The sequence below is a fragment of the Dreissena polymorpha genome, chromosome 1 (assembly GCF_020536995.1).
Source record: "Dreissena polymorpha isolate Duluth1 chromosome 1, UMN_Dpol_1.0, whole genome shotgun sequence".
Taxonomy (NCBI): Eukaryota; Metazoa; Mollusca; class Bivalvia; order Myida; family Dreissenidae; genus Dreissena; species Dreissena polymorpha.
Window position 1 is genome coordinate 167,183,814 of NC_068355.1, and position 144,179 is coordinate 167,327,992.

The 144,179-nt window shown below is 35.4% G+C and overlaps 9 protein-coding genes across 17 annotated transcripts; 7 read left to right on the top strand and 2 right to left on the bottom strand.

Moving 5' to 3' along the window:
- The first annotated feature begins 2,662 nt into the window (after nucleotides 1-2,662).
- LOC127859963 (kelch-like protein 10) lies at nucleotides 2,663-10,968 on the top strand. The gene is made up of 5 exons (XM_052397624.1): nucleotides 2,663-3,829; nucleotides 5,165-5,334; nucleotides 7,815-8,006; nucleotides 8,726-8,845; nucleotides 9,744-10,968. The coding sequence occupies exons 1-5, from the start codon at nucleotides 2,691-2,693 to the stop codon at nucleotides 10,028-10,030; spliced, it is 1,908 nt and encodes a 635-aa protein (XP_052253584.1). The 5' UTR covers nucleotides 2,663-2,690; the 3' UTR covers nucleotides 10,031-10,968.
- A 276-nt stretch (nucleotides 10,969-11,244) lies between these two features.
- LOC127860008 (uncharacterized) lies at nucleotides 11,245-19,526 on the bottom strand. The gene is made up of 4 exons (XM_052397699.1): nucleotides 19,504-19,526; nucleotides 17,567-17,690; nucleotides 15,826-16,011; nucleotides 11,245-15,442 (listed from the first exon to the last, which is right to left on the bottom strand). The coding sequence occupies exons 2-4, from the start codon at nucleotides 17,685-17,687 to the stop codon at nucleotides 15,060-15,062; spliced, it is 690 nt and encodes a 229-aa protein (XP_052253659.1). The 5' UTR covers nucleotides 17,688-17,690; nucleotides 19,504-19,526; the 3' UTR covers nucleotides 11,245-15,059.
- A 1,157-nt stretch (nucleotides 19,527-20,683) lies between these two features.
- On the top strand, nucleotides 20,684-39,368 carry LOC127859979 (protein SET-like). 4 transcript variants are annotated; one of them, XM_052397651.1, is made up of 9 exons: nucleotides 20,684-20,814; nucleotides 22,650-22,792; nucleotides 23,596-23,733; nucleotides 24,229-24,300; nucleotides 25,913-26,030; nucleotides 29,370-29,536; nucleotides 30,578-30,743; nucleotides 33,883-34,029; nucleotides 35,269-39,368. In XM_052397651.1, the coding sequence occupies exons 2-9, from the start codon at nucleotides 22,688-22,690 to the stop codon at nucleotides 35,745-35,747; spliced, it is 1,392 nt and encodes a 463-aa protein (XP_052253611.1). In that variant the 5' UTR covers nucleotides 20,684-20,814; nucleotides 22,650-22,687; the 3' UTR covers nucleotides 35,748-39,368. The 4 variants fall into 4 exon arrangements, with proteins under 4 accessions (XP_052253611.1, XP_052253620.1, XP_052253629.1 ...); XM_052397660.1 differs by having other exon boundaries at nucleotides 35,272-39,368; XM_052397669.1 differs by having other exon boundaries at nucleotides 35,314-39,368.
- Nucleotides 39,369-43,598: 4,230 nt separating this feature from the next.
- On the top strand, nucleotides 43,599-62,349 carry LOC127859949 (uncharacterized). 3 transcript variants are annotated; one of them, XM_052397601.1, is made up of 7 exons: nucleotides 43,599-43,730; nucleotides 52,315-53,728; nucleotides 55,396-55,640; nucleotides 57,954-58,205; nucleotides 58,799-58,885; nucleotides 59,344-59,448; nucleotides 60,081-62,349. In XM_052397601.1, exons 2-7 carry the CDS (start codon nucleotides 53,149-53,151, stop codon nucleotides 61,179-61,181), a joined length of 2,370 nt encoding a protein of 789 aa, XP_052253561.1. In that variant the 5' UTR covers nucleotides 43,599-43,730; nucleotides 52,315-53,148; the 3' UTR covers nucleotides 61,182-62,349. The 3 variants fall into 3 exon arrangements, with proteins under 3 accessions (XP_052253561.1, XP_052253565.1, XP_052253574.1); XM_052397605.1 differs by lacking the exon at nucleotides 43,599-43,730 and adding an exon at nucleotides 51,555-51,686; XM_052397614.1 differs by lacking the exon at nucleotides 43,599-43,730 and having other exon boundaries at nucleotides 52,210-53,728.
- Nucleotides 62,350-70,083: 7,734 nt separating this feature from the next.
- LOC127859997 (uncharacterized) lies at nucleotides 70,084-79,244 on the top strand. 2 transcript variants are annotated; one of them, XM_052397679.1, is made up of 5 exons: nucleotides 70,084-71,103; nucleotides 72,031-72,184; nucleotides 74,968-75,187; nucleotides 75,802-75,912; nucleotides 78,012-79,244. In XM_052397679.1, the coding sequence occupies exons 2-5, from the start codon at nucleotides 72,098-72,100 to the stop codon at nucleotides 78,830-78,832; spliced, it is 1,239 nt and encodes a 412-aa protein (XP_052253639.1). In that variant the 5' UTR covers nucleotides 70,084-71,103; nucleotides 72,031-72,097; the 3' UTR covers nucleotides 78,833-79,244. The 2 variants fall into 2 exon arrangements, with proteins under 2 accessions (XP_052253639.1, XP_052253648.1); XM_052397688.1 differs by having other exon boundaries at nucleotides 70,084-70,994.
- Nucleotides 79,245-94,132: 14,888 nt separating this feature from the next.
- Nucleotides 94,133-108,646, bottom strand: LOC127860018 (MTRF1L release factor glutamine methyltransferase-like). Of its 3 annotated transcripts, none has more exons than XM_052397722.1 (12): nucleotides 108,615-108,646; nucleotides 107,287-107,403; nucleotides 105,717-105,847; nucleotides 105,278-105,360; nucleotides 104,522-104,615; nucleotides 103,640-103,750; nucleotides 102,967-103,081; nucleotides 100,625-100,733; nucleotides 96,510-96,608; nucleotides 95,701-95,814; nucleotides 95,321-95,372; nucleotides 94,133-94,942 (listed from the first exon to the last, which is right to left on the bottom strand). In XM_052397722.1, the coding sequence occupies exons 2-11, from the start codon at nucleotides 107,396-107,398 to the stop codon at nucleotides 95,324-95,326; spliced, it is 1,017 nt and encodes a 338-aa protein (XP_052253682.1). In that variant the 5' UTR covers nucleotides 107,399-107,403; nucleotides 108,615-108,646; the 3' UTR covers nucleotides 94,133-94,942; nucleotides 95,321-95,323. The 3 variants fall into 3 exon arrangements, with proteins under 3 accessions (XP_052253682.1, XP_052253689.1, XP_052253699.1); XM_052397729.1 differs by having other exon boundaries at nucleotides 108,487-108,619; XM_052397739.1 differs by lacking the exon at nucleotides 108,615-108,646 and adding an exon at nucleotides 108,514-108,589.
- LOC127860030 (uncharacterized) lies at nucleotides 108,618-114,883 on the top strand. Its single transcript, XM_052397753.1, has 6 exons — nucleotides 108,618-108,714; nucleotides 110,137-110,316; nucleotides 112,087-112,168; nucleotides 112,537-112,603; nucleotides 113,752-113,852; nucleotides 114,343-114,883. Exons 1-6 carry the CDS (start codon nucleotides 108,653-108,655, stop codon nucleotides 114,841-114,843), a joined length of 993 nt encoding a protein of 330 aa, XP_052253713.1. The 5' UTR covers nucleotides 108,618-108,652; the 3' UTR covers nucleotides 114,844-114,883.
- A 13,689-nt stretch (nucleotides 114,884-128,572) lies between these two features.
- LOC127867636 (uncharacterized) lies at nucleotides 128,573-132,042 on the top strand. The gene is made up of 4 exons (XM_052408945.1): nucleotides 128,573-129,131; nucleotides 130,457-130,648; nucleotides 130,839-130,991; nucleotides 131,465-132,042. The coding sequence occupies exons 1-4, from the start codon at nucleotides 128,855-128,857 to the stop codon at nucleotides 131,545-131,547; spliced, it is 705 nt and encodes a 234-aa protein (XP_052264905.1). The 5' UTR covers nucleotides 128,573-128,854; the 3' UTR covers nucleotides 131,548-132,042.
- Nucleotides 132,043-141,267: 9,225 nt separating this feature from the next.
- Nucleotides 141,268-143,549, top strand: LOC127867642 (uncharacterized). Its single transcript, XM_052408956.1, has 4 exons — nucleotides 141,268-141,708; nucleotides 142,127-142,300; nucleotides 142,932-143,024; nucleotides 143,252-143,549. The coding sequence occupies exons 1-4, from the start codon at nucleotides 141,429-141,431 to the stop codon at nucleotides 143,350-143,352; spliced, it is 648 nt and encodes a 215-aa protein (XP_052264916.1). The 5' UTR covers nucleotides 141,268-141,428; the 3' UTR covers nucleotides 143,353-143,549.
- Nucleotides 143,550-144,179: the final 630 nt, after the last annotated feature.

The window sequence follows — 144,179 nt, forward strand, 5'->3', positions numbered from 1 at the left end:
TCGATTCATCACATTTGTGGTGGCAGCGTATTGGCAAACAGCCCCTTAATTGCGACTTCATGCGGTTTACTTATATCGGACCGTTTAGATTTTCGTTGCCGCTCTCCGCGCTTCGATGTTGAATCAAATGCATGATTTTTGTAAACAAAGAAATATACACCCAAACAAATTACATTAATGCAGCCATCTCATAAGAATCAAAGTAAATTGTAAATAAATCTAGTGTTTAATTGGAATTTAAATATACGACAGGTGGTACTAGTGAAATGACATTTCATGGGTGCTTTAATGCCTATTGCGCAATACCTGGAAGTTAAGATCATAAGCTTTTCTTACAAGAAATAATACGCGTGACAAAAATCTGCGTTTAATGATTACGGTACGTATTTTGTCTCCCACAATGCCAAAACCTATATACGCATCTCCTAATGAATATATTTCAGTCACAAGCACATGACTGAAAATTGCAGCCATACCGGTAGTTCGAAATTCGTCACCAACTTCAAGTACATGTACTATATTAAACGTCTAACATACAAGGTGAACATGTTGTTTATAAAACATGATGAAAAGCACGTAATAATCTGTATATTTATCAAACGATTTCGTGTATTATCAAGTGTGGTGTTTCGGGAATGTATCCGGTGGCAGTATTTTGTGGTTTCCTGTGTTATCCGGTGACCGTGAAATCAATATGCGACCCTTTTAAAACGCAAATACTCACGTTTTTGAAGTTGCTAGTAAGTTCATACAATTTCATTATAATTCTGAATGATTATAACAATACTGTATAGTAGTAGAATTATATGGGTTTTTTTCTCCAGTTACAAAAAAGCAAGTATTTTAAACTATTTCATGACTATGAGGTAAGTATGATTCATTTTTTTTCGTTCGTTTTGATAAAATGTTTTATTTTCATAACAAATTTTGAAGTGAACCATAAGCTGAAACACCATAATGTTCCGTGAGCAATAGTATTTGGCATTTTAACGCGGCTTTGTAGCCAATTTCACTTCCAATACTAGGCGCATCCTGCATTTTACCTTGTTATGCCCCGCCAGAGGCAGAGGGATATTGTTTTGGCGTTGTCCGTCCCTCCGGCACTTTTGTGTCCGGAGCCATATCTTGGAAGTGCTTTGGCGGATTTCATTAAACTTGGTATTATTATATATATGGATAAGAGGATGATGCTCGCCAAATGGTACTATACACCATCGGATAATAACGGAGTTATGGCCCTTTGTATCTTGAAAAAATGCTTGTGTGTGTGTCCGGAGCCATATCTTGGAAGTGCTTTGACGGATTTCATTGAAAGTTGGTATTAGTATATATATGGATAAGAGGATGAGCACGTTGGCGTTGTCCATCCGTCCACAAAACTTTTGTGTCCAGAAGTATAATGGCGGGGGATATCAATTTAACGAATTTGCTTGTTTATTTTCCGATATGATCCGTTGCCGTATTGCGTATTACTAGTATCCGGAAAAGTACAAATGTTTCCAGTATTCTCCGTATTGGTTAGGCACCGTGCCGCTGTGACAAAATTGTTACGGCAGTGACAAAAAAGATACCACCGCGGTAACAATTTTGTTACCGATGATATATAGTTTTAGCTGTTGGCGTATGCGTACTTTTGACCCAAATTGAACAGCGAATGCAATCTTCAATTATTCCACGAAATGAACAGTTAACAGGGTCAATGACGATTTATGGAAGAGATCAGATAAGCAGCGGGAGCACTACATTTGTGTGCATACGTGTGTATACAAATTTTGTATACGAGTTCCACAATGGAAGTGTAGTGGGAAATAATACGTATGAGCGTTCAACGCGTTTTAAAATAATAGCTCTAGCTTCTTCTTAGAGTGTTAGAGATTTTGTATATGCAGGGAAATAGTTGAATAAAAAAAATAATTATTATGGAATGTCGTTCGGGTTGACAATTGTTGAAAATCGTTTACTGATACGTAAAGAATTTGACACGGTTCCATAAACTATTGCTCGATTGGTAATTGTCGGCTCCGTTACTTATAGTACGGGTACGGTAAATATACTCAAACGTACCCGGCCGATATAATTCTGTACCCGAGTTGTATTCCCGCCCAAAATCCAATGTGGTAAAACGCGCACTGATAACCGTATTTACGAAACAAACTTATATTAAAAAATACTGCATCAACATGCTTTTTGAGTATGAGTTTCGATAATACAGAGGCTATTGAACAGAAAATAGACATGGGTATGAACATAATTAATTTAAAACAAATAGCCGACAACGACCTATTTAGCGTTAAACTTCTCGGGTACGTTTTGATATATTTACCGTATCCGGGGTACATGTAAGTATACTTAAGAGTACCCAGGGAACCTGTAAGTAGTACCCGAGCCGACAATGACCAATCGAGCTATACTATTCGTATAATAAGATAAGTAAGATAATAGCAAACTTCATACCCGTTTAAAAACACATTAGTTTTACGTTAAAGGCGAAAAACAGCCCTGTCAGGACTCGAGGCGTAAATATTGCTTACTTTCAATACATGTCGTAACCCTTAATTTAGACGTCCGATTTCGCAGTAACTTAAAACAATAATAAACACATGTTACGCATAAAAACGGCGTCAGCCCTCCCGCCAAATTACGTCAGTAAAATCGACGTCACAGCGCCAATTAGATACCTATGGACAAACATGCCAACTATGAAAAGCATCACAACAAGCATGGACGAATCGACGCATATAAAGGAAAACATTGATTTCCGTCGCAATCTCGCATTAATGCGAAAAACTGGGATGTTCTGCGATGCCAATATTTGCATTCCCGGCGAATCGAAAACATTGCCTGTTCATCGGGCAATCATGTCAAGTTGCAGCGAATTCTTCAGATCTCTTTTCACCAACGGTCTTCAAGAAACCCTTACAAATGAAGTGACAATCCAAGGAATTTCTATGAAGATGATGGAAATGGTAATTGATTACGCTTACACGAAAGAAGTTACAATTACTACCGACATTGTTGAAGAGTTATTCGCAGCCGCCGATAGATTCAACGTTTTAGGCCTATTACAAGAATGCATAGATTTCTTTGCGTCAGAAATAGCTCCGGAAAATTGTATCGGTTTTCTACGATTTGCCAGATACTACAACAACAAAGAACTTGGCGATTTATGCTGGGTCTTTGTCACGTCACATTTCAAAGAAATTACAGAGCGTAGTGATGAATTCTCGCAATTAGAACCAGAAGAGCTGTATGAGATTATATCTGACGATAAGCTTAACGCTCATTTGGAAGACGACGTATATGAAGCAGTTATGAAGTGGACAGACTTTGCTCCAAGGGAACGTAAAGAGCATGTCACAATTCTTCTCGAGGCGGTCAGATTTCCGTTTATAACAGAAGAATGCTTCAAAGACAAGATTTTACATCGCAGGGACCTCAAACGAGGCCCATGTATGGACAGGATATTAGAGTCATATGATATGGTGAAGAAATACCGATCAACAAGAGATCCATCGGTAAAATCAAAAACCTTCATGTTGACCCAAACGACGATGCCCCGGATTCCAAATCAGGTTATAATCGTTCTCGGTGGATGGGCAAAAGAAGGAGTAACGGATTCAGTTGAGACATACGACAAGGTCGCTGACCAGTGGTTCGAAATAAGGGAATGCGAGTTGCCCCGGCCCCGGGCCTATCACGGCACTGTAACCATTCGAGATAAGATTTACGTCGCAGGTGGGTTCGACGGGTCGAATTACTTGAACGGAATGGTCATGTTTGACGTCTCGAAGAAGAAGTGGGAAGAAAAGGCGTCCATGTACATGTCCAGGTAATAGAGTGAAGGTATCCAAATAGTTAACGTCACGTCGCATGTTCATTATAATACATACTAATAAGTGAATGTAATAATTATTAATTAGAAAATGGTACATATTAATATTATAACAGTACAGCAAAACGACGTTATGAAACATACGCAATTAAATGATCACACATAAACAACTATATTTGTTTGCGCTTATTACATCAAGGGACGTAAAAATTACAAAGCCAGTCAACGTGATTCAACGCATTGTCCTAAATACTCCAATAACATTGTTATTATTTTTAACCGGATTGAAACGTTAAATTGGCTGTCAACCACGACGACGAAGAAAAGAAAAGCTGTGAAATACCGTTGTTTTTTAAAACTTTTAGTTTATATTGACTAAAATATCACGACTGGTATATTACATTACTTGAAAAAAGTTGTTAAGTTTTCATATTTTCAGTATATTTGGTAATACATTTTACTGGGTATGTCAAGTTTTCATATTTTCAGTATATTTGGTAATACATTTTACTGGGTATGTCTACCAGGTAACTACCAGTTAACTATAAATAACGCCAGTAGATAGATCATCATCGACATGTGGTAAACCCAGAAATGCAAATAGTGCATGCGTAGTGAATTGTATATATTTTATATATAAAATGATCAATCTACTTGCGTTATTTATAGTGTGTAAATCGTTGTCACCTATTTTCGCGATGTACTTTCGATTTCACATTGCGAAATTTTATTACCGAATATACTGAAAATATTAACTTTGTTCAAGTAATGTAACATACCAGATTATATTTTAATCAATATAAACTAACAATTGTAAAAAACACACTGTATTTTAGAACTTTTATTTTTTCGTCATTCGTGGTTGACAGTCCCTTTAATGCTCGATCAATGGATTTTGACATATAGCAAACAAACAATTAGTCGTTTTAATTTAAATTTTACTTATGTAAAGAACAACAACGAAGAATGTTAACCGGTACGCTTATTTATTATTGCGTTTTTTTCGGATGATTTCGAAAATTGGTCGTGCATGTATATTTGGCACTCAATAATTTAAAGGCTTCATGTTTACAAAAACAGAGCAAGTGTCGTTTCAAATAGTTAAAACGCATCACTCGAATTTTCTGTAAAATAAAACCATATACAAAAGTAATACATTTAAATTTATTAAGTTTTGCACGATTTATTTCCGAAGTCTGTATCTGTTTGTTTCGAAAATGTCACAAACAGAAAAATATGTTATATATCATGCAAACAACTATGATCAGTACACACAAAAAAAAATCCTGTGCATTTTACACCCCAATTATTAAATTGTTTGTCTGGGGTCAGATGTTACGTCAGCGTCGTTGAGATCGACGGCGTTATATATGCCTGCGGCGGATACGACGGACGTCAGCGTCATAACTCCATGGAGCGCTACGACCGGACGCGGAACCAGTGGACGCTCGTCACGCCCATGTTTAACCGCCGTAGCGACGCTGGGGCGACCACTCTAAGAGGTGAAAATCGATTTATGGTACTAGTCATAAAATGTCACGGCGCTCATAATAAGATACATGAATTATTTGTTAGTATTTTGGTGGGTTAGATGTTCATTAGAAACATTTTCTGTTAAATTTAAATGTTAAAAGGAATTGGGGAGTGGGGCTTATAAACAAGAGGACTATGCGGACCCAAAGCGCTTACCTGATTAATGGCACAGACAGAAAATCATACCACTGTGAAAGGTTTGATTGTTGGGGTACCTGAAGCATACATCTGTTAAAGGGGTCAGAGAGCATTCAAATCTTTGAAGACTTATAAAATTATGATTCCTCATATCTAACAAGAGGCCCATGAGGGTCTGAATTGCTCTACTGCTATAAACACTGTGCAAGTTTAGAAAGAATAAGATGGAAACTGTGTACTTAATCGCGCAAACAATGAGAATTTTCTCAAATTCAAGGGGAGATTATTATGTACTTATTTCTCCGATGCTGCTCATATTCAATAGAGTTCAAGACCTCATTGATATAAAGATACTGTGCAAATTTGGAAATAATTAGATGAAAACTGTGGAATTAATTGCGTAAACAAGCGTGATTTCAAAATTTTCTCTTATTCAAGGGAAAGTCATTCTGGACTTATTGCTTCGATATTGCTCTTTTAAAACATGCATGCCCCCCATAAGGGCTGTCAGTTGTAGTGGAAGCCATTGTGTAAATACGTTTTTTGTCACTGTGACCTTGACCTTTGACATAGTGACCTGAAAATCAATAGGGGTTATCTGCCAGTCATGATAAATTGATCCAATTTAGCTGGATGTAAGAGTCCCCTAGGCATAAATGGGTTAAAACTTGAGGAAAGAAAAATACAATGATCTTTGACTTTGAAGGATGACATTGCCCTGACTTTTCACCACTCAAAATGTGCAGCTCAGTGTGATACACATGCATGCTAAATATGAAGTTGCTATCTTCAATATTTCAAAAGTTATCAAACTTTAACCAAGGAACTTTAACCAAGGTTAAAGTTTTTGGACACACACACATACAATGAATGAAATATGGGCTGTCAGTTGTAGTGGCAGCCATTGTGTGAATACGTTTTTTGTCACTGTGACCTTGACCTTTGACCTAGTGACCTGAAAATAAATATGGGTCATCTGCCAGTCATGATCAATTTACCTATGAAGTTTCATGATCCTAGGCATATTATTCTTGAGTTATCATCAGGAAACCATTTTACTGTTTCGAGTCACTGTGACCTTGACCTTTGACCTAGTGAACTGAAAATTAATTGGGGTCATCTGCCAGTCATGATCAATGTACCTATGAGCTTTCATAATCCTAGGCGTAGGCATTCTTGAGTTATCATCAGGAAACCATTTTACTGTTTCGAGTCACTGTGACCTTGACCTTTGACCTAGTGACCTGAAAATCAATAGGGGTCATCTGCCAGTCATTATCAATGTACCTATGAAGTTTCATGATCGTATGCGTAAATATTCTTGAGTTATCCTACGGAAACCATTTTACTGTTTCGAGTCACAGTGACCTTGACCTTTGACCTAGTGACCTGGAAATCAATAGGGGTCATCTGCCAGTCAGGATCAATGTACGCATCAAGTTTCATGATCCTAGGCTTAAGCATTCTTTAGTTATCATCCGGAAACGGTTTTACTGTTTCGAGTCACTGTGACATTAACCTTTGACCTAGTGACCTGAAAATCAATAGGGGTCATCTGCGAGTCAAGATCAATGTACCTATGAAGTTTCATGATCCTAGGACTAAGCGTTCTTGAGTTATCATCCGGAAACCATCTGGTGGACGGTCGGACAAACCATCTGGTGGACGGACGGACCGACATGTGCAAAACAATATCCCCCCGCTTCTTCGAAGGGGGGGGGGGGCATAAAAAGGGGTTTGAGTCGTCATTGATATAATGACACTGTGCAAGTTTGCCAAGAATTGGATGAAAATTATGGACTTTATCACATAAAAAAAACTAAATTTTCCTTTTTTTTCTCAAATTCAAGGGGAGATAATTCTGGACTTATAACTCCGGTATTGCTCATTTTCAATAGGGTTTGACTCATCATTCAGATAAAGACACTGTGCAAGTTGGAAAATAAATGGATGAAAACTGTGGACTTTATTGCGTAAACAAGCCTTATTTCACAATTTTCTCAAATACAAGGGGAGATAATTCTGGACTTTTTACTCTGATGTAACCCATTTTCAATAGGGTTCGAGTCCTCATTAATATAAAGACTCTGAACAAGTTTGAAAAGAATCGGATGATAACTGTGGACTTAATCGCGTAAACAAGAAAAAGTCTTACGCACGCACGCACGGACGGACGACGGAAACCACGCCATGACATAAGCTCTTCAGGCCTTCGACCAGTAGAGCTAAAATTGATGGATGATCACGGGTCAACTACACATATAAAACGGGAATTATAGCTGAACCATTATTTTGTTGTTGTTCTCTAAAGGCAAACTCTACATCGCCGGCGGATTCGACGGCACGGCGTGTCTGCTAACGGCCGAAATGTACGACCCCGTTGCCGACCAGTGGACGCTCCTCACCCAGATGGCAATGCGGCGCAGCGGCGTCAGTCTTGTGGCCTGCGAGGACCACGTGTACGCCGTTGGCGGATATGACGGTCACCGCCGCCTCGAGACGGGTATTGTAAATGTTTTCTTATGATTTTTAGCGACGTGAAAGATTCAGATTCAGGCACATGTTCTCAAAAACTGTTGAGTCTGATCATACGGTTCGATTTAAATAGATTCCAATTATTAAGTGAATATAGGGATAATACACGTTGTCGAGGGCATGATCATCTTCGGGCGCTCGAAAAATCCGTGCGCACTCGGGCAGGAACGGATTTTGAGAGCGCCCGCAGATGATCATGTCCGAGAAAATTTGTATTTTCGCTATTATTGCATAAACAAATCACACATACCAAAATAATTTTAAATAACATTGAAAACAAAATGTTTTGTTCATTCGACATCGACAAAATAATTCGATTATTTCAATACAGTTCAAGGTTGTGTTTTACATGATAACAGGGCTTGAACGGCATGTGAATCGCAATGTTAATACACGATTTCTCCCGTTCAAGCCCTCCTTTTGCCAAGTTGTTGCACCCCGCCAGAGGGCATTATAGATAGAGTTTATGCAATAATGTATAAAAATGTGTGAAACTACTCAAATTGCCTACACTCATAAATTTACTTGCCTACACTCATAAATTTACAAGTGCAAAAAGCTATGACAACATATTGACATCGCACATTATTTACCATCCGCTGTCTTGTACTTTTGAACAAATGAATGCACGAATAATTAGTAAGCCTTAATTTGCGATTGTTTTTGCCTTTATCGACCGTTTTCCAGTGGAGTACTTTGACCACATCCGGGGCCTATGGCATTCTGCCACCAGCATGCTTCTCGGGCGGAGTAATTTCTCGTGCGTTGTCATGGACGGAAATATTTATGCTATGGGAGGCTACGACGGTAAGCGTGCACATGATGGTATCAAAAATAAGTAGAAGACAATAACAATTTGATTCGTCGAGCAAAGATACGTTACTGGAATATGAATATATCGAGGGGGTAATCACGTGATAGTCAAAATGGCGACGTCCATACCGAGACGGTTATTTTTCGCCGCTTTATACCCTTTATTACTTCTTTTTATTTTTTAAATGACGCTTACTTTCCAGCCATATCTATAAAAAGGTGATTAGCGTTTATTTTGTATTTAAATTCGCTTTATATCTCGACTTTACTCCCCGCAAATTTTCTTAGTGGAGCACTAATTAGGTCATCCCGCTAAGAAATTTCGCACCGAGTAAAGTCGAGATATAGAGCGAATATTACTATGAAATAAAGCCAGTAGCTTTCTTCCTGATATGGCTGGAAAGTGAGCAGAATAAAAAATAATAATACAAGTAATACAGGGTATAAAACGACGAAAAATACCTGCCTCGGCATGAACGTCGCCATCTTGGTTGTCACGTGATTACCCCCTCTGTAAAATGTTAAATACATATTTTGAGAGGGGCCAATTAAACCAGAACTATAATATAATTAAGTACGTGCTTTTAATTATATAGAAGTCACTAAATTGGTGTAATACTTGCACTTCATTTGATAAAATGTATGTAATGCTCTAATAATAATTCAGTTTCGCATATTGGAATATTCATTCGTGTACTATGTGTGCATACACATAAACTTCTTGACAAGGCTTCGTAGCAAATTCGGTACCCAAGGCATGCAAAAACATGACAACATTGACTAAGATTTTAAAAAATGTATCAGTTAACAGATACAAAGCATGTTGTTCTTGAATTGGAAGATACGCTATGACGCAAAAAAGAGGGACAAAACAAACACGTCATATTTTCAGGTGAGAAAACGTCACCGGAAATGGAGTGCTACCGATCGGACAAGAAAACCTGGTACGCCATGAACGACATGAAGATCGGAAGAAGTGCAGTTAGCGCATGCGCCGTTCGCGACATTTACAACACACGCGACTTCTCGTTTCACGGCAATGGTGCCAGAGCCACAGACATTGATGAGATCTTCGAGGAAACGGAAACAGCCACGGCGACCAAAAACACGGAGTTCGCACGCAGACTGAACAAATGGAGAACGTCTCCAAATGCACGAGGAAATGTAACGGAGATCTGAAGCGCAATATACTGTGTTAGAGTGAATGACACATTTTTTGAAGAATATATATGTGTGCAAACTCAAAGATTAAGGTTGTCACATTCAAGTACTTCAAACGTCACAAAAGAAATTCATATGATGCAGCCATTTCAACGCAGTCCCTCTAATTGTATTCGACAATACTTTCCGATGAGATATTTACTTAAACCTTTACAATTTTTCTGAAATTTTTGGTAGTGATTTATTTTCGTGTATAATTTATAATACTTTTAACACACACATTTAACAAATAATTGTCATATGTGATATCATGATATGTGTGTTTCTGGTAATTAAAACCGTTAAGTACATGAAGCCACAATGGAACAAATAGAACTCTCAGCACTTTGATTAAAGCGGTAAGCAGTTTCCATGCTCTGCCAATGCTTGCTGCATTGATCCGAAACCTGGCGCCTAAATGGCCAAAACGCACTGACCAATGAATTGATTTTGAAAAGGAGTTACTATTTTGTTCAGTAAAAGAAACATTTAGATCAATTACATCCGACAGTAACAGTATTTGTTTATCAAGTATCTTAAGTTTTGTTAATAGAAAACACATACAGAAGAAGTTGCTTTTTTACTTATGTGATAACATGCTAATATTTTATAAATATTTCGCAATAGGTTCTTCGCAGTACAATATTCAAACATGTAAGTCCGTTAAGCGTTTAATGTAAGTTAAAGAAGTTGTGTTATTTTACAAACACAGCACATGAATGGACTGTGTAGTTTTATAATTAAATTGTCAGCAACATTTGATTGTGTAACTTCCTCTTGCATATCACACATGATCCCAATGATTTAATATAAATTTGCGTTTGCTTGTTTATGCTTGAAGTCATATTGATAGTTTGCATATACAATCTATAATGTGAACTTAAGTGATAAAATGGTAATTAAAGTAACACGTTTCAGCTGAGTTTTGGTTCTCAGTAGTTTTGCTACTGTTCTAATAAATACATTAATATTCGTACTGGGATCCGTTTATGATGAAAGAAGAAAATGTCACTATTAAAATGCTGTAATTTATCTTCCAAAACACGTACACAAACAAACTTAGGATTAAAGGACTATATGATATATGAATGTATCATAAACTTTCTTAAACAAACTGAGCACAGCAAATTTGAAAGACAGTTATTCATCTTTTTATATATGTTGCTAGACTCACTGAGTACAGACGAAATTGATGTAAATATAGTATTTATTTTCTTGCGAGTATAAAAATATAAATAAATAGTAGCAATTCTTCAATCAAATCTCTGTGAATAAACTTAACATGAACAATGTGCAGTGATGGCTCTAAAGAGCTTGAAGAAGCAAATTTTTGACACTTGACCTGAAGACCTACTTTTTGGACACATTTGACCCCAATTTGAAAGTGACCTAGATATTTTAAAGATAAACATTCTAACCAAGTTTCATCAAGATTGAAATATAAAGGGTGGCCTATATAGTAGTTACAAGGTTTTTCTAAGATATGACCAGGTGACCTAGGTTTTGTATGCATGTGACACAGATTCAAGCTCAGCCTCAACATTGTCAAGATTAACATTCTGACCTTGTTTCATTAAGATTAATTAATACATTCAGTGTTTAGATATTGTCAAATTAAGCATTATGACAAAACTTAGTTAAGACTGAGTCATAATTGGCCACTTGAGTGTTTCTAAGCAACCTGGTGATGGAATTCTGAGATGCAATCCACCTATATTTAGGCTGAATGGTCACGATATTTTTAAGAAACATGTGACCCAGATTCAAACTCTAGATATTGTCAAGTTACAAATTATGATGATGTTTCATCAAGCTTGATTAATAATTGTGGCCTGTACAGTGATAAAAAAGTTTTTATATGATTTGAGCATGTGACCCAGTTTAAAGATGCAAATGACCCAGTTTCGAACTTGGCCTAGACATTGTGAAGATATACATTCTGACCAAGCTTCATCAAGACTGAGTCATAAATGCGGCCTCCAGAGTGATAACAATGTTTGTATACGATTTGGCATGGTGAACTAGGATTTTGGTTCATATGACCCAGATTTGAGCTTAGCCTATATGTATGTCAAAATTGTCAAACAGTTTGTGTTCATGTGAGCTAAAAAGTCGATATGCCGGTATGCATAATTGTACATTGCATCAAGCGGTATAAATACGCAAATTCAAATTTGTGAGGTTAAATTAACATCACACAAAAGCTTGTTTCTTAAAATATTTTTCATTCTACAAATTAAAACCAAATTATGTTTAGAAGATACAAATTTTAATGAAATCTCAAAATTGATATTTGACGCAGTACTGACTACTTCTCCAAACACTGTCTTCATGCAACGAAAGAGTGAGGTAAGAGAAAAGTTAAGTATGGAGAGGCACGCAAAAGTGTAAGAGTGTAACAAGGTTTAACATTGAAGCAGACCATATAGACTTTTAAGCATAGAAAAGGGATCCTAACAGGGTTTTATTATAATTTACTACCCAGAAGCTAAAATATTCATAATTTGTATGCATGGTGGTAGACATTATTTTTTACCACTAGAAACACTTTGAAAAAAATGCTTTAAAAATTATCAGACTGAAGCATAATGTCTAAACAAATACTAATGTGAGGTCCAAGCTTCATAGGAAAATGTCAATCCGAAAACGCCTTAATTCATAGGAAAATGTTAATCCGGAAACGCCTTAAGTTAAGGGGTGTTTCTAAGGAAATTTTTGTTCAACGTCCTTAAAAGTTTTTAAATAACCAAATAATCCTAAAGCCATTAAACCAAGTACTCTTTTGTCAGCTGAAAACATTATTTTTGCATTTGGTCTGAAAATTGAACCAAATGCAAAATAATATTAACAGTTTCCATAAGAGATTCACAAGAAGAATTCTGCAATAGAATCATTACAATTTTTACAAAAAGTAAAAACATGTATCATATGAAAAAAAATTCAATACAGCAAAATTTATATAATCCATAACAAACCATCAAAATGATAATAAAATATAGCAACAATTGAAACAGATATTTGCAATTCAAGATATTATCAAGTAACACAATGGTCGCATGGATGCACCCATAACAGAAGAGGCACCCACTTGCATATCATATAATTTACCGGTAACAAAAATTCAATATAACAAAATATATAGTTAGTGAATAAAATTGATTATCACAAAAACATGCATAGATTTTATTAATAATAGCCATCTATCCCATAACACTTTTGTAAATGTACACAAAACAATGTTCTGTAGTTTGTAACATCTTATATTATAACTGCAAAACAAAGTTAGCCACAATAATAAAAGAGGCCTTATTTTGTCAAATCGTCATCTATATATATCAACAAACAATATATAAAAAATACTTTGATCAATTACAAATAAAACTAGAGCCTTGTCACAGACGTGACGTATACCCCCACATCCTGCATTGACACAGAATATTTTGCATGCTGTCTTCACTAAACGAGAGAAGCTTATTTATGGTGATTTTTAAGAATTATTATGTCATCACCATTTATGGCCATTTTGACCATTGAACTCTTCAATTCTTTCACATGACATGCCGTCCAATGACTGTGAACAACATTTTTTGTACAAAGTCATTTTATAATCTCACCATGAATGACATAGTTATGGCCCGGACAAGCTCATTTATGGCCATTTTTGACTTTCGAACTCCATGTGTGACCTTGACATTTCAGATATCGAAGTAATTTTTTCTCATGACACACCGTCCAATGATGGTGAACAAATGTGCCAAATGATTTTAAAATCTCACGATGAACAACATAGTCATGGCCCGGAAAAGCTCATTTATGGCCATTTTTTACCTTTGTACTCAAAGTGTGACCTTGACCTTGGAGATATCAACGTAATTCTATCGCATGACAAACCGTCCAATGATGGTCAACAAATGTGCCCAATGATTTTAAAGTCTCACAATAAATGACAAAGTTATGGCCCAGACAAGCTCATTTATGGTAAACTCCAAGTGTGACCTTGACCTTGAAGATATCGACATACTTCTTTTGCATGACACACCGTCCCATGATGGTGAACAAATGTACCAAGTCATTTAAAAATCTAAAGAATAATGACATAGTTATGGTCCGGACAAACTTGTGGTTTAAAACGCACTAAGTGACCCAGTGACCTAGTTTTTGACTCGGCATGACCCATATTCAAACTTGATCTAGATATCATCTAGATAAAACTTCTTACCAAGTTTGGGGAAGATTGAATGAAGTTTTTGGGACAGACAGTCCGACAAAGTGACACCTATATAGCCCATATTACCAATGGTAATGGGGGTATAATAAAATATATATACAATGTATATAACATTCATTCATAATGCTCACTATATTTAAGCATCATTTGTGAAAAGCTGTTCTTTACTTGTTAGATTGTAGTTGCAATTGTGATATATCATTTGAGATTCTCGTATTTCAACTGGTTCAACAGACCACTCCACTATATTTCTGCCAAGATTTTGATAACGCCTAGATTTATTTAACTTAACAGAAAAATTCTCACATAGTAACAGGTGTATAGTAGCATGTCGCTGTCATACCATGTTGATAACAAGAGCATCGCATAACGGAGGCCACGCTCGGCTGCGGGTGCAGTTTTTGAATAAATGAAAGCTAGTCGGATTTTTTTTTTTTTGAGGTCACAGTGACCTTGACCTTTGACCTAGTGACCCAAAAATTTGTGTGGCATGTAGAGCTAGTTAAGGTGCAGCTACATACAAACTTTCAAAGTTGTAGGTTGAAGCACTTTCATTTTAGAGGCAATGTTCAAAACCTTGACAAAATGTAAAGGTTTTAGCACAAAACGGACGACATGATGACGGACACGACGAGCTGGCTATGACAATACCTCGGGGTTTTCTCCAAAAACAGCTGAGCTAATAAAATGATGGACAACAGTGTGTTGGTAACTACCAGTAATCACAAAAGTTCACCCTTAACCAATTTGATTGGAGGTGAGCTTTAATAACAGCAATGGTTATAAAGCACTTTGCTTATTACAATTCTCTTCTGGTGGAGCAGAGGGCCTGATATCTCTTTCTGTATAAGGTGGGGGAGGTTCTACATATCCATGTGGTGGCTGGTTGAATGGGCCTGGTTGCCCCTGGAAACCATGTTGACCTTGGTTAAACTGCTGCCCTTGGAAACCATACTGACCTTGGTCTTGGTAACCTGAATGTGGTGGCCCATGGTAACTAGGATATGGCTGGGCAGGGAAACTAGTCGGTTGACCTTGACCTTGGGCTTGTGTGGGGTAGCACCGAGGATAATTTGCTGATCCTGGCTGAATTAACACAGCTTGACCTTGACCTGTATGGAGAACAGTGCCCCCACCCACAGGGTTGTCTTTGTAATATTCAGCTGAAAATGTAAAAAATTCAATACTTAAGCATTTTTGAATAAAGAATTCTACAATTTAGTATTTTGAATTACACAAAATAGTTTTCTTACATTTTGTACGGTAAACAGTTTCTATACAAAGATATTATAAATTGCATGTTTGTAAAAAATTACTTTAAAAATTAACTACCAACAAAAGAAATGTCTAAATTATTTACAAACACAACCATGTCAATGTAACAATGCAAGATAATCTCTTGATACACATCAGAGACTACATCATGACTTAACAGTATATTTTAATTGTGTTATTATACACTTGTATGATTATCAAAACCTTAGTGCCACTTGCTATCATATTAAGTTAAAATATGCAGATCAAAATATGTATGCACACAACTTACAAGACATTCCGATAAAGAAAGTCCCCCAGAAACAACTCCAAACCCAGCCTAACAACAGTATCACACTCGTCAGTAGCTGCAAGAGTCCGATCCCAAAGTTCAGCATACAGCTGCCCAGTCGGTTGCAACATGAGATGTCTTCATTTCGTGAACAACAAAATGCACTAAATCCTGCAATAATTGTTCCTGAAATATACATATAAAAATAATTAATACAGATGTAGATGTTTATAATTGGGAAACTAAATTTTATGCAGCTTATTGTTGTAACTGATCAGGTCTTCAGAAATAATTTTTGAAAGAAAATTATTAAACCATAAGCTGTGTATTCTAATAGCAACTGGTGTAGTGGTTATGGTGCATAGCGACCAAGAGGTCACAGGTTGATTGAGTTCTTTAGATCTCGACTAAAAATACCAAGTATTGGCACTACCCAGAACAGAGCCTCAAGAGCGTTTCAATATAAGCCTTGGGCTTTACATGCAATAGAGCTTAAATAAAAAGGTTATTTATAACATACTGGATATTTAAAACAAGAGGGCCAAGATGGCCCTAGTTCGCTCACCTGAGAGGAGTCAGTTCATTCAATCTTAACCAAACGTCAAACTTGACCTATATATTGTCCAGACAAACATCCTGGTCAAGTTTCATCATTATTGAACCAAAACTCTGGCATATGGAGTGTTTTTGTTTTTGTAAGATTTGACCTTGTGACCTATATTTTGAGTTGACCCACCTTACCAAACATAAAACTTTGCTTACAAAAATAATTATTATGACCAAGATTCATAAAATCTGAAACAAAATTGTGACCTCTAGAGTGTTTACAAGGATTTTGTATAATATAATATAAAATTGGACAATCTAAGGGCAATAATTATGGCATTAATTATGTGATATATATTAAACCAATCTTTTCACCAAGTTTCATGATCATTGGGCAAAAATTGTGACTTCTAGAGTGTTATGTTATACGGCAGCCATGTTATTCAACGGACCGGAACCATTTTCGAATTAAACTCTCATATCGAGGAAACAAATGTTCTGACCAAATTTCATGAAAATTGGGCCAAAAATGTTACTTCTAGAGTGTTAACATGTTTTCACTATATACATTTAGAGAAAAATGCCCCGCCCACTGGTGGCCATGTTTTTTCACCAATCTTGACCATTTTCGATCTCGTCCGAGAAATCAATTAAACCAATGTTTTGACCATTAACCTTCATGATCATTGGGACTGTTTACAAGGTTTCTCTATAGCCAAATAAGGAAAACTGCCCCGCCCACTGGTGGCCATGTTTTTCAACAGACCAGAACCACTTTTGATCACAACCAACCTATCATTAAGAAAAACATTTTGACAAAGTTACATGCAGATTGGGCATGAAATGTGACTTCAACAGTGTTAACAAGTTTTTTCTTTTTTTTGACCTAGTGACATAGTTTTTGACCCGGCACGACCCAGTTTCGAACTCGACCGAGATTTCATTGGGACAAAGCTTCTGACCAAGTTTCATGAGGATCGGACAATAAATGTGGCCTCTAGAGTGTTAACGAACAAATGTGGATGGACAAATGGACGGACGAACGGACAGACAACGGACAAAGACCGGTCACAAAAGCTCATCTGAGCAATCAGGTGAGCTAAAAAATAAACCATAACATGTATCACATTCATCCACCTGTTCAATGAAGACCATTTAAAATCATAAACTACTGAATAATCTACTGAAAACATACCTAGTCCAGGCACTAGGAAATTTAGGATGCAGCAGATGATGGCTAAAGGCATGGGCATAGCAGGGACTGCTATCCTTTCAGTCTTTCCTCTAGCTTCACCATGGCCTGTGCCAGAACCCATTGTCTAAAAAGTAAAAAAAAAGAATATTTTGTTATAAAATGTAATGTTGATTGAAGATCTTCAGACAATATAAGGTGTGTTGAAATTTAATAACATTATTGGATATAAATAGATATTTGCAAGTTCAGTGTCTTCATGTTTATGCATCATTAGAGGTATTTAAACAGACAAAATGACTTACGATTCTCTGGAACAACTAAACCTTATTATGCAAAGCTTTCCATTAGATAAATGGACTTTGATAAACTGCACTATTGTCATTTGAAAAAGGTCACCTATTTGGCTGAATTACATATTGGGGATTATTTTATAAGTGCTTTGGCACTAGTTTGTCTTAAGTATAATATTTGCTTCCATAACCCCTTAATTTTGCTTTCTTTACTTTAAGATACATACAAGTTTACCAGGATGTCTTAAAAATGTGACCAAAGCCAACCAGAATGTGCAAACAAGTTGAAAATTAATCAACAATTACCAAAAACTAAAATATGACCAACCGGTCTCTTCTCTTGGGTTGATTAATAGTTTTTATATCTTGTAAGCAAACGTTATGACAAGACAACCTTAATCACTTATGAATAGCCATTATGTTCATATATTTTTGTATACATAATGCGCACATAAAAACAACTTACTTGTATGGTGTGTGCACAGAATGATGATATTAATCCAAGTTTCAAACATGTCAATGGCTCACGAAAATGTGTAAGTTTTTGCAGTTGAAAACACCAAGTATTCCGAATGTGAAAATATGCTTATGAATACATTGACTAACTTCAGAATCCTCAGCAAGATAGATCTTGTGTCTAATCAACCAATTGTGCTATACAGACTTTCACCAGAACCTCAATAAGGTAGATAAAATGGTCATTAAAAAAAAATTGCTATTGGTCTGCTTACATTTTTTAATCAAATTTTTTTTGGAGCATTTATCAACAAACAACACACAAATTGATGTGGATGGGAACAAGTATTGTGTTGGTTACATTGTTTAAGGTAAGATATAAGGTAAATAAGATTTTCTCATAAAAGCTCAAGGCATTTAAGAAGAAGGAAAGATCTAGGATCACATGAGGTACAGAGTGCTGAAAGAAGCAGAGTGGAATATGAAACCATGCAAGTAACAGTATTATATAATTTACTACATCTAAAGGATTTCTTATTCTTGCAGATTAAATGTTTCAAAAGCAATGTTTATTCCTTTGCGTTTAAATACATTTTCAAAAATATACTATTTTTCACAAGATTTTCACTTTTTTGTGTTTACCAATTTAGAGGAGAATGTCATGGAAACCAAAAGGAAGCTCCCTGCTTTAAAACTCTGAATTCACAATATAATACATACGATGTAAAGAAGTTGTTTGTGCTGTTTCCTTATACATGTAAACCTTTAAAAAAACCTGATGTGTTAAAGTAAATGGAAGATGGAGATCCAAATGGAAAAGATTCGGAATTTTACTTTATGTAGTGATTTAAGGTCACTTCCCAACAGCCTTGCTGTTGGGCTAGCTCTTTAGAGATGCAGATAAAGCGTCTTACTACCACTCTGTAGGTCGTGGGTTCAATCTCCCGCTTGAGCTCCGTATTTTTTACAATAATGGCGACAAGGCAAACATGAACTGTGAACATGCAAATTGGTCTGAGCTTTGTGTAATGATTTCAGGGAGCAGCTTGTGTAGCGGTCGATTGATTTGTGTTTGTAGCAGAAGTGTCTGGGGCCTTGAAACATTAAAAGGGGGAGGAGTCAGTGATTTAGGTCACTTCCAAAAGCCTTGCTGTTGGGCTAGCTCTTAAGCGACGCGGTTAAAGTGTATACCACTCTTGAGGTCGTGGGTTCAATCCCCACTTGAGCTCCGTATTTTCACAATATTTACAAAACTACGCACAGGTTGTCAATTTCAATGTTGACACATGTTATCTTATATATGTTTCCCTGTAAGAGCTTGTTATTACCACAGGGATCTTTAAAAAAAAAATATGTACCATATATATATATACTGCATATATATTTCTTTATTTATTTTTGTAAGATCCCTGTGGTTATTACATATACTTACAGGCTTTTTCCGCCCTATGCCACGGGTCCGAAATTCGGCCCCATTCCCAATGCAAATCTGGTTGTTTTTTTCCCAATTGAAAAAAAAAATTCCCAATTAAAAAAAAAAAAAAAAAAAAATTTTTTTTTTTTTTTTTTTTTTTTTTTTTTACCCTTTAAATATATAAGTTGACCTGATCTGGTGTGGAAAATAGAAAGTATTGCATAATTAAATTATCTGTTGCCTTGAATTTGTTTTAAGAACTGTAAAATATGTTAATGATTATTTAAGACTTAACTTTTTTTCCTCAAAATCCGGCGCTTCCCGCGATTTTTTTCACCTCAAAAAGGCCAAGCCTTTTCCCCAAATTCAGATTAAAAAACCTGCACTAATCACACATGTTCATTATATTTTGTAAAATTTTAATAATAAGTTATCAAAATAGTCGTTATTTACCAGTTAACGGCTTCTTTGAAATATAAGAAACACTGTTTTAAATAATTTACATGCGATAATTTTTCCCAATTGAGCCAATTTTGCGATTATTTTTTTTCCCAAAATGGGGGTTTTCACGACGCGAAATTCCCAAAATTCCAGTGTGGCGTTTTCCCAAAATGGAGCGGAAAAAGCCTGACTTACTTAAATTTAAGTAACTGCGAAGTTCGATTTAAATCTCATGAGTAATCAATAAAAGTTTTGCGCATAGGGGAGGTAACATTTTACAACTCGGTTACAATACACTTTTATGTTTCATAATTTGATATTAAATAAAATATTCATAACAGAAAAAAGCTGTTCACTTACAGAACATGAAAACGCCTTCGTCAGTTATATTTAGAACAAACCACACTTAAACGTTGTTTCAAATTGTGTATGAATTACTCAACTGAAAAAATGTTGATTGTAACCTTATTAGTAAATATCTCATGGCATTTGATTGGTTCAATGTTTTCTTCTTCGCCCAATGAAAGCTGCACTTTCAAACATTGAATATATTTTGATGTACTATGAAAGTAAACAACGCGAATGGACACCATACGAATGACATAATCTGTAACCCGCAGATTCTTTTATCGTCAACAGCTTACAAAGTAAAATAAACAATTGTCATAATATTACATTTGTATTATTTCAGGTGATTATTTAAATTCTGAACATGTTGATGGCATATGTTTTCGCGAGGTCAAATAGTAGGTTAAACTGAACTAAATGTTTCAAATAGCAGAATGTACAACACTGTAACGTGAGTTATGTCATATATATATATATATATATATATATATATATATATATATATATATATGTGCATTTCTGACAATTGAAAGATTAATAACAAGAATTTTCAAATCAAACTGGCTGATCAATTTCAAGACTTGTTTCATAAAAGGAAATGCCTTTTGCAAAAAAACAATTCTGACTGTTATCATGGTTATTCTTCCAGTATTGAACTCATTTCATTACAAGATCAAGAAAGCTTAACCAGCCTTTGTACAAATATAGGAGCTGCTAAAGCAACAGCACTTCTGTTAGTGGTTGTCCAGGCATAAATTACGCCAAAAAATTCACTCACACATCCATTTTACAACTGATGCCGTGGAAGTCCCTTGGATGTCCAATAATCAGCATGAATTCTGTTTTTTAATACACAGCAGGTATTAACTTAACACTAAATCATTCGATCTGTTATCTCCATCTCTGAGCTTATGTATGGCATTACTATGTATTACTAAAAATAGAAAAATACTGAAATAAAAATGCAACTTCAAACCTTATGACTAGGACATCCAAAATTGAAGGCTTGGAAGTAAGGACTTGCAACTTTTGAAAGCTAGTGGAAGCGCTGAAGCCATGTTACCTGCTTCTGCCTCATTGCAGGGGCGTAGATAACCTCCAAACATTGGGGAAGCTGACGCAAGGTCTCGGCTCTGAAAAGAATAACATTGTTAATGTAATAAATTTTGTGTTAAATATTAATTATAATAATAAAAAAAACATTAATTACAAAGGAAAAATATGAGTATTATTTGTATGTTGTGTCTTTTTCTGAATTTTGTTTGTATTTAGATCGACGTTAGGTTCATAAAAGGTAAGGACGGTCGCAAAATAAAATTTAATACTAATATACATACATATACCTCATCATAGTGGAGCCATGTGAACGAATCAAACCAACTAAATTGGAATGAACGCTGTTCTGGCTTTTTCTTCCGGAGTGTACGCTTAGGAAAAGCAAAATTTCGAGGCTGATTAGGAATACTCATTTTGAACATTAAACAATTACACATATGATATTGTTTCAATGATTTCTAACCAAATAATAACTGTTATACTTAGAGAACAAAAATATTTTCAATCAAATTAATGATTTTCACGCGTATATTTACTCAAAATTGTTTTAAGTGGCAGTTACCTTTGAACTAAAGCGATCAATTAAACTTAAAAGAAAAGCCTGTCCTTAATCAAAACATCGACAGTGCAATCACGGAAAAGAACAATTAAATAACGCAATGACCTTTACCCGAGTCCCTGGTTTATGACACCTTACAACTAGTAACAAGGGATATTGACACATCACTACATGTATTGGCAACCTCGGAGCAGACGGAGAGGGGACACATGGCTTCTGCACTGACGGAGCATGATTACACAAAAACTTTTTTGGCGGCGATTCTTGGGGATTTTACGTTTTATTTATATAACGACGACTAGCCAAAATATTGGGGAGGAGGCCGCCTCCCATGCCTCCCCATTACCTACCCCTGCATTGTCACTTTTGATGGCAGTGTCATTAAGCATCTTTTCCACTAGTAATTTGAAGTTGGGATTCCCAATTTTGAAAGTTTCAATTTGTTAAGCAAATATTCATTTTATTTTTGATACTCAGGCACTTAAGATCTTCATGGACCACATGTTTATTTAACTTTAGTCTGTGGATAGCTGAACCACTCCAAAATCAACAACAAAATGTCAGCACCGTCAGATGCAAAGGTACCAAAAATGTCAAGTTCCGACAAGGAGTGCATGAGTTTGGATATACAGAAAGCTTTGGAAGATATAGAAGATTGCCAGGTGATAAGTTTTTTTAAATAGAAAAGATATTTTCAAATTAACAAAAGTGTTTTAAAATATATTCTGAAGACAATTGTCATTAATAAAAACATATGGCCCAGTATCATGCTTTTTGACATCATAATTTACATGTACTGAAATGCATTTCTTAATATATGTAGGTACATGTATCTTACCATTTTTTTCTCCAATGATAATTTCTTTAAAATGATGCAATTTCCCAAAATTTTAAGTTTACTTCGAGAAATGTTTTCCCTTTCTCAGTTTTTTATATTTTTTCCCCAAAATGGAAGGCCCTTTCTCCAAATCAAGAAAAAAAGCCCTGCTCAAGCAAGATCTAGAGTGTTGATTCACTTTCTGCCTCTCTGTGTTGGTGAATTAAAAAATTTAATTTATTTTTACAAAAATATTCGATGAATTATTAGGTAGGTTTACACATTTGTAACAAATAAATTTGCTAAATGATGTTAGAAATAAAAATTACCTTATTCTGGTTCTGCTCATTTTTAATGGCATTATGGAGCTTTTGTTATCCTACATGTCGATGCATATATTTTCCAGTGTATATAGTATAGTATATGTTGAATCAAAGATTGTTTTAACATAATTTCATACATTTTTGAAATGCAGATGCTTCCTGTTCCATTTAGCCTTATTTCCTATCGTCCAATTCCTTATAAGTTTACATTTCTTAACTTTGCAGAATGTATTTAAAAATGAAGAGTGTTGGTTAACCCTGTTAAAGGGAAAAAGCTGTGAGATAGCATGATAAGGTCATACCATGTTCTAACTTGTATGGCTAGAGCACCCTGGAAGACCTGAGTGACAAAGCAAGTGGAGAAATCATGCAAGTGGAACTCAAGTACATACAGCTGAAGCGTCCTCATTTCGACAAGCGCAATGAGATAATATCAAGGATTGACCATTTCTGGATTACTTCTGTATCCTTATTTTTAGAGCATAATTATGTTACTAACTTACTTTTGTTTAGAATTGAATAGGACTAGAAGTGTAAAGCATTGATTTGATGAATACATCTTTTTATATTATCTTCGATTAAAAATAAAATGTTGGGTTTAACATTCCATTTACATGAAAAATGTAATAAGAACCTGAATAACTGAGCTGGCACTGGTAATGTTGACTTCAGTAGATGTTAATGATTTTGAACGCTATGGCCATATAAATGTACATGTATTGTATAGCAACATTTTGTCTTAAATTGCCATATTTGAGCAGTCACTGGGTATTTTGAACCAGTTTTCTTTTTCATGCCTTTAAAAGAATGTAAATTCTACTAATAACTATGTGTTTCCATAAGTTTGCAAGAAGCGGTAGGGAACACAAATCTGATTTCATTTGAAGTTACCACTTTTATGATCCCAAAAAATACTTTCAAGAGCATCACTTGATATGACTCCTTGACCATCGTGTAGCTGCTAAACCATCCCAAACTGGCCAACATAGTGGAGGCAGATGAAGAAGAATGCTTGCGTCACTTGAAACAGGTGCATGTGGCAAAATTAACAAAGTGCCTTATCTTCTTAAAATTACTCAAATATATCAGAATTTAAGATGCAAATTAAGTGTTACTTTTTAAACAGGACCAAATATAAGACAATAGTATTGCCCATACAATAAGGAGCTCAATATTGTTTACTAGAGTTTACTAGAGTCCCACTACTGATTCTATCATATAATATTCTTATGAAAATTACACATGCTGTACATGTACTTTAATTCTTGAAATTTCTTTGGTCTCTTGTTATTTTGTGTAAAGCTCTTTCAAACTTTACATCATTTGAATCACAACAGTAAGTTGCTTATATGTAATCATTTTGCTCACAGGGAGAATAGGATATTCACTTCGATGATTTTATCAGAAATGTTCACCTAAGTACGACTGAAGTTAACAGTACCTTTAGGAGCCTTTTTAATAAAGGCCTTGGTACTATTTTAACTGGACTACATGTAGTTCACTAGTGTTTGCATGGTCATTACATGTATGTAAGGTTATTGACATTTGCCATTGTAGCTCAAGACTCAGCTGCTGTTACAATATTGAGCCTTTCTCTGTGAAAAAGTTTTTTATGCATGTGCGTAAAGTGTCGTCCCATATGAGCCTGTGCAGTCTGCAAAGGCTTATCAGAGACGACACTTTCCACCTAAACTGGATTTTTGCTATTGAAGAGACTGTCTAAAACGAACAATATCATAAAAGAGAAGTGTTGTCCCTAATTGGCCTGTGAGAACTGCATTAAAGCCCCTTTTCACAGAGAACTTTCAATTCCTAAGGAATAGTAAAGCAGTCTGTCTGTTTACATCGCTTGTTATGTGTCCGTCTTATGGCATCCGCCTTCCCTTACAACACATCAATGAAATTCAGCTCACACTGGATAGTCATTGAGGTACATGTAGTCTAAGAATCAGAAAATATGCTTTTGGCTTACTCATTAATGTTTAAATTGAAAGCCCTTAGCTAATTTGGTGAATTTCTAGGTGTTCTCTGACTTGTCTTTAAACCTGTTTTACAGGAATCTTAATGTATTTAAATTAATTCCTTGTCTACATACTTGTGAAGATGAACACTGTTTAATCTTCTCTTCTTTTCAAATAACCACAGCACTGATTGACATGTTTCCTTACAGGAAGTAGCTATAATATTTTCACATTTAACTAAGTACCTTCTTTTAAATTCTTCATTGGGCTCATAATTTGTGTAACCTTGTTTCCCCTTGTTAATGTTACTAGTATTCTTTGTGGTCCAGAGATAGTTAAGACAAATTAATTATCCCTTAATAAAACTTGTTTTTAAGAAACTTTCTAGAAAAAATTTTGAGCCTAACTCTTATGAAAACATGTGCGTAAAGTGTCGTACCAGATCAACCTGTGTAGTTTATCAGCGACAACAAACTATACTTTTTTGCATTGTTTGTTCAAGGGAAGTCTCTTGTTTGTGAAAATTCAGTTTAGGTGGAAAGTGTGGTCCCTGAATAGCCTGTGTGGACTGCTGATGCTAATCTGAGACAAAACTTTATGTACATGAATTAAGCCCCATTTTCCCAGAAGAGGGCTTATTTATATTGTATTTTGTAGTAAAGTTTAATAGTTTCATTGTAGATAAACTTTGAAGAGTTTCCAGACATGCGGACAGGCTTTTCAGTGCACTTTCATTTTGAGGAAAACCCATTCTTCAGTAACCAAGTCCTTACTAAGTCCTTTCACCTCTCCCCAAAAGGTATATTTTGGTAAATTCAATGCATTTTTATTGGAATTTTTTGGGGGAGCATATAGTTGCCGCTTCGTCTGTCCGTGCATGTGTCCGTCCGTCTGTGCACAATTTTTGTCCGGGCTATTTCTCAGAAATTAATGACCGGAATTCAATTTAACTTTATGGGAAGCTTCACTAACAAAAGGAGATGTGCATATCATCAGCCGGTTCTGGTCGGATGATTTTTCACTTTTTCACAGAGTTATGGCCTTTTGAAATTTTCCATTAACTGTACATATAGTGCAATTCTTGTCCGGGCTATTTCTCAGCAATTAATGACCGAAATTCAATTTATCTTTATGGGAAGCTTCACTACCAATAGGAGATGTGCATATTATCAGCTGATTATGGTCGGATGATTTTTCACAGAGTTATGGCCCTTTGAAATTTTCTATAAACTGTACATATAGTGCAATTCTTGTCCGGGCTATTACTCCCCAATTACTGACTGGAATTCAATGAAGCTTTATGAAAAGCTTAACTACCTTGAGGAGATGCGCATGTTATTTGTGGGTTCTGGTTAGATGATTTATTTAGAGAGTTATGGCCCTTTGAAATTTTTAAGTTGCTAAACCATCCATCATTTTATTTTGTCCAAAGTTATGCCCCTCAAGACGTTTCCTTTTATCTGAATATATAGTGCAATATTGTGGAAAAAAACAAACTTTGGGGAGCTTCATCCGTCTCCAATGGTTTCTTGTTATTCTTTGAAGTCCAGGGCATTCTTTTAATTATCATACACATCTCTAGTTGTTAAAAATTCAAGTTTGTAGGTTGTTAGTGATCTATTTTATGCTTTTTACATCTAACTCAATAATTAAAAACAAACTTTAAAAAAACACATTTAAGACAAAGTAATTACTTCATAAAAAGAGTGAGTAATAAGTGTGTCCTTTTCAGAAATGTGTGGCAAAAATTAAGTTGTTTTCCTTTAAACTGTTATCTCTTTACATAGTTATATACAGTACAGTATTACTATTGGATTTAGTGTACTCTGAAACGATCATTGACTTCATTTACAGCATTCACTGTTTTCTGAAACAATCATTGACTCCAGTTACAGAATTCACTGTATTTGGATATGATCAATGACTCCACTTACATAAGTCTTTGTATCCTGATAATCATTTACTTCACAAACATAATTCACTAGATTCAGATCATTTACTTCAGTAACAGAAATTACTGAATTTCTGAACAGATCACTTACTCCATCTAAAGGATTCAATGTTTTCTGAAACGCTTGTTGACTCCACTTACATAATTCTTTTTTTCTGATACAATGATTGCGTCCACTTACATAATTCACTGTATTCTAATAGATCCTTGACTTAACATAAATAATTCACTGTATTCTGACTTCACATATGAAAAGCAATGTATTCTGATACTATCATTGACTTCACATATAAAATGCAATGTATTCTGATACCATAATTGACCCCACTTACAGAATTACATGTTATTGTATTCTGATATGATCATTGACTCCACTTACAGAATTCATTGTATTCTGATTCGGTCATTGACTCCACTTACAGAAATCATTGTATTCTGACATGATCATTGACCCCACTCTCAGACTTCACTGTATTCTGATACAATCATTGCCTCCACTTACAGAATTCACTGTATTCTGATACAATCATTGACCTCACTCATAGAATGCACTGTATTCTGATACGATCATTGACCCCACTTACAGAATTTACTGTATTCTGATACGATCATTAACTCCACTTACAGAACTCATTGTATTCTGACATGATCATTTACCTCACTTACAGACTTCACTGTATTCTGATACGATCATTGACTCCACTTACATAATTTATTGTATTCTGATATGATCTTGACCCCACTTACAGAATTCACTGTATTCTGATACGATCATTGACTCCACTTACAGAATTCATTGTATTCTGATACAATCCTTGACCTCATTCATAGAATTCACTGTATTCTGATATGATCATTGACTCCACTTACAGAATTCATTGTATTCTGATACGATCATTGACCAAACTTACAGAATTCACTGTATTCTGATACAATCATTGACTCCACTTATAGAATTCACTGTATTCTGATACGATCATGGACTCCACTTACAGAATTCATTGTATTCTGATACAATCCTTGACCTCACTCACAGAAAATCGTTGTATGCTGATACGATCACAGGGGTTTTTCTGCCTATTTTGGGAAAAGGAGTCTGACCAAATTGGGAATTTTTTATCGACAAAATTGGTCATTTTGGGAATTTTTGCTTCAATGAAACAGCTCATTTGGGAAAAAATTGTGAATTTATCATGCTTAAATAATTCAGTGGTTTAACAAATGAATTTGTTTTTATTTGTTATTTTGTCTTATTTATATAAACAGATGCAATATTGGGCATGTACAACATTTATTCAAGTACTACAGTTTTGTTTTTCAGTTACAGTTACACTCTGAGATAAGAACTGAACAGTCAAAACCTTATAGCAGATATTTTTTACCAAAACAAACACTGGTTAGTCACACAAGTTAAAAGACACTTCATTCTTTAAAAAAAAATAATAATTTTTTTTTTTTTTTGGAAATTGGGATTTTTTTTTTATAATTTCGGTTTGGGATCGGGTCCGTTTGCTTTGGGTGTGCCTCCGTTTACCGGAGATGCAGACAGTGCTGAAAAACCCCTGGATCATTGACCCCACTTACAGAATTCACTGTATTCTCATACAATCATTGACTCCACTTACAGAATTCATTGTATTCTGATACAATCATTGACCTCACTCATAGAATTCACTGTATTCTGATATGATCATTGACTCCACTTACAGAATTCACTGTATTCTGATATGATAAGTGACTTTTCTTACAGAATTCGTTGTATTCTGATACAATTAATGACCTCACTCATAAAATTCACTGTATTCTGATACGATCATTGACTTCACATATAAAATGCAATGTATTCTGATACAATAATTGACCCAACTTACAGAATTGACTGTATTCTGATTTGATCATTGACCCCACTTACATAAATTACTGTATTCTGATATGTTCATTGACTCCACTTACATAATTCATTGTTTTCTGATACGATCATTGACTCCATTAACAGAATTTACTGCAAACGATCATTGACCCCACTTACATAATTCACTGTATTCCGATCATTTTCTTTAGGTACAGAATTTGCTGTACTCTGAAATGATTATTGACTCCAACAGAATTCAATTTATCCTGATATAATCATTGACTCCACTAAGAGAAGTCACTGTATTCTGATACGATCATTGATTCCACTTACAGCGGGACAGAAGTCTTCTAACTCCACTGAGATCAGCTGGAAGCCCAGTAAATCCGGGGGCTTAAACCTGTTACAGCAGCACACTGAACGGGCCCTGAAAGGTCACGGGCGCACATTTTTCTCATGGTTTGTGGAGGTTACTGAAGCAAGTAGGGATAGAATCATAAAGGTACATTCAGCTCAGTCGAGTTCAAGCAGTTTTAGGTTAAGAAACAGTCTTATATGTTGTATGTTATTTTTCATTGTGTTTTTATTATTTAACTATGCATAATTTGTTTGTTAAAGTAAATGACATATGCAAATTGTTGTGAATGTGAAACTTATACGTATTACCTTTTAAAGGGACTGTCAACCACGACGACAAAGAAAAGTTGTAAAATACCGTATTTTTTTTACAATTATTAGTTCATATTGATTAAAATATCACGACTGGTATATTACATTACTTGAAAAAATTTCATTTTTTCAGTATATTAGGTAATACAATTTCGCGATGTGAAATCGAAAGTACATCGCGAAAATAGGTGACATAAGAATATACACACTATAAATAACGCAAATAGATTGATCATTTTATGTATAAAATATATACATTTCACTACGCATTCACAATTTGCAATGCTGGATTTACCACGTGACGATGATAAACCTACTGGCGTTATTTATGGTTAACTGGTAGTTACCTGGTAGACAAACCCAGTAAAATTTATTACAGAATATACTGAAAATATGAAAACTTAAGAACTTTTTTCAAGTAATGTAATATACCAGTCTTGATATTTTAATCAATATAGACTAATAATTTTTAAAAAATACGGTAATTTACAACTTTTCTTTTCTTCGTCGTCGTGGTTGACAGTCCCTTTAAATGTGTATGTTAATGTTTTAAACATGTAATATGTTTTATATGGAGAATATTGTTTGTTACATAAAGATTACTGGTATGATGTTACTTTGCCTTAATGAATATTAATAATACAATTTATTTGAAACTTGTAAAAAAATTATATGGGTAAAATTGATTTGTACACAAAGATTATTGGTACTGTGTTACCTTGCCTCAATTAATGTGAATTAGTACAATAAAGTCAAATAGTTTAAAGCTTTACCTCAGAAATCCCATACACTTAGATCCCTTTACATGTTTGAATTGAATATTTCAAAGTCCTAAGTTTTTTAAAAATAGATTATTAAATTTTCTCCAATTCAGATGTTGAAGGATGATATTTGGCCAAACCCTCTTCAGTACTTCCTAGCAGCAGACGTGGATGAGAATGGATTTACTGACAGCGACAGTTATGATGATGATGATATCCCCGTACAGAATATTGAGGATGACTCTGTTGTCATTGTCGGTGATGATGACAGTGATGATGGTAATGGTGAATGTTGCATTAGCTATGTAATTTTTTGGTTATTTATAAGAGTTCTACAAAATATGTGTAAAATATTGTTCATGCATGAAAAACCTTGAAAAATAAAGCTTCTGCGTATCTATCAGGGGCATATGGCTAGCACATGTACTTTTGATGTTAAATTCCTACTAAGACTCTAATGAACATTACATTTAAATAGCTGTATGTAACGTTCTCATGTCAGTGTAAGCTAAGACTCTAATGAACATTAAATTTAAATAGCTGTATGTAACGGTCTCATGTCAGTGTAAGCTAAGACTCTAATGAACATTACATTTAAATAGCTGTATGTAACGTTCTCATGTCAGTGTAAGCTAAGACTCTAATGAACATTACATTTAAATAGCTGTATGTAACGGTCTCATGTCAGTGTAAGCTAAGACTCTAATGAACATTACATTTAAATAGCTGTGTGTAACGTTCTCATGTCAGTGTAAGCTAAGACTGTAATGAACTTTACATTTAAATAGCTGTGTGTAACGTTCTCATGTCAGTGTAAGCTAAGACTCTAATGAACATTACATTTAAATAGCTGTGTGTAATGTTCTCATGTCAGTGTAAGCTAAGACTCTAATGAACATTACATTTAAATAGCTGTGTGTAACGTTCTCATGTCAGTGTAAGCTAAGACTCTAATGAACATTACATTTAAATAGCTGTATGTAATGGTCTCATGTCAGTGTAAGCTAAGACTCTAATGAACATTACATTTAAATAGCTGTGTGTAACGTTCTCATGTCAGTGTAAGCTAAGACTCTAATGAACATTACATTTAAATAGCTGTATGTAATGGTCTCATGTCAGTGTAAGCTAAGACTCTAATGAACATTAAATTTAAATAGCTGTATGTAATGTTCTCATGTCAGTGTAAGCTAAGACTCTAATGAACATTACATTTAAATAGCTGTATGTAACGGTCTCATGTCAGTGTAAGCTAAGACTCTAATGAACATTACATTTAAATAGCTGTGTGTAACGTTCTCATGTCAGTGTAAGCTAAGACTCTAATGAACATTACATTTAAATAGCTGTATGTAATGGTCTCATGTCAGTGTAAGCTAAGACTCTAATGAACATTACATTTAAATAGCTGAATGTAATGGTCTCATGTCAGTGTAAGCTAAGACTCTAATGAACATTACATTTAAATAGCTGTATGTAACGTTCTCATGTCAGTGTAAGCTAAGACTGTTATGAACATTACATTTGAATAGCTGTATGTAACGTTCTCATGTCAGTGTAAGCTAAGACTCTAATGAACATTACATTTAAATAGCTGTGTGTTACGTTCTCATGTCAGTGTAAGCTAAGACTCTAATGAACATTACATTTAAATAGTTGTGTGTAACGTTCTCATGTCAGTGTAAGCTAAGACTCTAATGAACATTACATTTAAATAGCTGTATGTAATGGTCTCATGTCAGTGTAAGCTAAGACTCTAATGAACATTACATTCAAATAGCTGTATGTAACGTTCTCATGTCAGTGTAAGCTAAGACTGTAATGAACATTACATTTGAATAGCTGTATGTAACGTTCTCATGTCAGTGTAAGCTAAGACTCTAATGAACATTACATTTAAATAGCTGTGTGTTACGTTCTCATGTCAGTGTAAGCTAAGACTCTAATGAACATTAAATTTAAATATTTGTGTGTAACGTTCTCATGTCAGTGTAAGCTAAGACTCTAATGAACATTACATTTAAATAGCTGTATGTAACAGTCTCATGTCAGTGTAAGCTAAGACTCTAATGAACATTACATTTAAATAGCTGTATGTAATGGTCTCATGTCAGTGTAAGCTAAGATTCTAATGAACATTACATTTAAATAGCTGTGTGTAACGTTCTCATGTCAGTGTAAGCTAAGACTCTAATGAACATTACATTTAAATAGCTGTATGTAATGGTCTCATGTCAGTGTAAGCTAAGACTCTAATGAACATTACATTTAAATAGCTGTATGTAACGGTCTCATGTCAGTGTAAGCTAAGACTCTAATGAACATTACATTTAAATAGCTGTATGTAACGGTCTCATGTCAGTGTAAGCTAAGACTCTAATGAACATTACATTTAAATAGCTGTGTGTAACGTTCTCATGTCAGTGTAAGCTAAGACTAATGAACATTACATTTAAATAGCTGTATGTAATGGGTCATGTCAGTGTAAGCTAAGACCCTAATGAACATTACATTTAAATAGCTGAATGTAATGGTCTCATGTCAGTGTAAGCTAAGACTCTAATGAACATTACATTTAAATAGCTGTATGTAACGTTCTCATGTCAGTGTAAGCTAAGACTGTAATGAACATTACATTTGAATAGCTGTATGTAACGTTCTCATGTCAGTGTAAGCTAAGACTCTAATGAACATTACATTTAAATAGCTGTGTGTTACGTTCTCATGTCAGTGTAAGCTAAGACTCTAATGAACATTACATTTAAATAGTTGTGTGTAACGTTCTCATGTCAGTGTAAGCTAAGACTCTAATGAACATTACATTTAAATAGCTGTATGTAACGGTCTCATGTCAGTGTAAGCTAAGACTCTAATGAACATTACATTTAAATAGCTGTGTGTAACGTTCTCATGTCAGTGTAAGACTAGCTATAACTTTTATACTCAAGCTTCGAGAAATGTGAACATATTTCAAACCTATACCTCAAGTTTCCATAACATTTTATCCATATACTCTAGCATGTACTTGCATTAACACTAGTATAAAAAGAACAGTGCCTGTGCCTTTACCTCTTATATACACATTTTGACTTGTTTGAAGTCGCTTAGAAAAAAATCTTTTTTTTACAAGATTCAAGTTTTAAGGCTTCATTCCCACCTTAACATATTGAGAAGCAGCAAATAGCATGAAACCTGAACAGCCTGCAAGATGATGGTTGCATGTAGCAATTTTCACTTTGCCTTTGAGCAGAAAACGGTTAATATTTGAATCAAAAGAAGTCTTTGTACCATGTAAATCAATTACAATGGCTGTAAGCGATAAAAAATTATAGAATTCAAATCACCAAACATGACAGTTTTTACAGATACTGATTGTGTATTAACCCAAATTAGCTGATACCACTTGTATTTGTTCAAGATGATGTGTATGAGGTAGAAGATGACTCCAAACTAAGCATGGAGGACTCTGAGAATGATGATGATGATGGCGATGATGATGGATTAGACTCTGCCCAGGAGCTTGAAGAGACAGTGGAATCCATTGAAGTAGAAGATGACGAGTTTGGTTTGTAGAAAATGTTTTCTCTCTCTGTCTTGCTCATTCACCTTTGCATGTATTGATGATTTTGTTAACCATGACAATAACCATGTTCTATGATCATGTAGACAAGGTGGGGGAAGTGGAAGCGGGAAATGGATGCTGTTTTGTCTTTCTCAATGAGAATTTGTTGCCGTTCTGTTTGTGAGGATGTGAAACAAATTTTCACATGTATATGCTAACCTGAGGTGATAGACACTTGGGATTAGCAGTCATTTGAGCTTTTATGAAACTGTAAAGGAGTAGGCATATTTTGATTAAACTTCACATCAATGATCATTCTGTTACCCCCTTTCAAAGTTGTTCTAATTGTAAATCCATTGCATTTGAAGGTGACAAAAGATATAAAAAATGAAAACTTCTTTAAAACCACAAGGGTCAGGGCTTAATATTTGGTGTTTAACATCTTCGATTTGTCCTCTACTTAATTTGATTAAGTCATGACCCTGGGTCAAAAATGGCCACGCCCCAGGGGTCACATGATTAATATATATGTGTATCAAAATTACTTGAAAATCTTCTTCTCTAAAACGACAACACTGAGCTGTATTATTTGGCATGTAACATGGTAAGGTGGTATTGTACCAGCTTGGTTCAAATTATTACCATACAGTTAAAATTGGCCCCACCCTGCAGTTGTCCTGTTTCCTTTTATTGTCCCCTACCGGTGAAACCAGAGGGGACATACGGTTTGCGCTCTGTGTGTCAGTCATTCAGTCTGTCCGTCACACTTTTCTGGATCCTGCGATAACTTAAAAAGTTCTTCATATTTTTTCATGAAACTTGTAACATGGATAGATGGCAATATGGAGAGTATGCACGTCATTTCATTTTGTTCCTACGTCAAGAATTCTGGTTGCTATGGCAACAAATAAAAAAATAATCTGACAATGGTGGAGTTCCACTAGAGGGGAAGATATTGCTTGGCAATCTCTTGTTTATTTAGTTAAAAACTCATTTTAATCTGGTTTGGCATTTGGCGTGGCCCTCTTTCTTTTTGTCACACTCCATGTTGGTCTGTTTGTTAGTACTTCATGTGCATTGATAAGAAATATGATATTCTATTTTAGTTTACAGTTAGTGACTGTGTGAAAAAACTTATATTCATCTACATTGTGTGTCTTGTATGAAAATAAACTGCTCTTAAGCTAAAATGTATTGATGACTGAAATTCCCATAATAATTATGAGTAAATTGCACTTCCAGAAGATGAGGATGATGATGATGATGAAGATGCAATTCATGTTCTAGACAGCGACAGTGATCCAGAGGTGCATGAAATCACCGATACGCCTGATAAACCACCAACGGAAAAGGACTCAATAGACCGAATAATGGCTGCAGCCATGCTAGATTTCAGTGAAGCAGAACGACTGGAGAGTAATACTCCTAGTGTTGTTGATAAAAAGGATAATAGTGCTTTGACAGTTGAGGAAGAAATAGAGAAAATTAAAGGTAATTCCGATAAAACTGTAGTTGAAACTGGTGAAGGTAACAGTCAGGGGGGAAAAAGTGAGAGTGATGGAAAAGACTGTGGGGCAGAAAAGAATGTAAATGGTGAGGGTTCGAGTGACAAAGGAGGTGAGCAGGGTGTTGAAAGTTCTAATGAAGAAGAGGGAAAAGAAAAACCAAATAACAATAAAAAGGCTCCTAGTAGAAAGAGACCATTAGATACTGCTGATTGATTTATTCTTAACTCTGTCTGAGCATGGCAGCATAGTTTTAGCCAGAATTGCCGGTGTTGGTTTAACTGATGTAAATTTTGTAGCCTTTTAATTGTCGTAAGGCAATTATGTCAATCCTATTGTCAATGTCAATTCAAAGCATTGGAAAAACCATCTGATGTGTGTTCATATATAACGATAATGTCATGCTTATGTCTTTGAACTTCACATTATTTTTAATTGCTAGCAAATGTGATTGCAACGCAAATCATATAAGAGATATGCAATCTTGCACCTGATGTCATAATCAGATGTCATTTCAAAAGAAATGTTTAAAAACATGTTGTGGAATTTAGTAAGTAAACTTGCATTTGCAAAGCTTTCCTACAAATAAGATAATTTGAATACATTATGATACATGAATGAAATTGCAATTAATGACAAATCTTTGTACAATTATGTGCTTTTGAACTTTAGCAATGAGTGTATTTTTACTTCAATAATGTAAATGGGGATAAATTTAACAGTATTTTTAGTAAGCAACCTCATTTTAAGCTGCCAACCTCATTTTGACAAAGCATTGCCATGGTCATTCAAAGAAAAGGTTTCCAATCAAAACCAACAAAAAAATTCTTAAACATGTTTAATATGGTTGCATAAAACTGAAACGAAAGTATTTCGTGAAATAAATTTGAGTTGCCTTTCTTTTGTTGAAATTTAAGTTTTAAAAAGAATTGCAACACCATGCTGTATCATTTAGTTATGTTATCTTTTGAGAAATGCCAAACATGTTCTTCTTCATTAATTAAGTTTGTTTCATTCTTGTGCTCCTTTCCATGTGTATGAACTTTTTATTTTAACACTTAATTTAATTCCAAAGTGATTAAATTGCCTCTGCTAACCTTTTAATGACATGTGGATCTTTCAAAGTGTTATTGCTTGTGCATGTTAGGCAGCTAAAAATACACCAGTAAATGGATTTGTATAAATGAAATCTGAAAGTGGCAACTGTTAATAAATACCTTGGTCCATTTATCTGAAAATGAATACTTTGTTCAAAATAAGTTTTAAAGTGATTGCAATGAATTCAATTGTCATTTCTTTTTATCTTATGTGTTATAAGTTTACTTCTGACAGTGCTGAATTATTTTGAATAAGCAAATTGATTCTTTTAAACGAAAACAATAATTTTACACATAATTATTTAAGGGCTTATTAGTCCCCTACCGGTTTCACCGGAGGGGACTTATGGTTTTGTCTCTGTCCGTCCGTCACACTTTTCTGGATCCTGTGATAACTTTAAAAGTTCTTAATATTTTTTCATGAAACTTGAAACATGGATAGATGGCAATATGGACATTATGCACGTCATTTTATTTCGTTCCGACGTCAAAAATTCTGGTTGCTATGGCAACAAATAGACTAGAAATATCGCTGAAAATGGTGGTTTTCTGGATCCTGCGATAACTTTTAAAGTTCTTAATATTTTTTCATGAAACTTGAAGCATGAATAGATGGCAATATGGACATTATGCACGTCATTTCATTTTGTTCCTCAATAAAAAAATTTGGTTGCTATGGCAACAAATATATATAAAAAAATGTTGAATTTCTGACAATGGTGGAGCCGGTAGGGGACTTATATTGCTTGACAATAGTCTTGTTTTTTCATATTTTCCAATGCACAATTGCCTTTATATTGAAATTCTCATTAGTAAATAGTAAATACATAAGATATCCCATTTGTATGGCAATGCATATTTCATGAGGCTGATGTAAATGTATTATTATTATTATTGTTTTGTGATTTCATGTATATATATGATAATGACGGATAAGACAGTAAATTCATTTTAAAGATATTATTCAATTTTAAGCTTACTTGAAAAGAAAGTGCTCATGTTTAGTTCCTGTGGTTACTGTATGTCTAGACTGAGTTCCAATTCTGGTCAAATGCGTCAAAAAAATTGGTCATTTGGTCTTATCTTAGACAAACCTTTTTACCATTATAATGACCACAATTTTGACTGCATCTGAATGAAACTTGGTGTTTATCTTTACTAAATCTAGGCCAAGTTTAATCTCGATCAAGTGCATCAAAAAACTAGGTCCACAGGTCAAATTTGAGAAAAACCTTGTTACCACTTGAGAGGTCACCTTTATGACTAAATCTAGGTAAAACATGGTCAGAATATTGATCTTGGCAATGTGTAGTCTGATTTCCTATCTTTTTCTTGATTCTAAAGGCTGCTAAGTAAATCTTACGAAAACCTCGTTACAATTCTAGGCCACATTTATGACTCAATCTTGATGAAACTTGAAATTTGATAAATAATTGTTTTTCAATATCTGGATTTGTTTGGAATTTCGGTTACATGTGTCTTAAGTACAGGTGTCTACAATGTTCGCAGTTTAGAGGCCACATTTATGACTCAATCCTGATTGAACTTGGTCAGTTTGTTTATCATTACAATATCTGAGTTGTGATCAAATCTGAGTCAAATATGTTCAAAATCCAGGTCACTAGGTCAAATCTAAAAAAAAACACTTCTAAACACTCTAGAAGCCACATTTATGACTCAACCTTGATGCAAAAAAGGTCAAAATGTTGATCTTGTCAAGATCTCAGTACTCTAGGGCAAGTTTTAATCTGGGTCATGTATGTCCAAAAATTATTTAACCAGGTGAAAAAAAATTGTTATAGGTATGGGGAAAAAACCCATATTGCTTATCTAGAAACCACATTTATAATTTGATCTTGATGATACATGGTCAGAATAATTATCTTTAAAATGTCAAGGCCTTGCTTTTTTATCTGGGTCGAATGGACTTAAGAATTAGGTCACCAAGTCAAGTGTTTTAACTTGGTTTAACATGAACTCAGGTAAGCACATTAATGCCATCATGGCCCTTTTGTTAATGACTATTTGCAGTATTGCTTTTAGTCAGTCCCAGAAAACATAACCTTATTGTAAATTAGATTGTATACATACATAGGTGTTGTTTTTATTTTAAAATATTTACTTGGTATGTGTTTTTTCTAACTTGAGTTAGCATCTGTTTAAAATTTGTTCATAGTGGCAGCTGACATTATTTGCACATGTTATTGTAACTCCTGTTATTGGTAAAACATTCATTATATTTGTGCTAGTATTCAGTAAATTTGTTTGACGTATCATTAAACTTTCAGTCAAATATCCATAATGTATAATCAGATTTTTACTTTATGAAAAATATTAATAATTAACATCATCTTCATTGGCAGCTATTACTCAATTTCCTTAAAGTATACACAAGTATTGACAGGGAAAATCATTCAATTTGTAAATCTTTATTTATTATTAAGATTTTATTTTTGAAGAGGTCAATTTAAATTTGTACATTTGAAACTACATTGTGAAATTGTGTTTTTCTTAGGTGTCATTAAAAACAAAATAAAACAAACGTGAAATTTATATACAAGACATTATATGAATTCATTGGAAAAAGGGTTATTCATATACACTATTTTTAAATGGTGTTTAATTGTAAATATGCTGAAACAAGTGTGTAAACAAATATTTGTAATATATTTTAAACTAGTTTAACTTAATGTCAGCATTGTAAAACTCACATAAAATCAATTAAAATGTATTAATAAGTCTTAATGTTTGTAAGTATGTTTTCAGAGTAAATTATTGCATGAAAATGTAAATATTTGATAGTTACATAAACCTAATTAAACTTGCCCATAATGCTGTACAATTTATGAAATGAAGTCAGTGCGTAGGCTTTTCTATTCTGTTGCAGTTATACCTTCTTAACCATTGTGTGCCATTACAAAGTCATGAAATTTACTTTGCCTAAAAAGATATTAAGTAATTTGCATTATTCTTAAATTTTGCAGACGAGCAAATTGTTAACCACCTTAACTTTATAACGATCACTCTTAATAATTTAAATAATTGCCAAATATGTCAAAACCGATATCAAGATATGTTATCGCTATGATTGAGTTGCGTTCTGCGAAAACTGGGCTAAATGCATGTGCGTAAATTGTCTTCCCAGATTAGCCTGTGCAGTCCGCACAGGCTAATCAGGGACGACACTTTCCGCCTTAACTGGATTTTTGTGTAGAAGAGACTTCCTTTAAAAGGTAAATACCGTAAAAGCGGAAAGTGTCGTCCCTGATTAGCCTGTGCGAACTGCACAGGCTTATCTGGGATGACACGTTACGCACATGCATTAAGCCCCGTTTTCTCAGAATGCGTCTCGTTTATATGAACCTTGTTTTGGGAATACTGGTCTTAATACATGTGCGTTAAACGTCGTTCCGTATAAGCATGCACAGTCCGCACAGGGACAACATGCACAGTCAGCACAGGGACAACATGCACAGTCCGCACAGGGACAACATGCACAGTCCGCACAGGGACAACATGCACAGTCCGCACAGGGACAACATGCATAGTCCGCACAGGGACAACATGCACAGTCCGCACAGACAACATGCACAGTCAGCACAGGGACAACATGCACAGTCCGCACAGGGACAACATGCACAGTCCACACAGGGACAACATGCATAGTCCGCACAGGGACAACATGCACAGTCCGCACAGGGACAACATGCACAGTCCGCACAGGGACAACATGCACAGTCCGCACAGACAACATGCACAGTCCGCACAGGGACAACATGCACAGTCCGCACAGGGACAACATGCACAGTCCGCACAGGGACAACATGCACAGTCCGCACAGGGACAACATGCACAGTCCGCACAGGGACAACATGCACAATCCGCACAGGGACAACATGCACAGTCCGCACAGGGACAACATGCACAGTCCGCACAGGGACAACATGCACAGTCCGCACAGGGACAACATGCACAGTCCGCACAGGGACAACATGCACGGTCCGCACAGGGACAACATGCATAGTCCGCACAGGGACAACATGCACAGTCCGCACAGGGACAACATGCACAGTCAGCACAGGGACAACATGCACAGTCAGCACAGGGACAACATGCACAGTCCGCACAGGGACAGCATGCACAGTCCGCACAGACAACATGCACAGTCCGCACAGGGACAACATGCACAGTCCGCACAGGGACAACATGCACAGTCCGCACAGGGACAACATGCATAGTCCGCACAGGGACAAAATGCACAGTCCGCACAGACAACATGCACAGTCCGCACAGGGACAACATGCACAGTCCGCACAGGGACAACATGCACAGTCCGCACAGGGACAACATGCACAGTCCGCACAGGGACAACATGCACAGTCCGCACAGGGACAACATTTCATACTTTTATGGAATTTTTGGTTTAAAGGAAGTCTTATCTAACCGAAAATCTAGTTTTTTTAAAAGGGGTCTTCCCAAACTTGCCTATTCATACATATTTATAGAGATGATATTAATATATGTGTTTCAAAACAGACGGAAATTAATTTCTGACATTGGAAGAACCATGGCTTGGTTTCTCTTGATAAAGAAACTTAAAAGCTTCCTGAGTAAGAATTAAATTCGCGAATAATCGATCGCAAGACGGACACATGCTGGTGGTACATACACACGTACTTGTATACACAAAGCAGCGAACTTACGGGAAAAAGCGATATTTTCACCAACTACTTTATACCAAATATTAATTATTTTACTTTAAACAGGTGATGCATATCAATGTTGAGACTTTAAATTTGAATGCAAATGGTTTTAATCGGAGATTGTCGTCTTTCACTTGACAACTAGGTAACTTTTCAAAAACAAATTGCGCTTAAGCACGGATATAGCTCGTCCTTTAATGAAATATTAACGCAATATACCGGTACGTTACCATCGTCTCTAGCCACTTGTGATACAGTGACATTACCATTGCAACCGTATTATTGCAGTTGAAATTCCGAGGCGTTCTTCTTTAAGACGCCCTTACAGGTGTCGTTTTTAGTTTGATTTTATAGCATGGTGTACATAAAATAGTACTTTAACTACTAGAAACTTGTAACTTAGCATAAGATGTGACATTTACACACACATATACAAATAAGTTAAGCAATGCTCTGAACAGGGGTGTTAATATATGTTCTTGCTCTGAAACCCCATTGCTGGGAGACGTGCAAAACGAGGACAATACATTTCAAGAGATTCTATTCCTCAGCTAAAAACCTGCTAATTGATTCACACATAGATCCTCGTTCAGTTAACTCTTTCAGTACTGGAACCGAATGTTGAAGGCCTTTGCAAACAGTTTAGATCCAGATGAGACGCCACAGAACGTGGCGTCACATCAGGACCCAAACTGTTTGCTATTTTGATAGTATTCTTTGAAAAAAAAATCGAAGAAAATGCTAATTTTAGAAATTCAGCAGACGACATTTTAGCAGACGACAAATTTCCCAGCATGCCAAGGGTTCAAGACTGCGTTGCTTTGTTGGTTAAATCGCAAATACAACATAAAAGCAAGGTACGTTGTAAAAAGACGAGCGTTATTAGTGTTAAACTACAGGTACTTCGAATGTTTTTTTCTTATTTATGTGTTTAGTTATAGTTATATAATTGCGCATCCATTGTGTTCATTTGTCAGTGCCAAGTGTAAAAATGAGACACCTAGTACATAACAGTGTACATAGCCTGTAAGAAGTGCAAACGCTCGAAATATTGTTTAGAAATTCATTGACATTTCTCAAGTAGTTTCTGATCCGCATCCGCACATTGTACTCAATAGCCCACACAATCAGCGAATCGACGCAGCTAAACGCTCGAATCGGCCAATGAAAACCCATATCCTATTCAATAATTAGATAGTGATCGCACCTATTGATCATCGATATATGAATGACAGTTGAAAGAGCGACGTTTAAACTCACAGCGCTCGTTAGCGAAAGTCCTTTCAGGCTGCGTACCAAGAAATTGATCTGACTTCCCGCAATGTTATTTTTAGGCCTACTGGACGAAAGTGTCGACCAATAACAGCGAATTGTATAAACTTTTAGAACTATCAGAACAAAAACTATCTTCAAACAATGTGATACGGTTCATTATACAAGGCGTAGAGGTAAAATGTAGAAGAGTTAAGTATGGGTGATCGATAAGGTTTGAGGTAGAAAGTCGAGGTAAGTTGGTGGTAATGATTTTATTTTGCGAGTTGGGTGGGACACACTCTGGGTCCTCACAAAATGCAGTCTCAGGTGCAAAAGGACCTTATACACACCGACATACGCACATGCTAGAGAGGTAGTTAGTTACTGATTGTGAATACGAAGGAGGTGGTCATTAATTAAGTCGCGTTCTGAGAAAACTGGGCATAATGCATGTGCGTAAAGTGTCGTCCCAGATTAGCCCGTGCAGTCCGCACAGGCTAATCAGGGACGAAACTTTCCGCCTAAATTGGATTTTTGCTAAGAAGAGACTTCATTTAAACGAAAAATGTCATAAAAGCGGAAAGTGTCGTCCCTGATTAGCCTATGAGGACTGCACAGGCTAATCTGGGACGACACTTTACGCACATGCATTATGCCCAGTTTTCTTAGAACGCGACTCAATTGACAATGGGTGGGCTGTAGGTCGTACTTAAGGATGAGTATAAGGTAGTGAGTAATGAAGTGAGAGATAGTGACTTATTCAGAAGAGAGAAGCACACACTGACAGTGCAGGTGTCAATAGTCAAGTAACTTTTCTTCCAGACCGGCGGGAACTCTTGACAAGTACATGGACTGTGCAGTATTATTAATTTCATATCTGTTTCACGCTATAATAAGCTTTTGTCTGGCCGAGTTCATAACTTTAATAATACGTACATTATAGGCCCAGAAACATAGTTCAGTAATATCAAGTCGCCGAAAAGAGTTAAATGGTTTTATGAATATATAAAGTATCGATTGGTTTTATATCAAAATTTATCGATAATGGTATTCAGTTCGTTGTAGAAAACGTATTTTGTTTTTAACTTTTCTTCCCAACATATCAATCTGTGGGTGTTGTTATGGAAGTAGTATTACGGCCTTGTGTAAGTACAATTAGTATTTTAGTAAAGCTTAATATTGGTAATTATTATTAATATATTGCCACGACATTGTATTTAAAAATGATTCACCTCCATGTTGATTTCATTACGCAAATCAATTAAACATTCAGTGTTGGGAATTTCTAGAAAATTTATAATCTATGTATGACTGTAATTATAACTGGTATACATATTGCCGAAACTACGCATATACAAAGAACAACAACGAAATTGTCGTCAACAAGTTCCGACTTATTTGAGGTGAACATGTCTATGTAACACTAGCATCTACAGATGCCGGAAAGCTGCTACATATAAATAGAAAAATATTTGGTCCGTCCGTTCGTTATTGTTCGCCTTTCCGTCGGTATGTTCGTTCGTTTTGTCCGTCTTTTCGTCGGTATTTTCGTTCGTTTTTGTCCGTCTTTCCGTCGGTAGGTCCGTTTTTTCCGTCCTTCCGTTGGTCTGTCCGTTCGTTTTTGTCCGTCTTTTTGTCGGTATGTTCATTCGTTTTTGTCCGTCTTTCCGTCGGTATGTCCGTTTTTTTACCGTCGTTGACCGTCTTTTCGTCGGTCTGTCCGTTCGTTTTTGTCCGTTTTTCCGTCGGTACGTCCGTTCATTTTATCCGTCTTTCCTTCCGTACGTACAAGGTTACAACAATGACACATTTCTTCTAACATCACCTTTTTCTCATACAAAGCTTTGATACTAGCGTGGATGGCGTCTTTGAACACTATCAACACACCCACATCACCTGACCTAATTTTGGCATGTACATTGACCTACTTTTTGACTTTTGTTTAATTTAGAAGGGCCGAATAGCTGGTTGACCCTAAATGACGCATTAAACATACCGCTTGATAAAACAATCTTTGATACTTGCATGGATCTCCGAACACTATCAACACACCCATATGACATTTTTACCTCGCAATTTTACCTTCTTTTTGACTTATTCAAATGGGCGCACGAATCATCACTTGGTGCACCTGCGTTTCTTGAACGCAGGCTCTTGCTTATTTACTAGCAACAGGGGATATACATATTTTATTGACTGATATTTAAAGGGACATATTAAGATAGTTACCATTTCACATATACAGTTGCTTTCTTATGTCTCTCGTTTGAAAACTTTCTTAACCCATTTATGCCTAGCGTCTAGAAAAAAGGCCTTGGCAAACAGCGTAGAAACAGATGAGACGCCGCACAATGCGGCACCTCATCAGGGTCTGCGCTGTATGCTTAAAGGAATTTCTGTAAGAAATTTTCTAAATATAGAAATAAATATACTAGACATCCCTAATTTTGGAAATAAATTGATCAAATTTGAAGGATGGGAGAGTCCACTGGGCATATATGGGTTAAGATGCAGATAGACAATACGTCAATTTTATAGTTTTCATCAATTACAGTTGAAATGTGTGTACATTTCGATTTCATATGGTCGAAGAAAGTAATCTTATGTATAAATGGGTGGCATATGTTCTGATGCATTGTAATATTTACAAGCATACGTCTTTCATTTCAGTATGTGACAACATGGACATATGTCTTAAATGACTTCAAACCGTCAGGAAAGCTCGCTTTATTTCGTTTAATTATGTAGGCCGTTGTTCATGGACCTTGAACAAACATTACGCGTATTATCGACACCTGTACAAAATGTACAATCTATAAACTATTTTATATCTGTTTGGACTTTAAAATTAAAATGCCTTTCATCATATCAGAGGCGTATTTAGGTGGGGGGCTAGGGGGCTAAAGCCCCCCCCCCCCCCAGCTGGCTGGCTAGACACGATTTTTAATAAAAATGAGCCCCTTACAGTTTCAATCCACTTGTGTATTTCCTGTCATATGTCCCTAATTAAGCCATAAACAGCTGTCGATTTGTGTGATTTGCCCCCAGGCATGTGTACAGACGATCTAACCTTCGTCAGCTAAAGTGCACGCTTCATTGACTGTAAGTAATAAACTGCGCTATTTGATTGGCTGAAGAAGATACATTCAACTAATGAAATTCATCCATACATTTAGCTATAGATAAATGTTTACAAATGGCTGCCGCATGAGACTTGTGAAAAACAATATTTCAATTTGTAGCAATTAAAGAGTTTAGACGAACGCAATGGACAATCATTATTATTTGTTCGGTAATTTCTTTGATGAATTTAATTGGTATTAGCTCTTTAGAGTGATAATCCTTTTGAGTAACAAGTTATTGCCAGTGAAATTTAACTGCACACTTAATGAATGTCAATTATTTTTTTTTATTTTTTTTTTTTACAAATCGGGCTAACTGCTTTGATGTTCATCCATACTTTTTAAAATTAAAAAAGACTCAAAAATGAAGAATTACTTAAGCTATATGAAACTAAATCATTTTCTTAAAGCGTGACAACATCCAAAGACCTATAGATAACATCTATAGTTCTTTGCAACATCGAGGCAGCAACACCCGAATTAAACTACACAGAAACCTAACGACTCCCTTTGTTTACACTTTTGTGAACGAAATGGACACCCGATTCAGTGATTTGCAGACTAAGACAGCCATGAGATTGAAGTTTATACCTGAACAAATGTGCGCCTCTCCTGTCAGTGCTAGTGAACTTGAATGGTTCATTGATGATATCCCTTCCCCTCAGTCCCTCCCTGCTGAGTTGCACTTTATATGACAGGCTAGGTGGAAAGGTGTACCCAACCCACCTACTATCCTTCAGGGCTCTGTTGCACATTGTGATTCCCAGCTGTACCCCATTATTTACACTGTTTTGTCCATATCATGTGTGTTCCCTGTTACATCATGCGAGTGTGAAAAGAGTATCAGTGCCCAAGGACTTGTTAAGACAAAACTAAGATCATCAATGGGTCAGGACAGGTTGTCCGCTGTGTGCCTGCTTTCCATTCACAGGGACATGAACATAAACATTTTAATGTTGTACCTAAGTTGACCTAGAAGGATATCCAACAAGGTTAAATAGGAGGTCCACCCATCTAACTCTGTTAAAAAAGTTATGGATAAAGATAATGTCTCCCACCACTTAAGTGGTTTGAGAGACATTTGATTTACCCCTGTGTGTATGTCTGTCACACTTGATGTGTGAACTCAAGTTCTTATTTGTTTTACATGCACTTTTATCATGCAAAATGCTGATTAGATAGCAGGAAATCGCATCATTTCAAGGTGCCATTTAAAAAAAATTCGTCGACGGAAGGGGACACCCCTCCCGCACCCTCCCCTGTTGAGCCCCCCCCCTCTGAAAATTTTCTGGATACGCCTCTGCATATTGTCAGTTCCAATCTTGAACGATGTGTTTAATACATACCGGCCTTTGTAAATATAATGTCATTTTAAATGAAAGATAAATGAATGGGTTATTGTAAACAAGTTGGTGGGAAGCCAATCTTCGTATAACTTTCAACCCGAAAGATAATTCCATACAACTAACCCTATTTAAACTAATCTTGAACTCGCAATATTTAAATAAGACTTAGTGACCGATCGACTTAACAAAACTGTTTAAAGGTGCTGACTTTAAATGAAAAAAATACTGGACCAATCATTTCATCACAAACATTGATTTATATTCGAATCATAAACCGATACGATTTTTTTCTCTGCCTCAACTGCAAACTTGCGCATAAAATCTACAATAAGGTAAATGATATTGTGATAACATTTAGTTACAATATATCCGATGCGCCGTACCTACATTTTGTCTAGAATAGTCATTGAATATCATTGTTAGATTGACGGAAATATGCATTACAACTATAACAAAGATATCAACTTTTTTCATTAAAAACATGACAAAATACCGATGAACACCCTATAAATAATTGCTAACAATATTGGTCTCAATCATTTGATATTTGAAGCCCTATAAACATTGTAGCGTTAAGCACTAGTGGCAGTTTGTTTGCACGTTCTATCAGCGCTTTTGAAGGCCATTATTCTCCTTGGGCTAATTGACTGTTTACATTTAAGCCACTTGAATCAGGCTGAAGATAACTTTTCAATAAAAAGCGATTAATTTTGCGGGCATTAGCACGGTGGAAATCTTAAGTGCTGATTTCGTGTTTTATGGGGAGAAGTAACGACATAGCGAGACATACCACATGAAAGCATGTTTTGCATACGTATTCTGCTAAACCAATATTCCCACGTGCAAACATAGTAAACAAAGTATTGGGATTGTTTCTATGCAAAATACATTCACTGTCAACCTGGCGATAACTTGGTGCTTTCAAATAAGTTCTGGACACATTCTCTCCCTTCAGTGGCATCTTCCGCATATATTATATTTGATCATAAAAATACTTATATTTGTAATACGATGGTTCATTACTTTTTTTTTTGCTGACTAGAAGATATTTTAACTTGATTTCTTGTGGTATAAGCGGAAAAATTTGCTAGCGCACAATTAAACAACTTAAAAGAATTCGATCTTTAAACTAGGTCTTAATAATTATCGCATGCTCCTCAAATTCATAAAAAAAATATTGGTTTAAATTTTAATTACAATTATAGATAGGATATTGTTTGCTTTTGATTGTTGATTTAAATTTACGAATGACCAGTATGTAAATCAAGTAATCGATCATCTTAAATTGTTCAAATTATATTATGTGCAAAAAAGCTTGAATATGATTTTTTAAGGTCAGTTGTCTTTTCCTGTTTCGATTTAAACCAACAATTATAAGTCAATAGCAGGCTATTTGCTATTTAAAGTGCTGTATTTTTAACACGTCTGTATCATATTTCCATAGCTGTGCAACTCATGTCTCTGTGTATTCATTACTTGTTCAATCTCTTTCCGCGTTCATAGTCATAATGTGTGTCTTTTTCTGTGAAAATTGGGAAAATGCATGTGCGCACAGTGTCGTCCCAGATTAGCATGTGTAGTCCGCACAGGCTAATAAGGGACGACACCTTCCGCCTCAATTTGATTTTTGCTAAGAAAATACTTCATTTAAACGAAATATGTCATAAAAGCGGAAAGTGTCGTCCCTGATTAGCCTGTGCGGACTGCACAGGCTAATCTGGGACGACACTTTACGCAAATGCATTAAGCATAGTTTTCTCAGAACACGACTATTTGTTTTTTCAAAACTCGACTTTATATCGCTTAGGAATTGTTTTATTTATTGTTTTTTTCCAAACCAGTTAAATTACACTACTTGACATCGTTTCATAAATTTAATTTAGTGTCCTACTTGCATATACATATGTATTTAAAAATACATGGAGAAAATTCGTTTCAATGCAGTATTTCGGGAACATATTAAAGGGGCCTTTTCACAGATTTTGGCATGTAATGAAAGTTGTCATTAAATGCTTTATATTGATAAATGTAAACATTATATATAATTAGCTAAAGTAAAAAAATCATGAATAAATTTTAAACAAAGAAAAAAAAGTAAACATCGACAGGGCTCAAACCACTGACCCCTGGAATAAAAATCTAACAATTTGACCACTCGGCCATCCGTGCTCATGCAATGATTAACGAAATTTATACTCTATATAAGCAATCCTCGTAGTTTCACAAAATATAACGCCAACAACAGAACTCTCCAAATTATTCAATCGTTTCGCGTGCACAACTCTTTATAATTTTCCGGGTTTTAAATCGTCAACAGATGCATAGAATGGCAATTTCAGATCATGGTTTATGTTTAGTATTACTATTTCCTCACAAATATCATATCTATAATTTGCGAATCTGAAACAACTTTTTTTAATTGTGTCAATTTACCAAAACGTGAAAAGGCCCCTTTAATATTAACCCATTTATATATGTCTAGCGTCTAGAAAAAAGGCCTTGGCAAACAGTGTAGACCCAGATGAGGCGCCGCACAATGCGGCATCTCATCAGGGTCTGCGCTGTATGCCTAAAGAAATTTTCTAAATATAGAAATAAATATACTAGACATCGCTAATTTTGGAAATAAATTGATCCAATTAGAAGGATGAGAGAGTCCACTAGGCATAAATGGGTTAATAAACAGAACTAAATATTGAGCATACTTAACTAGGAGACACGTTCATGTTGTCAACTAGTTCTGACCAGAATATGTTTCATAAAGCCAAAAACGTATTGCCTATTTATTGTTAAAAAGCTGTTTGAATAAGATAATTTATAAATCGCTCGAAAAAAGGATACACATGAAGTATTTACATTCGCAAGCTCGAACTCTAATATACAGGTGCATTTATCAAGAGTTTAACGGACCCACATGTGGTTAAATACACACGACCTTCTGCATTAAAATCATTTGTTCGATAAAACTTTGGTTTGGATTTAAAGCAGTTCACACTATATAAATTAAATCGACTTTTACAACGCAATAATATTTGTTCTAATCGCATAATCTTGACTTCCCTCGAGAAGGCAATTTGCGAGATATCCGAGTTTTGCGTAAGCCATATATCTCCTGAATAAGCTACTGCATTGGATTTAGAGTTCTATGCAGAAATAACTTCCTTTAGTTAATTCGAATAAACTTCAACGTGGTATAATACAACTTTGCTAATGAACCAAACATGATATTAATGTTTGTAAAAGGAACATTAAAAATGCGATAAAATTTTGCTGTCATAAAACATAAGTGCAAGAATATTTAAACCAACACTCAAATCGGCGTTAGGAATTGAAAATACCCTTAAATACCATTGTTGTCAATCAAAATCTGAGCTGATTTCCAGTTTCAAACCATAACATAAAACATATAGACCGTGCTCTGTGAAAAGAGGGTTCATTCCATGTGCGTAAAGTGTCGTCCCAGTTTGGCCTGTGCAGTCCGCACAGGCTAATCAAGGACGACACTTAAGAACTGAATAGCAGTTTTCTGCATTTCATCGTTGTATTAACTGTCGGGAAAACCGATACGGCGTTTATGCAAATAATGCGTAATTTTCCCGACAGTTAATACACCGATGAAATGCAGAACAATGCTATTCAATTTGTATAATTACAACACAAAATGATATTAAAGCTGAAATTCTATCGTGGTTATGGTCATAAAAGTCCTTTTACATGAATCTATTTTCAGTTTCGGTTTCATCTCCGTCAAACGGGTATATCGTTGAAGTGCGCGCAAAAAATATAACGTCGATCATTTCGCTATTGACCAATAAAAACAACGCCATTAAGTTTTGCGCAAAACATAACATCATTTTGGCAACTTGTTTATGACCAGAAAGTAGAACCATGAATATTTATGCATACGCTCATCGGAAAATGAAAAACCGGTCACGTGAACAAATGATCTAATCAGAATTCAGCATCATATGAAAAAGACAGAAGTTGTAATTATTGTTCGCATAACATTGATTTTTGCTAAGAAGAGACTGTCTTTACACGAAAAAAAATCTTAAAAGCGGAAAGTGTCGTCCCGGATTAGCCTGTGAGTACTGCACAGGCTAATCTGGGACGATACGTAACGCATATGCATTAAACCCCTTTTTCACATAGCACGGTTCATATTATCCTTTTATGATTACATTACATATTTCTAACTACCAAAAAGTACGTAAAATTTTGTAAATAAGATTAATACACTCCATAAACATGTACAAGAACAAAACAAAACCTGCCTTTTCGTTTCAAACTTATTCTAAATGTAAGCATGTGTCATAAAATCCGCATTCAGCTGACTATAACATGCATTTATTCCTCTCGGGGTTTATATAATTTACATATTAAATAACTCAGTTAAAGCCGGTGTCTCTACAGAAAACATTTTAATTAACGGTTTTATTTCGCGTTTAAGTATAGACCAACTTGAAGCTTTTAAAATATTTAATCACTTTTAAAAGAAATGAGAATCAATACGGTTTGAAAGGTTGTTATTAATAATGTGTAGACAACGCCATTAAGGGATTTGCATAAACTAAGAGGCTCAGAAGACAGACTATTAAAGCATGAGTGGGTACGAAAATCGGAATAAACATACGTAATAATAACAATTATAAAATTATAATTATAATATTATGATTATTATGATTATGATTATGATGATGATTATGATGATTATTATTATTATTATTTTTTTTATTATTATTATTATTATTATCATTATTATTATTATTATTATTATTATTATTATTATTATTATTATTATTATTATTATTATTATTATTATTATTATTATTATTATTATTATTATTATTATATGCAGACTAAGATTTAAAGTCTTACACAAACATTGCATCTGTTTTTGAAGGATTAACTCCAAACCGTAAAAACTTAAGGTTCATGTATGCAAACTTCAAAAAGGGGGATTTCTTTATGTCACAAACATATTAACAATAATCCTTAAACCGATTTTGTTTATGCGGTCAATTGAGTGTTAAGTGATTAAGCGTTGTGTATTCAGTATTGTTTATGCAAAAACAAATTTATTTAATGTTTTACAGTCTGGTAAAAACAAGTCGGATTCGAACACACATTCATAATTTGTTCATTCGTATCGGTTAGAATACCAGAACTTGATAGATGAAACTCATCTGAGCATATATATTTAAATCAATAAGGGAGATTTATGAACATTTATGGTTCATTTTAACATTTATATTTTCCAGATAGCTGGGGTATATCGATATAAGCCGGTTTTAAAACGAGTGCGCATGGATTGTGACGTTTGACAAACATCTAGAAGCTAATACTAATGTGCCGGACATAGATTAAAATCGTGGGAAAGATTGCAGGACAGATATGCGCGTTTAAATTGCTAACCGCTCGTTTACCACGTACGGAATGACACAATGACTACAAGAATTTCTCTAATTTAAAATACAGAAAACTTAACACTTTGATTGTGCGTTGACATTCAAAGAATTTATGGATATATTAAATTCAGTTTGACAACTTAAGATTTATGCATTGATCGGTTGAAATCCTTGGATTTTAGATATTAATTCGTCATCGCAAAATTGGTATAGGATCTTGTGTAATTCTATTGAGGTCACGTGTAAGAGACATACCCGAAATAATCCTTTATGAATTCCTAGATTTTAAAAGTCAATCGTTAAGCATACAGATACCTCGGGCCATTGAAAGCGCGGGGTTGTCTGGTTAATGCATACGAACGATATTGAATGTCGACGGAACTCTATCTCGTAAGGAACAATAATATTTCTTTGGCGAGTCGAGTGACAATTTTTAGTTTTCATGAAGAAAAATCTTTTAATTATGTGATAAATGGAATTGAAATTGAGCGATGAAAGCTCCACCTGAAGTTTAAAATGCTTTCTCAATATTGAAAAGGATTCAGAAAAATGCAGCAACTTACTAAATTATAACGTCCACATTAAATGGTGTAACCATTGAAACATCCATTAGAAAATGAAATGCTGAAAGAAATCTGTAATTGTTCAGAGGGCTAGACTGACGAAGAGGTAAATTAAGACATAACAATGGAGTCAGAAAGCGACAATGGAATCGGTGAAAGAGCCATTGACGACGAATCAATGGAAGATGTAGATGCATTAGCGGACAAAGAAGTGGCTGATGTATTCAAGAATGCTGACGATAGTGAAAACAATGACGCTCACTGTGTTCATAGAGGACAGGAGAGTCCCGAAAACTGTCAGTGTGACTCAAGCGGAAAGAGACGCCCGGTATTGTCAACTTCCCAGTATGTTGTGATCGATAAATATTCATCCGTATTGGCGGAGACTGTAATACACGAAGCTATCCTTATCAACGAGATATACGACCGTGACAAAATGAACGTTGACGTCTCTAAACTGAAAAATGCCACCGTACGCCGGGGACACACTTACGGTCGCACGGGGGATCGGGGCGGGGAAGCCTGTTCACCGGGGTACGACCAGTACATCATCGAGAGGTTTCTTCACTCCCATGGAGACCCCGTTGACGGCGTCGACGAAGCCGAGTTTGACGGCAAAGATGAGCTCTACCGGGAAACCTCCTATCCGGGCCTAGACAATTCCGACGCGTACATACAGAACGAGGCCTCTAGGAGTGTTACAGGTAGGCAAATAGAACATGTATAATAAATCAGATTTAGATCGAATTTTAATGGTATGTTTCGCATGAGACACAATTCGATGGAAAAATCATTCCCGTATTGACCAGAGCTCTAACAGAAGTGCAAGTATACTAGCAATTAATTGAGGGCAACTGTTAATATGGCCCACCAAACGCACTGTAACAAAAATACCCTTATTGAATGTGACCAGAGGTCTATCAGTACTTCTAGTAGACAGCAAAAGGATTGATAAAGAGCTTGTTCTCGTACGTTACAGAAATACATAAACAAATATTTCGATGAAATGGCTTTTTATAACAGTTAATTAATTTAGATACCTTCAATCTTCGATGAAGAATCTTACTTCAAATTTACAATACGGTACGTATTTATACAAGAAATACCGGTAACCTACTTTGATTCTTTGTGTTAATGCTCGCTGTATCTTTTGGAATATTTTATTTAATAAATATGGGCGTTTGTTAAAATGTGGTAATGTTCAGAAGTATTAAAATGTGCGTCCTCATTCTGTTTGACACACATTTTTAAAGATTCCATGTATTTTAGCCTTTAAAACAAGGCGTTTTAGAAGACTGCTAAGCTTTCTTCAAATATTTGGGATTTTCTTTATCGCGCCCCAGCAGGGTTGTGATTTAAAGCATTCAAATAATCCAACCGATTCAAAACCCAAGTCTCGAAAAATCAAGTACTCTGCAAATACAGATATTAATGGATCAGTAAATTGAACGAAATGTAAACAAATGTGTTTTGTATTTCCTTGTATGAACTATTGACGTTTTATTTAATGTGTTAACTTCTGAAAATCAAACCATTGAAGTTGGATTGGAGATTTACAGCGTGATAAAACGCCCGTTTGAAATTATCCTGGCAAAAATAGAATCTAGTTTATGCCATATAAGCTAAGTAAACGAAGTTTTAGCAAAAAATCTAACTACAATTAGCACAGTAGGTAATGTATCACGCAATAAAACATTGAGGCAATAACAACAATATCATCATCGGAAGCATTAACCCATTTATGCCTAACGTCTAGAAAAAGGCCTTGTTAAACAGCGTAGACCCAGATGAGACGCCGCATGATGCGGCGTCTCATCAGGGTCTGCGCTGTTTGCTTAAAGGAATTTCTGTAAGAAATATTCTAAATATAGAAAAAAATATACTAGACATCCCTAAGTTTGGAAATAAATTGATCCAATTTTGAAGGATGGGAGAGTCCAGTAGGCTTAAATGTGTTAACAGCAGTAACAATAATACAAATGACTTGTCATGATGAAGAAACAATGATACATGCATTGATGATAATAACTAGTACGTAGGTGCTAGTGGTGTCATTTGACTTTAATTAAACGTTGGGTGGTGAAAATTACTACAAATAGTAGTAGCAGTAGTTGTAGTAGTGTTCGCAGTTGTAGTAGTATATGAAGTAGTAGGTGCATTAGTAGGTGTAGTTGTTGTTGTGGCAGTAATATTAGTAGTAGTTGTTGTAGCATTATTTGTTGTTGTGCTACTAGAACTACAAGTTGTAATTTAAATAGTAGCAACAGAAGTAGTAGTCAATTACAAAAAAAAAAACAATAATAACACGTGTATTTTAATATTACATATCTTTCAAATACATGCGTTATATAACACACTTCACTCGACACAGATGAAGCGGACCAGTCCAGCGACAAGAACAACAACCGACTGCCTGTGCCGGTAATCGACCCGTTCTCCGAGACGCTGCAGACCATCCACGAGGACACAATTCTCGTCATTGATGACGACATAGCGGCAGATGACAGCGCTTCTAACGCCCGCCAGCACGTGACGTCATTAAACCGCCACGTGACGGAACCCAACCAAGCAGCTAACCAACGGGAATCGGACGTTGGCAGTAGGGATAACACTGAGGTAATTTTAAGCAATATGGTTTTTAGAATGTCCGCACAAACCACCGTGAATTAGTACCGTTAACCCATTTAAGCCTAGTGGACTCTCCCATCCTTCAAACTTGGATCAATTTATTTCCAAAATTAGGGATGTCTAGTATGTTTATTTCTATATTTAGAATATTTCTTACAGAAATTCCTTTAAGCAAACAGCGCAGACCCTGATGAGACGCAGCAACATGCGGCGTCTCATCTGGGTCTACGCTGTTTGACAAGGCCTTTTTTCTAGACGCTAGGCATAAATGGGTTAAAGATCGATCTTAATGAAACTACGCGTTTACTCTGCAAGCTACCAGTCACTGTATCCCTGGGTTTTCTGTAAAAGATCTCTTCGTTCAAATACATATTTGTTCTGAAGATAAAAGAACAGTTGCGCTTATTATTCTCTTTCTTTTTGCGCCGTTTTCAAATAGACATATTACGCTTTCCGGGGTTCGATTTTTTTTGCGCGCGCTCCGGACAGTTGAGGGAGTTGTGAAATTACTATGAAAATCTAAGGAATACACACTAAAGTTTTCTTGTTTGTTTAGCAACGATGAGCCAGCCTAGTTTAATTTCTGAACAGCAGAATAAACAAATGGTGTTATGATCAGATTTTGCACAAACGTCGCGTTGTTATATTTTATATACAGCTTTTGTTATCGTTCAATGTCCTTCCTGAAGCATCGCGTGAAGAAATCAATCTGTTCACCACATATTGAAAATTTAGATTCAGAAGCTAAACACAAAACTTATTTTTGTGTGTGTGACAATTCATGTGAGAACAAGTAGATAAAACAATATATTCTCATTACTGTGTACAATATTTTCAAATCGCATGATTAAATTGCGAATGAATGTAACTCATTAAATGTAAATGCATGATTAATAATTTGCAATCAAGATTTTAGTTTGTTTTGTTGAGAATATATATAACATTTTTGTTTACGCTCCTTTGCGTGCAGCCATTGTTTATTGTGGGAAAATGAGCTTATCATGTACATTTACTTGTTCAGCACTCAATCAAGATGATTAATTAAAACAATATTTCCATATTCGTTGCCAATAATGTGTTAAATTTAAATCTTTTGTCGATACATTTATGATGTGCGCGATAAGAAATTAAGATCGTTCTAAACAAAAGCCTTCGTCATTCTTGTAGGCGGTTGTTTGTTTACTTATCATATTTTGTATCCTATCTTTGCTGGTTCAATGACTCGGTATAGATTACTGTCAACTATCAATCAGTCGAGTGCCAGCAGGGTCTACAACTCTTTTGTTTAATGTGTGTCATGAGGAATTCGTTATTAACAGACTTTATGAACATTTCTAGTGTGCTAACATGTTAAATTAAACTACATATGGTAATAATGATCAAGAGATGAGGTTGCTTGCATGCGATCGGTCTTCTGATGTAAATACTGTTTTATGTATAATGGATATATTAACTTATAGCACGTTGTGTTACTTACAGATGGAATAATGCTCCAACATTACACTGTATACAGAGTGCTGAAAAGCTTTACTGAGTGGGCGTTCTAGAATGATTTAAAACATGCGCTTGTAATCCTTACCATGACTACCATAATACAGCTTCGAGGTGTCGCGATTATTCACACGCGACGTTCCAAACGTGCAGTAATATTATGACTAATGAACATTGTCTCACCACCTTAAGCCATTAATCGGATATAATTAATAACGATAAATTAATGGTATTAAAATCCTTGTTGCGAAACCGACACTTTGACTTAAACCCTTGTTCACCTAGTGTACTAGTGAAACAATGCCAACATTCAGGATTACTGCCCTAGAGATAGAGATTCTGATTCAATCGTGTGAACTACCTATCAGGTTCAAAAAGATTGCACTTAGATTATGAATTACAACAGGCATGTTGTATACTGCATGTGTATATACACATATAAAGGGTGAACGAATATTGGATCTGCACAATGGCACTGTGTCTATTTACGCCACGAGAAAACGATCCTAATATACTCAAGTACAACTTATTTTGTCAGGATGTATTTTGCGAGCGATCCCCTGCTTTGCATGGTAGTTGCTTATATAAGTGAAGATGGTATTTCTCACAGATTTTAAAAACATGTAAAAACTATTTAAGTCAAATTGTTAAAATAATATTGTTATTTAATTAGCCCTTTATAAGAATATGTATTTGTGGAATTAAGTAGACTGGAGAGAGTTGGTTAAAATTAAATCTTTATTAGAGATGTATTTGATATTAAATGTTGTGAAAATTGCTAATGATTGCTATTAACTCGTAATAAATCAGGACTTTGCAAAGATTGACAGCATCGGCGCTACTTCTCTGCGAAAAGATGACCATGGGGACTACGAAACAGAAGAGGAAATCGACACAGGATGCGCAGAAGACGAGCGCGCATCAACAATAAACACAGGGGAGAGAGTAGAAGACTTCGAACACAATGACGAGGATTTTGTTGATGATGAGACAGAATTAACTACAGAAGATGAAGACGATGATGAACCGGATTGCTGCGAAATGACATTTAAGGAGAAAACGGTAGTTACACGCGATCATCTATCAATTATGGACATCCATCTTATCACAGGGATTTACAATACAGTCCATATAAATTGTTAGAATAATACCGTCTTAATCCATTTATGCCTAGTGGACTCTCCCATCCTTCTAAATGGGATCAATTTATTTCCAGAATAAGGGATGTCTGGTATATGTATTTCTATATTTAGAATATTTCTTACAGAAATTCCTTTAAGCAAAAAGCGTAAACCCAGATGAGACGCCGCATCATGCGGCGTCTCATCTGGGTCTACGCTGTTTGCCAAGGCCTTTTTTCTAGACGCTAGGCATAAGTGGGTTAAATATCACAAAACTTCAATTAGCACTACCACAATCAACATAAATTTCAACATGTATAAATGTTTATAAGTCGATAACAATAAGCAAAATGAATTTTTGCAATTCATACATTATTTAAAGCATTCAATATTAAAACTTGACCAGAATAATACAGTTCGGTAATTTTAATATCTAGGTCAAGAAAACATAGACCGGGTTCTGTCATATTCTTATGCACGGATTTTATTAATATATATTTTTTAAATACATCTTTTGTTACACTGTTTTTACAGGCAATAGTGCAAGCGGTTCGAGAAGGCGACGTGGATTTACTTGAAACTCTTTTGGAGAAAAAGAACGCCGATATTAACATGACATGGGTGAGTATTACCGCCCCGACAATTTCTTTTCCGATAGCTCATGTTTTACGTGAATAAACTTCGATTTTCGCATTCTTCTTATGTAATGTTGTAAAGTTTTAAGCTATAAAGACAAACCATGTTTGTAATTTGCACATACTATTCGTGATCAGACAAGGGGGCTAATTCGTACAGTTTTGGGTCATACTGAAGTTATTTGTCTTGCATATTAGTATACAGACCATAACAAGTTTTTATAAGTATAATAATGATGCATATTTATTTTAGTGTGTCTGTGATACTAGGTTAATAGAACTCATACACACCATATCCATTATGTCAAGTTTACGAGAAAACCCCCCATATATTTACAATACTAATAAATTTACGCAACTTTATTGAAGGTACGTCTTCTTGAAATGTACATACATAACATTGTGAATCAGTAAAAAAATGTATTCGTGAACATGTTATTGTAGTACGGTGAAAATCTGTTGATGGTGGCCATACGTTCACGGCAAGTCGAGGTTGGAAGGTTTCTCGTCGACAACGGAGTGGACCGCTTTTATATGCACAAATTGGTGGTGAGTATTGCGCATTGTGCTATATATAGATAAGCCTCGCAATGCAATAAAACGTCGTTTAATGCATGTGCACAAGGTCTTCACAGGCATTTCAGGGACGACACTTTTCGCCTAAGCTGGATTTTTGCTAAGAAGAGACATCCTTTAAACGAACAAAAAACCATATAAGCGGAAATGTTCATCCCTGACTAGCCTGTGTTGACTCAAGAGGCTAATCTGGGACGACACTTAACGCACATGCTGTATGCCTGTTTTTTTCCAGAGCGTGACTCTTATATATTTAATTTTTTTATGTGTTTTCACTAATTTGCATGTCTGTAGTTTGTTTTCATTTTCACTGTTTTTTTTTTCGTTAAATGCGGCAAGGCTAGTGTACTATAACTATTTGATTGTATGTCAAATTACCTATATTTAACAATGCTATCAAAATTCACAATGGAAGAGATACAACGGAAACAAACATACAGTTGTTATTGTATCGTATTATCTTATTTGCTTTCCGACGTAGCCAGTTCAAGTGCGCTTAATACTATTCCGTTTTTTCAGCGAAACAATATTCTGAGGATAAAATAAGTTTTAACACACATATGTTGATAAAACGGATCACATACATGTGCCTACCTATTTTTCAGGATGTCAACCCAAATGACGGTATCAGCATGCACACGGTGGATGCACGTCAGATGGCGTACGACACAGAACTGCAAGAAATAGTGGAATACCTCGACTACAAGTCCAACTGCCTGTTTCCATTTATAAAACCGAAAATTAATGACTTTCGCCTACGTCAGCCTATAACGCCTTTCGAGCCACCTTCACTGGATGAAGCGTTTCCGGAAATGACGTTTATTGAGCCGGAACAGATCTTGGAGATTATCGCTGATGAGCGAAAACGACGACGCCTTGAGCGAATCGCACACGACCTAGAGCTCGCTGAAATGCGCATCAAAGCGAGGAGGAATCGAGAAACAAGCGCCGGAAGTGGTCACAAACATTTTTCTGATAGCGATGAGTTAAGCCAGATTTTCGGACCGGACGAAGGATACGAGACGATGTCGCCATTCTCACCGCTCATCAAGCACGATTATCACATACCAGATATGAAGCAACACGTTAGCATCCGCGGGACAAAGTCGTCCCACATGGTCCGGCAGTTCAACCAACTGAAAGCGGAACGGTTGAGAGAACTCAGCAGCGATTCAAAGCGAATCAATAGCCCAGCGAAAACATATTCTGGGTTAATACAGCCTCCGTTGGTTTTGAAAAGCGCGCGCGGACGAGGTCGATTTCAACACCCTCATTCCGCGCCACAGATGCGCACGCACTCATCATCGTTCTCATTATCAAATTCTCTATCAGAACATTCGACCACCCGAGGTCTTCCTTTCATCAACAGCGAAGAGAGGAAGTCGACTTTCGCGGACTTTAAACGAAGTCCAAATGCTAAAATTCGGGCGCAAAGTGCGCATAGCAACATATCTCCTTATTCGCACGTGGCAAAACTACTGATGGAATCTCGTCTATTCAGTCCCTTGTCGAGCGCCACCTCGCGGTCCTCGTCGTCCCATCTACCACACATACGCCAGACAAACAACGCCAACAACGCTATAAACCTTACAAAGACCAAAATTAACTACATCTATGCCGATAGAAGTTCCGCAAGAGTCCCCGCAGCGGCTATTAACGGCATTTCAGCGTCGGATTTATTGCCGCGGAGAAAAATTCGTTGCTGAAAGTCGACGCCCATGTCCTACGGTGACATTACAATTTAAATGCATCGACACGTCTGGTGCTAAAGCCTTCTGGAGACCGTTGATTTGCAGAACCACTTAAAAGAAGGCGGTTCTTATGATGCGTAAAACGTGTAACTAGGTGCTCGCGGTGCTTTTTACGGTTGACACAATTTTAGCACACGTAGGGGAATCGGTGAAGAGCAATTATTAGCAAAACGAATAATAAATGACTTATAATATTTGTTTGCAGAAATCTGATTTGATATTGATCTTAAAAATAACTTGACGTTTTTATATGAAACAATTTTTAAAGAATTGCGATAATGAATTGTACAACGAATTGCACGTAATGCATTCATTTTGTAATTTCTGCCATGAATATCGCTATGTTACATGTGTTCATTGTTTTAAGATATTTATGTTATTTATTCACATGTTACAGACGTGTTCGAATTTTTCTAGTGATCAAATAGTTATACAGAAAATGTCGTTGCATTAAGTTTAAACGAAATATAATGTTACAGTAAAGTAACAAAACTATTTTTACCAGACTCTTATAGACCGATCAAGACTATGTATTATCCAAGTGCAGTTTCATGTCCATCAAAATGGACTTCTAAACGTTTTGCTCAGGGCAAAAGCGGAGCTCGTTTTTAAGCAAGTATTAAGACCAAGATTCGATTCCAGTTGTGTGGCAGTTGGCGTCTGGTCAGCATTGGTTAATGTACTGACACCTTCGTTTTCATTTGATACGTTGTCTACTTTCACTACATACATAGCATAATAAAAAATACAAGTCGAGGATTCTGCACGGTTTGCTTGCAAAGCTTTTGAATAGATTTAATCTTAGACGCATCGAGACATATTTAGCTTGATAATAATTCAGGCTTCATCGCGGGATTATACACACATTCTTCATTCGAGATAGCGCAGCACACGTGACTTGTTTAGTATAAAATACGGATCTATATTATATAATGAATTCGTGCTTTAATTTCTCCATTTGTACGCATTTCTGTGATAAACATATGTATGAAATTACATTGTTAAACAAAGTTCGTCCGTTTTTTGGTTGGTCGTACATAAATCATGTTACGTATTGATGTATACTACTTTATCGTTTATTGTTATATGTGTAAAACACTACATTGAAGCTTTCCAGATTACATCCCGTGTTGGTTTTGTTCTTCTTTTAGTGACCGAAATTGACAGGGAATCTGCTTCAGTCGATTTGTTTGCGATAAAGCGAAATCTGCTATTTTATGAGCCGCTTTCTGTGCAATCTGTGCTTAATGCATTTGCGTAAAGTGTCGTCCTATAGTGACCTGGGTAGTCACTTTATTCACATGCATTAAGCCCAGTTTTTCCAGAACGAAGCTTATAATTATTATTTGCTATTTTGTGATATAGTCCTTATCGCATTTTATTCAATATGCTTTTTTTATACTGCTTGGAAATTGTTAAATGTCGGACATACACCTTAGCGAATATTGACTTACATGGTGCAGTATCGGAAGTAAACAACTTAGTGGTTCAACAATGTCGGACGTAAACCACGGTGTGTGTATGTTGGGCGTACACATCGATGTGATGTTGCAATTGAGGATGTAATTCACCTGTTGATTAAGCAACTAAGGTCGGTCGTGAACCACTGTGTGAAAATGCAATGTCGAACGTAAGCCACGGTAAACTCCGGTGTAATTATGTTATGGCAGACATAAACCCCGGTGTAATTATGTTATGGCGGAAATAAACCACGGTGTTAGAATGTAATGGCGGACATAAACCCCGGTGTAATAATGTTATGGCGGTCATAAACCACGGTGTACTTATGTTATGGCGGACATAAACCACGGTGTTAGTATGTTATGGCGGACATAAACCACTGTGTAAGTATGCTATGGCGGACATAAACCACGGTGTTAGTATGTTATGTCGGACATAAACCACGGTGTAATTATGTTATGGTGTACATAAACCACGGTGTAAGTATGTTATGGCGGACATAAACCCCGCTGTAATAATGTTATGGCGGACATAAACCACGGTGTTAGTATGTTATGGCGGACATAAACCACGGTGTTAGTATGTTATGGCGGACAAAAACAACGTTGTAATTATGTTATGGCGGATATAAACCACGGTGTAAGAAAGTTATGGCGGACATAAACCCCGGTGTAATTATGTTATTGCGGACATAAACCACGGTGTTATTATGCAGTATCGGACTCAAACCACTTGTTGATATTAATATAATTTCTATCGGACTTAAACAAACCGCGTAATTATACAATGTCAAACGTAAACCACGGTGTGATTATAAAATGTCGAACGTAAACCACGGTATGATTATACAATGTCGAACGTAAACCACGGTATGATTATACAATGTCGAACGTTAACCACGGTGTGATTATACAATGTCGAACGTAAACCACGATGTGATTATACAATGTCGAACGTAAACCACGGTAAAATTACGCAATGTCGAACATAAACCACGGAATTATTATGCAAGGTCATATGTTAACAACTGAATCATTACGCAATATAGGTGATCCACCGTGTGGAATGCAATCTTAAACGTTAACCTGTATGCGAGGGCGAGTATGAAATATGTAACGTAAAACACGGTGTAATTATGCAATGTCGGACGTGAATAACTGAGTGACTATGAAATGTAAAACGGTGTGATTTTACAATGTCACAGGTAAACCAGTCTGTGAATATGCAATGTCGAACTTAAGCCGTGATGAGATCATCAATGTCGAACGTGAACTACGGTGTTAATATGCACGGTAAGAGGTAAATCACTGTGTATTTATCCACTGTTGGACGTAAACAAATGTGAGACTATGCAAAGTCGAAGGCAAACCACAGTGATATTTTACCATTTTGCTTGTAAACCCCTGTGTGAATAGGCAACGTCGAACGTAAACCGCTGTGTGAATATGCGACGTCGAACGTAAACTACTGCGTGAATATGCGGCGTCGAACGTTAACCACTGCGTAATTATGCGACGTCCAACGTAAACCACTGTTTGAATATGCGACGTCGAACGTAAACCACTGTGTGAATATGCGACGTCGAACTTAAACCACTGTGTGAATATAACTGCGTGAATATGCGACGTCGGGCGTAAACCACTGTGTAAATATGCGACGTCGAACGTAATCCACTGTGTAAAAATGCGACGTCGAACGTAAACCACTGTGCGAATATGCGACGTCGTACGTAAACCACTGTGTGAATATGTGACGTCGAACGTAAACCAAGGTGCGAATATGCGACGTCGAACGTAAACCACTGTTTTAATATGCGACGTCGAACGTAAACCACTGTGTGAATATGCGACGTCGGACGTAAACCACTGCGTGAATATGCGACGTCGGACGTAAACTACTGTGTAAATATGCGACGTCGAACGCAATCCACTGTGTAAAAATGCGACGTCGAACGTAAACCACTGTGCGAATATGCGACGTCGTAGGTAAACCACTGTGTGAATATGCGACGTCGGACGTAAACCACTGTGTGGATATGCGACGTCGAACGTAATCCACTGTGTTAATATACGACGTCGAACGTAAACCATTGCGTGAATATGCGACGTCCAACGTAAACCACTGTTTGAATATGCGACGTCGAACGTAAACCACTGTGTGAATATGCGACGTCGAACGTAAACCAAGGTGCGAATATGTGCGACGCCCAATGTAAACCAAGGTGCGAATATGCGACGTCGAACGTAAACCACTGTGTAAATATGCGACGTCGGACGTAAACCACTGTGTGATGATGCAATTTTCAAAATAAACTAAGGTGTGACTACGCAATGTCGGACGTAAACCACGGTGTTGATATGCAATGTCAGAAGAAAACAACTGTATAGCTGACCAAATTGTCTTTTATAATTTCTTGTTCACTGACGAACATTCGTCATGGATGGCTATATTGCAAGCATATTAAGGGACGTAACTCGTGTATTCTATTTCACGGGAAGTAACTGGTTTGGAAATCATATTTTGACTCCATATTACATACTTGTAATTCTCACTAAAAAATGTGTGCATCTAAATGCATCGATTGAATCAGGCTTTTCTGTCACATGACCATATACGAGTAGTCCCGTTAATTGGATAGTGCAAGCCACAGAATAAACCTAGTTCAGAGAAACCCCTGGTGTTTCAGTGCGCGGTGTGGAACGCTTACTGCATCTCTGTTTAACGCCTTTATGCGATAGATCATTTGGATTCAGCGGAGGTTTAAACCGTCTTAAGTCTTATCCTAAATGCAGTGTCTTATCACTTGAAAACAGGTCCGCTGTGGATAGTTTACGATTACGAACTATGCTTTGAAACTGATAATTCTCAAGCGACATTGTTGCTAGTCCTCATGCGGAAGTGACGTAATGTCGCGACCGTAGAGCAGATTCAAAGGTGTCAACGGCGCGGAATAATTGACTTTGGATGAAGTGAATGGCAATGGACGATCGTTATTGACTTTTTTGCCAAGAAAATTAGTTCATTTAATTTAGATTTGTTTGTGTGTGTATAATCGAGAATTCACGCATTTGATTAGACTTGTGCCTGCACACCTTTTGGCATTGGTATCAGAGTTAGTTACCAATGCATGAAGTTAAAAGAGTAACAATATTAGTTGACCAATGTTTTTTATGCGTTATCTTCATTATTCGCGGTCATTTGCGTCAATAGCGGTCACGGCTAGAAATTTGACGAATTTGGCAAATGTAAGGAGCTATAGCTCTCACAAATCCGTGCTGCGTCTATGAACATGTAGTTATTTCAGATATTATATCATCAAATACCGCTGCTCTCCATGGGATCACCAAAGCCCATAGAAAATAAGTGCTTTCTGTACAATGATTTAATAACGAATGTATATACAAATAAGAAATATAGTTTAAAAAGGGAAATCAGTATTGAAATGGCATTTCCCAAAAATTACACACACAACCATGCACATATATTAATGGGGTCAGTTAAGGAAACCACTAGCTCGGCATCGGTATGCTCTGTAACAAAATAGGCAACATGACAATTCGTTCGCATCCTCCTCCTGAGCACATTTAATCGTCCAAGTCCTGATACGAGCGTATATAAAGATACTTTACCACACTATTTACGCTTTATAATCGTGTAGTTGTTTTAGTGGTTTGTTTTCTTGATTGCAAATGCATGTTTTTGGTCAAGCATATACGTCCGTCAAAAAAATATGTGTCAGTCTCTTTTATATTAAATACCAAATTTACTATGAGGGGTGATGTGCACTTTACGACGGTTTCTTTATACTTGTTTACGATCGTCGCTTAAGACAACAACCTTGTAAGAGAAGTACGATCATTCACCAGAATAAAATTACTTGCAAGTTTATACAATATCAATATTGATACCGAAGTATTTGGTAAATGAGACGGTATAAAACGGTGAGATTGTATCAGCCGTTTATGGCAGTGTCAATAGTAACGACAATTAGGTGTATTGAAGAATAACATTTCAATCGATTTTGAAGGATACTCTGCGGGTAAAAAGCTTTTGATACGTGACCTAAGCATGTTGTTAAGACGTGGAATCGAAATGTACTTTTGCTTTGAGAGTGACTGACCTTCACCGAGATAGGTCACAGACATGAGCGATTTTAGTCATCATAACTGCAGCGTCGTAGCCACGCTGAGGCGGATAGAGGCCGCTGCCGCGGCTTATATTTGCAAACCAATACATTTTGCTATATGTTTTTGGCAATCGCATGTCGAAGTCATACCAAACGATGCATTATTGAAGACATTTAGGCAATCTATTCTCAATTCTGCATATATTATCATTCGTAATTTGATTTAATTTAACCATGTACGTCGAGGTCCACAAAAAAACGAAGGGTGGTGATGAGGAGTATCTCTGCTAATTAATCTAATAGCGTTTTAAAAATGACTTTCCCAACGTGTTTGTAGAACCGACGTCAGCTGTGCTTGTTTTTTAATTCTTAAGTAATTCTGGTATGTTCTGTGTTTTTGCGAGTGTGCACGTCGTTCCCTTCGCGAAATTACCACTTTCTCTGTATTTTTACAGCAAGTACAGAAACAATAAAATTTTGGCTCAACACAAACGAAAACTACGGAATACCGTTAGTGCCATAGTTTTCCGTAGAAAACCCAAACGTTATCGTCTCACTGAAGTAACGTACAGAAAACTAAAAAGAAACGCGCACATCCTAACGCCGGAGAAACGTGATTACCGTTGAAACATCCAATAGTAGAAGTTGAATACAACCGTGTAATAATATAATCAGAGAAAAGGGTTCTCATTCGTTACTTGCTGATCTTCTTTCGCTGTCGGATTGTAAAATAAAAAAGTATTCACTAAAGGGTATACATACATATATTAAACTAGTTATATGACTCGCGTCATGCGAAACTTGGTATTATGTCATATGCGGCCAGTGTAGCTCCAAGTTCGGAGCTACGCTTGCCTCATATGGCATACGATCCATTTGCGTATTGCGTTAATGATTCGAGATCATCCAAAACGTAAAGATATTATAGTGAAATCACGTTTTCATTTGAACATCCCCACCCGAGCCCATCCTCTCTAAAACAATGCCTTGGTTTGAATTTGCCATTGGCTACGCAACTGTAACTTTACATTTAATGTCGTAAAAAAATAAATTACCAACACGCATGTGTGACCTTGTAATCTCTTCACATTGAATTGATCTAAACATACATTCAAAAGAACAAACGTTTTGTGCACAATTTATTCGCACATGCGTAATTTTTTTTTTTATTCCGGTGCATGGCTACTTAAAATATGGCCAATTACCGAACATAAAATTTGTCTCTGTTTTATAAGATTATAATACTATGAATTTAAACATTGTTTTTGTAAAAATGTCCAGTATAAACTGCTGCACTGGTCAGGGCAAATGCCCTCATGGGATTTCAGCGGGATATAAAAAAAACGCATGTCGTATATGTTTTCTGAAGGTCTGCATGTTTCCTCGTCCTTCAAAATCGTTACGCTGGTAATACAACTGAGTCGCGTTCTGACAAAACTGGGCATAATGCGTGTGCGTAAAGTGTCGTCCGAGATTAGCCTGCGCAGATTAATGACATTTTTCGTTATAATGATGTCTCTTCTTAGCAAAAATCCAATTTAAGCGGAAAGTGCCGTCCCTGATTAGCCTGTGCGTACTGCACAGGCTAATCTGGGACGAAACTTTACGCACATGCCTAATGCCCAGTTTTCTCAGAACACGACTCAGTTCATCTCAACAGACAAAACATACCCTTCTCTGAGGATCAAACAACATAATAATTTACATTGTAACTTATTATTCAGCATAAATGTATCGATAATATGTCGTCTTGAACTCGAAGAAGGTAAAGTTGATTTACTAAGTGTTATCTGTAAATCAAGATAAAGTGGCCATATGTGATAAAGCGTGGATATTACAGAAGGTAGATGTGACACAATCCCGGATGACCCAACTACACCCTTTTGGACACAGGCAACTGTAATGTGCACCATTTGGACCTCTAGCGTGATTTTTAGTAAGGAACACATGCGTTGCGCGCAACATAATGGGCTCATTAGATTCAAGTTATGTTGAAGTATATTGAAATTTCCTTACAAAAAAAAATAACAGTCCGGACAAGATATATGTACATTTGTCATTACTTGACGTGAAAAATTGACCTTGGTCTTCGAGTTAGAGACGCGGGTGTTTTAAATGGCATGCAGTATCCACATCTAATTACTTTCCTGATAAATTATGAAGATAGAGTCCGGAAAGGTTAATGACCAAATTTGAACTTATACATGTACGTGCGACATGCCTTTAGAGCTAAGGTTCATTGATTTTGTTAATGTTATAGTATGTTTTTAAATTAACGTGGTGAGGAATTGGTCCTATAAAACAACGGTGTGTATAAATATCAAGTGTTACAGACCGTGTTACCTACATTGATACTTCGAATGGCGTTGTTAAATTAATACAATAATTGGCATGAAAACCAATCTTATATGTCCAGTCACCCGTTAAAGTTTCTCTTACATCGAGTGTCTTCTAGCTCACGAACTCGGATAGTCAACGGTATCGAATGTATATCTCTGTAGGTTTTTTCTTCTTCAATAATAAGATCTGACGTTTGTTTTGTCGATAATAATATTTAGAAACCGTAGGAGTGATTCAACGCGTCGCTGCAATTGTAGCATTGGCAATTGTCGAAATCAGGTGTCCGATGACAAAAGTAGACCAAAGTTTGGCAGATGTCCAGTGAATTCTTTAAACGATAGATCAATAAGTCGTTTCTAAATTAAAAGAGCCGGCATATCTTTAGTCAAATGCGACTTGAATGATTGTACAAAGATCGTATCGGTCTATCACTCCTTGTTATTCTCAAATTATTGATTAGGATAGTCATAAAAAGGAGTTATTATTATAGTTGTTCATCAGGAACAAATATTTTTTAATGAAATATAAAAAGTGCTATTATTCTCAAAGTATACTTCAGAGCTAGTGAAATAACTCTGTTATTTACACGAATACTGTTATAACGAATGTATTTGTGATTGTTTTCCAAAAACTAAATAATTAGATATGAAATATATCAAATTAATTATATTATTTAAATGATACATCTATTGAGATTTTGATTTAAATCAAACTAAATTGCACATAAAAACGGAACAACAAGTTACTCAATTTCTACATACGTGAATAACAGGAAAAAACTAGATAACTATTAACAGTTTAATACTTAAAACGGTCAAAGCTTTAAAGTATAAACGACAAACTCATATTTAAAAGACGAAACATTGTTCGTTGATGTAAGTACATGTGCACCTACATTAATCGACCGCTCGATTTTTCAATACTCGGTTTAGGATAATCAAGTAGCGATTGACTCGTAGTGGATTTAACTAGTTTACGTTTGAATAGTCAATGTTACAGTGCATAATTGAAAACTGTTTGGAATATTTCACAATTAAACAAATTTGACAAAATGATTTATTGATTGGTTGGAATGGTAATCGCAAATAAATTTGTAGTTTTGTTGCACAATTTACTATATGTTCATGCTATTTTATATTGCAAATGTTTAAAACTATATGCTACCTCTCTCTGATCAATGAATAATGTTTCTCAAACTTCATAGTAAAGACAGATATAGGAACTCACGAAAGAATTAGTTTCTCTTTAAGTGGCAACGTGATGCAGCTTATTCTAGAATCTCAAATAATACAGCGAAGTTACACTCGCGACGTCACTGCGTTCGAGACGTTTAACCAAACAAAAGCTTCGCGTCGCTTCATTCAAATATTCTGAGCGCAGACCAAGACTTTGTGTCAACAACAGAGCAGAACTAACGGAGATAGAGTTAAATAAAAACAAAACAAATGAATCACATGTTCGTGCAAAGAAAATCCAACGCTTGTAACGTGCGTAAATAGTGGTGATCATCATTTAGCAACAAATGAGAATCTTATATGTGCGTGCCATCAAGAACACGTGTTTACTCCTTTAACTTCGGGACAATCAAAGTTAAAACAAACAGTGCAATAAAGGAAAAAAAGCTCAGGCAACGACCTCACGGCATTGGTCAAATAAGAACAAGGATAATTGTCTCATGCAAAATGTTAGTATAAGGATTCGATTCTCGGTGAGAACAGATACAACAGGCGTTTATGAACACAGTGCAACGGCAAACCAATCTTTAGCATCAGGAAATGGCCTGACAGGCGATTACTCCAAAAACAGTGCTGGTTTAACTCTTGAAAGAGCTGTTACAAAAGGTACTCCACCCCATTGATTTGCAGATAAATATATACTCCAAGTAAAGCAGTGAGGAAAGCGAAACTGACCAGAGGCCTACCGTAACCTGCCTAATTACACACTTTATATGTAAGCAGTAAACGATAGCGATTCATTGTATATTTAAGTGGTTAAAGACGGAATATTATTGTATATTAAGTGTTCAACGATAGCGGTTAATTGTATATTTTAATTGTAAACGACAGTGCATTATTATATATTGAAGTGGTTACGATGGCGGATTTTTGTATACACTAATGCTGAAAGATTGCGGTTTATCGTGTATTTAAGTGGTAAGTGAAAGCCGATTATTAAAAATTTTGTGTTTACAATTTGTGGATTATGATATTTTTAAGTGGTAAACGATGGCGGATCATTGTATATGTTAGTGGTAAACGATGGCGATTATTATATATTTTAGTGGTAAACGTCAGCGTTTTTTGTATATTATAGTGGTAAACGATGGCGGATTATTGTATATGTTATCGGATTATTGTATATTTTAGTGGTAAACGATAGCGGAGTATTGTATATTTCAGTTGTAAACGATATCGGATTATTGTATAGCAGCTTATTATATAGTTTAGTGATAGGCGATAGTGGACTATTGCATATTTAAGTGGATTACTATAATTTGTAAAAGCAGCAAACATTACTAAAATACTAACTCAGTGGTTTAATGTTGTAATGACTTCCGTTTCTGCCTTACGACCGGCAGGTCCCGCGTGGGATCCACACTCCTTACGGAGCCCAAATTCACCAATTGATACGTTCTTATAGTATAGTACTATTCAATATAACATGAAACTTCACCCGTTAGCTACACAATTCTTTATTTAGCACACACTTTTATGGCATAGCAATATTTGTAGCCAGTATATATAAAACGCTGAAAATATTTTCTTGGTTCTAAATCTAATCTTAATTATTGAATCTACGAAATGGTTGTTAAATGCGGCCCGTATTACGCTGTACAGAAATTTAGACGATTTCGATGATTTATCATCTTTTGAACAGATCGACAACATGCATACCGTGCGAATCTGAGGGGCCAGTGTAGATCCAATGTTTTCTACCCGATAGGATGCGATGCTGTGTGGAATGCCGGCGCCCGAAATGTTCCGATGTTGACCTCAGTCATAACCGACCAATAGATTTTGTCTCATCGCAGGTAATGGTCGTTTGAAGTTAGATCTTTCTTCAATCGGTAACAAAATCCAGATAAATTGTGTTATTAATAACAAACGATTAAAGTTCGATGGCCTATTCTAATCGCAAATTGACATTTCCCGAGGCGAAATCTATTACGTTTAACTAAAGTGCACCATGTTTTGTGCCGAAACGCTGGAATATGCAAAACACGTGATTTTAAATGTTTGCATGTCATGATAAAACCACTTAACATGACTTATTGTAATTATTTCATTACGTCTTCAAATGTGATCTTTAAAGTGTGACCTTGACCTTCGAGGTAGCGCGACGATTATAACACGCGACACGTCGTCTTACATGAATTGCATGTTTGCGATTTTGTTTAATCCATCAATTTATGGCACAGTAATGGCAGAGAAATACAATTTCATGCTGTTTATGACCAAATTTTACTTTTGGCATCTACGTGCGAACTTGATCTTCGAGGAACGTGGCGGTAATTAACCCTTTGCATGCTGGGAAATTTGTCGTCTGCTAAAATGTCGTCTGCTGAATTTCTAAAATTAGCATTTTATTCGATTTAAAAAAAATGATACTATCAGAATAGTAAACAGTTTGGATCCTGATGAGACGCCACGTTCTGTGGCGTCTCATCTGGATCCAAACTGTTTGCAAATGCCTTTAAAATTCGGTTCCAGCACTGAAAGAGTTAAACGTGATTCGTCGTCTCATGATGGTTTACTGTTGTGTCAAGTTATGTCAATATACACGATTTGTGACTTAATAATGGATGATACAGGATTTTTAAGTTTTGTGTATTCTTATTTGACCTTTTACCATCTAGAGTGACCTTGACTTTTTTAGTTAGGAGACGGTTGCTACCCGCGGCAAATCTTCTTGGGACGGGTGGCATTTAAGCAAATTCGTTTAAAAATCCATTAATGTATGTAATAGGAAATTGCGCTCGGACATACAAAAGGACTGCTACGTGTTGCCTTATTCGAAAGGGGGCATACAATTAATCAAACATTCAATAATTACAACAGAGACATGCTACTCGCAAGTAAAATGAACTGAACTGAATAACATTGCAGTCATTGTCGCAATCCTATATTCATGTTTAATTGGATTTTTTTCACAATGTTTCATAAGCTTATTTTTGACTACAGCGTGTAAAATAGAGAGGCAATATTGTAGTATAACACAATGCCATATACAAAGATCCGGGTTCATTAGGTCGTTTTGTTGTCTTTATGTCGATAATCAGCTTCATCAATCGTTGACTCACAAAGAAATTCATAATTAAAATGAAATATAAAAGCCGTCCTCCCAATACATATTGTGTTTATTACAGAAAACAAGGTATACTTTGTAACGGCTGTTAAATTAAGAATTTAGTAGACTTCGTAAATATTTAAACATTCAGTAAAACGGATTTGTTTCTTTAAATTGTCGTTGGAACTTCTAGACAATGTTTTTTTCGTCTTGGAAAAAAGATAAGTTGTAAATTGTGTTGGTACAATGTGATTGTAATTATTATCTGGAGGAGTTACGAACATACTGCCATACGGATTGAGCCTGAAATACGACCCTGTTATTTTGCAACGATACAGACATCTGATAATAAATAAAGCTCCATGCATAGCAAGGCCGGTGATTGTCCGAGTGTCAGGCTGATTACAATTACTGAATGAACGCATTCCTCACTGAAACATTACATGGCTATCGAAAGAAATCGGTCGCATTAAATATAGTTTGTTTTTAACTTTGACAATAATGATTGCGCTGAATATTATCTTTAGAAGTTTGCAAATCCATCTGGGAGATCATATTTGATATCACAAAAGTCGGTTAACCGTGACGAGAGCTTAGTGGTTTAATGTGTGAGACTTCAGTGCTAAAATATGAAATAATGATAATCTAAAGTAAAGCCCGACAAGAGTAAATCAAAGCTGTCTTTTATACAATTAAACATATAAGCAAGTTTTAGCCGATTACAGATATCGTCATTTTATTATTGCATATTCAGAAGTATATTAAATGCTCAATTTACATAATATCCCGGCTAACGTTCGCTCTATTAATTGCCGATGCTACTTAGTTTCATTGTAAAAAACACTTCCGATTAAACGGTTTGTGTAGGTATTTCCAGTGAATGAATTCCTTCGGCGCCTGAAGCTGCAATATGTGAGGAGCCAGTTTGACTCCCAGCACGTCTACCTAATTTACGATTTGACTCATAAAAGCTGGGACGCATTTTTAATAAAAGCTGCACTTTTCAGCTATTTTTTTTACTGAAAACTTTTAAAATTTTGGTGTGATGTTGTGATGTGGGGGAGGCCGGAGTATCCGGAAGAAACCCCAGCTGTCCAGAAAAGTGTCCACCAACCAAACGCACATGCTTTCGTAAACGGTCGCCTAGGCAAGAAGCGCGTGCACTAACTACTGCGCTAAGTAGACGGTCGTTTTCTAAAATGCCTCTTGAAAAAGGAATATGTACAATAGGTTTTAACGATGGTCGGAAGGAAATATAGGCAGCGTTGAATTTGAGCGTAGAGATTATTGCACTAACATTGATTAATCTCATTACCCATTCTCTAACAACAGAAGAACCAGGAACAACTATATTTGTACCCTATCACCAGCACATATAACCATATACCCCGTGTACTATACAAATCCGTATTTACTGACACTGGGTCAAATTTTACGGGATCAAAAAGGAGATATCAAAAAGATTATATGGATAATATTTGCGGACATTCGTGCAGTGAAATCTGACTTTGTAAAATACATTTTCAGTTTTTCACTCCGTGGTTTGGCCTTGTCTGGAACATTTTATGGTGCATTTACTTCGTCGTCTGTTTGTTACTGGACACACTCTACTTCCACGGAAGTGACGTCAGAGGTTACTGGCTAGTACCTTTATTCAACTGGACCTACGTCATATCCTGTTTAACCCTAATGGCGGAAGTGACCGTTCGATTCATGAGCCTGATTAACGCGCGATGTTCGCAAACAGGTTAAAATAATGTGTTTTTTTTACAATTTGTTTTATTTGAATGATATGTTACATCATTATAAAAAAGAAGAATGTTTCAATGCTATGCGTGAGTAATTATATTTTAATATTCATTCTATTTAATCATAATTATAACTTTATTTTTAAAAAATCAACAACAACATAATATTATCATGGTCATCATCATCTTCTTCATTGTTATGTTTAGTTTATATTTGTATCATACGTATGATTGTTTTAATGTTATTATTGATAACAAGTTTATATGCTATGAATATGCATGTTTTATCTTGATAAAATGTTGTTTATCGAAGTCAATATTATAAGAAAAAAATCTTTTTCGAAAAATCTTAAGAAAATAAAGTAAATGAACATTTCTTTAAAAACTGTATTATCAAAGGGCAGCAACTGTTGAAAACGCAGACAGTTTGTTGTACGATGCATTGGTAATTAAGTTGATTTTTGACCAAACAAATGAGACATGACGTTATTTGAAAATGTCTTTAATTTCCTATCAAAATGATTTAAAAACGACTCTTATAATTGTCAAAGTTACCATAAAGATGGACATTCAACTTAAGTTTAAAAAAATAACCCTTCTGTCGTATTCGCAGGAAGTCAAGCGTCGATGACCATCGCACTGAAGTTATGTTGGGTGCTATTCAACATCAACAATACCGCGTCAGTTGTGAACACTATTCTGCATTCAGTGATAATAAAGGATGGTAAGAGCCTTTAGTACTATTTGGTGGGAAAAACTAAGATGGCGCTATGTAAAATATTTATCTGCGCGCTGATTTGCCTTATGCATGCTTCGGATTCGATCGCGGTTGGTTCTCACAAGTTGTACATAAGGCCAACATTTTTTAATAAATTGATTTACGGGAGCGCCGACGTATTTTATGTCAAAATGAAATAAAAATAAAAGTATCGGCAGTTTTATTTTCATAAATTCCGCAGACAGTGTTTGAGTCCCGCGTGAAAAAATAAAACTGTCGACGACAAAAATCAATATTTATATTCGCAAGCGTTTTATTGGATTCGTATTTTTACTATCGGAAAATTTCATTTGCTGTTTAAAATAGAATAAACCAATCGTATTTATGTTAAAGTAAAAGCTTTGTTTGGGCATGCAAAATGGCGTGCTCGAAAGTTTGGGTTGACAACAATAATAATGAACAGCGTCCGCGGCATTATTTCAAAATAGAAATTGTCGCAAATTACATGGTCAAGTCAAACATTAAGAATATTGAATTTAATGCGAATCGCGTATTAGATGGACATATTATACAGTTTTACGTAGAGATGCGCACCTGTCGATTACATCATTTTAACACGATGGCGGACAATACAGAACAAATAAATTGTGTCTTTCGGCAAAAATGGCAAAATGCAAATTAAAACATGTGATAACAAACGATGCTAAAAACGTTTTCGATGCTGACAACATATTTATTAGTAATCTACTCAGTGGATATATGTAATGGAAACGAGTGTTTGCATTCAGTTTACTCGCAAAGTTAAAACATCTGGCAGGATTATCGTTAAAAAATTGGATACGGCAAACATGGTTTCATTTATATGTTAGTGGATCTGTTTATAATCAGATTCATATGCATACATTGCTTTATTATGTTTGTCATGCTCTACAGTTTACTGAAACAGCATGGAACTTTAATGGAAGACAAAGCAAGATAAATATATTACTATTAAATAAAGTTAGTTAAATACATCGATTACCATTAAATGTGCTTGTTTATATTTTAATGTTTTTCCCTTAACTGCCTCTAATGTGATTAAATATTTCTCTCAAAACCAGGTATCCAGAGAATGTTTTTCCCTTTTTTTGCATAAACTGTGCGTTAAAATGCCTGTTTTGAAAGTAATACACCACGCCCCTTTGCCCTCCTGGAAAAACACTAATATGGTGTTATACTGTTAATCGGTCCTCAGATTATAACAGTCTAGTCAGAAACATAAATAATTATAGTGTTCTACTGTTGCGTTTATGTCAATGACATTTTAGGTTCTTTTCAATTTGACAGTTTAAAGTTGTCTTGTATTGGAGTCTTTTTTTCATGAATGCTACTAGTATTCAACATTGATTTCTACTCAAGAAAGGTTTATTAAGCAGGACATTAAACAATAAAACAAAAAAGTGCCAGATTACACTTTATTTGATTAAAAACAAACACTGAGTGATTTATTTTAATAATGTTTTAATGTACATTTTTTTATTCAATAGCAGACAATGAAGACATTCCACAAGAATTAAGATTAAAAAGAAATGTTCTTGAAAAATGCATTAATAAAACTATTTCTATTGCTTTTAGCGACTAATTGTTTTCATAAATAAGATATATAGTTAAAAAGTAACGTAAAAAGTTGGCTTATAAAAATAAAAATAAAATTGACAAGTTTAAACTTTAATTTTTATTTTTTTGTCGACTCTGTGATTTTTTTTCTTTAATTTTTATTTTTATTTCGACCCCCGACTCTATTTTTATAAAAAAAATCCCGTAAATCAATTTATTAAAAAATGTTGGCCTTTAAACTGGTGACATTTTCCCCACGGCACAAATAAAATAACTTTGAAACAAAGGGGAAACATTAAGTTCACCCAATATTGAAAAAACTGAGGTTGCACAGCACTGAAACCTTCAGATAACACAATATTAAATGTTGATTACAAAAGTGTGCGCGGTTCGAGGGAACAGCATATTCGACAACAGGACCAATAATTTGCTAATTTGCTAGTAAGATGGACTCGGAATTGGAATTGCTAAATTTCACTAAATATGTTACACATTTCTTTTGATTTCAGTTGTCGGTCCTAGTGCCATCAACAAAGTGATACTGACGTCAATTTACACCATAACCAATGCTGCCATAGTGTCTCAGACGCCGGTGAAAATATTTCTCTTTTACCAGCCATTTTTATTCATCATCTGCTACTTCGTTTTTTCAGCTATTTACCAATATTATGGACAAGATTCGCCATTCGGTTATTACACAGACTGGACATACCCTCGGAAAAGTGGGATTGTTCTAGTCACGTGTATTCTTGCAATACCTTTGATACATTTATTGTTTTTCGCCGTGCACAAATTACGGATACTCTTGCATGATAAGTACTTTCTGCATAAAAACGGCTCGGGAAATGGACACAAAAACACTTCGGAAAATGGTACAGCGGTAAAATACGATCGCCAAATCACCACAACAGACGTAGTATTAGACGAAAGTCAAGATGGTGACTTAGTCGACGTCACACCGGATGCCAAAGACGACATTGGCTTAAAATCTCATGAAATTACACAAGAACGCGAGATTTCAAATATTTACAATTCTAGACTCTTCAAAAGTGAGTCCGATTTGAGAGATTACCGTCTCAAGAACGGTTTATATTGTGATTTTGCGACCTCGAGTTTTGTGGTGCATCCTCGAAGAATGAGTGACGCGTGCCATAACAAGTCCGGTCATTTATTATATAATGCTGCTATAAGCCGCGTTATAGTGGTGAAGAAATTCCCACATGAGGATGATGAGACGGAAGAGGACATGGAATCTGTGACTTCAGACTGCGACAAAGATTATAAAGAAAGTACTCGGTCAATTGAAGACGATTGCCCAGTTGTTTTATGATCGGGTAAACATTATTTGCATATACTAAACGCTAACACCGCATATTTGTTTATACTTTATATCCAATCTTGGCTGACAGAAAAGTTTTGTCGGAAATGAATTAAAACTATTTTTAACAAAATAGATTGATTGATTAATTTAGCGCACATATATGGAGAAATCAATGACGCATTTCCATCAGATTAAACTTGGCTTACTTATTGAATGCATCTGGATCGTAATCCGTCAAGGTCGAGTGCTTATTCACAAAACTGCAAATGCATTTGTGACAGAATCGAATAGAGCGAATTTAATTACTGTGCGGGCACCGCAGCAAATCGATATGTTTTAATAACTAAGGGATCTAATTCACAAGAGATGCCACTTCGCTGTTATCAGAATTTAAATAAATCACTTTCGTTCAATCGTTAAAGACTTGTTTGTCGACTTACTTATGTAACCATTGAAATCAGCTCCGATAAAAAGGCTATTGAAACTCTGCATCTATACGGTATATCACATAAAGTAAATGAATAATTCTCTATTCGAAATATCATATAAGCTGACTTGAAAAGGACAGCACATCAAGATCAGTTGAAACGTTAAATATTAAAATATGGACGATTGTTTGTCTGCATGCTAGGTAAACGCTTGACAAACACTTGTCGGATTGGGTAAACACTCGGATGAGTGGATAAAGGGCGTTACCGGTATACACGGGCAAATTAGATCGTTATTAAACAAATATCTTTGTACAATAATTTAAAATAATAAGAACACTACAGTTTTACAATGCCGAAACTCCATTAAACATAAAAATCCAACTCAAAAGGTAAAATGTATTTATTGACGTAATGAAACTATAACTTTAAAACAGTTTGTTAGTTCTCTTTCTAATGCAAATTCCGTCAATCAGTACTCAAACAACAAAAAAGCACATTTTTACGTCAAAACATGTTCTGAACAATCACCAGGTACATGTAAATTTAAGACAAACGATTAATAACCTGCGCCTTACTGTTTAACATTATTAACAACAGCAAAAACAACATATTTATGTAAAGACCATGCATGCAGTTGTAGAATCATGCATTTAAACAAAGGCATATAGCAGCTGTTGAAAAGGCAAATACATATTTCATATCGAAAAGCAAACAACCAAGGAAATATCAAAGGTGATTATTACGACTTTTTTATAAGATGTTGACGTAACGTCCAACTTGTCAACACAACTAAATATACCACATTTATTTCCAAGGTGAACATCTGTTTGATGAAAAAAATCGCGAACTCCCTTTTTGTGCCAGTTGCTGTCACCGGTTTTAACGCAAGCCTTTATATATATATTCTCCGAACATTTCGATTCACTTTTTTATTTCATCTTGAAACAACGTAAAACTGATGTTTAAGAAAAAAAAATAAAAATAAGAGTCAACTCACATTCACAGTCCACACATTACTACATTTACAATAAGTAATTTAAATATAATTAAGTGCAATTTACAGGTGCTTCTCACACAGTCCCAAATATACGACCGCTTTCCGTCCAAAAGATGCCGGATTCCCTATTTTGAACCCTTTCGACCATGTCCTTTTCCCGGGTGCGAGTCATTGGACCCACGGCGTCCGTGGCCCTGTCCGGGATGGGAGTCTTTTGAGCCTCGTCTCCCCTGTCCGTGGCCTTGACCCGGGTTTCCGCCGCCGCATTTTAACACCTTATTTAAACTGCTAGAGCAAGATCCCATGGCTGCGTTCGTAGGTTATTGACGTTTTAATACGACTGATCAGTTGCAAATGCAGAATCAATATTGTTCCTTGATAATCAATCGCTGTTTGCTAATATTCTAGCAAATAAAAAGACGCGTTTTGTAGTTTTATTTGTTCTATTTGATATTCCAATTATTAAGAATATTTTCTGCAGCTATTAACGTTTCCCTCGATGTTTCAAATTACAAATGCTGGCAGTTCACGTATGCCTGATTGGTAAAATCGACGTTTTTATCTAGTTCCAAGTGAAAGAATCCGGACCAAGTCTTGAATATATATTCAGCAGCAGACGAACCTTTTCGCACGCGCGAAATGAGCTAATCAGCATCGAGTATCATTACGTATGAGGCGTTGTTGTTGTTTATATGTGTTTATAAACCATCACATTGGCGACCAACTACATGTGCATGCAGTCCGAGGTACCCAGAGTAGGAGGGCGGTTCAGGTTAAAGGACCACTGCTTCCAAACTTTATAACAGATCTCTGTTATAAGTTTTGTTGTAAATTAATCTTGATTCATACGGCGAAAATAATATGTTGTTTTTTTCCCCCATCTAATAAATAGGGAAATAAACAATTAGTATCAAAATTATATTGAATTAATGTAACGTGTTTCTCTGTTTATACAAATGCATTTAATTAATGTAGGTTTTCATGATTTCATTATGGTTGTGTAGTATGATTAATAAAGACTCGTTTATTATTGAAACTTTACAATGACCTTTTGTGTAAAGCAAGATTATTTAAGTGAATTGTGGTGACAGAGGTGTTGTCCATTAAGTTGTATTTATGTTGCGTACATGTGTGTGTTGTGTCTCGTGCTTTGTCATAATGGTTCATTGCCTTAACCCAACCCATTTATGCCTAGCGTCAAGAAAAAAGGCCTTGGCAAACAGCGTAGACCCAGATGAGACGCCGCATGATGCGGCGTCTCATCAGGATCTGCGCTGTTTGCTTGAAGGAATTTCTGTAAGAAATATTCTAAATATAAAAATAAATATACTAGATATTCCTAATTTTGGAAATAAATATATCCAATTTAGTAGGATGGGGGAGTCGACTAGGCATAAATGGGTTAAAATGGCCTCGTTTTTGCTGTATGGTTTCTCTTCTTCTGGTGAAGCTGAAGTTTCACTTTGTTTATACTTGTTATACGTTTAAATGTACCTCTGGTCATGCTATTGAATGAACCTAGCAAGATACATACGTTTCTGGCTGTCCGACAAGCGCAATGGTTGGTTCAGTCGCTTCTCAACTAGGCTACTCGGGTTCAATGCCCTTCCACGGCATGTGAGTTTGGTTGGTGGGCACAATACAGAACAGGTGGGTATCGTCCGGGTATTCCGCCCCCCCCCCCCTCCCCACAAAAAAATAAACAGAGAAAGAGCACAACATTTACATTTTTTTTTCAGTATCAAATAAATAGCTTGAAATTGCAGCTATAACTCAAATTCGTCCCAACTTTCGTTAGGCTAGTTAGTAAATTAGGTAGGAGTGCTGGAGCACATTCCGGGTGGGTCCACACATAATGTAGTCCCTGGCCTAGAAAATACCTCATAAGCTTCGAAATACACACGTTCAAAACACACGTTTTAAAACGACTGATGTATCAAACACAATTTTTCTCGTTACTGGATATAAATAAGTTTGAGTGGTATAACATTATTTTCACGTACTCGCTTATTTTCTGTCAATGTTAATTCATAGGTTTATTTTGTTTGCCTGACACATCTTTATCAATTTAACGTGCGGTGACTTTAATGTTATTTTCACTTCCTTGGGAAAAAGATAAACATATATAATATTCTGTATTGCGCGCACGTCATTACCGATCCTGAATTAAACACACTTGAAATATTAATAAGAACGTTTCCATCCATTGTTCCTATTCCAAGTCTGGGAATAGTAACTTGAAGACAAACCATTTCCACAATTAACGACATCATTTTCGCCACTTCAAGCAGAGTGTATATATATATAAATACGAACTCTTTTAAGTCAAACTAATGAAATTGTATTCAAAAACATAACTCATAAATTTAAAATGCCAGAATCATTATAAATATTGTACCTTTAAGTGAAAGTAAAAAAGTAGACCGGAATTACGCCGTCATCAATACGATTAGTTCGGTGCATTAAAAAATGTTTACAATTTTCTGTATTAACTATTAAAATACTGCTTGTCATAAAACCATGGGCTCATTCAATCTATCAGTCAATACTCAACACAGAGATGCATAAATTACTATTGATAATAAAGCGGGTAGGAGGAGAGATGTGTGCAAAACGCGTTGTAAACAGCATGTCAAAACATGACAAGTATACACATATTTACAATATACGTGCTACCATAGTGAATTTAAAGAGCTCAATAAAAAAAATAATTGGTAACTGTAAGAAAAAATATTATGCACTCTTTATTATGTTGACTAGCGCACTGTAGCCATCCAGGAATCAGAATTTGCGGTTACCAGTTTTGCATATACATATACAGAACGCAAACGCCAATACAATTGTGCTTCAAGTGAGTTGGTAAACATGCAAGGAGACAGAAAAACTATTGGATTAATAATATTCAACAAAGGCGGGCGGATTATAATGTTTTGAGCACATTACTGTGCATTTATGTACAATTGGTAAGCGGTCTGCAAAACAGATAAACATGTCATACGAAACGAGGTAACCACGTGAATAATAGATATAAACTCAAGTCATTATATAATCATAAATACGGGTTAAACATATAGCAACAATACAACGATTGTGTGAAACTGCAAACATAATTTTAACGCAATTTTAAAGTTCAGCCTACAAAGTCAATATCATTGACAAAACCAAAAACGCAAACCCATATTAATTATTGCAAACAGCCGTTTACAAATTACATCTATTGAAAAGATTCACAGCCCAATTATCCCACCTGAAATATTTATTTTTCATTTTCAATAATAGGTATTTTTGTTAACTGGAAATTAATTCAGCCTAGTCGATCAATAAATAACAAAGAGCAGATCATAAAATCCACACGCAAAGTAATGCATCAGGGAACTCTTACAACGTACACAATACTCACACATTAATCGATATACATTTGAAAGCAATTACATTTGATACGTACAATGAACGTCCGTACATTCGGGGGATTGATAATGAAATGCATGAATTTGGTACTGATCAAAAGTTTAATAAACTAGTCTATGTCATGAAAAGTGTGAGTAGATTGATTGACCGCCGTTGTACTACTGAAATATGGCGGAAGTCCAAACAAACAAACATCTAAGGATATATCATACAATACCATAGTGTGCTAGGTATCAGATATGTCGTACCATTTGATACAGTTAGCCCCAAAATCAAATGTACTGCGAACAACACAATCGGCATAATTTAATTAAAGTAAGTTTTCCAACATCTAAATTACACAGAATAAAACACATTTAAAAGCATACGCCAAGTACGGTGGCACTAAGGGACATCACCGCTCAAAATAAAGTCGGGAAAACAGATCTCACAAAAAAAACTCTGGAAAACACAAAATAAGTCTTTTTTCACAAGTTACTTTTTTATTGACTCGGGGGTGGGGGGGGGGGGGGGGAACATAATTGGTGTTTTCCCGTCTTTTTTGGGAGCGGAAAACACAAGTTTCCCGTCTCCGAAAAAAAACAAACGGGAAAACACAAATTCTGTTTCTGCTCCAAAACAAAGACGGGAAAACAGAACTTGTGTTTTCCGCTCCAAAAAAGTCGGAAAAACACAAGTTCTGTTTTCCCGAGTCCAACAAAAATTAACTCGAGAAAAAAGACATGTTTTGTGTTTCCCCGGGTTAATTTTGTTTTGGAGCGGAAAACACAAGTTTCCCCGTCTTTTTGTGGAGCGGAAAACACAAATTCTGTTTTCCCGTCTCTTTTTTTAGCGATGATGTCACCTAAGTGCCACCGTACCAACGCAATACATTTGTTACTACATTATTTAGTTATGTTAATACCATCAGCAACATGATGCAATCGGACGACATGTGGTCATCATTATCACGACCAACAACCCAATCACGCAAAGAAGAGAAATACAAAAGAATGCCGCAGCCATCGAGAAGTCTTTCCACTTGCAAGTTCTGAAGTAGATTGTTTATCAGCTCGCTAGCGCCTACTTTGCTTGCCATTGTATTTCTTTTGTGATTTCCTTAACATCACAAGTGACGATCACACCACGAACTGAACCTCGTCCGTCGAGATTGCGTTCACGCTCATCAGTAATACGCTGGCGACCAATTGGAATTGGTACCGAGGCATAATCAACGGCGACCCACGCTGTAACCCCGGGAGCAGTGTTGGATTCTTCAACCTGGTGAACTTGAACAATTTTCAAAACGTCTTCTTTGACCACCTGTAATAGAACGTAACCCAAAGCGGTCAAAGAAGTAACCCTTTTGCAGCATCACAACTATAACGTATTAATAAAATCTGACCGTTTTGACGTGATGTTTCATTTGCCTTTGCGTATATTACTGAGCGAGGGGCTCGGGGCTGAATGTCACCAGATGAAACTGCTTCTTCAATTTGATATTCCTTTTCATCGTCGGACTCTCTCCCGTGTAAATCCCGTCAGATGCTTGAGCGACGAACTCATGTGAATCGTGCGGTGAAACAGTGAGACACATGGGCGAGACGTAATACTCGGATATTGACAGACGCATTTTTTTTTTAATTCAAAATCAGAAATTGGTACATTTAAGGGCTGCCGAAAAAGTAATTAGATTCAGATACTGGTGTGTTTGGGATAGAAACTTGGCATTCTTGCTAAAAAAATAATGGGCGAATGCCGTGAGACTCGCGCGCATTGGTGACAAGAGATTCCAAGCTTCCTATCTGGCGCGAGGTCGCACTGTAGCCACTTAAACAACTATAGGATCTCTATGGCGAGTAGAAACCTTGCCTCGAGATCACGATTCGGCTGGGCACTAGACAGGTAAATCTGGGACGACACCTCGAGATCACGATTCGGCTGGGCACTAGACAGGTAAATCTGGGACGACACCTCGAGATCACGATTCGGCTGGGCACTAGACAGGTAAATCTGGGACGACACCTCGAGATCACGATTCGGCTGGGCACTAGACAGGTAAATCTGGGACGACACCTCGAGATCACGATTCGGCTGGACACTAGACAGGTAAATCTGGGACGACACCTCGAGATCACGATCCGGCTGGGCACTAGACAGGTAAATCTGGGACGACACTTTCGCACATGCATTAATCCCCCTTTTCACGGAGCAAGGCTCAAATAATTTTGTCTGCATGTAAGATACTTACGCGAAAAATTTCGGTACAATTACTCAATTAAAACTTATCTTATTACGCGGAAGCATGTCTTGCTATTTCAGGAAATTGTAACCCTTAACTTGATGACCTAAATGATACCAAAAGCTATGTCTGAGTGTAAGCTACAAACAAACACAATATCAGAACAATGCCCATATAAAATGGATATACAGGCGTGAACTTTCATTGTCTTTTAACCTTGACCCAACTTGCTCCAAATAAATAACAAGGTAGTTAAAAAGTTCAGCTATCTACATACAACATTTCAGCACAAGACCTCTATCCAAACACAGTATATGGAGCGGAAAACAGTTTATATATATATTTTTAGGAAGTGACCTTGACCTCCATTCAAGCAACCCAAAACAGAATCCCAAACCACGTTTACATCACGGAGCGTATATTAGTCCGTGTTTACATGTTAACTACAAACAAACAAAGTTTTACTCTAATATCTTCATCAAAACTCAAGTTCTTGAGCGCGAAACATTTTCTATTTCAGTCACACTGCCCTTTACCTGACTAGGTCCAAAATAAAATGCCCAACTATGTCTTCTTGCAAGCTTTCTATATCCAAATTTTCATTAAAACTTGCCGATGCAAATTTAGTTCCGCGGTCGGAGACATTTGTCCCCCCAAACAGGGCTTTGAACTAGTGACCCCAATTTCAATAGGGGCCATCTACTGTCCAAGACCAATGCGCATGTGAAGTATCAAGCCAATCGGTCAATTCGTTGATTAGTTATTGATCGGAAACAATTTTAGCATGTATTGTGACAGTGATCTTTGACCTATTGACCATAATTTAGATAAGGGTCATCTACTGTCCAAGGCCAATGAGCATGGGAAGTATCAAGCCAATCGGTCGATTCGTTGACGAGTTATTGATCAGAAACGCTTTCCCCACTTATTGTGCAAGTGACCATGACCTTTGACCCCAATTTTAATAGGGGTCATCTAATGTCCACGGCCAATGCACATGAGAAGTATCAAGCCAATCGGTGAATCAGTTGACAAGTTATTGACCGGAAACGAATTCACGCTTAGTGTGTAACAGTGACCTTGACCTTTGACATAGTAACCCCAACTTCAATAGGGGTAATCTACTGTCCTAGGCAAATGCACATGGGAAGCATCAATCAAACCGGTGAATCAGTTGACAAGTTATTGATGGGAATCGATTTCACACTTAGTGTGTAACATTGACTTTGACCTTTGACCTAGTGACCCGATTTCAAAAGGGGTCATCTACTGTCCAAGGCCAATGCACATGGGAAGTATCAATTCAATTGGTGAATCAGTTGAGTAATTGATCGGAAACAAGTGTACTATTAAAGTGTAACAGTGACCTAGACCTTTTACCTAGTGACGCCAATTTCAATAGGGGTAATCTACTGTCCAAGGCCAATTCACATGTGGAGTTTCAAGCCAATCGGTCAATTGATTGACGAGTTATTGATCGGAAACGATTTTATCACTTAGTGTGATAGTGACCTTGACCTTTGACCTAGTGACCACAATTTCAATAGGGGTCATCTACTGTCCAAGGCCAATTCACGTGTAAAGTAAAAAGCCAATCGGACAATTCGTTGACGAGTTGAGCAAGAACGATTTTCACACTTAGTGAGATAGTGACCTTGACCTTCGATCTAATGGCCCCAATGTCAATAGGGGTCATCTACTGTTCAAGGTCAATGCACATGTAAAGTATCAAGCCAATCGGTCAATTGGCTGACGAGTTATTGATCGGAAACGATTTTCCTACTTATTGTGATAGTGACCTTGACCTTTGACCTAATGACCCCAATTTCAATAGGGATCATCTACTGTCAAAGGCAAATGCACATGTGAAGTATCAAGCCAATCGGTCAATTCGTTGAAGAATTATTGATCGAAAACGATTTTCACACTTTGTGTGATAGTGACTTTGACCTTTTATCTAGTGACCCACATTTTAATAGGGGTCATCTACTGTCCAAGACCACACATGTGAAGTATCAAGCCAATCGGTCAATTGGTTGACGAGTTATTGATCGGAAAAAAATTTCACCTAAGAGGAGTCGGTTTATTCAATCTTTACCAAATGTCAAACTTTACCTAAATACTATCCAGACAAACATCGTGGTCAATTTTCATCATTATTGAAGCAAAACACTGGCGTATGGAGTGTTTTGGTTTTTGTAAGATTTGACATGGTTACCTATATTTTGAGTTGACCCCCCCTTACCAAACATCAAAATTTGCTTACAAAAATAAATATTATGACCAAGATTCATAAAATCTGAAACAAAATAGTGACCTCTAGAGTGTTTACAAGGATTTTGTTTGATACAAGGAAAATTTGAACAATCTAAGGGTAATAATTATGGCATAAATTAATTGATTTTGCTCATTATCAAACTTGACGCAGATCTTTCAGCAACTTTGATAAAGAATGCTTGAGAAATGTGAATGCTAGAGTGTTTACGGACCACGGACAAAGACCAATCCTAAAACCTCACCTGAGCAATCAGGTGAGCTAAAAAGTGTGTTTCACTGATCTAAGCCATTTTCCAACTTGCCGAGAAATCAATAAAACCAATGTATTGACTAAGTTTCACAATGATAAGGCAAAAAATGTTACTTCTAAAGTGTTCGATCACAAGGTTTCTCTCTAGTCACATAAGGAAAACTGCACCAACCCCTGGCGGCCATGTTTTTTTACCGATCGGGACCATTTGCAAACTCATCTGAGATATATATATATAACAAATCTTTTCACCAAGTTTCATGATGATTGGGCAAATAATGTGAGTTCAAGAGTGTTCACAAGCATTTTTACTATATAAATATAAGAAAACTGACCCCCCCCGGCAGCCATGTTATTCAACTGACCGGAACCATTTTCGAACTCAACTCTTGTATCAACGAAACAAATGTTCTGACCAAATTTCATGAAAATTGGGCCAAAAATGTGACTTATAGAGTTTTCACATGTTTTTACTATATACATATAGAGAAAAATGCCCCGCCCACTGGCGGCCATGTTTTTTTCACCGAACTGGCCCATTTTCAAACCCGTCCGAGATATCAATAAAACCAATGTTTTGACCAACTTTCATGATGATTGGGCAAAAATTGTGACTTCTAGAGTGTTTACAAGGTTTCTCAATAGCCAAATAAGGAAAACTGCCCCGCCCACTGGCGGCCATATTTTTCATCGGACCGAAACCACTTTTGAACTCAACCAACATATCATTAAGGCAAACATTTGACCAAATTTCATGAAAATTGGGCCAAAAATTGACTTCTAGAGTGTTCACATGTTTTCACTATATACATATAGAGAAAAAATGCCCCGCCCACTGGCGGCCATGTTTTTTCACCGATCTGGACCATTTTCGAACTCCTCCGAGATATCAATAAAACCAATGTTTTGACCAACTTTCATGATGATTGGGCAAAAATTGTGACTTCTAGAGTGTTTACAAGGTTTCTCTATAGCCAAATAAGGAAAACTGCCCTGCCCACTGCATGGCGGCCATGTTTTTCAACGGACCGGAACCACTTTTAAACTCAACCAACATATCATTAAAGTTCACGTGCCGCGATTTTAAAAACCCGTAAAACACCACTATTTATCGAATTTAGTGCATATCTTAACTATTTCGCACCTTACTTCATTTCAAATACGGTGTTATAAGCGAGAACGAATAAAACAAAGTCGCGATTTTTCACACATTCCGATGTTCTCGCCATTTTCATACAAACCGGGAGTGACGTCACATGCACTCAATAACGAACCGGCATTATAAAGCTTCGGATGAATTATCTCTCGAACGGATGAATTATCTCTCGAAACTTTAGTTAGAAAAATTGATGGAATATAATAGTGATTATGATGAGTTTGCCGTTCAACCGTGCATGTATGAGTCAGAATTTAGCGACAGTTTGTCAGATTTTTTATGATTCTGACTCGGACAGCGAGGTTTATTTTGTCAATGCTCAAGATAACCATCATATTGGGAACACGGATAAGAAATACATAACTGTGTTTCATGCACGTGTCGGGGGAAACATAAATTTGTGATTGTTATTCTACAGTACAAGCTTGTTGAATACGACTTGGTTACACAAAGCACTGGTTAATAATAAAAAAATAGAGCGGATACTTGCACCGGTTCTGAATGGGAAGGAATGTAAGTATTTCTAATGACATGAATTTTAATTTAAAACATTGTTTCCAGTTATAATAAAAGAGTTATAGTGTGAACAATTATATTAATTCATTGATAAATACAACTTCCGTTAGAATCACATGATAATCAAAACAATAGCATGGTGTAGGCCCAAGTGGGCAGAGTGGGACTTTTATATGACATTGAGCTGCACCCCTTGGTTAGCTAACCACTCGTCTGATAGTAATACATTTTATGATTGTTTGTTAATATAATTGGGGTTAGGCTTATCTCTTATCTAAAATCATGCTGTGTCTGAAATAATCAACTGTGATATATCCACAGATAAGTCACATGTCATCAGCCAAATAGCCATAAACTCCATGACACTCTGTATGGACTAATACACAACAATGGTAACTGGTGTCAATTTGACTGGTAGCCATGGAAATTCTTGAAACATAAGAAACTTAGAAATCAATCATTGTCTATGTATATATTGTTGTCTGAGGCTATTAAAAACTGGACATTCGAGTAAAAAATGAAAGTGATCTTCGAGATCGTTACATTGTTATTAATATTTATATAAACCGTTTGAAAAGTTGAAATATTGTTCAACTTGTATTTATGATAATACGCACAAAGAAAATTTAATTTTCGGCTAGTTATAGGTGTTAACCGAACAGAACATAGAACAGAACAGGCTAATTATAGGTGTTAACCTTTGATCGGCGTATACTATGTTTTAAGATTTCGCATCTAATTGTATGAAACAATGGCCGTGGTGTCAAAATTATATAAGAGCCTACGTCCGCCCTGTCAAACTTAGCGTTCGAGCGATTGTCTGTGGGAGCGATTGTTCGGATACCCATTACAGAGAATGCCAAGCTGTTATTGTTTATGAAATAAATAAATTGAACTAATAATTACAATCCATGCACAAACCCTCCTCAACTTACATTTTTATCTGAATATTTCAATATATCATAATGGGTGATGTTAGTAAATAATATTACTATTTTAAGTAATATCATTCCAATTCCATTTTAAAATGGCTTTTTATAATATATATAATAGACAGTAATTAATTTGAGTTCAATATCAGAACAAGAATGTTATTTTTGATACTTTGTTGGTTATTTAGCTGTAGCTTAGTTTGTTTATTTATCAAATAAAATGTATTTGTCATTTTGTGTTTCGCTGTTCCACTGATAAACCTATTTGTTCTTAATAATAAGAGCAAGATTGTAATTTATTTTTTGTAACTAAGCCGTTAATACATACAGGCGTATAATATATTATTAATCCATTTCTTACGAGTAACATCATCCTTGGCAAAACCGAATAGTCCCTTGTTTCCCTTTCCGCAAGTTTGTTGCACCAAAAAAAAAAAACACACTGACAGTAGAATAACAATTGTCGTGCAAAAGACACACAGAAAAAGCACACGTTTTTAATAAAACTTGTATAAAAAGAACTGTATTAACATATCACGATATTGAGTGTCAATGTTGACATAAAGCGCGAAGTGTTCACGCTTCGATCCGTAATAACAATGGACAAGTTTCCGAGTCATGCGCGTTGAGTGCATGTGACGTCACAGCCAAAATAGGTGGCGGAAATACCCGGGCGGTTTACGGAAAACAAGATCATCGTTTTTAGTATTTTAATATTTTTTTCCATTTCTCTTGATGAAACCACTCGTTTTAGAATATACATATTTATAAAATAGCATTTTTCGTTATAAAACCGGCACTGGACCTTTAAGGCAAACATTTTGACACAGTTACATGAAGATTGGGTATGAAATGTGACTTCTACAGTGTTTACAAGGTTTTTCTTTTTTTTGACCCAGTGACCTAGTTTTTGACTCAGCATGTCCCAGTTTCGAACTCCATCCAGATATCATTGGGACAAATCTTCTGACCAAGTTTCATGAAGATCGGACAATAAATGTGGCCTCTAGAGTGTTTACGAGCAAATGTGGACGGACGGACCGACGACGGACAAAGACCGGTAACAAAAGCTCACCTGAGCAATCAGGTGAGCTAATAAAAACTCAGATCACTGCATTGAAACGGTCCATGTAACTCCATTGAAGGTTTTTACCAATTTGAGGCTAGACGAACCTCACACTTACCACAGAATCTATCACAAACAAAACACTTGTCTACAACAATCTCTATTGAAATATTGGATGTATGCCCTCTCAAAATCTAAGATATCTACTACAACGATTTGAGGATTGTTTTCAACATGACAAGTATACAAAGAAATATGGGCGCCCTATAAAAAAAGAAATACAAATTAGCGATGCAATTACAGAAAGGTACTGAGCAGACATATTTCATTTAGTAACAGTGACCATGACATCAAATTGATTACGGTAGCCCTTTACGCAAGCCCCAGCTAGATTCCCGATAAACCTTGCTTTATCAATAGTTCCATCAAGACTGATGCATGCAAACTAAAGTTATTTACAGGACAGCACAAGTTTGACGCAACCCCTATGCAAACTATACCCCAATCAAATAAACAAGGTTTTGAACTTTGTTGAAAACCTTATTGACTAGTTTTTCGTCAATCATTGTTTACAAACAATGCGCCATGTATCCTGTAGATCAGATAAGCATAACCTGACATTTATAATTGAAGTATCAAATCCTGAATACTTTTAATACATGTAATACGTACGACACGTGTTGTACATTGTGCACGATTTTGTGCCAGACATTGAATTTCTCACAGTTGAATAACTTTAAAGTCGTTTAACCGTAGCATAAGCTTTTCTACGAGTAATCTACAGAGCTTGACAGAGATGAGTTGAATACCCCTGCTCCGCCACCTGTCATAATAAGTGGCTTTCGTAATAAATCGTGTTAATAATATAATATTTTCGAAGTTAACAAGGGCTGTTTGTAAAACATGCATGCCCCCCCATATGGGCTGTCCGTTGTAGTTGCAGCCATTGTGTGATTACGTTTTTTGTCACTGTGACCTTGACCTTTGACCTAGTGACCTGAAAATCAATGTACCTATGAAGTTTCATGATCCTAGGCCTAATTATTCTTCAGTTATTATCAGGAAACCATTTTACTGTTTCGAGTCACTGTTACCTTTACCTTTGACCTAGTGACCTGATAGGGGTCATCTGCCAGTCATGTTCAATGTACCTATAAAGTTTCATGATCCTAGGCGTAAGCATTCTTGAGTTATCATCCGGAAAACATTTTACTGTTTCGAGTCACTGTGACCTTGACCTTTGACCTAGTGACCTGAAAATCAATAGGGGTCATCTGCCAGTCATGATCAATGTACCTATGAAGTTTCATGATCCTAGGCGTAAGCATTCATGAGTTATCATCCGGAAACCATTTTACTGTTTCGAGTCACTGTGACCTTGACCTTTAACCTAGTGACCTGAAAATCAATAGGGGTCATCTGCCAGTCATGATCAATGTTCCTATGAAGTTTCATGATTCTAAGCCTAAGCATTCTTGAATTATCATCCAGAAACCATTTTACTATTTCGAGTCACTGTGACCTTCACCTTTGACCTAGTGACCTGAAAATCAAAAGGGGTCATCTGCCAGTCATGATCAAAGTACCTATTTAGTTTTATGATCCTAGGCCTAAGCGTTCTTGAGTTATCATCCGGAAACCATCTGGTGGACGGACCGACGAACGGACAGACCGACATGAGCAAAACAATATACCCCCTCTTCTTCGAAGGGGGCATAAAAAAGGGATTGAGCCATAAATGTAGCTTCTTTAATGCTGACAAGTTTTTCCCTTAGATTCGATCTGTTGACCAAGTTTGTAGACGCGAGCGACCAAATTCGAACTCGGCCCAGTTATTGTCATGTTTAACATTCTGACCAAGTTTCATCACGATTGCTCAATAAATGTGATAGGTTTTACAAGATATTATTTAATACAGTGTTGTTTTAAAGCTCAACAACGGCAGCTGCAGTATGCGACGGTGTGCTACTGACATTTGTGATTATATTGAATGGTGTCCAGTTGTATGTGTGTATGATAGTTTTCAAAATCATACATGCATTACAAGACAAAATATTTCACTGCAACCAATTTTAATAAGCGCACTTGCAAATACTTGTACCTGTTGTGTCTTTTCCATCACATGCAAACCACAAAAATACTACTACATACTATGTAATACAGTGTTTTCAAGTTTACTGGTCTGATATGTTTAAAGTCGATTTTGAACACATTGTTTGGGCAACATCACTACACTCGACGACAACTTAAAGTATACATTTGTCTTTTGCAAGGTATTAAACCGAGGGGCATTGTATTAAAATCACAGGCACTCTGCATAAGTTACTATCCCCATCCCCCCCAGTTGCTACCCCCCTCAAAAACTCTAAACATTGTCCATTTGTTACACAAAATAACAAAACAAAAAAGTTAGTCGAAATTTTATATATATATTAGCAAAAAAATATTAAAATTCCCCTATCTTTTTTTGTCTTGTAATTTTGTATAACTTTTAAAACAGGAAATTTTTGAAAGTTTTGGGAGGAGGGGTAGCAGCTGGGGAAGGGGGTAGTAACTAATGCCGAGTGCCTGTGATTACAACGTGTTTTAATTCCGTCACTAAACATCAAGGGTTGTTTATGCTGCATTTTCCCACATAACCAAATACACATGTGGTATAAGTGTCATAGCTATGTCAGAACTAATTATGCTTCACTTGATAAAAACAATTTCTATTCAACAAAACGAGTATTCATGTAGTCGCCAGTTTGAGTTTTTCTACGCAACACAACATACACGTTTGGTCGCTAACACGTTCATTGAGTAGGCATAGAACCGTTATCGTTTATCATGGAAACCAGCCAGTCTTCTCGGTTGAAACTTAAGCTGTAAAATCCAAAGAAATCTAGTATTACCGGTAGTAATTTTCTCTTTATATTCACAGTTTGCTCGAAAAAATAATACAATTGTCGTTATATTTATGAACATGAGTAAATGAGCAATTTATTGAAGTATATTGCAAATTGTTGCAGTATTATTGTATTTTGTTTAAAAAAAAGAAAATACTGAATGTACATTAGGTAAAATGTGAATAAATTAACTGTTTATTAATGCAGAACAATACGGTATGTAATCAGTTAACAAATTCTATTGATACAAAATGCATTTTAACTTAAATCTCAGCATCTTTATCAGGAAGATAACAGTTAATTTGCTTTAAAATCACATGAAATTTAAAGCTGTCTTAAATTAACAAAACTATACCTTTCATACATGTCCTCTTAATCCGTTCACCCCCAAATGCGCAAATCTGTCTCTGTTAATAAACCCGATAGATGATTAATACATGTGAAAAAATGCGCTCACCTTTACATAGTTACACACTTAGATGGTGTAACATATAAATTATGAATAAAATATTATATTTCGCTAGCTTTAACTCATGATCAAATATGTGACACAAAAAAAGCAACCACAATCTTTAGAAAACAAACGTTCTCTATTTTTGAAGTGAATACAATTACAGAATGTTATTAATATAATGCTTTTTAATAAGTTAACTTCTGTAAACTTGATCAGTTTTAATTCTATTTCAACAAAAAAGAGCTGCAATAGATCTATGTATACTACAATTATGTCTCTACCGTTTAGTAAAATCTTGGAACGCATTTCTGTACACAAGCCCCAGGTCTGGATGGTCTTCTATGGCACTTTGGATAGCACGTGTCTGGGTCAGTCCCACTTCCAACCACAGACTCCTGCAGCAAAAGAAAAATACATAATAAGATTATCAATGAAATTGTACAACATGTAGACTTTAAAAGGTAATTATTCCAATATATCAGGATTTATTCAAACAAAACGATTTATCATTACGATGAAAGATACAAAAATAACAGTCATTACACTTAACTAGTTCTAATACATTTGTCACTCTGTCTTTCAGTCATTACACTTAACTAGTTCTAATACATTTGTCACTCTGTCTTTCAGTCATTACACTTAACTAGTTCTAATACATTTGTCACTCTGTCTTTCAGGAGTTGTCAAAGGATTTGCCGAGAATTGATTAGCATATGCAGCAGAATATGTTTTTGTAAGCCACAACACACATAAACCAATGTTTTTTTCATTGTCAAGCACAATTTTTTATTGAAAAATATCTACTCTCATTCAATTTTTGTTCAAACCAAATTTACAAAAAATATAAAGAACTAAATCAGTAAATCTTTACAGTGCATGAAAAATCTGAGCTACCATGATTCTGATATTACTAAAGTGATTAATAATACAATTTTTATTATTAATTAATAATATTTTTGTTCATTATAGTCATTTTCATTATAATTTTAATGACTAATACCATACTTTTTAACATTCATTTACCAATGGGCCTGGACAGAGTAGCTATTGTTTTAATTACTAATACTTCTACTCTTCAACATTCATTTACCCATGGCCTGGACAGAGAAGCTGATGTGCAATTTTAAGGATCTGATTTATGACATGAAGACCATCTACCCCTCCAGCTAAAGCATTATGGTCCTCATATCTGAAAGAAAGGCACATTGCCATGTTTGGCCATATTGACAATCACATAAAATCCATAATCATTCAAACCACAGTCGCAGTGGGGTACCCAGTAGTGGACATGGTGTTCGCCTAGCCATCAGTAGCCATCAGTAGGTAATGGGTTGGATTTTCACTGTGGGAGTGTTCTTTAGATTTCCTCCATTGACACAAAGTACTGGTTCTAGTCCCAAAAAACGGACTCGAGAGCGTTTCAAATGAGCTTAAGGCTTTCTGAGCAATGGAGCTAAAATAAATAGGTTTAAACTAAACCTCTTTCTATGACAGGCTGTCAAGTGACCTTTTTTCAAAAAGTAGGAAAAAATAGGAACTACTTTTGCAAGAAAAGTAGGAAAAAAGTAGGAAAAAGAAGGAACTTTTCCCTCAAAAGTAGGAATACATAATACTTATTTTTTAGACACAGGTCCAGGAAACATAGCTTGAAACAGAGCAGGAGTGCCATCACATGTTCTGTATGGATACCCACTTGAAGCTACCTTAAGGGCCCAGAAGATTTCAGCCTTTTGTACCTGTTCCTTGTGTGATGGATGTACTTGCATACAGATAGATTTATCCCCACAACCCTGAGAGCTGCTTGGCTTTTGGGCACTTCCAAACAAACGCTTTTGTGAATTATCATGCATGTATTTCATGTTTTCCTTGTGTTTTTATCCATCTGCATGACTTATAAGTTGATTAGCACCAGAATTACTACAAGATGGACTTCATTCAGACAGAACAATATCTTGCAAACTCATTGCTGGTATCTCTTTTGCACCATGATCCCAGTGTTTTTCCACTGTTGTCCAACTTCTCCATCCATGAAGGGTTAAACTTTGTTTTCCCACTAGGAATTTTAGCACTTATAGTGTATCTATGATAATTAAGTTTCAAGCAAAGCTACCCTGATAAAGAAGTATACATGTAATTAGATGCTGTTCATTTTGGTGTATCATCAAATAAGTGGTTAGAGGTCTTCTGTGTATTGATATAAAAATGGTAATTATATTGTGCATATTATATCCTTAAGCAGAAGACCAAATTTATTTAGTGATACACCAACTTGTTGTACAAGATTAATACTAGTATATAAAGCAGTGTAAATGCTCTGCTACAGCTACATTGTGAAACCTTTAAATTGACAATAGGGTGCAGTTATAATGACTTAAGTTACATTCAAAATGACTGGTCATTGCAGAGCAGATTATGCAACTGGAGATAGGACATTATCACCTGACATCTTTTATGACAGCATTGATTGGGCAATGAAACAGTTGCACTACATTGTTTATTCCAGTTTCAAATAATGGCTTTTACATTATTGATGACTTTGCGGGAGTGTAATAATGCCGTTTAATAATTTTAATACTTCGCTTTAACACCTTGAAGTTACCTCACTAGCTATGGCCTCATTAGACAAGAATTGTGTTTGTCCGAAACACAATGCCCACTATTGCGCAGCTTTGAAATAAAATTTCAATATATCATTTGGCAGGTTTAGAAATTATCTCCCTTTTAAAGCTTATTACTTCCCTTGGATTGTATTTTTTTAACTTTTGACCTTGAAGGATGACCTTCACCTTTCACCACTCAAAATGTGCAGCTTCATGAGATGCACATGCATGCCAAATATCAAGTTGCTATCTTCAATATTGCAAAAGTTATGGCCCATATTAAAGTTTTCGGACTGACACACACACACAGACAGACAGACAAACGGACTGACAGTACAACTGCAATATGCCACCCTACCGGGAGCATAAAAATGTATCAGGGCATTTAGGCTCTGTGCATTTATCTTTAATTACTTAACATGATGTACCTATGATATCAATAGAACATCATATCCGTTGTCATGTAATACAGAATTTATTACATTATATTTGTAAATGATGAAAACTCCGCAAAGCATCAGTTTTATCTTTTTTCCAATAACTTGTGTAATAAATTCCATATTACATAACCACTCATACAATACATGTATCTCTATATCTCTACATTCCAAACAGCAATATCATGTAAACAGGCATAAGGTTTGGTCAAATTGTTGTCAATGGAAACAAAATAAAACTGGAATAAACAATGGGTTCCCTCAGCTCTTGCATCACTGGGAACTGTGTAAGGTAGTGAAGTCTGCAGTGTACAAATGCTAAGGAAGTAAACAAGGCACTATTGTTACTTCAAAAAAAAACTTGTCAATAATTTTAAAAGTTACATAAGAAATAAATATTTATGCTCCTGAAGAGGTGCTAGCAGACAGTCAGCATGGGTTGTCAGGTCTCATCTAGATGAATGCACATTAACAGGGATACAGTCATGCCATAGATTCATTCATCCTGCAAGTTTACTAAATAAACTCTTTAAAAAAAAAATTCTCCATTGAAAATAAAAAAGTAGGAATAGTAGGAAGATTTGGTAAAAAAATAGGAAAAAGTAGGATCCTGCTGAAAAAGTAGGAAATAGTAGGAAAAAGTAGGAAAAAGTATGACCGCTTGACAGCCTGTATGAGGAACACAGTGTTTCACTTGACTTCCATCAACAAATTGTGACTAGATTGTGTGCAAATCATGTGTCTAGTATCATATCATACTTAGGTCAATATTCTGACTCAACTCTGGAGTTTGAGCATGAATATGAGTCCCTATAGGGCTCAGATTGGAGTTTTTTCATAACTTTTCAACATGATCAGCAGAGTTGAAACTAAAAACTCAGCTTCTGAAGTGAGCTGAAAAGTTGAGAGTATTCATGGGCCATAATTAACATTCTCAACACTCAACTCAATGGAAACTCAAATAGCATTTTCTGAGGTGAGACAAACAACGCAGAATGGACATGATAATGGGCCATGGGTGTCATATTGTTAAGAATCATAACATATTGAAGCCAAGAAATTCCATGGGTTGAAAACCGCCATAACCTATGGGGGGGGGGGGGGGGGGGGGTAAATTGTAAGGTTCCTATAAATCAACAGATTGCATGAAAATTGGGAGCTAGCCTAACAAATCGATCTGATCAGAGTTTTAGGAAATATTATAACATTAAAATTAAAACACTTAGTTGCCATACATCCAATATGTGATCGCCTATCTGTTTATTGTCCATTTTGAAAGGAAAGTTTGCATTAAACATTTTTTTACCTTAAACCGAATGTAATGTTACGCAATAAGTTATTGTCTGACACTAGGAATAACAACATAAATACAATCACATCACCTTTCCTTCATAGGCCTAATGTTTACATAGATTTTTTCACCTGAGATTCTCGGGTCCTGGACTCACAAAAACCTCTGGGGATGCAATGTTTTGAGTTATGTGAGTCGCAAAAAAATGCATATAAACAAGAAAACAATTGCTTCTTTTGTTCAGCCTTTAGTAAAGGGAACTTTTCTCATGTTTGGTAAACTGACAAAATTTAAATAAATTGTTTCAGATTTGCAAATTTTCTTTGAAGTTATGATATTTGCGAGGCATAAGTAATACTTAACATTTACCATGCTCTTAAATATACATTATATGCATCTTTTGACAATTTAAAACCTGAAAATAATTAAGCGCTACGAACACAAAATGATTGAAAAATTTGGTGTGTTCTGTTGTTATTGTTATATTTTGTGAAATAAAGAGGATTGCTTACATAATGCATAAAATACACAATCTATGTATGAGCATGGGTGGCCGAGTGGTTTTAGTGCAAGACTTTTACTCCAAGGTTCAGTGGTGCAAGCCAAGTTATTGATAAGGTTTGTGTTGTTTTAATTTTATTCTTGTTTTTTCACTGAGGTTATTTAGTTTCCAATGTTTACATGTATCAAACTAATAGCATTTAATGACCAAGTTCAGTACATGCCAAAATCTATGAAAAGGTCCCTTTCAAATAATATAATCATGGGGAAACTAAACACTAAGGATTGCACTCTTTGTTTTGTAGACCCTTTGTCTATTAATGCTTGAATTTGACCAACAATACCATTATATATTTTGACTGCATATGTAACTTACTTGAATACTTCAGTATCAAGATGCTTCATCTCTTCTGTAGTGATATATGGGGGATTACTCACTATAACATTATATGGACCATTTTTACACAGCTCTGCTACTGTGCCCTCTGAAATATGAAACACAGCACTTCATGAATAACATCAATAGTTGAATGACTGTACACTTATTGTCCCCTACCGGTTTCACCGGAGGGGACTTATGGCTTGCGCTCTGTGTGTCCGTCAGTCTGTGAGTCTGTCACACTTTTCTGGATCCTGCGATAACTTGAAAAGATCTTAATATTTTTTCATGAAACTTGAAACATGGATAGATGGCATTATGGACATTATGCACGTCATTTCATTTTGTTCCTACGTCAAAAATTCTGGTTGCTATGGCAACAAATAGACTAGAAATACTGCTGAAAATGGTGGTTTTCTGGATCCTGCGATAACTTTAAAAGTTCTTCATATTTTTTCATGAAACTTGAAACATGGATAGATGGCAATATGGAGATTATACACGTCATTTCATTTTGTTCCTACGTCAAAAATTCTGGTTGCTATGGCAACAAAAAAATAAATAAATCTGACAAAGCTGGAATTTCTGACAATGGTGGAGCCGGTAGGGGACATAAATTGCTTGGCAATAGTCTTGTTTATTCAGTGACTCATACTTGTTCTTAAAATTCAGCAGTGTAATAACTTTTTTTTCCAATTTTTAAAACAACACATTTGCTGTTAACACTGAGAAGTATAAGACAAATATAAATATGGTCAAACAATTTGATCTGCACAGCTTAATTTTTGTCTATATCATCGCTTGTTTTACTAACAATATGACTAAATGTACATAACAACTATCATATCAACTGATCAGAAAATCAATAAAATGCATATGGTTTCAGGCCAGTCAAAACTGTAAAGCCTACGCTATTGATGCAATCCTATGATAAATTCATTGAGAAGAATGATGGGCTTTCCTTTATATTAACAAGAGATGTGTTTGTCAGAAACACAATGCCCCTACTGTGCTGCTTTGATTTATTTAATTTATTTATTATCATTTGTCAGGTACAGATAATTATCTCCCTTTAAAGCTTATTACTTCCCTTGGATTTGTTTTTTTGACCTTTGACCTTGAAGGATGACATTGACCTTGACCTTTCACCACTCAAAATGTGCAGCTCCATGAGATACACATGCATGCCAAATATCAAGTTGGAATCTTCAATATTGCAAAAGTTATGGCCAATGTTAAAGTTTTCTGACAGACGGACAAACAGCGCAAATACTATATGCCAACCCACCCGGGGCATAAAAAGTTCATATGGTTGGCATTCAGTACTTCTGAACACTACTTTCTTGCCGGAAGTAGTCCACATGTGGTTATTCAATTACAGTCTTGACATAAATTGTTTCAATCCAGTATTCTTTCAACAAACTGGGCCATGGGCACTAAGGTGCTTACCTGTGACCCAAAGTAACTAAACTATTCTCAGAATTTTTAGGCTGAGATACTGAGATATCATTAGAACGAATGTTTTGACCAAGTCGCAGGAAGATTGGACATAAAAATGCGGCTTTAAGAGTGTTGAAAGGCTTAAAAAAAATAAGCAAGTGACGTGACCCAGTTTTGAACTTATTTATTGGGACAAATACTATGACTAAGTGTTATGAGGATCGTATCGGACAATAAATGCGCCAAATACAGCGTTTCATTATAGCCATAGTAGGAAAAATGCCGTACCCCTGTTGGCAATGTATTTTAACAGACTGGAATAATTTTCAAACTCTGCCGAGATATTATTAGATCAAATGTTCTGACAAAATTTCATGAAGATTGGACTGTAAATGTGACTTCTTAGAGTTTTGACAAGGTTTTATTATAGCCATATAAGAAAAACTGCTCATTGCACAGTAACTTTGCAGCCATGTTTTTCAATGAACCGGTAACATTTTTTCAACTCAACCAAGACATTATATGAACAAACGTTCAGAGCAAGTTCCATGAAGATACAATTTTAAATGAGACTTCTAGAGTGTTAATACACTTTTTCTTTAGATTTGACCTAGTGAACTAGTGTCTACCTCAGTCCACCCAGTTTTCAAGCTCAGCCAAGATAATAAATTATTATTGTGAAAAATGTTTTTTTAAAGTTTCATGACGATAGGACAGCAAATGTGGTTTCTAGAGTGTTCATAATGTAAATGACGAAGGATGACCCTCGATGTATAACAAACAAAAGGTGATCACAAAAGATCACCATCAGCATGTTGTGCTCAGGTGAGCTTTAAAAGGGTAACAGTTTAAATGCCCACTTGCTTGACTATACACCAAATCCAGGACTAATGGCTTACCTTGCATGATGTCTCCATGTACGACCTTGAGACGGTGATGCACACCATGACGGACAGCATTGTTCTGAGTGAGATTACAGGCCTGTTCACTGATGTCTATTGCTACAGCCTTCACCTGTATAATACCCTATCAGCATTCATTGATAGAAAGGTTGATAAAACCATCCCTTCCGGATTGTAATGTACCAGTAATAATTTCGGTGTTTCTAAAATAAAGATGTTAATACAGAGCCTCTATTTCCCCAGCAATTATTAAGTCTTATTAATTATATGTATAGTGTTTAGATAACAGCAACACTAACTAAAGTCTAACAGAACTAATGTTGTAATTTTACTGATTTTCAGATATTGCGCCATTTAAATGGCCATCTTAGAATAAATTAACAATATATTATTAGAATGACAAAACAGCTATCATATTTCAGTTCAGGGTCAAACTTATATAAGTTTTTAAAAGCTTCAATGTTGATAACAATAAACATTTTAATACAAACAAGTTTTTTTTTACTTGGTCAAATGATTAATTATCAAAACAGAACAGAACAGAAACACTTGTTCTTTGTAAATACATTAATAAACTTATTTGACAACTTAAAATGACAAGGGGAAATCTGTCTTCAGCCGGTAAAGTTTTTATTTTGGTAAAGTTGTGCTTTCAAACTGTGTGTGATACCAATGGTAGTTGCTTGAGAAGATATATAGAGATTGCGCCTGTGCCACAGCCTATATCCAGGAAAGTATGATAACCCCTGTCCCAATGGGACAGAACATGTGATGCCAGCTCCTGAAAAAAGATATTTCATACTTTTTTGCATTTATTGAAATACATTGTTATATACATATTTGTATAATCCAATAAGCTCTCTTTATTAATACTGCCTGATGTTCAATATTTGACTGTAATGGACAAGCATACTTCCAACATATTTTGTATTGCTTGCTCCGAGTTTGAACACTCATTTCCTAGTCAAAATTCAATGCATTCTGCATGACAATAGTTTGTATCTACATGAGATTAAAATAAGACCATTTACAAATCTGCAAATTAAACTTGGTTAAATAATTATTCCCACAATCAAAATGCTTAATATACTTCATAAAAACATGTATCCTCTAGACATAATTCTTACCAAACACTATGTCTATATAGCTAACTGCCTACATCATGATTAATTACTTGAACACCTGGCTCTTTCAGAGACTTTACCTAATCTACATTGATCGTTTAAAATGCAAATAACTCAAAGAATGGAAAAGTTATATAAAGATTATTTAACATCGTTGTATACAGTTCTGTGATCTACGTTGACTTGTACACAACTGACATGATGAGCTTATCAGCTCTTCCACTATGGAAAGTAAGCTAAACATTCATCCAAATATTTCAATATATTGCATTGAGTATGCAATGCTGTTACATACTCTTATAGTATGGTTCTGTCTAAACCTTCAGATAACTTTCGGGAGAAATTTGGCGGAACTTTTCGGTGAGCACTATAATTCTTACGATTTGGCGAATAATGTGCCAAAAAAGCTAAAACTCAGACATACATACCTCAGTTTCTGGCCTTGGAATAAGTACCGGTGGTCTCATTTCAAGAGTCAAATCATGAAAATCCCATTCACCTAGAATATATTGAACTGGAACTCTGAAATACAGTAAACTACTCATATATTTAGAACAGAACACCATAATGAAAGTCAATTAGTATTTACCACTTGTCAGCTGTCTATTGAAATAGCTAAATAGCATGTAAGATACAGCTTTAACCCCACTATCTAATCCAACAATTACATAGTCTTAGAGCAGTAGTAATATAATGAAGGCAATAAATGTAAGAGGGGGTAAGAATGATAGATTGTTTTGAAATGAGTTAATGGCAAAATGTTTAATAAACTATTTGATTAAATAGGCTGCATTAGCATTGTAGCTTTTGAGTTCTGTGTTCAATGTCTGCTGGGGAATTCTCAAGATCTTTACCAGAAACAGAAATTACTTGCATTTCACAGAATGACTATATACATAACTATCTGAATAAGCTGAATAACTTTGATGCAATCAAGCTTAAAGAAATAGATTTAAGCTAAGTAGATTGATAAAGAAAGAATTTTCCAAGATATAACAAGTTATTCATTTCAGTCCTTCTGAAAGTCTACATATGAAAAGTAACATCTTAAGACATTTAATTCAACTCTTTCTTCCAAAAGCATTTTCGAAAAATTGTAAATTATATTCCAGTTGGCTAAGAACAGTAAGAAAGGATATGATGAAAAGATCAAACAAAATCCAAATTGCTTGAAGACAAATTACCTTTCAAGACGTTTACTACACATTTCTTTCAGTCTTGATCGTAAGATTTTTGTAACCGGAGTCGAGAAGTCTACTTCATGAATCTGAAAATATGTACAGGCGGTTTTTTCACACTTATTACATACTAGTTTATGAAAATATAGAGAAACTTGCAAAACTAGATGAAACTTATCAGATTAATAACTTTTTTAAAAGTATGTCGCATTTTATTTGTCTGTACATAATTATAAAAGATAATAACATCTTTGCCTAGGATGTCTTCCGTCTAGGATATGTGCCATCACCTTATAAGCTGTTCTGTTTGCCTGTTGTTGTTGTTTTGTGTTTTTTTTAATGGGGGTGTGGGGTTGTTGGTGGTAAAAGATACAAGATGCTGTTTTTGCAAATCACAAACTTTGCAGTCATGAACATAGAATATAACTCAGGTATGACCAAGTACCATTTTCTTTCCCATTGCATGTGCAGTAATGAGCTCTGCAGATGATTCCGGCTCAGGTATATAAGCTGTTCTGAACAATGCAATATAATGTTCCAGCTGGTCTTTAACAGTGTCATTGCTTTCACAAATACCTGAAAACATAGAGAATAAAAAATAAGCCATAATATCTGGCTTATCTTTACGCTTTTTACACAGTCAAGAAAAGATGCGAAATGATAGTACCTATGAAATTCATTAAACTGAATACCTTTATAAACATCAAGACATTGCTTTTGATATCTCAATATTTGATTTTAATGACAAAGGTCCAAATAAAATCTTTAATTATTTGTTAATATAACTGTATCCAATTCAGTATGAATATTTAGCATCAATCACACATTCAATTGTTTGTAAGCATTATCAAACAATTTTAACGGTTAAGTAAGGTTTAAGGTGGAAACCACACATGTTTTCAGCCTAGTCATTAATGACCCAGTTCTAACAGCACAAATATGCTAACAAGAAATTTTACATGCATTTGTTATTGATATCACACAAATAAAATGTTTGACAAATTGTCAGATTTTACATGTTATTTCTTATGAAACAGTAGCGTAATTCATATTGAGCGTCTGTGTGGTAATACCTAGCGTCTGTGTGGTAATACCTAGCGTCTGTGTGGTAATACCTTTGTCAGACAAAGGCTATCAATTAACCCTTGACATTAACGGGACTTTTTCGCAGATTTTGTAATGTATTGAAGTTTGTGATTAAATGCTTTATATTGATAAATGTAAACAATGGATCTAAAAAGATCCAGTAAAAAAACAAGACTAAAATAAAAGAAAGAAAAAAAGTAACCCTCAACTGGGCTCAAAACACTGACCCCTGGAGTTAAAGTCCAAACCGTAGACCACTCAGCCAGCCTTGCTCATACAATGAATGATGTATTCTATACTTTATATATTAAAGCAATCCTTGTAGCGTCACAAAGTTTAACAACAACAACAGAACTCTCCAAATTATTCAATCGTTTCGTGTTGCAGCGCTTTATATTTTCATATCTTTAATTCGTCAAAAGATGCATATTATGGATATTTTAGAGCATAGTAAATGTTCAGTAATACTGTTTCCTCACAAATATCATAACTGCTGTCTGCAATGAACATTTGCGAACCTGAAACATTGCATTTTAATTTTTTCAATTTACCAAAACATGAAAAGATCCCTTTAATATGATATCGAGCCATAAGCAAACCTTCACTTAGACTCTTCCCTCTATGAGAAACCATTCCCATAGATAAAAGCTCAATCATGGACATGTTTTAAACACTGTTCCTATTACAACTAGATTATACAAAAATATAAATTTTAATATATACATTACAATTTGCAAATATAATGAAAAACATAACCATAATCAGCAAAAATGTGTTTTATTATTATAACTTTTAATTAAATACCTAAGCAAATAAAAACCTGGGCCATTACAAACAATTCCTTTATGTTGTTGGGCTGTTTTGACCCGCATTAGGAAGAAATCATTTACATTTAAATGCTGTATGAGTTAGAATAAATATTCACTCACCAGAAAATGTCTTTTTGTGTAGGCCAGCATGTAGAAACAAAGAAGACTTTAACTGGTTCTTTGGTGAAAACACTTTTTGAAGATGACAATTCAGAAACCTTAATAAAATCATTATGGCTGTAACAGAAAGGATGTTTTAAGTTTATATAAAAGAATGAACATTAAGTTTCAGAAAAGACATGAAATGACAATATAAAAATTTAATAAAGTTAGTTTGCAGATTAAATAAAATGGAAGACAAGAACATTAGAACTATTGTTGTAAAAGTCATAAGACTGATAATTGTAGTCTCAGGTTTTTTTCCCACTTTTTGGGAAGATAGCCCATGGCTTTGGATTTGGGAATTTTATCTGCGTTTTTATGAAATTGGGAAAATAAATTCATTAGCCTTTTTTTCCACACAAAAAGTCCACAGATAAGGGAAATACTTAATTTGATATAACTCTTTCTAATCATTCAAATTAAAAAAACAAAATCATATAATACTTTGTATGAGGTAATTGAATTAAAATTGAGATAAAATACACCTTAGACAATTCTTTCTAAAAAAAATAATATATATATAATTTTTTGTTTTTTGTGTGTGTAAATTGGGAATTTTTTTGCCACATTTTGGGAAAAAAGTATACTTTTTGGGATTGGGAACATAGCCGAATTTCGGTTATAAAATCAGGCCAAAAAAACCCTGGTAGTCTGCATTATATCTATTAAATATGTTTTGTATTACTCTAAGATTTATGAAAATTTCAGAGTTGTATTTTGTAAAACATGCAAACATCATACATACTTGCTAAACCTGTAATCAATATTAACTTGTTAACATTAAATTTGAATTTTGAAACATCTATGCTACCATGCTATCATGAACATGACAATACATTAGATAGCTAAAGAAACTTCAGCGTACAGTTTATATAGTATTGACAGACTTAAAGTTATGGTAGCCAGAACTATACATTAGAACAGGGACCTATACAAACAAGGTATAGGTCCCTGATTAGAATATGTGCAGGAAACAAGTATTGGATTATCAAGATATTTGAAAATCGGTTGGATATTGGAAGTAAACATTTCTTTTCAAATATTTGTCATTTGATTTTAATGCAGTTTTGAGTTAAGTTCTCAATAATGTGTTAGTAAACAGTCGCATTTTGGTTTAGTGCAGACAACATAATATTTATTTTCATCATTGATACTTACGCAAGTTTGCAAAAATAATTTAGATACATGCAAGATATAGGATCGAAATGTTAAATTATATCAGGTCCCTGATTATATTTAAATACCATTTTAAATAAGGCAAGTATGCTTCCAAATTGACGCGCTACCTCATTTTTGAAGAATATCGTTTAACCTTCACGCAGAAATGACAGCTCGGGGACTCCGCGCCGGTTTTCGATTATTTCTCAATAAAAGAGATACGTTTAGGTGATATGCTAATCGCAAAATGTTATATGTTTCTGAATATATATATTTCTGTATTGTTTTTTCAGTTTTGCCTGTACTTATTCGTATTTTTAAATGATTGTGAAATATTATATTTTTCGGATAATATTTTTCGGATACGTTATGTAAGGTTACACCCCACACTTTTCTGAATAGTTTTTCTGACCAATTTATGTTACCTCCACGCGTGAATTAATTAGTTTCAACATTTATGTTATAAATATGTAGCGGTAGTCATCAACCTCTACCTGTTTATAAGGGCCAGAGTTTTAAATAACGCACTTGTCCAGTAAAATTCACTTCAGACATTAAAGTACTTTCTGTATTTAATGGCAAGTAAAGGTGTTATTATTAATAATTTATATTGATTGTCCCTATTATGTTTATATATAAATTAACCATGGATAGAAATTTGCTTTTTCCCATTACTCTAGGGTCATTGGATTTTGGCGCAGGCAACAAAATTATTATATTTGATAGTCCGGCAGAGCAACTAGCATTTAAAAGCATGAACATAATTCCTGCAATTAATTATTAAACCCAAATTCGTCACCAGATTCACTTTAAATTCAGTGATATTCATTCATTTAGGCCAATGACATTATTCCATTCAGGCTCATTTTAGCACATAATGCACTGGCGTATCTTCATTACACTCCATTGGTCATTGTTGGCTTGGGTACTAAATATACCCTTGGTACTGAAAATATACTAAAACATAGCCAGACAATATAAGACTTAACAAAAGTTGTATTCTGGCCCCAAATCTGATGTCATAAAACATTATGAAACAAATTTTTCTTTGAACAAAACTTACCTTGACATGCTTTTTTGAGTAAAAGTTTCCATAATATAGAGGCCTTTTTTTCAGAATATTGACAGAAATATTAACATAATTAATTTCAACAAATAAGCCAAAAACGGATTTAGTTTTAGTATTCTTTGGTAGGTTTTATTATATTTTCCGTACCCTGGGTACATTGTAGTATACTTAAGAGTATCAGGTGTACTTTTAAGTAAAAGTACCTAAGCAGATTATGACCAACAGAGCCTTTATGACAGCAGTGTTGTTGTTCTTTTATCTATTACTGTATGTATAGATATTATTGGATACACATAACATGTTCATGTTTCTGGGCACAAATACAGAATTAATTTAAGAATACCACTTTCATTGAAGATTTTGGTTTTCTACAATAAGACTCAAACTTAAATTTATTTACATTTAATAGATTCAAGTTCATTATGGCATGTTGAACAATTGTATCATATTAAAATAACATGTCATACAAAGTTAGTGAACATTCTCACTGTGGCTCAGCATGTACGAGGATGTGTTAGATGAGTATTTTATTAATATTTTATCAAACAACATAGTCTAACTGTAATTTGATTAATTACCAGGTCCATAAGTACACAGTCACATCCTTTAGCAAAAGACCAGGACAAAGTCCAAGGTTCCAAGATGAGGCAGATGGAGAAAGAAATGGATCCGGAAATTGGAGCTACAATCTCTGACAAGGGAACTACATGGTCAATGCTTAGTCAGATGAAGGAACCCCGAGTCATTATATCAAAAGTTAGGTTAGTTAACTGTTATGTATTTTAGTTTTAATTGTGTCTCAATCAGGCTTTTTTTTAGGTTTGCAGTCATCAATGCAGGTTTTTAAACTAAATTACACACCTTTGTTCTTTTAGAACTGAATAGAGGACATAGGAGGTCTCTCAAAAGTTCACAAATGGAAGGTGCCTAGGGGTCTTGCTATTTTATATCAATGTTTATGATATTCCCAAAAGGATTGATTGTCTATTATAATTTGCAATGAATATTGCATGGCTTTTTGTACTTATTTAGAGGAGGAACTGAACTTTTTGGCATAGTGTGAATATAATCAAAACAGAGAAAGCAAATATCATAGATGAGAACTGCATGATCAAAATGGTTTTACCAGTCAGAGGCCTGTATCATAAGACGAAACATTGAGGTCATTGATGGCAAATTCTATGTTTTATGAGTAAAATACAGGTTATTATTCGTAGTAAAATTTAACCAAATTCAGATTTTAAAAACGTAGCTGACATAAAAAATATCACTTGAATATGTACCGGTATTAACATCCTTTATGTCAATATAATTATACAAGTAAAGATTATTATGTAACAAATTATAATATAATTAGTAAGTAGTAGTAATTGGTATGCCCCTGTCTGTCAGTCAGTATGTCAGTCTGTCCGTCCGTCGAAAAAAACTTTTACATTGGCCATAACTTTTTAAATATTGAAGAAAGCAACTTGATATTTGGCATGCATGTGTATCTCACGGAGCTGCACATTTTGAGTTGTAAAATTTCAAGGTGAACATCCTTCAAGGTGTAGGGTCGAAAAAACAAATCCAAGGAAAGTAATAAGCTTTAAATGGATATAATTATCTGACCTGCCAAATTATTATTTTTTTAAAAATAAATCAAAGCGGCACAGTAGGCGGCATTGTGTTTCTGACAAACACATCGTGGTAAAAGGTCAAGGTCATCCCTCAAGGTCTAAGGTAAAAAATACTAATCCAAGGGAAGTAATAAGCTGTAAAGGGAGATAATTATTCAATATTGAAGATAGCAACTTGATAAACGGCATGCATGTGTATCTCATGGAGCTGCACATTTTTGAGTGGTGAAAGGTGAAGGGCATACAAGTATCTTAGGTACTTTAAAGCTACCTGTGAATCTACAGTCAGGCTAGTGGCTTATAATTATTTGCTACTGAAAATAGAGATTTCTTAGAGACAATTATTTTAAAGGGAAGTAATTTATATAATTATAAATCTCAGATTATATATTTCCTTACCAAGAATTTAAGTTCTTTTCACAGTTACTGTACATATTTTTTATTTTGATTATTTATAACTTAAATGATTGATTTGTCAAAGTTTTTTTTTTAAATGATATAATTATCATTTCTTTTCTTTAATAATTTGTGAATGGTAGAATTCATTACATACCTGTGGACTTATATCCATAGATACATGATGAACTCTGGCTATGATCTCTTTGATAAACCACAGGCCTTGGTTGTCAGTGATGTCTGACTTGGTCATTTTTTACTGTCTACAGACCCCCCCCCCTAGTTGGATTGGAGAAAATCCAAGGGAAGTAATAAGCTTTAAAGGGAGATGATTTCCATACCTGCCAAATGATAAATATAAATTTTATTTCAACGCGACGCAGTAGGGGGCATTGTGTTTCTGACGAACATATCTATTGTTTTCATAACATATCTTTTAGAGTTATAAGTATGTGTAATAAATATTTCAATATTATTAAGCTAAAAGTAATTTCATAATGTTTTTATTTTTTGTAGCCCATATGGATTTACTCTAGCTTCAGACATCACATTGAATGGACCTTGCGTATTTCTACCTCAATATTGCTTTAGTTGGAAGGTAACTTTCATTGTTCATACAACTTTTTTTACTGTAATAGTTGGTAGCCACCTAAGAATTTCCTTATTTTGTGTCTGCTCTTTATGTTTAATGTTTCTGTAGTGAACAGATTTTCCTATCATATGCACACATTAAGCAATAATATTGTTTATGTTTTTTTGTTCTTATATGATCTCTGTAGTGCATCACATTGGGTTTTCTGTTAAACTCGGTTTCCATTTTACAATAAATTGCAGTACTTTGTTGAAGCACTTGTAAACATGACAATGAAATAAACGTTGGTTTTCTTGGCATGTGGTCTTCTGCAGTGATTGAGTTTTTACAAAGAATTTTAGAGCAATAAAAGTACAAAGGCTGTTTCGTTGCAGGTTAAGAATATTGATGATATAAATGAGGCATCATTGTCATTCTTTGCAATGCTGGAACCAAAGCCAGGTAAATCATCTAAGATATTGTCTCAAAGCTTCTCTTCTTTCCCTTGTGTTTGCATCTGTGCAAGGCTTTTTGTAACTTAATTTTGAAACTGGTCAAAATTAAGGGCCATTTTTATACTTTACAAAGTATAAAAAATGTCATATATATATATATATATACAAAATACATATACAGGTTATAGCTTTTCTATAGGCTTTTCTCACAGAAATGGCTTAATGGATAGTATTCATTTCTTTAAAACCTACTACATTTGTTTCTCATATTTTGTATAAAGATACCTTTTAGCAAGACCACCTCCTCCCCTTTGGGATTTTTGGATGAGTGGCATTAAGTTCAATGTTACTAAAAATAGCAAAAAGAATTGAGTTATTGTAATACAATTTCATTCATTTGTACCTCTTTCTTGAGAATAACAACTAATAATGAGTTAATAATTTTATGTCATTTATTTTCCATTGCAAATTAAAATGTTGAATAAAAAGAAGATGTCAAGGTAAATATAAATAATAACATATGAGCAAACAAAATTGTTAGAACAAATCGTCACCACTGAAAAGATTTTGTTTGGGTGAAATCAGACCTTATAAAATGTAATGTTTTCATGAATATTTTTTTTAGGGTTGAATTTTCTTTAATTTTAATAATATAGTCTTTTTGGTTAAATTAAATCAACTGTTTCTGGTAGACACTTGCTAACATTAGGTTGTATAGAAATTTTTTCCTGTGTTTCTTGAAGTTCTTTTACTAGACCCCTGGGGGATGCAATTTAGCAAGAAATCTTAGATGTTTTTGTTTTGCAACTACCGAAATATCAGCAATTACATGCACATGCTAATAAGCAAAGAAAATCACAATGTTCTAAATTACTGTGCAATATTTTGTTAACTTGATGGTATCAAACAAATTGACAGCAAGAATTAGACTAAATGGTATTAGATTTCATGACCTGATGCTGAGCTCATTTGTGTTCTTGGCTATTAAGCTTAGTTGGCTTTTATAAGTTTAAAACGATAAGATGGGCAATGCTTGCCAAGGAAAAGTGTTAGTAGATTTACTGACTGCATTGAAAGCACTAAAATCCTATCCTCATCAATCTACTCCACTATTGATACAATCAGTATATACAAAGGTAAATTTTGCCATTTCAGAAAATCTGATAATTGGCACTGGGTTGGGCAGACAGAAATTGTCGGCAGATGTTATAAAGTTCCTGAAGGATCACAAAATCTCATATGAAGTTCACCCAACTGTAAGTATAAATACGTAAATAAAATGTTTACTAGGCCTAGTGAAAGACACATTTAAGATGAAAGATTGCTGCAGTATCTTAGTATTTTTCTTTGCAAATGAATTTATAAAAATGAAAGTTTGTTCAAAGTACCTGTCCACAGAATCTTGAAAAATATTTTTTCTTGGAAGAAAATCTTTCTGATTAACATTTTATTGACCTAAGTATTAATTGCATAGTTTCCAGAGTGGCAAAAAGTCTCTTTTTCCTAACGTTTGAATACTACATACATACATTTAATTATCATTTACAACTTTACAACTGCAATATATCAAATGCTATTGCTACTTTGTAAAATAATATGTTTTTAATTGTAATTGTTGAGAATTTTGTTGATGATGAGGTAAACAGGTGCTGTTACACAACTATTCCTAGTATAATTACTGGTAGGTTTGCAAATAAACATTTGGTTCATTTGCTAATGCAGATTTTCTTTCACATTCCTTCAAAGGAGGTTGCGATTGCCACATTCAACTTCCAAGTAGCTGACAACCGTTGGGTTATGGCTGCCTTGATTCCACCTGAGCCCCTTAAACGGCCTAAAGACCTCACTGGATTCGTACGTCAACGTATGGAAACTCACCTTGATGCTGTATCGAGTTTACCTGAGCATGAAAACTATGACGACAGTGAATTGTTTTTCCAACCATCGGAAAAGAAGAAAGACAGAGAAGCCATTGGGACTCAAGACCCAGGATCAGTTGATGTACCGTCAAGTACTCAGGCAGTGACTGTTCCCTACAGGCAGGGTCAGCGTTCGCCATTAGGAGGCGGGATTTCTTATGGAAATGTCACCATTGAAGGACAGGAGGCGGAGAAAAGTATGCAAAGTGATTCTCAAAATAGAATGGTTACAGCTGATGCTAAGAGTAGGACAGGAAAGAGTGATGAACGTATGAAAGACAGTGAAGATAAATCAAGTGACAGCAATGATGGCAAAAATAAAAGTTAATACATATTGTTAGCAATTATAAATAAATAATTTAATGGTGTTATCAAGAATGGCTTTTTGAAAGGTTGATTATAATGCTTACATGTTGTGAGATGCATTAAGAATTGCGCTTGTCCATCTTAACATCCTAATGTACATTCCTTAGCTTGTTATCTGAAAGAATGTCTCCAAAATTGCTTGGTTGATCATACTCAAAACTTCTCTCACATCTGAATTACCTTAATGTTCAGATGAATGTTGTGCACAATTTTGGATAATTATGGCCCTTTATATGTTTTTTTATCCTGAGACAAAGATGGAGGGAGCATTGGCGTTTTCAGCTGCCCATTGGTCCATCTGTCAGCCTTTCTGTCCTTCACAAACTTTTTAGGGTTATATCTCAGACACTATATAAGATATCAACATGAAACTTCATTAGTGTATAGATATCAATGAGGAATTGTGCTTTGCACAAGAACCATAGCCTTACATTTTCTTAAATGAGAAGTATTGCCCTATTAAAGTTGTTTTTTAAATGATATAGCTTTTCAGGGATATATTTCAGATATGATACACGATTTCAACATGATATTTTATGGATGTATACCAGTAGATATTAATATTTAGAATTTTCTTGCACAAGAGCAATAAAACAACAATTCTTAAATAAGAGTTATTGCCATTTTTATGCCCCTGAAGGAAGGCATATAGTTTTTTAACTGTCCATGAGTCAGTACGTCTGTCGGTCGGTCCATCAGTCAGTCCGTCCTTCTGTCCGAAAACTAACATTGGTCATAACTTTTGCAATATTGAAGATAGCAACTTGATATTTGGCATGCATGTGTACATATATCTCGTGGAACTGCACATTTTGAGTGGTGAATGGTCAAGGTCATCCTTCAAGGTCAAAGGTCAAATATATGGCTTTAAAGTGGCGCATAAGGTGGCATTGGGTTTTGACAAACACATCTCTTGTTTTTGTATGCTGTGATTTTCAGGGCTATATTTTAGATATGGTAGACATTGAACATGAAACTTAATAGGTTTATAGATATTACTGAGCCGAGGAGAATTGTGTAGCTCAAGAACCATACAGTTTCTAAAATAAGAGTTATTGCCCTTTGTTGTTTTGTTTCTGTATTATGTAACTTTTCAGGTCTATGACACAGATATGATACAATATTTCAACACAAAACTTCAAGAGTATATAAATACCAATGAGAAGAAGTCCCGTGCAAAAGAGCCATAACCATACTCTTTCTTAATTTACAATTATTGCCCGTTGTTTCTTTAAGTTCTGCACCCATCCAAAACACAATTTGTTTGGCGGTGATATTTATTCAATGATTTGCTTGTTGCACTTATATTATTTTCATGAAAAAATTAAATTTGTACAATGTTCCTGTAAGTTAAACATCAAGTGTTTCTAACAGACACAAAATGAAAGTGCAGACTAATTAACTTATCCTGTCATTTGCAGATTTATATGTTCAGGGTCGACAATTAAATTCTGTTAATGTAAATCTCTGCATAATTATGTATTTGACTTAAACTGAAAATATTATGATTAATTCTTTTGATAAATTGAATATGCAATTGTGTCAGAGCAATATGAAATTTAATGTATTTTCATTATAAATAAATTATTGCTCTAATTGTTTTATATATTGTTAGAAAATCGTAATAAGCCAGTATTGAAGATTTTCACTAATCTGTTTTCTTACAGATTATTCTGGTGAAAGATTATCTATAATATTTTATATGTGCTGCTTGACCAAACCATGTTTAAGGTTTCAGTATGAATAATTTTTAGCTCGGCTGTTTTCGGAGAAAACCCGACGTATTGTCATAGCCAGCTCTTCGTGTCGTGTTGTCTGCCGTCCGCATTGTGCTAAAACCTTAACATTTTGTAAACCTTTTGAACATTGATTCTAAAATGAAAGTGCTTCCACCGACAACTTTGAAACTTCATATGTAGCTGCACCTTGATGAGTTCTACATGCCACACCCATTAGGTCAAAGGTCAAGGTCACTGTAACCTTTACAAAAAAAAAATAATTCTGACAAGCTTTCATTTATTCAAAACTACACCAACAGCCGAGCGTTGGCACCAGTTATGCGTTGCTCTTGTTTTTAATTGATTTTGCTTTAATCTTTACATTTTCTTTATCATTATTTCTAATGAAAGTAGCATTTGGAAGGTAATAAACAAATTTATACCCTGAAATATTTTTTTAATGTGACTTGAATGTTCAGTATGAGCATTTTTATGCCCCCGGTAGGGTGGCATAAAGCAGTTGAACTGTCCGCCTTTCAGTCTGTCAGTCTGTGCGTCCGTCCGTCAACTTTAACATTGGCCATAACTTTTGCAATATTGAAGATAGCAACTTGATATTTGGCATGTGTATCTCATGGAGCTGCACATTTTGAGTAGTAAAATTTCAAGGTCAAGATTATCCAAGGTCTAGGGTCAAAAATACCAATCCAAGGGAAGTAATAAGCTTTAAATGGAGATAATTATCTGACCTGCCAAATTATTATTTTTTTAAAATAAATCAAAGTGGCGCAGTAGAGGGCATTGTGTTTCTGACAAACACATCGTGGTAAAACGTCAAGGTCATCCTTCAAGGTCTAAGATCGAATATACAAATCCAAGGGAAGTAATAAGCTTTAAAGGGAGTTAATTATTATATATATATATAATATGAGACCATACAACTGAAGCACAATCAAAATGACATTTTATGGTCATGCCAAGCACACAATGATACTTTTGGGCATACAAGTATCTTAGGTCCTTTAAGGTTACCTTTGAATCTACAGTCACGGTAGTGGCTTATAATTATTTGCTACTAAAAATAGAAATTTGTTAGAGAAAATTATTTTCAAGGGAAGTAATTTATATAATTATAAATCTCAGATTATATATTTCCTTACTAAGAATTTAAGTTCTTTCCACAGTAAATGTAAATACTTTTTCTTTTGTTTATTTATAACTTAAATGATTGATTAGTCCATTATTTTTTTAATGATATAATTATCATTTCTTTCCCGTACTAATTTGTGAATGGTAGGTTTCATTACTTACTTGTGGACTTATGTCCATAGATACATGATGAAATGTGTCTATGATCTTTTTGATAAACCACAGGCCTTGGTATTCAGCGATGTCTGACTTGGTCATTTTTTACTGTCTACAGACCCAGCCCCCCCCTCTGCGTGGTAGGGTGGCATATAGCAGTTGAACTGTCAGTCTGTCTGTCAGTCATCCGTCCGAAAACTTTAACATGGGCCATGACTTTTGCAATATTGAAGATAGCAATTTGATATTTGGCATGCATGTGTATCTCTTGAAGCTGCACATTTTGAGTGGTGAAAGGTCAAGGTCATCCTTCAATGTCAAAAGTCAAAAAACAAAATCCAAGGGAAGCAATAAGCTTTAAAGGGAGATGATTTCTATACCTGCCAAATGATAAATAGAAAGTTTATTTCAAACCGGCTCAGTAGGGGGCATTGTGTTTCTGACGAATACATCCCTTTTTTTCTAAGTCCTGGTCTGCATCTCTGCCCCAGGTCGGCCACGTCAGCCATGTCTGTCCTTTAAGCTGCCACCTCAGCCGACCAGCAGTTCCCATCACTCTTTGGACAGTTTAGTGAAAACCACTATCCTCCCTCTAACCATTAGCATCCAGCGCGGCGATTCTTCCAAGTTATGGGAGTCGGCGGGAGAGGTCATAAGGCTGGAAAGATGACGGTACTCGCTGGATAAACAGAGCTTCCCGCCGTTTGGTTGAAATGAGTGACGAAGACAAAGAGATCTTCCGCCAGTCAGGTTTGTTATGGGCTGGTGGAATAAGCTCGTCCATGTGAAGTGCTGTCAAATCTTTAACATTATCCATCCAGCTTGTCTTCTGACAGCCTCTACGGCGACTTCCCTCTACCATGCTCTGGAGAACAGTCTTGCACATAGAGTTGTGTCTGGCGACATGTCTAAACCAGGCCAGTTTTTGTCGTTTGATGGTCGCCGGGAGGGGATCTTCTGGGCCAACAAGTACTTTTGCCATGTTCCGGACGATTTTGGGAGCAATTTTCCGAGACACTTTGACAGGCTTGCTTCCAAGTACTGGTCTATTAAACTATATTCTTGCCGTTCATGGCATTGTCTGCAATGGTGATGATCGTGCTGTTCACCATTATCTTCTACTTCTCCGTAGTTACTTACATCCCATATGCTCCTGCTCTTTTAGATAGTGTGTTGGTGAAGTCTTGGTGTTCACTGCTAGTGCCATCTGTGAGGTCAATGTCATCCGCAAATTACAAGTTGGAGATCGGTCTGCCACCGATGGAGATCAAGGTGCGGTGGTCTTGGGGGTCAACTGCATTATCTTCTCAAGGAAAACGTTAAACAGGATAGGGTGAGCAGAATTCAATGACGGACACCAACTTAGTTCCTGTTGAAGTCAACCATCTGTCCGTTGAGAAGTATTGCACTGCTGGCGTTTATGTAGGATTCTTTGATAACTTGCACCAGCCCCTCGTCAATGTGGAATCTTCTACGAACCTGCCATAGGCCATCATGCCACACGCGGCAGTACATTTTTTTAAATATAAAAGTCGATGGTGTTGAAGAGCAAATGTTGGTGTTGCAAGTGTTTCTTAATGGTTATCGCATTTGAAGATATTCAAATGCCATCACGCCTGTTCTTTCGTCAGCAGTTCCGCTGCCTTACTTTTCAGTCGGTTAAGGATGTTGCGTAGCATGACTTTGCTGGAATGGCTGATGAGGCTGATGGTGCGGTAATTCTCGCACAGTTTGAGGTTGGCCCTTTTTTGCTAGGGGGGTCACGAGAGAGTGGGTCAACTTATTAGGCTCTGCTTTATGTATGGACCGACTTTCGTCATCCGCCTGTAATCTTGTATCATTCTGAAGGGAAAGGAGTCCGGTAGAAGCAGGTAGTTAAAGGAGTCGATGCAGTATTCGGCCCACCTGTTTAGGACTGCAGCACTCTTGGTCAGGAGGTTCCCGTCAGCGTCTGTTCGCTTTCTGGTATTTTGTCCTAGTGTCACGGCTGGTGTACTTCTCATGCCTCGGCTGTCTTCTGTTGTCGCATAGGTCCATGATCTCGGTCGTCACAAATGGCTTGTTCCTCCTTCTGTCTTCATTAATGTTGTTGGTGATGGTGTAAATGACATTCTCTAGGATGTAACATGTAAGTTCTGCAAAGTTGCCGCCGATCTGTTCATTGAATGCCTTTGTTACCTCTGGATTATTCAGTTTTCTCCAGGTCAAATCTGCTGTAATGGCTCTTGATGATGCGCTTGGTCTTTACATTTCGCCTGATGGTTGTGAGGACTAAGTCACGGTCACAGCAAATGTCCGCGTCAGGAAAAGTTCTTTTGTTGGCCTTGATGATGCTGGACTTGAAACGTTGATTTGGCAGTATGAAATCTATCTAGTTTGGAGCATGCCAGGTCGCTGTTCGGGACGTTTTGTGTGGGTCTAGCGTGTTGGCTAGTATGATTTGGTGGCTTTTGGCGAACTTAAGCCCTAATCCATTGGTCTCTCCTATGCCAGATCAACATACTGCTTCCGGCCAGTTTTGTCAGGCGTCTTGCCCAACCTTGGCGTTTCAGTCGCCTTGGACGATGTCTTTCTTTGTAGTCTGATGTTTTAGCATAGACCTGGAGACTGGATGCAACTAATGACGCTGTTGACTACCTTCTTCCTAACGAGGTATCAAACCCGTGGCAATGTTTGCAATTTTGCCCGCTGAACTTTGTCTTGTGCCTTTTGTCTGTTGATGTTGTCAACTTGTCGCCTCAGCCCTGGAGGCTGGCAGTGGAGTGCGAGGTCATTGTTATTCCGGGCCAAGACCGATCAGGCTTGGTGTTCTTTTGTCTTGTCGTCTTTTCGACAGCAACTCCCTTGGTAGGCCATGCAAATCTGGTTTTCGTCTGGCCCTAAACACTCACTTCATGTTACGGACATTTACTCAACCACATCCTAGTAACCGATTCTTCTGAGTGAGGCTGGCATTTTTTTTTGTAAGGCCAGGTCTTGGAGAGGAGAAGGGCGCCTCATTAATTAAGTCATGTCCACTGAAAGGAAATGAAAAGGAAGAAATCAAATAACTGATAACCATATTTTTTTATGCTTTCCGGCGGTTTATAGAGAAATATCAGTGAATTAAAACTGATAATTTCACTGTTACAAACAATGAAAATTATCAGTGAAAAGTATCGATAATTTTCACTGTTTATGTTAAATGACGTCATTTTTTGACGAAATGACGTCATTTTCCCAGCGAAATTCTTCATTTAAACTCTTTAAGAATGTATATAAACTGTAAAAAAGCATAAAATAAAAAGAAAATGTGTTGGGTTCGGTGGATTATCGATTTGCTAAGATGAAAAAAGTTGTATGGCTCCTGTAAATGATTCCAAGCGATTTACAATTATGGCCCGGCGAACGACAATACGATGGCGAGAATGCGAGAACGCGATGGCGAGAACGCGATAGTACGATGGCGACATTGTGACAGTGCCACAATACGATGGCGACAGTGCGATAGTACGATGGCGACAATTCGATAGTCATATCGTACTGTCGCCATGGTATCATCGCATTCGCGTTCTCGCCATCGTATTGTCGCACTGTCGTCATCGTATTGTCGCATTCTCGTCATCGTACTCTCGCGTTCTCGCATTGTCGCCATCGCGTTCTCGCATTCTCGCCATCGTATTGTCGCAATGTCGACATCGTATTGTCGCCTTCTCGTCATCGTACTCGCGTTCTCGCATTGTCGCAATCGTACTATCGCACTGTCGTCATCGCACTGTCGCATTGTCGTCATCGTACTATCGCGTTCTTGCATTCTCGCCATCGTATTGTCGCACTGTCGTCATCGTATTGTCGCATTCTTGTCATCGTACTCTCGCGTTCTCGCATTCTCATCCTCTGGATTTAATGTGTAAACACGATGGCCCTTACGGTATTCCGTAGGTTACAGCTATGGGGTTTGCATATGATATGTATTTCATGCGCACGTTATTGCCACCGCGTGCTCAAGTCAAAGCTATCGCGTGCGCATGCAAACTAGGCCGCTTGATAAAATGTGTTTATTTCCCCTTTATACCCCCGTTACAACACATAGGTAAGCAAATGTTAACGTCAACACAATGAATAAAACAATAAAATCGGCCATGACTAATGATGCATATGTAAGAGGAGTGTCATCGCGCTATGCAAATTTTCACCTGTTCCCCTTCCCATATTTTTTACTGCAAAATCTTAACTCATTTCGACAACCGACTATACGAAGATATTGTAAGATAGGCAAACTTTTTGGTGAATCATCAGTTTTGGTTTTACAAGAGATCTAAACGGCTGCGGACATCGCAGGAATTTAACATTTTCTTGCAATACATCACGCGTGTTAACGCGTCTTTAGAGAAGCCACGGGAATTGTAAACTTAATTTTAAAATAAAACACGGGATTTACGACCGGAGGGCATTTAGAAGACAACAGATAAATAATGAATTAAGCGAGAGTTTTGCATGAAATGATGATTGATACCGCTTCCTGTTCAGGGCTAGCATGTTCACCTCCGGAAGGTGGCTTTGTGGAATCAGGTCCAGATGTTATAGTGTTTTACGCGGACATTGTGGCTGTTTTTTAAGTCATTCAGATAATACAGCTGGATTCGCTGTATGGGAATATTAACCCGAATATGACTTATGGAGCTATGGTGAACGTGTTCTGCTCATACAATTGAGGCACGCTTGCAGCTACAATCAAGAATTGGAGGAGCAGAAGAATCAATGATTCATTTGTTTTCGTACTTTTGCATAAGAGCTTATAACTATAACAGTGATGTAAACCTCACGGGATCTATCCCCACTGTGAGAGCGTTCTTTAGATCTCCCCGAAAGGCACCGAGTACTGGTTCAAGACCCAGGAAACGAATTCAAGATGTTTCAAATAAGTAGTAAGTACATTTAATGAAATCGAGCTAAAATAAATATGTTTCAACTAAACAAAACATCCTAAAAACAACGAACACATAGTGACAGCATGAATGTAGCATGAGCAATAAGAAACATATATAATCACAACCGTGAGCGAAACTTTTGGTATATTGCAATGAAAGTATTTAAAAGAATAAATTGTTTCGACTTTTTTGTGTCATCGGCCAGGCCCGCTTGTTTAAAGCAAGTATGGCAAGAATATATATGTTACACAATAAAAACTTCACCAACTTGTTAATATGTGCATTACAATGAACAGTATCTAAGAGATAAGTTTGCTAGTATGAAAATATCAGTAGTACTAAAACGATCATTGTTATCACAAATCACGTAAACACTCATTAATATGAGTATGATATCTTTTGAACATAGAGGCACTGTCGTTAAATTAAAACAATCCATTTTCTTTATCATGTTAATATGAATGATTATATTTCATTATTATACAAACACTTTTGTATACACATTGTATATTTTGTTGAGTGATATTCGGACACCATGGGCGTTCCGGAAGTTCAACAAATATGTGTCTATTGCCAACTAACCAAATGGGGGAGATAAAAACTTGGTCTTTAATTAATTACGAGGTTGACACTTTTGAGTGTTGTCATATATCACATATGGATGAACGCAGTGAAAAAACAACACATTACCTGAATATATTTTACACAAAAAAGACTGCATAGACAATGGTAAATTGCTGTAAGTACAAGACTACCAGATATTTACAAGAATTCATATCCGTTAAATGTCGCTGTATTTTAATGTTTCCTCTAATGCAAAACAATAGCCACAAACTTCGTTAAAAGCGAAATACATGTAATGTCCTTTAGACAGAATACTTACTTACCAGCAGATTGAAAACAAATGCCACATACATTAAATAATTAAATGAAGTGTTTTTGTATTGGATATATTTCGTAGAAAATGCTTTCGAACATACAGAGTATTTCTAAATAATTTTACGGTATCAATACCTTAACACTGATACTGTTGATACGTTTCGGCAAATTAATAATAAGTAAGTAAATTGATAGAAACAGAGAACCTACGGTACACTTGCGCGCCCATTCTTAGCAGTCATCGTCGTAATTTCCGCAAAAGTTTTAACAGCCGTTAGACATTAATGATCGATTCTCTTATTTACTGAATGGCAACAACTTTTTGATCGACCAATTTGCAGCCGAAATATAAAGCATTCACCGCGTGTCAATGTTAAACTTTGAACAGGTCGTCACATAAACAGTTTTTCTTAAGTTATTGTCAGGTCTATTTGGTTTTGTATAGGTAGCTAATGTCGTCCGTTTGTAAGCTCAAATTTGATTGGCTTACGGGTTCAATGGCTTATTATAATCATAAATGCTGGTCGAGCAGGAATTTTGCTTGTCGAGCAACATCTAGACGTGACTAGCCTCGCTGACAAGAAAAAGGACATGACGCCAGCTTCTGACATCAATACATGTGCCACAGTGGCAATGGGTCAGACACAGTTAAGCACCACTATCTATTTTATTGAATACTTCATAGCCTCAATAGCATTTAACAAAGCAAAATTATGTTTTAAAACGTAGCTCGTTTACGCATTCCGAATATATTGGTTTCAACACATGCATATAATATCATTAAAGAATTGTATATGGCGAATAAGCCAAAACGCTTTAACATCAAGAAAGAAGGGTAAATTTGGTATATTTAAATACTTCCAGCAATGCATCCGTACAGCTAGTTTAAAAAAACAAAAAACTTTTGAATATATTTTTATCTTCAAGTCACTTGTTATGTATTGTATGTAATTTTATGAAACAATTCGTATGATTGGATGATTGGTATGTTTTTGTCTTTATAATAGGTTCCACAATCTCTGCGGTGGTGCTGTAGCAATCACATCTTTCCTGACTTTTCTTGGTTTCATTATACGAACGTCGTATAGGACATCATTTTTACTTTAAAAACCTAATTGTACTTTGAGCAAGCATTTCTTTTTTTTTATATTTTGTTAATATGTCGGCTAACCAGTTAATACTTTACCACTTATCCTTGAGTAAACAAACTTTAAAAATAATTTGTAATTCAAAGCGCACTTCATAAGCATTTATTTGACAATCTATATAGTGTTAATGTTGCTAAACATGCTAATATTCTATATAATACATATACAATATATAACATATCTTATTTTATGTATTTTTTTTTTCGACATATCGAATCAATGGTTTTGAAAAATCTACTTATTCGACAAACAACACAACGTAAAACAAAAGCTGTAAATATGACATATAATTCGCAATAAATGACAGATTTGTTTACGACGTTTATTGTTGTGTTTTATCAGATTGTGAGAAGATTGCATGTTACCTTTTTATCTGCTTATTATTGATCGATCGGCTAAAGATACTAAAGTTAACTTTAAAATAACCCCACCATTGCTACAACCTAGAAATACGATGTAAAACAGCTTGACATTTATTTAATGAGTCCGTATGACAAGATTTAAGAACCTGAACACTGATTTAAACGTCAATGCTTTGCATCGATCTTTATGTGACCATAGGAATGCATGTTTGTGATGCGCTGAAGTGAAACACAAATATTTGTCACATACTATACTTAACTTCCACTGTATTATATTTAGATTTTTCGCCTACTGCTACAACTGTCATAGAAACGGGCATCTTACCAATAAAAAGATGTTTGTCTTGCCTTCTTCTGTTTTAACTATTATTTAACGTATGGCTATCAAACGAAACAAAATATGCAGTTAAGACAACAATATTTACGTTTACCGTACGGCACATTAAATAATTCTGCGTCTTAAGAAGATTGCTGTTTGCCACAATTGTGCGTCGTGAAGTGAGTGATCGCTTGTGTGTCCTTTATGTACCTGCCAAGACAAGCTGTACATTCATTATTTGTACGGGCGTTGTTTTTATTTGTCAGAACACCACATGTTGAGTAGGACTTAACATCATAAAATCCGTCTATCGTGCTTCGTTTTGAACAGAGAATTACAATAGTAATTAAACACATAAATGATATGTGGATTGAGTCCATTGATGCACATTACAGATGTAAATTTGCCAAAAAATCGTTTGAACTTTTTTGGAAAAAATATTTAAAATAACTAATATACTTTGCAACCTGGCAACGTATTAAAATTTAATATGAATGAATCGGGATTTGTTTATCAAGTAAAAAATGCAGACACATACGAACTTTGGCATCTGAAATCATCGGCTTTGTAAGTTTAATTGGGCCGTGCTTTGTGCAAAATGGGCTTAATACATGTGTGTAGTGTCGTCCTCGATTAGCCTGCGCAGTCCGCAGAGACTTATCAGGGATGACCGCTTTTCCTTTTGTTTCCTGTTTAAAGAAAATTTCTGCCTTGCAAAAATCTAGTATAAGCGGAAAGTGTCGTCCCTGATAAGCCTGGGCGGACTTCACAGGCTTATCAGGGACGACAGTCTACGCACACGATTTGAAATCCCTTTTCTAAGACCACGGCTCAATTAACGTGTTCAGAGAATATAGTTGCAGCACACAAATAACACGGCGGCAATAGCCATATAACACACAACGTGCTTTGATGTAAAATAACGAAAAAGCGGCATATAATACATTAGCTGTTTTTTTACGTGGAAAAACAAATAGAAACTAAAGATAAGATGACAGTATGGTCTTAAAGCCACTTATAAATAAAGCATATGTCATTCATATAATTTACGTATCGTCTTTTTGTCAATTATTTAATTGATAGCAAATTTATTGTAACATATTAGAACTGCCTGTCATAGCAACTTATTATGATGCCACATTGACCCAACGTATGTCAAATGTACAACGCAATATGCCCATACGCCACCACAGAATGCTTACTTGACAAAACATATTACCAACTTGACTCAACAGAATGGAAACTAGATTCAACGTGCAGCAAATTTTGCCAAAAATAATGTCGACCTGACTGAAAAATGCTAGTTTGACTTAACTTAATGCCAACGAACAAAACATATCAGATTTATTAAAAAAGGCATTTTTGGCGTTCGACCCTGCTTCGCTGAAGCAGCCAGCTGATATTGTTATATTCAGATATATTCGGATGAAGTCGCGATGTAAAACAAACAGAGCTCCATGAATAAACGGTGCCCGCCGTATTTCAAGGAATGTTAAATACTCTTATCAAATTAAAAATGAGATGTAGTATTTTGCAATTGAAAGAATTGATTAAATTCAAGCAGTGTTTAGATGTTTTGCTAAGTTTGTCGTTGTTACTTGTAGTCGCGTTGGAGATAAAACTTGTCCATCTTGAAATTAATTATAATGATAATTTAAGAAAATACTAAGAGCTGTCATTTACCGGTAATGAAACAAAGTTTGTGTTGTGCTATTTTATATTATTGTTTTGTATTTTATAAGTTAACCACTGATCAGAAGAAATATCAATATTGACCGCAATTATTCATGAACCGAAGACCTAGTTTATTATGTGTCTGAAATCGCGGGTTCGCAAGGAATGACAAGAACTCAAAATCTTCATAATTTGTTTACATTTTCATGTCAAATCGCATTACACGCATATACCAGTTTTCGAAGATTATGACGTGCGAACGCAAGAATTATAAAATGTGCACGCGATAACTGTAACGTGCGCACGCGCAATATATGATGTGCGCAGGAATTGGCTATTTCGTGCGAAGGCGATGACTATCCCGTGCTCACGCGATAGCTATGAATTGGGCATGCGAAAGCTTTTACCTGCGCTCGCAAAAGCAATGAAACTCCAACGCTAGAGCCAAGTCGTGCGCATTCGAAAGTTTTCAAGTCAGCACGATTGAATTGACAAAATGTGTCTCATTCTGAGAAAATTGGGCTTAATGCATGTGCGTAAAGTGTCGTCCCAGATAAGCCTGTGCAGTCCGCACAGGCTAATCAGGGACGACACTTTCCGCTTTTATGGTATTTTTAGTTTCAAGGAAGTCCCTTCTTGCGGAAAATCAAGTTTAGGCGGAAAATGTTGTCCCTGATTAGCCTGTGCGGACTGCACAGGCTAATCTGGGATGACACTTTACACACATGCATTATGCCCAGTTTTCTCAGAACAAGGCTCAAATAATATTGTCGAAATGTCAGCCATTTCGCTACTAGTGCAAAGAAAACATAAGTAAGGTATCTTTTACGTGAGCGCACGAAAGTTTTTACTTGCGCACGCAATAGCTATGACGTGCGCATGCGAAACCTATAATATGCGTATGACTTGATAACTCAATAGCTAGCGCGTGCACTAACATTTTTTTTTTACACAAGCAAATTGGCGTAAAATCATCGATTTTGTAACAATATCATCTATTTTGTTACAAGAGCACTGAGAAAATTGACATTTTTTATATCTATCGCGTGAGATGTCATAGTTTTTGCATGCGCAAGTCATAGCTATCGCAAGCTCAGGTTATAGCTATCTTGGGTGCGTATGTTAAATGTGTATCGTGTGCCCTCGTCAAAGCCAACGTGTGCGGACATAAAAACTATAGCATAGGCATGTATAAGAGACCGCTTAATACAATATTAATATGTCCCATTTATGCCACCGTAGCAACGCCTAGGTACGTATTTTTTCCCGTAAACATAATAAGCAAAAAAAAAACGGCAGTGACTAATGATGCATATGTACGAGGATTTCACCGGGAGTATTCTCGCGCAATGCACATCACCAGTCTTGCATCTCACTATTAACGTTTAACGTTTACTCATTTCGACATCAACCTGTAGGCAAGCAGGCTTACTGCATGGTGACTCGTCAGTTTTGGTTTTACATTAGATCTGAACGGCTGCGGAAATCGCGGGATTTTAGAAGTAAACATATACTTGTAATAAATCACGCGTGTTACGCGTCTTTAGAGAAGCAACGGGAAAAGCAAATCTTATTTTATTAGAAAACAAGGGATTGACCACCAGAAGGGCAATTAGAAGACAACAGATCTGAAGATTCGTGAAAAAGAACTCTCAATCATGTATAAAGTGATAAGTTTGCTTGTACTGATGGTTTATACCGCTTCAAGATCAGTGCTAGGATGTTCCGTACCGGAGGGAGGTTTTAAATCACCAGAGCCAGAAGACATAGTGTCTTACTCGGACATTGTGGCAGTTGGTAATGTCACTGCGATTTCACCGCTGGACCCGCTGTATGGCGATAATTTCCCAAATATGACTTATGGAGCCACGGTGGACGTGTTCTGCTCATACAAGGGAGGTCCGCTACCAAGTGCAATCAAGATTGGAGGTGCAGGTATGCAGATGAAAAGTTTTCCACGTTACGTTTATTTACGTACTTTTGCATATTAGTTTTACGTAGCATGCTTAATAATGATCATGTATATTGAAAGCTGTTTAATATCACACATTCTTGTAGAGTTTATTATGAAGCAATGTAAAATATTTCTATTTATTTATGTCATTATGTGTATATTGCGCTCATGTGTTTTATGTCTTTATAAATCACACATACTCTGTACCGCTAGAGAAACTAATTCATTATATTGCTATTATCGTATAAAATAGAACATTTGTTTTGCCAACGGTCAAACGAAACATGGAATTTGAACCTTTAAATGAGAAATATCATGAAACATCGACGAATATACTAATATTATACATGTGCACCTACCATCTAAATCATATTCGAAATCTTAACAGCGAACATTTGATTAGATTTTTGAAACCCCAAATCCATATTAATTGATAAGAAATGAACATTTTGTAGAATTGTTTAAGGGTCCATTTTGATGCTACGTACGTTTGGAAAGATTCAAAAGTTCACGAACATAATAACATAGCATTTCAAGAAGCAGTATGCAAACGTTAAATGTTCTGGTTTAAAAAAAATTAGCATTCAAAATATCATTAGTACTACATATGTTGTATTCTCTCGTAAACCTGTGTATGATGTCTTTTTAACACAGGCGTTTCGTACGCATATATACAACTCAAATCCTTAATTTGTAAATTATAATGAGTTTATTTTGTAAATAATACATACATATATACATACATAGAAGTATTTTGCTTGACAGAATGGTTCTTTTGGAATGTTTAACAGCTAAATAACCCCGGGGGGAGGGGGTAAATGTTTCGTTAATTACCGATAGCTTAGTAATTGACGCTCCAGAGCGGTCACATATATCACAATGTTATGAGCACGGTTGAAAAAGACACATCACCTTAACATATCCCACCTAAAGATTAATAGGCAATTCGCAAAATGACGTACATATAAGACGATCGGTGTAGTAAGTCAGTGAGTACGGTTGTCAAAGACACATCGTCTGGACATATCCCACTTAAAGATTTATAGGCAATTGGTAAGATACCATACATCATACATGCAAGACGATTCGTGTAGTAAGCAAGTATAAAGTATAAAATGCATTGTGTACTGTACAGTTCGAAAAGCCTTGTAATCAAAATGCAAATGTGGGCCTCTTGTTTTAGGTTTTCCCTGTAGTTGTTAAGTTCTGGTGTTTTACATTAATCCATTTTAAGCATTTTAATCATATACCTACCGTACATATAATATGTGTTCTTAAACTGTTTATGATGATTTGTTATCTACAGGTTTTGTGCCCGGTCATTGTACCTCGAAGGATCTCGTACCTGGGCAACACTACGTATTGTTCCTACGTTTTGTCGAGTTCCTGTATAACTCCACCGGGAGTAATGTATACGAACAGACCGAAACCGCAGTCCCTAAATCCAAACTTGGGAACTTCCTCGGGGTCTGCGACCTCAACATGCAATATCCAGTTGGTACGTATGTAAAATCATTGATAAGTCAGAAACAAACTTTTTCCAAAATGTATTGCATATTTAATTATATATCTCGGTGACCTTGATGACATCACATTTTCAAATTGCATATAATGATTTACAGGTGTTGACCATTTATACAATAACATTGATGATTCTTATTAATATGTTTGCTGATCTTTTTCTCGAGCTGGTGGTAATATGGCAGTAAGACAGACCGACATCGACTGTCCTCAAGCAACGAAACTGAGTACCTGCAAACGCCGTGTTTACCCGTCCAACGACATGGACCAAATTTCTACCGTCAATACACAGGACGCGGTGAAAATGGGTTCAGAAAAAGGTAGGCGCAACCCTCTATAGAATACTTCGCAGTCTTATTAGTATTGAACAAAGCACAACTTATGCCATTTAACATATGTCGTATATGAAATCCCAATATTTTGGTTTTGTGCATGTTTACAGTAATAAAATAAACACTGTTCTTTTAAGCCAAAACTCCTTAAAATCATGATAAATAATATATTTGGTATATTATACAGAACAAAATGAAAGACTACTGTCATCTGACGCTTCATAATTTTTGCGTAGTAAATTATTAATACTTAATGTGAACTGTATATAACATCATTATTTATAGTAATTATGTAATACACTATAGAAGTATATATTTTTTCAACAACGTACCATTACAATTAGTATTGCTAAACATGTTTGCATGTATGATTAACTGCAAGCAACTAGCTTCATATTGCATGTGATTTTATACAATAATTGGTATGTTTTGATGATTAGTATGTTTTGTCTTTGTGGTAGGTACTACAACACCGAGCGGTGGAGCTGTAGGAATCACATCTTCCTTGACCTTTCTGGTTCTGTTTCTTACGAACGTCGTATAGAACGCCATCTTTGCTTTCGAAACTTAGTTGTACTTTTCTTGTATTTTGAGTATTTTTATTCAATATATCAGCTTCCCATAAAACAATAAACCATTTATATTTTAAATTATATTTTTTTAATGAATTTGATTTCCAAAGTTAACAACCTTAGGATTTGTTCGCTAATATATTTATGTGTTAAAGTTGTAAAACATAAAAAAATAATATTGGACACCATATAATCAAAAAGTATTTAATACATGTATTTTGTGAATGATTGATGCCGTGTTTGACCGTCAACGTATGCTTTTACAATTATAAACATTATTTCAAAGATAAATAAATACATAAATATGTATATTGGATTATGTTTATGAAGGCTTATTTTATAAGATATTTCAGTTAGTATAATCTGCTATTGTATATTTGTTTTATGTTGAACACATACAATGAATGACGTTAACTAGTTATAAAATTGTCCGTGTCATATTATTTATAATAAAGAATAATTCTTCACAGCTTTATATTCTGACTTTTTCCCGATTTTTCAAATGAAACACAAAGTCTTGACTTAACATTTCTAAGTAATATTATATTCGAATATATGATTCGTTAACCTCTGTGTCAATGAGACAATAAACGAAGGTATTTCATTTACGTATCAGATGAACTAAAAACTGTGCAAACATTCAATTTGAATACTAATAATATAGAACGCATTCATAGTCGCCTGTATGAATTCATGTTTTAGTCTGCCTGCTTGTGATAACATCCACCATTTTGTATAACCGTTTTATATGCAAGGTTTAAGCGAAAAATAACATTAAAGTGCGAAATATGTTGCGCTTATTGACCAACTTAAAGGTAAAGGAAAAGAAGAAAACACCTTACAGAGTTTATTTATGCCATTTAAGTAAAGCCTACATGACTACTACATTGCTTTGTATCCATAATAATATTGTAGGAAACACCATTGGCAAGCTTGTTAATTTGAAAAACGTTAACATAATCAAGCACACTGCTTTCGTAGAAACATGGCTGGAAAAAACAATAACCGAAAATAATGAGCGCACATATATAAACGTACAAATTATACATACACAATTATTACCGTTGTTAAATGTTATATTAGATACTTATCATGAAACGGTTACAATATTTTAAGCTGTACGACTGATATTTATAGAATACCAGCAAAAACAATTCTTAATCGCGATATATTCATAGAATATTCTGATTGACTATGACGCATAATAGATAAATATAATTATTTACAGGGATAGTTACTGACCCGATACTGGATATACGGTTCTGTGGAAAACCATATCGGGGCGAAACCGAAGGTCGAGCCCCGATATAGTTTTCCACAGAACCTTATATCCCGTATCGGGTCAGTATCAAACCCTGTAACGATTATATCACGCCAACTACTTTCCATCTCATCAAATTAACAAGGACAAACATTTGTTTATAACTAGTATTATAGTCTAGTGGCACCATATAGAATATCTGGGGTCAGCATAGTCTGCTGACACCATATAGAATATATGGGATCAGCAAACAGCCAATGAGGGGAGAGTATTTTGTAGATGGCGTGATATCTATATATATAAATACATAGACGACAATTTCACCGATAAGCTATTTCTTAGCAAGCCTAGCGTACCAAACGTCTACGAAAAAAGGCATGTCAAAGTGTGAATAGGACACCACTAGACGACTCCAACGGAGAACGCAAGCTAGTCCCATGACGTAACCGATTGATGATTTGTAACAAACAGAGATTTTAATGGAAACAATATTTTGTATTTATTCATTGTCCCCTACCGGTTTCAACGGTGGGGACTTATGGTTTGCGCTCTTTGCGTCTGTCTGTGAGTCTGTCTGTCACACTTTTCTCGATCCTGCGAAAACTTTAAAAGTTCTTCATATTTTCATATGAAACTTGAAACATTGTCAGATGGCAATATGGAGATTTTGCACGCCTTTCATTTTGTTTTTACGTAAAGAATTCTGGTTGCTATGGCAACAAAAAAATCTGAAAATGGTGGAGTCTATAGGGGACATATATTGCTTGGCAATAGTCTTTTATTTTTTATTTTTCGCCAAGTCGCGCTAGACGTTAACAGTTTTTTTAAATTGTAACTTCTGAACATTGATGTTTTTACAAGTGTAAAATTAGAGTAACTTTTGTGAAAAAAAGTATTTTTGATAACTGAAAACCAGACCAAGTAATGTCTCTCTGGAACTTTTTATATCCAGGTAATGATTGACAATGTGGTTTTCTCGTAAATCTTACCAAATTACATTGTCTTGCCATAGATTTAACTGTCGTAAGTAACTTAAAATGACCAGCATGATGTGCAAGGAGCAAATTGCATCATTTAATTATCATTACGATGATGGCAAAGGAGAATCGAATCTACAAGTATGTTTTTTAGTTCATTAATTAAAAAGTCGTGTATGTAACCACTTTATACGACTTTGTCTTTGTCCATTATATTGCTTAATATCTATTTCAAAGCACGTTTGCATATACAGAGTTGCATTAAGCTACAGGAATTAGTTTCGGGTTGGATGAAAGTCCACAGCCCATCTGGAAGAAAGTGGCTTTTTCTCTTGGTCGATGGCATTATAGAGTTGAAATTTGTTAACATAGAAAATACCTGCGAATGTTCCTCCTGGATGCCACCGCCCAAACACAATGTACCATCTCATATCAGGTCACAGGTCAACAAGGGGCACTTATTAAACATCGCTATTGTATGTTTGTAATTTTTAAGAATAGTCTAGAAAATACGGTTTTTAAATGAAGGTAAGGCAAAGATCTTTTTAGTACTTTGTAGTGGCTTACAGATTAACATTCACATTAATATAAGGTTGTGTGCTAAAATGTATTCTTAATATTCAAAATGCAATATTTTAACATTTATATTGTGATTGTAACTTCTAAACTGAACAAGAAACATACTGAGAAACTGACCGTTCGTAACACATACAGGTATAATAGTAACTGGAATGTACATCGTACGATGTTAGCTTAAAGTTGCAGGGTTAAGATCCCCTTTAACATAGAAAGCACACCATCACAACGTAAGCAGGTTCACACAAATGTTACTACTTGTACTATTATTAATTAAGAATTTGATTCAGAATGACGTTTAATAAAGCAACTCTCAAATGTATATTGACCATACAAATAAAACCGGCCTCAACGACTTTTAGGGGAAAGACTTTCTAAAATGAGACAATGACATTCCGGCTTTGTGTTAGATATGTTAGTTTTCACAATGCCAATTTGATTACTATAGACTCAAAATATACCTTCTAACAGAGACAATGTCTTTTCGGTTTTGTATGAGATATTGGTAGTTGTTACAATGCCAAATTGTATTATTAACGGTAATTAAAGGCTCTAGTGTTGTTTTTTTTTAAATATTTTAAAAGTTTTATTTTTATAAATTGTCTGTACATTTGATGCTAACGTTCATAATTGATACACATGCGAGATAAGCTGAAACATGACAGACCTTTTTATTGACAAGCTTGGTGATTTCGTTTACGTTATACTATATGGAGAGGCTAATAAGAAAGAATCCTTACGAAGTTACTTATTTATGTTATCCTTAAAAGTACACATTCCAAGTATTGTTCAAATAACCAGTATAGTTAAATAGTATAATTATAGACTGTTTCCTTATCAAAGAGTTTAAACAAACTATCGTCGTATACATAATGCACCACAATTATGTATATGATTCCAAAACATAGTATATAATCAATTACAGCGTGCAATCGGTAACATACAATTAACAAGTACATCTCCAAGAGCTGCATATGCTAGCTCTAGCAATCTAAACAATACTTCACTGTATAAAATAATTTGTAAGTTATAGAAATAGTTTCAATTAAGATCAATTCAAACAATGACATTTTTTCTTGACGATCAAGAAACATGGTAAACGATGTATAAAGGAATGTGCCTATGATTTTAATTACTTTCGCCCGACCGATCGATCTTTAACATCCCCTTTGAGTTTTATTGTTAATTTAAATATATATATATATATATATATATATATATATATATATATATATATATATATATATATATATATATATATATATACGAAATTTACGAAATTTACGAAATGCACTTTTGAACATTGTTACAACTGGCCTTACAGATGAATATATTTCTAACATTCAATAACGCACCATCTATCAGTACAACGTGTATTCTATGCTTCAGAATTTGAAAGGAATTTAATGGCTTAATGTTTGCCTACCATTTAGGCTTAAATGATTTTGTGTTTTATGTTTTCAACATCTCAAATGACAGTTCTATGTACGCCTTTGCTTTAAAATAAACGCCCTCGAAATAAACGTTCAAATGGAAATTAAACATTAAATAATGCGAATACTTTTTTTCAAAATGACAGCAATATGTTGTTCAAAACGCAGGTGAAACATACATTAAACTACTTTTTAGGAATATAGTTTACTATGCTTTTGCAAGCTGAGAAGAGCACAGTAATAAAACAAAAGATACAATACATTGCATATTAGACGTTCTTTTGAAAGTTTAATAACTTGGAAACGATGCTTGCAGTGAATGTACGTGTTGTGGATGTAAAGCTAAGACTATATACCCTGAACATATTTGCAAAGCCTCTTTAAAAGCACATCCGTATGTGGATGTAATGGCAAATGCTTAATATAATAATAAATATTACACAAACTAGATATAACTATATATTAATGTATCTAAAATCGAAGAGTATTCCTTTTATTACAAAACCCTAGTAGTATCAATTTTTGATAATTGATACAATATATAACTGCAAAAATACATCTAAATTAACCCTGTTACATCTTAATTTTATTTTCAATATACTATACTTGGAAGTTTAAAAACCATCGGCACGTAAAGTTATTATATAGACGATTGGTATTATATTTCTTAATAACATCAATATGGATATCTTTTTAACAAAGACAAAGATGATATGTCATACGTTTCGTTCATTAATGATTCTTTATTTGTGTTTTTCCCCATTTATGAATGTTTCCGTTGATAAAATGTTTGTGAACATTATTTTATTATCAATCTGTCATTGAATATGAAAGAGAAATTAAAATGCTTCATTTTTATTGTGCATATATAGTTCTTAAACATATTTCTGCCATTTCAAGATTTACAAATAACACATTATTAAGTTCACCTAACTACTATGAATTATTCAAAATCGAAGCCGGAATCCGCTATTTTCACATTATAATACTTGATACCACTACATGGACGGCAAGCCCTTCTCGCTTATGCCGATACTCGACTGATTTTCTCACACTGGACTGCATACATTGATTTAAAACTTTAAAACATTGGGAAATCTAAAAGTTCTTTCGGTTTAAACTGCAGTATTTCACGATCTGGTCAATGTTTTCTCGCAGATGAAAGAAATCATGAATATAAATTATTACCTAAATCTTGGAGCATGTCGCAAACAAAAGTGATTGAATATGTTTTATCTTTTAATTTACATGTAAATACTGCGTTTTAACGATCGCAAAATACATAATGTTATTGAATAAAGTTTATTTTTTAAGCCAATAAAATACACTATAAACTTACACAAGCTTCTCTTTTGTATCATGTTTTTGCTATTGTTTTTTTTACTTAAACACTTTATTTATATAGCAAATACGTAAATTCTTATATTTAATTTATTTATGAGTATGACTTTTTGCAGTTTCTATATTTTTAATACTCAAGGTAAAGACATATTCCTTGAACATGGTTTATTACTTATCAAATAATTAACAATACAGTCAAACTTTTAGTTTGTTTTGTTTTATATATTCTATAAACTTTGGTGTTCACACACATACCACAAATCATCTTCCGTGTAAAACTCAGCAAAATCTTACAATTCTTATATGATGATGCGCCGTAAATGAATTTTGCCCAATGTTATCTAAATAAAATCAGAAAATTACCTTCACCTGTGCAGATGTTCGCTTTGATATATGTACAGCTCGCTGACTAGTTGTATTGCGAGGTTAACCGACACATGGAGCATACAATAGACGGTAAATAATAGCAGACTTATTTTAGTATCCGTGAATAATCTTATGAAATATTATGAGCGTTGGTCTGACAAAAAAACTGGACGTAACGGTCGTCCTAATTTATCATGTGCAGTCTTCCGGCTGATCTTCGACGGCACTTCTCGCCTTACTTTGATTTTCGTTTACTAGAAGAGACTCCATTCAAACGAAAACAAAAATTCCATAAAAGCGGAAAGTGCCGTCCCTGATTAAACTGTGCGGACTGTTCACACTTATTTGGGCCAACACTTTATGCACATGCATTGAGTCACTTTTCCTAGAGCGCGGCCATATAGAACATGCACATGTAAACGAATCAGTGTTCACTTTGCACAGCGGCAAATATAGAACATGTACATGTAAACGAACCAATTCTCACTTTACATAGCGGCCCATATAGAACATGTACATGTACACGAATTAATTCTCACTTAACATAGCGGCCCATATAGAACATGTACATGTAAACGAATCAGTGTTCACTTTACATAGCGGCCCATATAGAACATGTACATGTAAACGAATCAGTCTTCACTTTACATAGCGGCCCATATAGAACATGTAAATGTAAACGAATCAGTGTTCAATTTACATAGTTACACAGTTCTAAATAAACATAATTATAATGGCATAATAGAACCGAAGAAAATGCATATAAACATCAAATATGAACAATTCTTTATTTGACTGAAAACAATTCGTCAGTCTAAATATATTCGAGTTGCTCTTTTCATGGAGAAGCAAATTAATTCATGGCATCTACAGAAGAAAGAAGCAGATTACGTCATATATAATGTTTTCCCACAATACAAAAGCTTATATTAAACTGTCTGAACTATTGTTTGGTTTTTGTTTTATCTATCTTTCAAAACAAATACACATTCGAGCACGAACAACATTTAGCGACATTTAGTGTTGCTGAAGTTGGAACCGCAGGGGTAAAAAGATTCATGAACATAAATATAAGTTCTGGTATTTTATTTTGTGTGTGTATACTAAACATTAAATTAAATCATGCACACGCGGATCCAGGGGAATGACTAACACAGCGCGCCCCAACCTATAATTGTAGGCCAAAATAACTAACTAACTAACTAACTAACTAACTAACTAACTAACTAACTAACTAACTAACTAACTAACTAACTAACTAACTAACTAACTAACTAACTAACTAACTAACTAACTAACTAACTAACTAACTAACTAACTAACTAACGAACGAACGAACGAACGAACGAACGAACGAACGAACGAACGAACGAACGAACGAACGAACGAACGAACGAACTAACTAACTAAATAGATAGATAGATAAATAGATAGATAAATAAATAAATAAATAAATCGATAAATAAAAAAAAATAAATATGAATTAATAAAATAATAAATTAATAAATAACAGAGAGCATATTATATTTAAAATACGCACAATTAGTATATTTGTTTAACATTTCGTCTATATAAGTTTTGGTACAGACATACAGACTGACAGACAGACAGATAGTTTATTTAGACTTATACCAAAGTACATCGTCTTCATACGAGAATATACAAATTATTTTCTGTCACGTGAATACGAATAACAACATAACATAAAAGTTATATAAGCACTTTAAATACAAAAAAAAAACAATATATGGAAGAACAAGTAAGTTCTATCGAGGGGGGATGAAATCCATTAAACAGTAATATTAAGGATCGTGTTTCTAATAACCAAAGCTTCTTTTATGTATTATTATACATATACATTTGAAATTGCTAATCTAGCACATGAAACTAACAACTTGTGGAATTTATATAAGATGGATTAATATAAAATATACGGCTAATATACTTTATTCTTAAATCGGTGTAACAGCGGCAAAAAAATGAGAAATGGTATTCGTCTTCTAGATCAACGGAATAACAACACACAACAATAACGTTCATTTCGTGGGATGTTGTTCTGAGCATATCTGCCAGTTTGGATTCTCAACGGATGTGCTCATAATTAATCTAACAAAGAATAAACGCAAACGTCGAAGAAGAAAGTCTAAATATTCTTCGTATTCCTAAGAGGATTTATAAACTTTATACAAATCAAGAGCAGTACTGCTATTCATTTTACCATACCACTCTTGTCTATAATTATCAACAAGTCTTCATTTGAATTAACAAAACAGTTTACTTGCACAACGTTTGGATTTTCAAATACATAACCGAATCCATAATTATTTAGCATGTTCTTAACATTTGTGACCCAATTTTTATAACCTTTATTACAACCGTACAGAGCATCTATAAAGACTATGGTAAGTGTATGTGAAAACCAATGACAATTCCAAGCATGATTTTAAGGTTAACTAATATGGAATAGAAATACAAAAGTACATTAAGATATGGGTAAAAACACACAAAAATAAATGGTAAAAAGTGTATGCTGCTTAAAGGTAGGTGTACCTATGTTACAAAGTATATTTAAAGTTTTGTTGTATTGTTCGGGGGGGGGGGGGGGAGTAGGTGCAATAATTGAGAAAAAAAATATGCCCAGAGAACGAAAAGAGTATTTTCTATCCCTTTAGTAATAAGTGTTCTCACAAAAAATAACGCTCGTCTAAAATAATTCATACTTTAGATCAACAAGATTGAGAGCATATTTTACTAAAAGCTATCATATTTTAAATTGACTAGATATTTATAAAAACATATCCATGCTTATCTTATTGTTTTAACTTTTTAACTTTATACATATAATATATTTTTACGGACGCTTTTGTTGTGGTCTTTTAAGAGGAGAATTCGAACTAAACGAATAATAAATATTAAATACTGTAGCTAGATTTATTTCCTGGGCGAAAAATTTACAAAAATGACATACAGTGATTCATTGTCGAAGAATAAATTGATGTTTGCAGTTTGTAACGGCCAAATTCTCATACATTCATACAGTGTCCTATATATATATATATATATATATATATATATATATATATATATATATATATATATATATATATATATATATATATATATATATATATATATAGTCATAACTTAAAGTCTGCTAAAAGGATTGTGTACATTGACGATAATCAAGCTGACTAATCCACCTATATAACTTCGTTACATGACTCTGACTTTTACCTTTGACCTCAAAATCCATAGTTGTCTAATCTTCTCCCAGGTAACCAACATACCAATTTGTATTGCTGTAGTCAGGCAATCTTTAGATAGCGTGTGGAAACAACTGGTATACAGACCGAACCACATATCGACCGACGGACAGGTACAAAGCAAGGGACCCATGCTTCTTCGCAGGGATCATAATAATGCTCACAAATCTCTCAATTCAGCAATCAATTGTTTTATGGTCACAATTGGCCTCGAAGTGTGGCCACGACCTTGAGGTAGGGAGACAGGCAAAGCTTAATATTATACACGGCTGTTTTGTTTTATATGAGAACGCAATTTAGAGCACGAATAATAAAAAGAAAATACTCTTACCAATTTATACCATCGCTAAAACGTTAACAAGAAAGACACACATAAAAAATAAAATATATTGTACAATCTGGCGTAGTGTTTTGAATAAATTTAGACACATGTGGCAACAAACCATTACTATTTAAATGTCACACTTTACTTCGCTGTGTGACCGGAAACAACCTGTATCCAGTGACTCACAGACGAGTTGTTCACACGCAAAAAAGTTAAAATGTAATGCGATCTGATAGTAGAATTTCATTCAAAAGAAAGCCGACGTTTGGATTGTATCACGGATAAGTGTTCATTTCACTCATAAAACAATCATGAACAAGAAAATGGAACTTCTAAAGTTTTTATTCTACGAAGTTGTTATTGTAACAACTGTTTATTCTTGCCCCGAGCCAAATGGTGGCCTGAAGACACCCAGTCCACCTGAAATTACGGCTCAATCGGATTACGTTATAGTGGGCGAGGTAACAGAAATACTTCAACGGGACCCGTTACATGTCAACGAGAAAAACGTCACATACGGAGCAATGGTAACCGTGCATTGCACATATAAAGGAGGACCGCTTACCAGAAGAATTACGATCGGTGGTGCAGGTATGCTTGCTTATTTAAAATGTATTACATTACATTACACTGCTTTACATTACACTGCATTGTATTGTATAATATTGTATTACATTGCATTAAATTGTATTGCATTACGTAACATTACATTGCACAACGTTGCATTAAATTGCACTATATTGAATTGCATTGGATTGTACAGGGAATTGACATGTAGCGGATATAATCAAGAATTGCTCTTCTGAACATCGTGTCATTATTCCTATTGTTTGTTTTAGAAAAGCTAAATTTGATTCGTAAAATTCAATTCCAGCTGTATATTTCGTTTGCTTAAAATATGTGCGATATTTGTAAATCATACGTCTTTATAACAAACGCATAAGCCAGCAATGGTATACAAAGCATATCTATCTACAAAAAACCCGATTTCATTTCGACTTGCTCGTAGGATTGGTGCCCGGTGAGTGTTTTTCAACTGATCTTGAAAAGACAACCTACGTCATGTTCCTGAGATTGGTGGATACGCTACAAAACCTCTACACACAGACCTACACAGCGGAGCCTCGGTCGAGGATCGAACAGTACTTGGGCTTATGCAATCTTACCATGCAGTACCCTATACGTAAGATTAATATTTCTGCGGAGAGAATTAACTATTGAAATACGCCTGAAAGTATATGATTACTACGCTGCTTTTTCTTGGTTTTATGGGCATATTCCAAAATATTAGCGGGTAGGTAGGAATGCAGTTATTAATACTCATCAGATAAAAACTAAGCCAACTTTGGACAGTGTGAGTGTTTCTTTGTCTTCAGTTAATTGTTATTCCTAAATACGTATTTTTGTTTTTAAACCAATATGCACTAACTTATGCACTCATACAATACTGAACTCATATAACTTGTAAACTTCCACACAGCGCGTATTGACTTGCTATGTTATTTTGCCTTTTCTGACATCTTTTATGTGTGGGAAGCTCTGATAAAATGGGGTTAAATGCATTTAAGTAAAGGTGCGTCCCAGATTAGCGTGTGCAGTCCGCAGAGGCCAATCATGGACGACATTTCCGCCTTAACTTGATTTTCGGTAAGAAGAGACTTCCTTTTAATGAAAAATAAAAACAAAGCGAAAAATGTCGTCCCTGATTTGCCTGTGCGGACTGCATAGGCTTATCTGGGACGAAGCACAATGCACGTGGTTTAAGCACCGTTTTCCCTGTATAATTTTTAATTCATCATTTTAATTATTTATAGACGGTGGAATGGTCATCAAGGGGTCTGAATGTCCACCTGTTGTCCCCGTTGGTGACTGTAACGCTGGAAACAATCGGTCATTTGGAATGCGCGGTACTGAAATAAAAATGAAATTATTATTATTATTATTATTATTATAATTATTATTATTATTATTACTATTAGTATACATTTACATAGATAAAAAGTCGAAAAGCACCGACTGACAAAAAACACACACACATTAATTATAAACAACATTAGCGATACCGTTGTTACTGCAAAAATTTACGTGTAAGAAACAAAAATGTCTCTCTTTATGTTTATGCTACTTGTTTCAGAGTCCGAGGAGGTAATACACACAAACAACGGAGCCATGCCGCTGCGTGTGCCACAGGCCGTACCGTCAGTTTTTGCCTTCTGTCTCCTGTTTTGCATATAAGCGACAGAAGTCCCCTTCGCACTTGAATTTCGATTTTAGTCGGCATTTTCCTCGGTTGATGATGGAAATGAATGAAAATTGAACAATTATCGTTTGTTGTCCACGCACAAGTACATATGCATAAATATGTTTTCGTGTGTTTGTTTTTGAAATATATCGAACTCTGCTTGATAGTCGAAATAAATGGAAATATCGTATTATAGTTTATCTGTTTTATTAATTTCAGGATTAGAATCATTATCGATATTAATTATTTGCGTGGCATAACACGTTACATCAAAGGTTTTTTTTTACGGATCACCACAACTTTGGGAAAAACATCTAGCAATTGGGTACACAAATTGTTTAATGTTTGTTGCATTCAAATAGAATCGGTTGAATCCATTCGCGACGAGAGGAATTCAGGTTAGATTGGGTAACAATTACTAACCTATTAAGACACAACAAACTTTATATGACATGTACCGGCACAAGCTTATATTAGAACACAACTAGCAACAACCAGCAAGTAAGCTTCTCTTAAATACAAATCTAAAACACATAGTTTTCGATTAATTTAGTTCCAAAGTTGCACTTCTCTGAAATTAAAAGTTTTAATTACTCGTGTCATGAAAAGTGACAGCCTGACGGGACTGGACCATGCAAACTTGTTTCGACTCGAGATTCAATTTAATATAAATGCGTTCATCGTCTCAATAGTAGGTGTTATGTATAGATTCGAGATTTCGAGATAGGATGCACTGTGTGACTCGACATTGGGATAATGCCGTCATTCCAACTTCATTTGTAAGCTATTAAAAATCGGCTTCAACTAAAAGGTTGTTATT

What these genes read in the sequence shown, in the direction of transcription:
- LOC127859963 (XM_052397624.1), top strand. Translation starts at nt 2,691, where the DNA reads ATGCCAACTATGAAAAGCATCACAACAAGCATGGACGAATCGACGCAT. An exon ending in TGGGGCGACCACTCTAAGAG is followed by an intron (nt 5,335 to 7,814) that starts GTGAAAATCGAT and finishes TGTTCTCTAAAG; the next exon opens with GCAAACTCTACATCGCCGGC. An exon ending in TGCTATGGGAGGCTACGACG is followed by an intron (nt 8,846 to 9,743) that starts GTAAGCGTGCAC and finishes TCATATTTTCAG; the next exon opens with GTGAGAAAACGTCACCGGAA.
- LOC127860008 (XM_052397699.1), bottom strand. Translation starts at nt 17,687, where the DNA reads ATGGGTTCTGGCACAGGCCATGGTGAAGCTAGAGGAAAGACTGAAAGG. An exon ending in TTTCCTAGTGCCTGGACTAG is followed by an intron (nt 16,012 to 17,566) that starts GTATGTTTTCAG and finishes TGTATATTTCAG; the next exon opens with GAACAATTATTGCAGGATTT. An exon ending in TTTCTTTATCGGAATGTCTT is followed by an intron (nt 15,443 to 15,825) that starts GTAAGTTGTGTG and finishes TTACATTTTCAG; the next exon opens with CTGAATATTACAAAGACAAC.
- LOC127859979 (XM_052397651.1), top strand. Translation starts at nt 22,688, where the DNA reads ATGTCAGCACCGTCAGATGCAAAGGTACCAAAAATGTCAAGTTCCGAC. An exon ending in TGATGATGACAGTGATGATG is followed by an intron (nt 30,744 to 33,882) that starts GTAATGGTGAAT and finishes TATTTGTTCAAG; the next exon opens with ATGATGTGTATGAGGTAGAA. An exon ending in AGTAGAAGATGACGAGTTTG is followed by an intron (nt 34,030 to 35,268) that starts GTTTGTAGAAAA and finishes TTGCACTTCCAG; the next exon opens with AAGATGAGGATGATGATGAT.
- LOC127859949 (XM_052397601.1), top strand. Translation starts at nt 53,149, where the DNA reads ATGGAGTCAGAAAGCGACAATGGAATCGGTGAAAGAGCCATTGACGAC. An exon ending in CCGATATTAACATGACATGG is followed by an intron (nt 58,886 to 59,343) that starts GTGAGTATTACC and finishes ATGTTATTGTAG; the next exon opens with TACGGTGAAAATCTGTTGAT. An exon ending in TTTATATGCACAAATTGGTG is followed by an intron (nt 59,449 to 60,080) that starts GTGAGTATTGCG and finishes CCTATTTTTCAG; the next exon opens with GATGTCAACCCAAATGACGG.
- LOC127859997 (XM_052397679.1), top strand. Translation starts at nt 72,098, where the DNA reads ATGCGATGCTGTGTGGAATGCCGGCGCCCGAAATGTTCCGATGTTGAC. An exon ending in TAGATTTTGTCTCATCGCAG is followed by an intron (nt 72,185 to 74,967) that starts GTAATGGTCGTT and finishes ATACATTTTCAG; the next exon opens with TTTTTCACTCCGTGGTTTGG. An exon ending in TTCAGTGATAATAAAGGATG is followed by an intron (nt 75,913 to 78,011) that starts GTAAGAGCCTTT and finishes TTTTGATTTCAG; the next exon opens with TTGTCGGTCCTAGTGCCATC.
- LOC127860018 (XM_052397722.1), bottom strand. Translation starts at nt 107,398, where the DNA reads ATGATTTTATTAAGGTTTCTGAATTGTCATCTTCAAAAAGTGTTTTCA. An exon ending in ACACAAAAAGACATTTTCTG is followed by an intron (nt 105,848 to 107,286) that starts GTGAGTGAATAT and finishes CTATGTTTTCAG; the next exon opens with GTATTTGTGAAAGCAATGAC. An exon ending in TTCTCAAGCAACTACCATTG is followed by an intron (nt 103,082 to 103,639) that starts GTATCACACACA and finishes GGTATTATACAG; the next exon opens with GTGAAGGCTGTAGCAATAGA.
- LOC127860030 (XM_052397753.1), top strand. Translation starts at nt 108,653, where the DNA reads ATGACAGCTCGGGGACTCCGCGCCGGTTTTCGATTATTTCTCAATAAA. An exon ending in AATAAAAGAGATACGTTTAG is followed by an intron (nt 108,715 to 110,136) that starts GTGATATGCTAA and finishes ATTAATTACCAG; the next exon opens with GTCCATAAGTACACAGTCAC. An exon ending in AATGCTGGAACCAAAGCCAG is followed by an intron (nt 112,604 to 113,751) that starts GTAAATCATCTA and finishes TTGCCATTTCAG; the next exon opens with AAAATCTGATAATTGGCACT.
- LOC127867636 (XM_052408945.1), top strand. Translation starts at nt 128,855, where the DNA reads ATGTATAAAGTGATAAGTTTGCTTGTACTGATGGTTTATACCGCTTCA. An exon ending in AATCAAGATTGGAGGTGCAG is followed by an intron (nt 129,132 to 130,456) that starts GTATGCAGATGA and finishes TGTTATCTACAG; the next exon opens with GTTTTGTGCCCGGTCATTGT. An exon ending in CAACATGCAATATCCAGTTG is followed by an intron (nt 130,649 to 130,838) that starts GTACGTATGTAA and finishes CTTTTTCTCGAG; the next exon opens with CTGGTGGTAATATGGCAGTA.
- LOC127867642 (XM_052408956.1), top strand. Translation starts at nt 141,429, where the DNA reads ATGAACAAGAAAATGGAACTTCTAAAGTTTTTATTCTACGAAGTTGTT. An exon ending in TACCATGCAGTACCCTATAC is followed by an intron (nt 142,301 to 142,931) that starts GTAAGATTAATA and finishes AATTATTTATAG; the next exon opens with ACGGTGGAATGGTCATCAAG. An exon ending in TCGGTCATTTGGAATGCGCG is followed by an intron (nt 143,025 to 143,251) that starts GTACTGAAATAA and finishes TACTTGTTTCAG; the next exon opens with AGTCCGAGGAGGTAATACAC.